Below are 144,179 nucleotides of genomic sequence, written 5' to 3' on the forward strand. Positions count from 1 at the left end.
GCCACCACTTGCCATGACCACCTTGACCATCAAGGAAGACGCAACACTCAGACTATTCTTTAAGCTGTTTATTCAGGAACCTTGAACAATCTTCTTCTCCTTCCAGCCCCAGCAAGCCCTTCAATATGTGCTCACTGCCCAATCAGTTCATGCCACCTGGCGATCCCGGATAGGCCACAGAAGGAGGATCCATCAAGCACTTCCAAATAAGGCTTGTTTACAGCTAAGCTCTGACTACCTGGCATTCAGCCAGGCACCACCTTGGGGCTGTGGCTTCCCACATTCCAGCACCATTGAAAAGATATAAGTGAAGGAAGAAAGATAGAGGATTGGTATACCAAAGGTCTACACACAACTCAAATGGACTCAAACTCAATTAATCTGATGTTCAAAGAAACAGGAACAATAGATATCACTTTATTTAAAGGTCATTAAAATACATATATATATGGGAATAGATTAAGTTTATTTATCAAAGGAGTTTAGTGGGCAAAATAAGCAAAAAGCAAAATACCTATCTCTGAAATCTTGTAAAGGAATGATTCTGAATGCTCTACAGAACTTGTTTATAAATGCATTTTACATCCAGTTTCTTCTCAAACATACACAAACGCAAATCTGGGGCAATATAATATTAAATAAAGTATTAGAGATGCTCAATAACCTATCCAATTTCAAAACAACATATTACAGCAACACTGAGCTGCCACAGTGTCTAACAAATGCCAACTTACAGTGAAGACACAGGTCACTGGAAAAGCACTAGCCTAGCAGTGGACATGAAAAATGAAATAGCTACTTTGGAAGATATCATTGACGTGAGTCAGTGTAAGTACTTAAGGAGAACTTGGAGAGAGGCCTGCTTGCTATTTCATAAAATATTCCCCATGACAAAGAAACTCACTCCACAGTCAAAGTACAGAAGAAATCATGGGTAATGCTATGTGATAGCTGACATATAAGCATGCTTATGCTCAGACAGCTTTCTTATACAGTTTGAGGCCACTGACCTATTGATGGTTAACTCTCTGTACATCCTAAATCAATTAACAATCAAGAAAACCCCAAAGATATGCCCGGAAGCTAGACTGGAGTGCCCAATCCTTTCTTAGAGACTCTAGGTTGGGTCAAACTGACAGCCAAAGCAAACTAGGGCAGTTGCCAATTGACCTCCATCAAAGTTACTGAAATCATACACTGGAGAATAAAACAGTTTCTTTCAATTTTCAGGATATGAGGCATTTCACACGTGGAATTAGTAATCTAGATTCATATCTCTGTTGTTTAAAAGTATGGTTTAAAGACTGAAAGGTAAGGGTTGAAAGTGTGAAGGTATTAGAACTTAGATAACTGATGGGTCATGTTGCTAGAGAGAGGTCTTGGTGGTTAGGGCTATATACTACTCTTGCACAGAAATGAGTTCAGATTGATGCAGACATGTTGAAGCTTCACACCCACATGTAATTCCAGCTTTAAGGGATTCAAAGCCATCTTCTGACCTCCGCAGGCATTTGCACCCATGCATATGTTCAGAAATATATAAACATAGTAAAATATAAATCTTAGTAAAAATTGAGAATAAAGATACATGGGCATTTTTCAAAGAAAGCATATGAAAAGCAAATAGGTACACTTAAAAATAATTCTATCTCACCAATAATCCATCACTAAGGAGTTAGAGGTAGGTGATTCTCTGTGAGTTTGAGGCCAGCCTGTCTATAGAACTAGTTCCAGGACAGTCTCCAAAGCAATACAGAGAAATCCTGTCTCAAAAACCAAATAGAAAAATAAAAAAAAATGAAAGAAAGAAAGAAAAGAAAGTCAGTATGAAAAAGAGAGTATCATTTTCATTGAAGAAATATGTCAATAGCTAAGAAAAGGAAATAATCCAACATTTCATTGCTGTCCATTGACTGATAACATGGTAATAAAATATTTATATATAATTCAATTCTATTCAGTCATTAAATAAAACTGTTCCTTCTGACATGAAAGAAGATATGAAATAAGAAAGTAAACAGATGATCGAATGTGCCACAAAATGTAATTCACATGCTATCTTTAAAAATGTTGAAATAAATGTTGTTAAAATAGTGGTAATTCCAAGCTAGGCCTTTAATTCCAGCAGTGGGAGGCAAGTGGATCTGTATGAGTTTGAGGCCAGCCAGGTTTATTGGGCTACTTCCAGAGCAACCAGGACTACACAAAGAAACCCCATCTCAAAAGAAAAAATAAAAAGCAAAACAAACAAACAAACAAAAAAAGGAATGGTAATTTCAAAGCTCAAGAGTAGAGAGGATATGAGATGAGAAACAGTACAAAATGCAGATAGTGCAAGTACTATTTATTTCAGAGTTAGGTGAATATGGATTTAAAATAAAAAATTGTATATGTAAAAAAAATCCATAATAGAGGATGTTGAAAGTCTTTACTAGAAATAGAAATGACTGAAGAGGTAGGTACATCTACTCTGATTTCAAAATTTAACATAGTGTATTTATGTTAAATACTGTAGGGCCCCTCATAAATACATCCATTTTCTTCATTGAATATCAGTTTAAATTTTAACTGAAAAAAATTCATTCTCAGAGTAATATTCAAATTAATGACTGCAGGGCTTTTATTTGCAATCACCTCTGAGTCAGCAAATGGTGTAATTAGCCAAAATGATTAAAAATCAATAAACCTTTACTGGAATGAAAATAGAATCTTGTCCTAAAATACTGTGTCAAATGGAGCTGGAGAGCTTAGAGTTCACAAAATAGCAAAAGGCAGGAGCCAGTGGGAGGTCACCAAAAATACTTACATGGAAACTTTCTTTTTAAAAAGTCAAATGATAAATGATGGAGACACATAGAATAAGAAGAAAGAAAATATTACTGCATTCTTCAGGAGTTAGGGGCACTAGTAACTGATATCTTGACCTGAGTTGCAATTACAAAGACAAATATTTCTAATGAAATATCATTTGGGACTCTGAAGTATATGCTTTTGCCCTTCTAGGGAAGTCTCCAGTACTAACTGTAGACAGTTTGCACAAAGTAAGTCTGCAAGACAGTAGTACTATATCACACCTTCTCACAAAACGACTCAGAAATGACCATAGAAGGACAGAAGTTGACAACTGGATGTAGAGAATGTCTGCAGAAAGCAATTATTTGCTAAACACAACAGGAATATTGCACACATCATAGGTAGTCACAACAGCTCGGATCAAACTACAAAAGTCCTACATAGATAGCGAAGGGACTCATGAAGTCTCACTCCTGGAGGGAAAACTAATGGCTATCTGTGAAACGCTGCTAAGAAAGGTAAAGGGATTTTTATTTAGGGATCAGACCCCTGAAAGGCTGCACATGCTTTACCCATGCACCTATAGGTAGCATGAAGCCAACTCAATAGAATGTTTTTAAAGAACACAAGATATAGGCAAAGAAAAGTGATGAGGAGTGGGATGGAATTGAAGTGGGGAAGAAATGGGGAGTTGAGTTTGACCAAAATACATTATTTTATTTATTTAATTCTCAATTAAAAATGTTAAAAAGGTAATATCAGGGCTTAAAAATAAAGATAAACAACAACAAAACAAAAAATAAGACTTTATAACAGTCCCAATTCCCACTCCTTATCCACACAACAAGCATCAGGCCTGTATTCATAGAATGTCTTCCAAGTAGGTACTACAAGCCAGAGAAAGAAAAAAGGATAATTTCTGCATATCACAGATCTACTCCTTCAGTAAAAATGACTGTACTAAAAGTCACAAATTTGAAAAAAGTCAACTTTGATGTTTCAAGTCCATCTTTGACAGACTAAAATGGCTTTTTTTATTCTTAAAATTTTAGGATTCAGAAAATAAGACTAGGATACTAAAAACCATTGGTTTCATGGTAAAATTTATAAAGTAGCCAAGAATGTCTAGACACAAAAAGTCCTGAGAAGATGTGAAGATTATATGACAAGTAGGTGCTCAAAGAAACAGCCTATGGCAAAAATAAAAGAAAAAATATTAACCAAAAATGGAAAAAAAATTAAAGAATTGGGAGTTTTGATTTTGTAAGTACTGGTACTATAGTATCCAATCAATATAATAACCATTGACTTCTGTGGAGAAGCCTACCTTCCAGTGACCCACTCTGAGCCTCCTAAAGACTGGGGATTGTGTGTGATAGGAGAGTATCCCAGCAGACAAGCACATCCAGAGTCTGCCAGCATCCTAGTCCCACTTCCAACCACAGGGAAAGGTACGCTTGGGCCTGCTTCCAGCTCAAATTCCAGGACACTGTTTGGAGTCTCCTGAGGCCTGGGGACTGCACACACAAGGGGGAACTTGTCCCAGCAACTGGACTATGAAGAACCTGCCCACATACTGGTCCTGCCTCAACCCACAGGAGGAACCCACCTTCTGGATCCCTGCTCAGAGCCTCCTCAGGCCACCATTCAATGGAAAAGGAGAGCAACTAGAGTATTTCACCTGCTTGCATACACTGGAAGAGAACCTTGGCCCTGTACCCACTAGGAGAGAGAGAGACCCCACCTATATGCACTGAAGAGATGTGTAATTGACAGTGTAAGATAACAGTCAACACCAGAAAGATCAATCTGATACTACCAGAGTCTAGAGGATTCATACCAGCAAGACCTGAACATACCAACATAATAAGCAGAAAAGAATGACCCTAAAAACAACTTCATGAAGATGATAGAGACCCTAAAAGAGGAAATGAAAAATCTTTTAAAGAAATAGAAGTAAAGACAAGACAAAAATTGCAAGAAGCAATTCAAACAGTTCATGAAAACTGAAGTAGAGACAATTAAAAAAAAATCTGAGTGAATGCGGGAAATAGAAAAACTGGGTAAGTGGTTAGGAATTAAAGATGCAAGCAAACCCAACAGAACATAAGAGATGGAAGAGAAAATCTCAGGCATTAAAGATACACTAGGATAAATAGATTCATCAACCAAAGAAAATTTAAAGTCCAACAAATCCCCAACACAAAATATTAATGAAATATGGGACACCATGAAAAGGCAAACCTAAAAATAATAAGTATAGAAAAAGGTGAAGAACCCAATCAAAGGTGCAGAAAATATGTACAACAAAATCATAGAAGAATTCTTTCCCAAACCAAAGAAAGACATACCAATGACAGTACAAGAAGCTTACAGAACACCAAATAGAGTGGACAACAACAACAAAATCCCCTCACCACATAATAATCCCAACACCAGACTTACAGAATAAAGGACGAATATTAAGAGCACAAAAAGGAAAAAGGCCAAATAACATACAAAGGCAAACCTATCAGAATTAATTACACCTGACTGCTCCATGGAAACACTGAATGACAAAACGTCTTAGATAGAAATTCTACCAACATTAAGGGACCAAGGATGCCAGCCCAGACAAGCAAGGCTTTAAATCAAGATATTCCATCACGAAAAGAGATTTAAACAATTCATATCCATTAAATGAGCCCTACAAAAATTCTGGAAGGAAAACTCCAACCCAAGCAAGTTAAGTACTCCCACAAAAACATTGGAAATAAATAATCCCACTTTACCAACAGCCAAAACAAGACAAGAGAGAGAGAAAGAGAGAGAGAGTGAGAAAGAGAGAGAGAGAACAAAAAAGAGGGAGCCATTATTGGTTTGAAGAGAAAACTGAACCTAAAGAAAGGTCTAGAGGTCTAGAGACCTACAAGACTGCCGCCAACTAACAATTTGAGCAACCATGGAAAGGCTACCATACATGCCCTTCCTGGACAGTGAGATCAACAACTAACTTATCCATGGAGCTCTCATCTAATACCTGTTGGAAACAGAAGCAAACACCCATACCTAAACACTGAGTCAAACTAGAATCCAGATGCAGACAGAGAGGGCAAGACCGGGTTGCTGAAACACATAGAGAGAGCTCCTGAACAAGGAGGACCTACCAGCCTCCCAGACTGATAGCTGGGAATCCAGCATGGGACTGACTCAGACCCCCTTGAATATGGATCTCAGCCAGGACCGAGCAGTCTAAGGGACCTCAGACAGTGGAGGTAGGATGTATTCCTGGTACACAAAATGACCTTGTGAACACATCCCCCATGGAGGGCTACTGCCTTAACCTAGGCACTGGAGAGAAGTCCTAGTCCCTACTTGAAATGAATTGACAGATTTACATGACCCTACCTGGATGGCATTACCCTACATATGGAATTGGTGTGTGTGTGTGGGGGGGTGTGGTCAGGGTGCATATGAGGGGGGAGAGGGAGTAAGAGGGAGGGAGAGGGAACTGGGATCAACATGTAAAATAATAAATTAAATTAAAAGAATCAAATAAATAAATAAAATCAAAACAAAAAAAAAAAAAAAAAAGAAAAAAGAAAAATTGGGGGAAATCCACATACAATGCCAGCACCACCAACAAATCCAAAACAAACAATATTTAACAATCAATGGTCATAAATGTCCCTCAGTATTAATGGTCTTAACTCACCTATAAAAAGACACAGGCTAACATAATTTATATGAAGACAGAATCCACCTTCCTGCTGCATACAAGTAACATACCTCAACCTCAAAGACAGATAATACCTCAGAATAAAGGGATGGGAAAAGATTTTCAAATCAAATGCACTGAAGAAACAAGCAGGAGTAGCAATCCTATCTAACAATTTAGACTTTAAGCTAAAATCAAACAAAAGATGAAGAAGGTCGTTTCTTACTCGTCACAGGAGAAACCGATCAAGAGGAAGTCTTATTTTGAGCATTTTATGCCCCAAATACAAAGGCACCCATATTGGTAAGAGAAAAACTACTAAAATAAAAAAACACCAATGACAGTTTATGCTGGAGAGGATGTGGAGAAAGGGAAACACTCCTCCATTGCTGGTGGGAGTTCTAACTTGTACAGCCACTTTGGATATTAGGATAGTGGTACCACAAGAAAATGCGAATCAGACTACCACAAGATGCAGCATTCCATTCTTAGGCATATATACCCAAAAGATGCGCATTCATACAACAAAAACATCTGTTCAACTATGTTCATAGCAGCTTTATTTACAATAGCCAGAAACCTGGAAGCAATCTAAGTCCCCTCAACTGAAGAATTGGTGTAGAAAATGTGGTACATTTACAAAAATTAAGTATTACACAGCCCGGGGGGGTGTGTCAATGGAATCTTGAAATTCACAAGCAAATGGATGGAAATAGGAGAAACCATCCTGAGTGAGGTAACCCAGTCACAAAAAGACAAACATGGTATGTACTCACTCATATATGGATTTTAGACACAAAGCAAAGGATTACCAGCTTACAATCCATAGCACCAGAGAATCTAGGAAACAAGGAGAACCCTAAGAGAGACATGCATAGTCCCCTGGAGTAGGGGAAGGTACAAGAACACCCAAGAAAATTGGGAGCACAAGGGGAGGGGAGAGGGAGTTAGGAGAAATAGAAGGGGAGAAGAGAAGTAGAGAGGAGAACACGAGGGAGCATGAAAATTGAGTTGAAGCAAGAATAGAGGAGAGGAAGAAAAGAGATACCATAATAGAGGGGGCCATTATAGGTTTAAAGAGAAATCTGGCACTAGGGAAATGTCTAGACATCTATAAGAATGACTCCAAATAACAATCTAAGCAATAGTGTAGAGACTACCTTAAATGCCCTTACCTGATAATGAGATCAATAACTACCTTGTATGTCATCCTAGAGCCTTCATCCAGTGGATGATGGAAGCAAAAGCAGAAAGCCACAGCTGCACACTGAGCTGAACTCCTGGAATCCAGTTTCAAACAGGGAAGAGTGATGAGCAAAGGGGTTAAGAGCAGGCTGGAGAAACTCATAGAAACTGCTTACCTGAACAAGGTGGGGGGGGGCTCGTTCACCCCAGTCTGATAGCTGGAAAACCAGCATAGACCAAATCGGATACCGTGCATGTGGGTGTTAGTTAGAAGGACTTGGAAGTCTTTGGGGCCCCTGGTAGTGGATCAGTATTATCCCTAGTATATGAATGGACTCTGGGAGACCATTCCACATAGAAGGATACTCTCTCAGCCTAGACAAATGGGGTATGGCCTAGGCCCTATTCCAAATGATATGACAGACTTTGAAGATCCCCCATGGAAGGCCTCACCCTCCCTGGGGAGCAGAAAAGGGATGGGATTGGGGTTTAGAGGGGAGGAAGGGAGGGTGAAGAAATTGGAATTCACATGTAAAAACAAGCTTGTATCAAATTTAAATGGAAAATATTATCATAAAAATGTAATAACCATACCAGGAAATTGAAAAGTATGACTCATGCTAGAAAATATACAAAATTCATATAAATAGCCCTTTAAAATTACCTGGTGAGTAGAAGTTGTAATTTGGTGGCAAAATACTAGCGTAGCATTTGTGTGATCCCGGGACCAATGTCCAGGAACACACACATACATACACACACACACACACACACACACACACACACACACACACACACACATACACACACACACACAATCGTGCACAAACACTTTGTCATGGTAGCTTTATTTAAACTAATTTTGTTGAAAGTGCCAGATTAGTGAAGCACTTCCCCCAAAACCCTCCCAAAGACTCCTTCCTTCAAATCTACTGCTTCTTTTTTCTCCTCTCTCTCTCAATGACAATAGAATAAAATGCATAAGAACTAACAGGCAGGGAGAATAATGACTCATAATATAACATTGAAGAATAAAATTAAAGTAAATATAAATAAGTGGAAACTAACCTCTTTTTACACAGAGAATCATTAGTGATATAAATATCAACTCAGATGGTATATAGGTTGATTTTAATATCTACCTAAATATCAATGACTTCAAAAATAAAGACTAATTTTACAATTTGTACAGAATTTCAAGGGACCTAGAGTAGCCTAAGTAATCCTGAGAAAGAGATAATAAAACCTGAAGAACTCACCAAACTCAAGCATAAAACTTTTTTGAAAACCACAGTATATAAAGCAAGGTGGTGCTAGAATAAATAGAGACAGGTAGACCAATGACACAGAAGATAGAACCAAGAAAGAAATCTTTAAATATATAGCAAATCAGTATTTGAGGCAGTGTCCGAGATCACTGGTTATTAAAAGACCAAACTTTTCAGCTAATGGTGGTGGAGATCCAATAACCACAAGCAAAATAAATAAATTGGGCATTTATTTCTATGTATGCAAAATACCTCAATATTTAGCAGTGAATTTATTGAAAAATTATAATTACAAAACTTTGATAATCAATTTGACCAGGACCCCTTTGACAATGTCACAGAGCATGTAGACAACATAAAACAGAAAGAAGTTTTAAAATGTGAATCAAAAAATAATCTCAACACAGTTAAATAGCTTTTTTTTAGCTTATAGAGTTTTGAGCCAAATAAGCCTTTTTTTTTTTTTTTTTTTTTTTTTTATAAAACACCAAATCTCGGGCATTTCCTTGAAGCAAAGCATTAATAAGAAATATTGATATTCGTATGTTGATTTATTGACAGTTAGCCCCAGATTTCAGAACCAGCTAGGAAACAGGTTGATGGGCAAAGAGATAAAGCCTGGAGGAGGAGTCAGGGAAACCCATAAAGCAGAATTTATAGGTGGTTTAAGTGTGCCTATAAGATGACAACACTAGGAAAAGAGTCTCAGGTAGAATGGACAATTCTATTGGAAATAGGACTAAAAAGTATTCTTATGATGCTATTGTAAAACCTTGAGTGAATTCAGTCCATGCCCCATTGTATGAAGTCCAATTGTAAGAAAACTGGAGTGGTTTTAGAAGAGAACTTCAAACTCACAAAGCACTGTAGAGGCATGATGCCTCTACTTTCTGCTTTTGGTCATATTTACATTAAGACTTCAAAGCAAAATGGAAAAAAAATGAAGGAATTGTAATATTTTCATTAGGGTAATAAAGGAACAGAGTTTGTTTGTTTGTTAAATAGCTATGTGAAAATGAACCAACACCTGCTGACTAAAGAATAGAGTGCATTGTAGACTGGTTATTTTTTGCTCTATATCTGAAATCCACTTATGAGTGAGTATATATCGTGTTTATCTTTTTTTGTCTGGGTTCCCTCACTCAGGATAGTTTCTTCCATTCCATTCATTTGCCTAGGACTTTCAAGATGTCATTTTTTCTTACCACTGAGAAGTTCTCCATTATGTAAATGTACCACATTTTGGCCATCCATTCTTCAGTTGAGGTGCATCTAGGTTGCTTCCAGGTTCTGGCTATGTCAAATAATGCTGCTATGAGCATAGTTGAACAGATATCCTTGTGGTATGATATCCTTGGAGTATATGCCTCAGAGTGGAACTGCTGGTTCTTGAGGTAGATTGATTCCCGTTTTCCTGAGAAACTGCTGCATACAATCCATAACCCCAGAGAAGCTAGGAAACAAGGAGAACCCTAAGAGAGGCATATATGGATTCCCAAGAAGGAGAATGGGACAAGATTTCTTGTAATTTGAGACCATGGGGGAGGGGAGAGAAAAAGGAGAAAGAGCAGGGGAGAAGGGGACCTGAGAGAACATGAAGGATTAGGAAGGTCGAGTTGGGAGAACAGGGAAAGAGAGCAAGGAAAGAGGTACCTTGATAGAGGAAGCCATTACGGTCTTAATGAGTAACCTAGTACCAGGGAAATTTCCAGGAATCCACAAGGATGACCCCAGTTAAAAAATCTAAGCAATAGTGAAGAGGCTATGTTATATGCCAGTAATGACATTGATACCTACCTTAAATGCCCTCATAGAGCCTTCATCCAGTAGCTGATGGAAGCAGAAGCAGAGATTTTCAGTTAAGCACTGAGCTGAATTCCTATATTCTATTTTCAGGGAGGGAGGATTGATGAGCAAAGCGGTCAAGACCATGCTGGGGAAACACACAGAAACAGCAGACCTGAACAAGTGGGAGCTCACTAACTCCAGACTGAACCTGCATAACACTGAACTAAGCCTCCTAAATGTAGGTGTCAGTTTGGGGGCTTAGGCATTCTATGGGGCTGCTGGCAGTGGAACCAATATTTATACCTATTGCACAAATGGACTTTTGGAGCCCATTTTCTACGGAGGGACACTATCTCAGCCTAGATACATGGGGGAGGATCAAGGTCCTGCCCCAAATAATGTGACTGACTTTGATGATCCACTTACCCTCCCTAGTGAGTAGATGGGGCATAAGATTGGGCAATGACAGGGGGAATAAGAGGATGGGAGTTAGAGGGAACTATAAAATAAGATATTTTTTTAATTTAAATAAAAGTTAGTTTAGAAAGAATATAGTGCAGATAACAGTGAGTCTGCTCATTTAGATACAACAATTTGGGAAGAGCCTTAATGATTTCTCATACACTATTGAGGCTGTATCTTTACAGGCTCAGGAGTCTTCCAGGACAGCAAGCATCCTTTCAGGAACAAGGTTGGATACTCCTTCATGTAGGAACACTGCTCAATGGCCTTGACTGTCAGAATATTTTATATGCAGGACTAGTCGCTGTCTTTCAAATCTGTAAGAGGAAGCTAAGACAGTGTTTTAAAAAGCAATAATTTAATTAATTTGATTTAAAAGGTTAAAAGATGCAGGGAACAGTATAGTAACCCGAGTACAGACAACTGAACAAGTCATAGTAAATGATTTCGAATTTGCAAACAACAGTAGAGAGCTTGTGAACACTTACATCCACATACTCAGGAATTTCAGTGAGTGTGTAGTCAACTTGCATTGTACTGGTTCTCAACCTTTCTCTTGCTGCTTCCATTTAGTACAGTTGTGGTGATGCCCAACCACAAAATTATTTTTGTTGCTACTTCATAACTGTAATTTTGCTACTGTTATGAATTGTAGCATAAATATCTGTGGTTTTTGTGGTCTTAGTTGACCTCTCAGGGTTATTTGATCACCAAAGAAACCACGATCCATAGGTTGAGGACTGCTGTATTAGTGGATAAAATTGAGGCTGCCTAGCTTGGTACAATGAAAACTATAAAAGAGCAAGCATTAGAGAGAACATTCAAAGGGAATTCAAGAGTTGTATCTTTATTTCTTGAGTTATTGATACTTGGCATTTGTCTGAAAAAAAACTTCAAATAAGCACACTGCAAGAAGCTATTGTTAGCCAAGAACATGACATTTGAGTCTCAAAAACATGTTTTTCTTGCACTTCTTTTTGGTTAGCTGAACAAAAATAACTAAAATGGACAAAATGGACATTTAGAGTAGAGTTCTTGGGCAGAAATGGAGAAAAGCTGGAAGCCAATTATGTAAGACTGTGTATATTATTTCTATAACAAGAGAGATTTTGTTGGGATTTTAATAGTGAGTGAAGATAAGGTAAGTTCGATATAGTGAACAAGTGCATGGCTCAAAATGAAGATACGTGTTTTCTTGTAAACAAACCACACTCATCAAAAGTAGCAAAATCATGTTTCTGGCATTTTCTATTGGTGTTCTAGTGTGCAGATATTACATAGAGCAGACAGGTAAAATTGAGAATTTTCTTTCTATTTTTAACATTTGAATGAGACTCTTTTTATTATTATTTCTTTTCTTATTTAAAAGATTTGCTCTTATTCCAGTTCCCTCTCTCTCCCTTCCTTCCTTGCTCTTTCCCTACCTCCCTCCTTCTCCCCATCCCTTCCATACTCCCAACCACCCCCTCATCCCATTCAACCCCCACTCCACAGGAGGATGATGATCTACAGAAGAGGTCAACAAATTCCACCAAATCACTCAGAGTAGGGACTAGACCCTCCCTCCTTCCTCCAGGCCAAGGGAGCATCCCTCCATGGGGAATGCGCTCCTAAAGTCCCCCTGTGCACCAGGGGTACATCCTGGTTCCACTGTTATAGGTCCCTTAGAATGCCCAGGACTTCTATCTGAGACTCAGGTTCAGGGATTCTGAATCGGTCCAATGCTGGTTTCCCAGCTATCAGTCTGGGGGCCCATTAGCTCCTCCTTGTTCAGGTCAGCTGACTCTTTGGGTCTCTGCAGCCCAGTCTTGTCCACCCACAGCTTATTGTTTGGCTGTGGGTGTCTGCCTTTGCTTCCATCAGCTAGTAGACGAGGGTTCTATGATGGTGGATAAGCCAGTCATCAATCCCACTATCAGAGAAGGGCATCCACGGTAGCTCTTCCACCGCTGCTCAAACTGTCACCTGGCATCAGTCCTGCAGGTCTCTGGATACCTCTCTAGAGTCAGCCACCTCTTTAAAACTGCAATGGCTCCCTTCTAAAAGGTATCTCTTTCTCACTCTCATTTTTTCTCTCATCTATTCTTCCCTTGACTCAATCTTCCTAGTCCCTCTTGCTTACCTCTCCTCCCTTAGGTTTCTCCAAGTTCCCTCTCCACTCACTGATCCCACCCCACTCAGGAGATCTTGTTCATTTCCCCTTCTGTGAGGGACCTTGTATGAAACTCTTAGATTCTTCCTTGTATCCTAGTATCTCTGGCAGTGTGAATTATAACCTGGTGATCCTTTGCTCTATGCTCTATGTCTAAAATTTATGTATAAGCATGTACATACCAGGTTCCTTTTTATGTGACTGTGTCATCCCATTCAGAATGATTTCTTCCAGTTCCACACATTTGCCTGCGAATTTCAAGATTCCATTGTTTTTTGTTGTTGTTGTTTGTTTGTTTGTTTTTGTTTTGTTTTATTTTTATGCTGAGAAGTATTCCATTGTGTAATATGCCACATCTTCTTTATCCATTCTTCAGTTGAGGGGCATCTAGGTTGGTTCTAGGTTCTTGTTATTACAAATAATGCTGCTACGAACATAGTTAAACAGATGTCTTTGTTGCATGGATGTGGATCATTTGGGTATATGCCTAAGAGGGGGATTACCAGGTCCTGTAGTAAATGGATTCCCATTTTCCTGAGGAACCATCATATTGATCTCCAAAATAGCTGTACAAGTTTGCAGTGGAGGAGTGTTCCTCTTTCTTTACATCCTCTCCAGCTTAAGTTGGCATTCGTGTTTCTAATTTTAGTCATTCTGGCAGGGATAAAACAGTATCTCAGGGTAGTTTAGATTTGCATTTTCCTGATAGCTAAGGATGTTGAGCACTTTCTTAAGTGTCTTTCAGACTTCTTGATCTCTTCTATTGAAAATTCTCTCTACAGTTCTATAACCCATATTTTTAATAGTTATTTGGTGTTTTGGTGACTGGTTTCTTGAGTTCTTTATACATTTTGGCGATCAATCCTCTGTCAGATGAAGGGTTGGTGAAGATCTTTTCCCAGTCTGTGGGCTGCCACCTGGTCCTTTCAACTGTGACTTTTGCCTTATAGAAGCTTATCAGTTTGTGAGGTCCCATTTATTAAGTGTAATTCTCAGTGTTGGTGCTACTGGATATATATTCAGGAAGTGGTCTCCTGTACCAGTTTGTTCAAGGGTATCTCCCTCTTTCTCTTCTAAGAGGTTCAGTGTGGCTGTATTTACATTGAGGTCTTTGATCCATTTGGACTTCAGTTTAGTGCATGGTGATAGATGTGGGTCTATCTACAATCTTTTACACACCATCATCAGTCATGCCAGCACCATTTGTTGAAGATGCTTCCCTCCTCCCATTGTATGCTTTTAGCTGTTTTGTCAAAAAATCAGGTGTTCCTATGTGTAGAGGTTATTATCAGGATTTTTGATTTGATTCCATTGGTCTCCCTATTTTTGTGTGAATAACAAGCAAGCTGTTTTCAGGATTATATTTCTATAGTAGAACTTGAAGTCAGGGACGGTGATGCCTCCTGAAGTTCTTTTTTTTTTTTTTTTTTTTTTTTTTTTCTTTTTTGTTTTGTACAGGGTTGTTTTAGCTACCCTGGGTCTTTTGATTGTTCCATATAAAGTTGAGTATTATCCATTCAAAGTCAGTAGGAATTTGTGCTGAGATTTTTATTGGAATTGCATTGAATCTGTAGATTGTTTTTGGCAATATTGACATTTTTACTTTTGATCCTTCCTACCTATCCTAGAGTATGGGAGATCTTTCCATTTTCTGGTATCTTCTTTAAATTCTTTCTTTAAAGACACAACGTTCTTAATATATAGGTCTTTCACTTGTTTGGTAAGCATTACACCAAGATACTTTATGTTGTTTGTGGCTATTGTAAAGGGTGATGTTTCTCTGATTTCTCTCTCAGACCCTTTGTCATCTGTATATAGTAGGGCTACTGATTTTTTTTTTTTTTTTGAGTTACTCTTGTATCCTGCTTGTTTGCTGAAGGTGTTTATCAGCTGCAGGAGTACCCTGGTAGAGTTTTTGTGATGCCTTATGTAAACTATCACACCATCTGCTAATAGTGACAGCTTGACTTCTTCCTTTCCAATTTGTATCCCCTTGATCTCCTTTTGTTGTCTTATAGCTTTAGCTAGAACTTCAAGTACGATATTGAAGAGATATGGAGAGAGAAGGTAGCCTGTGTTATTCCTCATTTTAAAGGTATTGCCTTAAGCTTCACTCCATTCAGTATGATGCTAGCTTTGGTTTACTGTATATTGTTTTTATTATGTTTAGGTATGTTCTTGATATCCCTGATCTCTCCAAGACCTTTATCATGAAATGGTGTTGAAGTTTGTCAAAGGATATTTAAGCATCTAGGAGAGGAGTTTAGTTTTTCTTTTTTAGTTTGTTTATATGGAGGATCTATTGATAGATTTTCATATGTTGAACCAACCTTGCAAACCAGGGATGCAGCCTACTTGGTCATATGGGATGATTTCTCTGATGTGTTCTTGGATTTGATTTGCCAGTATTTTATTGAGTATTTTTTGTATCAATGTTCATGAGGGATATTGGTCTGTATTTCTCTTTCTTAACTGTGTCCTTTTGTGGCTTGGGTACCAAGGTAATTGTGACCTCATAAAAAGAGTTTGACAATGAACCTTCTGCTTCTGTTGTGTGGAACAATTTGAGGAGGATTGGTATTAATTCTTCTTTGAATTGAAGGTAGAATGCTGCACTGAAGCCATGTGGCCTGGGCTTTTTTAGTTGGAAGGCTTTTGCAACTGCTTCTATTTATTAGGTGTTATAGGTCTCTTTACCTTGCTTCTCTGTTCTTGATTTAACTTTGGTAATGATAGTTATCCAGAAATTTGTCCATTTCCTTTGAATTTTCAAATTTTGTGGAGTACAGCTTTTCAAAGTATGACCTGAAAATTGTCTGGATTTCCTCAATGTCAGTTGTTATGTCCCCCTTTTCATTTCTAATTTTGTTAATTTCCATGTTCCTTTTCTGCTTTTTGGTTAATTTGGATAAGGTTTTTCTATCTTGTTGATTTTCTCATAAAACTAACTCTTTTTTGCATTGTTTATTGTATTGTTTTCATGGTTTCTTCTTTATTGATTTCAGTCCACTAATTGATTATTTTCTGGCAACTACTTCTCCATGGTGAGTTTGCTTCTTTTTGTTCTAATGCATTCAGTTGTGCTGTTAATTTTCTAATGTGACTATCATCCATTTTTCTGCATATGGGCATGCAGTGCAAAGAACTTCCTTCATAGCACCACTTTCAAAGTGTCCCATGAGTTCACATAATGTTTTGTCTTCATTCTCATTGAGTTCTAGGAAGTCTTTAATTTACTTCTTCATTTCTTAAATGACCCAGGTATTGGTCAATTGCAGATCATTCAGTTTCCATGAATTGGTAGGTTTTCTACAATTTGTGTTGTTGTTGAATTCCAACGTTAATGCATGGTGGTCTGATAAGATACAGGGGAATATTCCAATTGTTTTGTATATGTTGAGATTTGTTATGTTGCCTAGTATGTGGTTGATTTTAGAGAAGGTTCCATGTGGAGCTAAGAAAAAGGCACATTCTTTTATGTTTTGATGGAATGTTGTATAAAAGTCTGTTAAACCCAGTTGGGGCATAGCTTCTGTTAGTTCTTTTCTTTCTGTCTGGTAGTTCTGTCTAGTGGTGTGAGTGGTGTATTGAAGTCTCCCACTATGAGTGTGTGAGGTTTTATGTGAGCTTTGAGTTTTAGTAGCAATTCTTTTACCAATGGGGGTACCTTTGTATTTGGGACATTGATGTTCAGAATTGAGACTTTGTGCTCATGAATTTCACCTTTGATGAATACAAAATTACTTTCTTCATGTCTTTTGATTGATTTTGGTTTGAAGACTAACTTGTAAGATATTAGGGTACCTATACCTGCTTGCTTCTTGGGCCCATTTGATTGAGGGATCTTTTCCCAGTGCTTTACCCTGAGATAATGTTGGTCTTTGAAGCTTAGATATGTTTCTTGAATGCAGCAAAAGGATGATTTCTGTCTTTGTATACATTTTGTTAGCCTGTGTCTTTTTATAGGTGAGTTAAGACCATTAATGTTGAAGGAAAGTAAGGAACATTGGTTAATTCTTGTTTGATTTAGGTTTGTTGTTGGCAGTGGTATTGTGAATATATTAGCTCTGCTTTTCCTGTGGGTTCTGGTGAAGTGGGATTATCCATTGCTTATGTCTTTGTTTGAGTAGTTAACTTCCTTGGGTAGGAGTTTTCCTTCCAGAACTTTCCATAGTGCTAGATTTGTAGATTTGTATTGAAAATTCTGGCTTTGTCAATAAAATTCTTCTTATCTCTGTCTATAATTATTGAGAGTTTTGCTGGGTATAGTAGCTTGGGGTGGCATTTGTGGACTCTTAGTACTTGTAGCACATCCATACAGGACATTCTGGCCTTAAGAGTTTCCATGGAGAAGTCAGGTGTATTTTTGATAGGTCTGCATTTATATGTTACCTTGTATTTTCCTTCTCTGCTCTCAATATTCTTTCTTTCTTCTGTATGTTATGTATTTTAATTTTTATGTATCAAGGGATCTTTTTTCTTTGGTCCAGTCTATTTGGTGTTCGGTATGATTCTTGTACTTTCATAGGCATGTCCTTCTTCAGATTGGGAAACGATTTAGTTTAATATGATATCTGCACCTTTGATCTGGGCTTCTTGATCTTCTTCTATGATTATTATTCTTAGGTTTGGCATTTTCACAGTGTCCCACATTTCCTGGATGTTTTGTGTTGAGGAATTGTTAGATTTACAATTTTCTTTGGTCAAGAATCTATTTTCTCTAGTTTATCTTCGATCATTTGTATTCTGTTCGTTATGCTTGCATCTGTAGTCCCTGATAATTTGCCCAGTTGTTCTATATTACAAGTAGACTTTCACTGCCATCCTGGAGCCACTGCCACACCAGCCCCAAATAACCCAAAGAGACGGTGTATTTGATATAATACTGTTGGCCAGGTACTAGTTTCTTATTGGCTAGCTCTATCTTAAATATTTACTCATTTCTATTAATCTAAGTCCTTCCAGTACTTCCACATGGTCTTATCTTACTGGAGATCCGGGGCCAGCAGTTCTTCTCTCTCCTGGCTCTCCATGCTCCTCCTTCCTACTACTTCTGCTTACCTCCTTGTCTCCTAGTCCCACCTATGGTCCTTTCCTATTGGCCAACAGTGCTTTATTCACTAACCAATAAGGGAAACATATTAATAGAATGACATCTACCATCATCTCCTCTTTTCTTTCTAAAATAAAAAGAAAAGTTTTAACCTTAGCATAGCAAAATGTATCACACAACAGTTATCAAATAAGAATCACAGTTAGTAAAATTAAGTCCATTAACATTTAGCAAGATTTAAAGAAAATATTCCATCATCTATCCTATCTTTGTGAGTCTAAAATCCTATGTGTAACTTATCTATAATCCTGACTAAGGAAAACTAAAACCATAACTATCTGTCTTCAACTCCTTCAAAGACCACTGAAGGATAATATATAAACTCTAAAAATGACAGAGACAACTCACTGCCTGGAGAGTCACCCGAAGTACTTCTGGAATCTACAATCTTCTCCCATAGGCCATAGTGTGTCTGGAAGACTCTTCAGAAAAGCAGGAAAGTTTAAACTGTCCACCTCTATTGGCAGTTTGTCAGTCACTTTTCTCTGTGCCCTGCAGACTGTCTGGCAGACTCTTCCATGAAGCAGGAACTCTGTAGCACTGGTCATCTTGTATCAGCAGTCACTTTTCTGTAGGTCCTTCATGTCCAGTTTATACAACATAAAGTCAAACAGTCCAGACAGGAGAAGTATCTTGTCCAAATGGCTAGTCTTTCTGTAATGGAAGTAAACTTCATAACATGTTTCTTAGATGTCCATCTTCCTTTCTGATGCAGGTGGTGTTGACAGTAGCAGTTGTGCCTCATTGTCAAGACAAACCCTAAACCATTTTAAATGCCATATTCTGTAGGTCTTTGAAAGGGTTGAAGAATTCCTGTCCATCTCAAATACATCTCTGTATATCTAGAAAACCTAACTAACCTAACTAAAGTTTTGACTATTATACATAAAGCCTATCTTAAGTTTTTACTCTTATAGGTAACTATCTATAATCTGTACTAAATTATACATTACATTTCTAAATGAGCTATATAAACACAATACCTAAATTAGAAGAAAAAATATAAATATCACAAAATTGACATTAAATTTGTATCAATAATTGAAAATCCATTCCAAACTAAAGTATTCATGTCTATACCATAATTCCATTTTTACACTTAAAAAGATTGGTTGTGGTTATTAACCATTTATATCCAACCTCATTTACATGAAATTAAACATATAGACAGTATTTGGGAATTTGGGCATCGTTCATTCCAAACTGCTTGCTGCTGGTACGGGGCACTCTCATGGGGATCCTAAGAAGACACAGATATCTTGGCTGTAGTCTGCAAGACTGCTATGTCCCAACTGTTTTGAATGTTGGATCACCTGTGGCTCTGTTTCAGGGGGTCTGGCTTGATCAAACCACATTAGTCTGGAAGGAATCCATAGCTTTTCATTTTCTGTGGAAACAAAATTAGAAATCCTTTCCCCAGTAACTTGTCCTTAGACTTAAATTTTGAAATCAAAGCATTTTCAAAATATATAAATTGAATTGATCCAGCAGCATTTGTTTTAACAGTTGTTATTTCCTCAGCAGTCAAACAATACAAAGACAATATAATATCCTACAGTATCCAGATTCTCTCCATCTTTACATGGCTTTTATATTCCTCTGTTTCTTTTACTTTTTATTTTTTCATTTTTTTGATACAGGATTTCTCTGTGTAACTTTTATCTGTCCTGGAATTCACTCTGCACACCAGGTTTACTTTGCAATCACAGAGTTCTGCTTGCCTCTGTCTCCAGAGTGCTGGGATTAAAAGCGTGTGCCACCACACCCAGCTCCTCCCTGTATTTCTAAAACTATTTTATTCCTTTTCACTCCAAAGCCTACATATATTTTAGAACACACTGTAAACCTTTAGTACTTTTTCTTAATGTGAACCTGTCTTTACTGTAAATCTTTTTCTTTTTTTTTTTGGCCATGAGTCTTTTATCTGGTAAACAACAACATTGCTAAAATGAAAGCCATAGCTGAGTTAGCCATGGTATATCCAAGATGGCTGCTGGTACCTTTACTAGCAGAATTGAGAACTGTGTTGACCACCTTGGTCTATGCTGCACCCAGCAGCAAGCTGCAGGCTAGGAGGCGTGGTCACTGTCATTGCCAGCTCTTGTACACACCATTCAGTTGTTAGTAGAGTTCTTTAAAACCTGGTAGTTTTTTGCTGCTTATGCTGAGTCAGGAAACCTCCCTTAAAGGAGCCACACAAATATTTGCTTGTCTCTTGCAAAACAGAATCCAACCCAGAAAAATGCTGTTAGCAAGAAGCCTTGCTTGTCTCTGTTCTTTTGTTTCTAAAATCCTTTTCTTTAGCTTTTCTTAGTTTTAAGTGGAAATTCTTACTAGTCACATTGCAGCGCCAAATGTTATGATTAAATTTTTTTCTGCTGGTCTGACCTCACTACCAGCCTGGTCACACTGTCTCGCCAGCCCCAAATAACACAGAGAGACTCTGTATTTGATACAATGCTGTTGGCCAGTTGCTTGTTTCTTATCGGCTAGTTCTGTCTTAAGTATTAACCCATTTTTATTAATCTAAGTATTTCCACGTGGTCTCATCTTACAGGAGAGAGGGGGCCGGCGGTTCTGCTCTCTCCAATCTCTCCATGCTGACTCCTCCTTACTACGTCCTCAAATCCTCCTTGTCTCCTAGTCCCACTTATCTTGCTATCCCTTTGGTCAACAGTGCTTTATTCATTAACCAGTATGAGAAACATATTTACAGAATTTCAGCTTTCTCTCAGTTTGTGTTTTCTTAATAAAGTCTCTTAATAATAGTCTCTATTTCAGTTTCAAGTTTTGAACTGTTTCCTTTACCCACTTAATTGTTTTTTCTTAGCTTTTCTTACTTCTCTAAAAGATTTGTTCATTTTTTTCATTATTTTTGTTTGTTTTTTCTTCCATTTCTTTAAGGGATTTTCTCATATCATCTTTGATGGCCTCTATCATTTTAGGAAGTTATTTTTTTAAGTCGTACTCTTCTGTTTCATCTGCTTTGTTTTGTTCAGGTCTAGTTGTTGTAGAGTACCTAGATTCTGGTGGTGTCATGCTTGTCTTTGTATTGTTGGGTGTTTTCTTGTATTGCTTTCTTCCCTTCGCTTCTTCCAGTGGGTTCAGGTAAAATCTCTCTCTCTCTCTCTCTCTCTCTCTCTCTCTCTCTCTCTCTCTCTGTCTCTCTACGCTACTCTCCTGGTGGGCATTGGTGGGTCAGGAGTTCAATGTCTATAGCTCTGTGTGGTCTAAACTTTCTAGGTGGTCTCTCCTCTGGCAGGGGCCCATTTAATTTATGGTGGTCAAAAATCATGCAGGCAGGGACTCAGGGTGATCCTCTGGCAGAGGCCTGGCAATTGTGTCAAAGATCAGGCAGAGAGGGACTCATGATGGTCTCTCATGGATAGGCAGGTCTAGTTTGATCAGAGAAGATCCAAGAAGTTCTCCGAATGTAGATGGGTTGTTGGACTCACACTCTAGCTCAGTTCTCAAAGAGCGCAGTGGAGCAGTGGACACAGTAGTACATAGGTTATGGGGTGGGCAGGTTCTAGGTGGGGTGGGTTGTGGATCAGAGTAGTAGGAGTGTTCTCTTTGGGGACAGGATGCAGGAGGGAGTGAGATCTGGGGCTAACCCAAAGAGTTGAACATGACTCATAAAGTCTTCTAATAGTAGATTCTAAATGTAATTGCAAACCCCCCCCACCCTGTGCCCTACCCCACCTACGGTCCTGCCGCTCTGGTTGAGCACTGGGACAGAGGGTGGAGCCAACAGTCCACCCTACTTCGGAGACCTCTCAGAGCAACTCCGAACAAAGGAGACCTGACTATCCACGTGGGACCACCTGTAATTTCCACCGGCTTGGTCCCTGACCCCGCCTCCAGTCCTCTGCTGGAGTCCCAGGCCCCCTCCCAGAGATCCGCCTATCTCTGCGGGTCCACTTGGAGTTCCTGCAGGCAAGATCCTTGACCCACAAATCCGGGCCCCTGCCAAAGAACGAGGTCTCAGCTGGAGAGCGCCAGTTTCCAGTGAGATCCCACTACCCTGCAAAACCTTCTCAAGTTCCAGTCCAGCCCTCGTCCTCTTCTGCCGGCTATTGGCCAGAGAGAAGCCTCCTAGAGAGCTTGGCCCACACAGAGATACAGACATTGAATCTTTGATCCACATAAGCCCATCTGGGAAGGACCATAGAGAGAGGGAAGAGACACCACCAACACCTACAGGAAGAAACTATGGGAAGAAGGCAATACAAGAGAACACCTAACAACAGAAAGACAAACATGACACCACCAGAATCTAGGGAATCTACACCAACTAGAATGGAACACAACAACAAAGCAGAGGAAGCAGAACGGTATGACTTAAAAATCACCATCATAAAAATGATAGAGGCCCTCAAAGAAGATATGAGAAAATCCCTTAAAGAAATAGAGGAAAAAACAAACAAAAAAGTGGAAGAAATGAACAAATTCCTTAAGGAAAGTACAGAAAGCCAAGAAAAAACAATTAACCAGGTGAAGGAAACGGTTCAAGATTTGAAAACCGAAATTGAGAAAATAAAGGCAACACAAATGGAAGGAAAGCTGGAAATTGAAAAGCTGGGCAAAAAATCGGAAACCACGGACACAAGCATAACCAATAGAATTCAAGAGATGGAAGAGAGAATCTCAGGCGCAGAAGATAAACTAGAAGAAATAGATTCATCGACCAAAGAAAACCATAAATCCAACAAATCCTTAACACACAATATCCAGGAAATGTGGGACACCATGAAAAGGCCAAACCTAAGAATAATAGGCATAGAGGAAGGTGAGGAAGCCCAGCTCAAAGGTGCTGAAAACATATTCAACAAAATCATCGAGGAAAACTTTCCAAATCTGAAGAAGGACATGCCCATGAAAGTACAAGAAGCATACCAAACCCCAAATAGGCTGGACCAAAGAAAAAAGACCCCTCGACATATAATAATCAAAACACCTAGCATACAAAATAAAGAAAGAATATTAAGAGCAGCGAAGGAAAAAGGACAGGTAACATATAAAGGCAGACCTATCAAAATTACACCTGACTTCTCCATGGAAACCCTCAAGGCCAGAAGGTCCTGGATAGATGTTCTAAAAGTATTAAGAGAACACGGATGCCAGCCTAGGCTACTATATCCAGCAAAACTCTCAGTCAATATAGATGGAGAGAACAAGATATTCAATGACAAAACCAGATTTTCCCAATATGTATCTACAAATCCAGCCCTACAGAAAGTATTGGAAGGAAAATTCCAACCCAAGGAAGGTAACTACGCCCACAAAAAATGTAGGCAACAGATAATCCAACTACACCAGAAACCTAGGGTGAAGCAGAACAAATATATTCACAATACCACTGCCAACAACAAACCTAAATCAAACAACCATCAACAATCAATGGTCCTTACTCACCCTCAACATTAATGGTCTTAACTCTCCTATAAAAAGACACAGATTAACAGAATGGATACGAAGACAGAATCCATCCTTCTGCTGCATACAAGAAACACATCTTAGCTCCAAAGATAGACATTACCTCAGGGTAAAGGGTTGGGAAAAGATTTTCCAATCAAATGGAAATAAGAAGCAAGCAGGCGTAGCTATCCTAATATCTAACAAGCTAGACTTCAAACCAAAACTAGTCAAAAGAGATGAAGACGGTCATTTCATATTCATCTCAGGAGAAATCCATCAACACAAAGTCTCAATTCTGAACATCTATGCCCCTAATACAAAGCCACCCACATTCGTAAAAGAAACACTACTAAAACTCAAAGCTCATATAAAACCTCACACACTTATAGTGGGAGACTTCAATACACCACTCTCAACACTAAACAGGACCACAAATCAGAAACTCAACAAAGAAACAAAAGAATTAACAGAAGTTATGTCTCAACTGGGGCTAACAGACATCTATAGAACATTCCATCCAAAGACAAAAGAATATACCTTCTTCTCTGCTCCACATGGAACCTTCTCTAAAATCGACCACATACTAGGAGACATAACAAACCTCAACAGATACAAGAGAATAGAAATGGTCCCCTGTATCTTATCGGACCACCATGCTTTAAAATTGGAATTCAACAACAATACAAATAGCAGAAAACCTGCAAACTCATGGAAACTTAACAATGTGCAATTGCACCACTCCTGGGTCAAAGAAGAAATAAAGAAAGAAATTAAAGACTTTCTAATATTCAACGAGAATGAGGATACAGCATACCCGAACTTATGGGACACCTTGAAAGCAGTGCTACGAGGGAAGTTCATTGCACTAAGTGCCCATATGAAGAAAACAGAGGATAGTCACATAAATGAATTAACAGCACAACTGAAAACCTTAGAACAGAGAGAAGCGAATTCACCCCGCAGGAGCAGACGCCAGGAAATAATCAACTTGAGGGCTGAAATCAACAAAATAGAAACCAGGAAAATAATACAAAAAATCAATGCAACAAAGAGATGGTTTTTTGAGAAAATCAACAAGATTGATAAACCTTTATGCAAATTAACGAAAAAGCAGTGACAGAACATGCAAATTAACAAAATCAGAAACGAAAGGGGGAACATAACAACAGACACAGAGGAAATCCAGACAATTTTCAGGTCATACTTCGAAAATCTGTATTCCACAAAAATTGAAAACTCAAAGGAAATGGACAAGTTTCTGGATAACTATCACTTACCAAAATTATATCAAGAACAGACAAACAACTTAAATAGACCTATAACCCGAAATGAAATAGAAGCAGTCATCGAAAGCCTTCCAACGAAAAAAAGTCCAGGGCCAGATGGATTCAGTGCAGAATTCTACCAGACATTCAAGGAAGAACTAATGCCACTACTCCTCAAACTGTTCCACAAGATAGAAACAGAAGGTTTATTGCCAATCTCTTTTTATGAGGCCACAATAACTTTGGTACCCAAACCTCACAAAGACACAACTAAGAAAGAAAACTACAGACCAATATCCCTGATGAACATCGATGCAAAAATACTCAATAAAATAATGGCAAACCGAATTCAAAAATACATCAGAGAAATCATCCACCATGATCAAGTAGGCTTCATACCTGGATTGCAGGGATGGTTTAACATACGAAAATCTATCAACGTGATCCACCATATAAACAAACGGAAAAAGAAAAACCATATGATTATCTCCCTAGATGCAGAAAAAGCCTTCGATAAAATTCAACACCCTTTCATGATAAAGGTATTAGAGAGGTCAGGGATAACAGGAACATACCTAAACATAATAAGAGCAATATACAGCAAACCAACTGCCAACATCAAACTGAATGGAGAGAAACTTAAGCCAATTCCTCTAAAATCAGGAACAAGACAAGGCTGTACTCTCTCTCCATATCTCTTCAATATCGTACTAGAAGTTCTAGCTAATGCTATAAGACAACAAAAGGAGATTAAGGGCATCCAAATTGGAAAGGAAGAAGTCAAACTGTCTCTATTTGCAGATGATATGATAGTTTACATAAGCGACCCAATAAACTCTACCAGGGAACTCCTACAGCTGGTAAACACCTTCAGCAAACTAGCAGGATACAATATAAACTCAAAAAAATCAGTAGCCCTATTTTTTTCAGACGACAAAGAGGCAGAGAAAGAAATAAGAGAAACATCACCCTTTACAATAGCCACAAGCAACATAAAGTATCTTGGTGTAACGCTTACCAAACAAGTAAAAGATCTATATAATAAGAACTTTGTGACTCTAAAGAAAGAAATTAAAGAAGATACCAGAAAATGGAAAGACCTCCCATGCTCTTGGATAGGTAGGATAAACATAGTAAAAATGGCAATCTTACCAAAAGCAATCTACAGATTCAATGCAATCCCCATTAAAATCCCACCACAATTCTTCACCGACCTTGAAAGGATAATAATCAACTTTATATGGAAAAACAAAAGACCCAGGATAGCCAAAACAACCCTATACAATAAAAGAATATCAGGAGGCATCACCATTCCTGACTTTAAGCTCAACTACAGAGCTATAATTCTGAAAACCGCCTGGTTTTGGCATAAAAATAGACAGGTAGACCAATGGAATCGAATTGAAAATCCTGGTATTAATCCACGCACCTATGAACACCTGATTTTCGACAAAACAGCTAAAATTATACAATGGGGCAAAGACAGCATCTTCAACAAATGGTGCTGGCACAATTGGATGAGGGTGTGTAGAAGACTGCAGATAGACCCATGTCTGTCGCCATGCACAAAACTCAAGTCCAAATGGATCAAAGACCTCAACATCAATCCAGCCACATTGAACCTCTTAGAAGAGAAAGTAGGAGGTACCCTTGAACAAATTGGTATAGGAGACCGCTTCTTGAACATAACTCCAGGGGCACAGACACTGAAAGAAACAATTAATAAATGGGACCTCTTCAAACTTAGAAGCTTCTGTAAGGCAAAGGACACAGTTGACAAGACCAAACGGCAGCCCACTGACTGGGAAAAGATTTTCACTAATCCTATATCCGACAAAGGGCTGATCTCCAAAATATACAAAGAACTCAAGAAACTAGTCAACAAAACACCAAATAACCCTATTAAAAAATGGGGTACAGAACTGAAGAAAGAATTCTCAATGGAGGAAATCAAAAAGGCTGAAAGACACTTAAGAAAATGCTCCACATCCTTAGCTATCAGGGAAATGCAAATCAAAACAACTTTGAGATACCATCTTACCCCTGCCAGAATGGCTAAAATTAGAAACACCAGTGATGACTTATGTTGGAGAGGATGTGGAGAAAGTGGAACACTCCTCCACTGCTGGTGGGAGTACAAACTCATACAGTCACTTTGGAGATCAGTATGGCGGTTCCTCAGGAAAATGGGAATTAGTTTACCACAGGACCCGGCAATCCCCCTCTTAGGCATATACCCAAAGGATTCACATCAATGCAACAAAGACATCTGTTCAACTATGTTCATAGCAGCACTATTTGTAATAGCAAGAACCTGGAAGCAACCTAGATGCCCTTCAATTGAAGAATGGTTAATGAAGATGTGGCACATCTACAGAATGGAATACTACTCTGCAGAAAAAATAATGGTATCTTGAAATTCGCAGGCAAGTGGATGGCACTTGAAGAAACCATCCTGAATGAGGTAACCCAGTCACAAAAAGAGGAACACAGTATGTACTCACTCATATATGGATTTTAGACCTAGATCAAATGATCACCAGCCTATAATTCACATCACCAGAGGAACTAGGATACAAGTTGTATTCTAAGAGATTCATATAAAGTCCCTCACAGAACTGGGAAGGGACAAGTCCCCCAGACCTCAGGTATAGTGGGGGAGGACAGCTAATGGAGAGAGAAGTAGGAGAAAATGAGAGGGAGGAGAGGAAGGCATGTGCGACCAGGAGGATTGAGCCTGGTTAGGAATGGAAAATAGGAAAGAGAGAGAGAGACAGAGACAGAGAGAGAGAACATAAAAGAGGGAGCCAATATTGGTTTGAAGATAAAGTTGAACACAAAGAAAGGTCGAGGGAACTACAAGACTGCTCCCAACTAACAATCTCAGCTTCCGTGGAAAGGCTATCATAAATGCCCTTCCCGGAGAGTGAGATCAACAACTAACTTCTCCATGGAGTCCTCAACTAATGCCTGTTGAAAATAGGAGCAAACACCCATACATAAACACTGAGTCAAACTAGAACCCAGAAGCAGATGGAGAGGACAAGACCATGCGGTAGAAGTACATAGAGAAACCTTACCTGAACAAGGAGGGGCCAGGGGCCCCTAGACTGATGGGGGGGAGGCCGCGGGGGGGGGGGGCGGCCCCCCCCTGAGGGGGGGCCCCCGCGAGAGGGGGGGCGCCCCGAGAGGGCCCCCGGAGGGGGGGGGGGGGGGTCTCCCCCCTCTAAAAAGGGATTTTTATAAATACCCCCCCGGGGGAGGTATCATTTTTTTTTTTTAGTGAGAGAGGGGGGCCCTTCCTTTTTCTTTCGGGTCTTCTTTTCTTTTTCCCTATCCCCGGTCGGTTTCTTTCTTTTTTTGTTTGGGTGGGGGGGGGGGGGGGGGGGGGGGGGGGGGGGGGGGGGGAGTGCATGTGAGAGGGTAGAGAGGGCAAAAGGGAGGGAAGGAGGAAGGGAGGGCTCGGGGGGAGGGAGGGAGGGAGGGAGAGGGAACTGGGATCGACATGTAAAATAATAATAATAAAAAAAAAACGCTTTGACTCCAAAATTTAAGTTGAAGAACAAGTTACTGGGGAAAAGTATTTCTGTTTTTGTTTCCACAGAAAATGAAAAGATGTGGATTCCTTCCAGACTAATGTGGTTTGATCACACCAGACCGCCTGAAACAGAGTACAAGCTGATCCTACATTCCAAACAGCTGGACAAAACAGCCCTACAGACTACAGCTAGGATATCTGAATCTTCTTCGAATCCCCCAAGACAGCGCCCCTTACCAGCAGGAAGTAGTTTGGAAAGAACGACGCCCAAATTCCCAAATATTGTGTATAAATGTTTGTTTTCATTTAATTGGACTTTGTTATATAAAATTAAATAAAAAATACTCTATATGCATAAAAAAAATAAAATAAATGTAATTGTAAGACCAATAACACATATCTTCACAATACAGAATGAAAATAGAATAGTATAATAATGAGTCAAATTAAATTCTAAATAATGTGTTATTGTTGTCATTAACAGTTTGAAGATGTTTGATTTTAGAAAAAGACTACACATTTTTAAGAAGTTGATCTCAACTATCATGAAATACAAAAGCTGACATTTCTAATAAATGAAATCATATCATTCTGTTTCACACCTGTTTCAACTTAGACCAAACATATTTCAAATTCCTGAACATGGAAATCAACTACAAGAATTAATGTTTACTTTTCATTTTTTTTTCTAAAAGAAAAAAAAAAGATCGTTTGGTTAAAATAAATGGATATATTTCTGTGTAAATTACGCCAATGCACTATGTAGAAAGTTTTCCTTCCTGCAAATCTACCTGAGCTTGACAGCAGCAAGTAATAGATCACAACGGTCCTGGCATAAACATAGAGAACTTAATTTCATTTTATGGGCTGCTATATGGCTAGATAGTATTCATTTGGCAAAAAGACTATGGCTATGAATTTCCTTAAGGCTACACTGAAAATTTTTGCTTTCAATTGTAACAATTTTTTAAAACATGTTGATTTCCAAAAGGCTTACCATTTGCAAATAGTTCAACAGTGGTCTATTTTATGTACTATGGCTTAAACCCCATATAAGCTATCCCAGACTTTTAGGTATATATTAAATTTCCATACATGAAAGGTAGTTTGCCTTTAGCTGTTTTTATTCTAGAATTCAGGTGTCATTTTTCAGGAATTCTATGTCTTTGGGAATAATTTTTAACAGACACAAAATACATGGGAAGATAATATACTTATATTTTTAAAACACATCACCATGGTTTAATAAAGTCATAGCATACAATAATCTAATAACAAGTGTGTTTCATTTCTAAAACTGTTCAATTTCACATAAATATGACACTAAACGTGAGCTTTAGAATGGGATATGCCCTCCAGGCAATTAGTGGGCTAACATGTGTTTATCAGTTGTAAAAACATACAGCTTTAGAAAAATAAGAATGGACTATGCAGTATCAGAATAAAATAGGCAGTTCTATAATATCACCTCATGAACCTGGAACAGTTCTAAAAATCTGTTATTTATCTAGCTATCTCCCTGCCAAAATATTCACTTGATTTGGCAACTCATGCAACCTTTCCAGGTGTTCTTCACTCTTCAGCTGTCAATTCTTATTCTCTCTCTCTCTCTCTCTCTCTCTCTCTCTCTCTCTCTCTCTCTCTTGACTTTTTCTCTTTCTCTCTTTCTTCATCCCTCCCTCCCCACTATCTTTCATACACATACATTTTTCCTATTGCTAAGTTGTGTTTATGACTAATAAACACCATGATAACTAGAATAGCCTCAAGTTACCTTAATGTGAATACTCAAAAACTTATGATGTCATACATATATGTAATGGGAGACGTCATTCTGTAAATATGTTTCTCTTATTGGTTAATGAATAAAACACTGTTGACTAATAGGAAAGCAAGATAGGTGGGACTAGGAGATAAGGAGGATTCAGGAAGTAGTAGTGAGGAGATTCAACATGGAGGCCAGAGAGGGTAGAATGCTGGGCCCTCTCCCTGGTAAGATGAGACCACGTGGAAATACTTAGATTTGTAGAAATGGGTTAATATTTAAGACAGAAGAAGCCAATAAGAAACACTGTTAATTGGCCAACAGCTCTATATATAGTACAGTATCCCTGTGTGTTATTTGGGGCTGGCATGGCTGTGGAACAAGCCCAGCAGGAATAACTGCTCTTAACATATATGGGTCCAAAGAAGCAAACAGAGAAGTTACTCAGCTCATAGAAATGTGTCATGTGTACAATAACATTGTTAGTGATGTCACCATACACTCTAATATAGATACACACATTTCAAAAATTCTTCTTCACTACATCTACTACACTATAAGTTGTGGAAAATGAAATATGCATTCTAGCATTTTTTCTTCTCGTCACATTGAATCCTAAGAAAGATCAAATCAAGAATGTATGTTTTTGGTTTTGATTTTTATTATTTTTGTTTGTTTCCTTTTTGTTTTGCTTTTGTTTTTGTTTTTTGAAAAATAGCCAAGACCATTTTTGGAGAAAAGTCTTCCTTACAAAAGTTAACAAAGTTTTTATTCAAAAATAAGGACGTCTGTGTTGTAGCATAATATTTGATACCTAGAATAATGCTTAAAATAAATACTGGATTCCACAACCCTGCATTTTGAATGGTTGAGATTTTCTGTGATGGCCTCTGTCTGTTGCAAAGAGAAGTTTCCTTGATGAGTGGTAAGGACTGCAATTCTCTGTGGCTGTAGGGAAAAATGTTTAAAGACTCTTATTAAGGATGATGCTGGTTCAGTAAATTAATGGTTGTAGATTCTCCTCCAATAACCATGACTTTACCATCACTAAGTAGTTAGCTAGTTTTCCAGTACCAGTGATGGTATTACACTTGTTAGATCAGTCTTAAGTACAAGTAGAGAGCTGTCGGTTACTGCCAAGGTATTCGTGTCACTATTGCACACTAAGTTATCATATCATGCTGTACTTGATGTGATTCATAGGCATTATAACTGGATTAAACTTCTTGTTATTCACTCCAGATGGAGGTTTTCAAATGAGTTCCAATTCAGGTTCTGTGTGCCCTTTTTCTGAAGTTAATGTATCTTCAGCAATAGGGACTTACCTTCCACCAGTCCCAATGGATACATCTGCAAAATACTCCCATGTCTAAAGCTCAATAAACTTGTGAAATTGTGTACATAAAGATTGTAAGAACCAGGGAAACAGGAAGTTTGCTATGAGATTATGTCTCCTAGTTATATCAGAAGGTTTCACCAACATGATGACTCAAATATGAGCTGACAAAGATAACACTAATGAAGATGCCAAACTGTTCCCCCCAAAAAATCATGAGGTTCCAATGCTACCCAAGAAACTATAGGTAACTGGAAACTTAAATAAATAAAAAATCCCACTGTGAATTGCAGAAATGTACTTCCCCAGGGGAAATACCACTAATTGGTTGTCCATTGACAAATTATCAGCCCTGAAAACAGCATTATATAGTCTACACAGGTTATTTTTGGAATATTTATATATACACATACATATATACATGTAATAACAATTAATAAAATATAAACAAAGAGGCCATGAATTTGAAGGCAAGTAGGGAGGGGTATATAAGAGGAGGCTGTGAATGAAGAAAAGATGATACAGAAATGTAATTAATTTATAATCTCAAAAATTTGATCATTTCAGTACTTTATCTGATAACTAAATAAAAGAAAGTATGTTACATCTCTCAGTAGATTAAACATAAACTCCAATTGCCTTGCTGGATACATGGTAGCTGCATAAACTTCAATGTTAATGATGTCCTCTGGACCATCAAAATAGTGTGTAAGCTATCTACCTGAAGTCAGAAAATGGTGGACAATAAAAGGTGGCTTTGTTTCTGATATTACAGCTAAATTTGTATCCTAATAGTCTTCATATTTTAAACACTATGCTACACCTACTTGCACAGAGCTTTAATCTTTTGATGGAGGACATACTCTGAAAAAATTAAACTTGAAATATAACATGGAACCTTCTGGTTATTTTTCCCTGTCTCTCACTATGCTACTTTCATTAAAAGAAGTCTCAATTCTATAGCATATACTATACAATATATCCTTAACCTTGGGCTTCTTGTAATTGATGAAGGCCTGGGATCAAGCGGCACATTGTTCGACAATGCTTATGTTATCTATTCAAGATAATAAACCTATAAAAATAAACTGGGTTCATCTGTCTCAAATCCTCTTTGGCCTGTGCTGCACTATTAAGCAGGCAGGTTTCTGCCCCTTTTTTTCTTATTACTTGCCATAATAAAGAAAATGAAATATATTGAGTGGATGACTGTGTCTGTATGACTCTCCTTTTTCAATTTCTTCCATAAAAGGGGAAAGAATGAAAGCTCAATAAATATAGCTGAGAGAAGGAAGCCTCTGTTGTTAGTATACCACACATATTCTCACAGCCTTCTAAATCGTAAAATTTTAACAGCAAAGCTAAATCTATACATGGTGATAGCTAAAACCTCACTACAATATGGTACATCAAATGCCTGTTATGGTTTTGAAATCAAAAAATTATTTTTCTCTATGCCATTAACATAAATCATCCTGGTTAAACCACTTTAATCTCCAGGTAGTTATTTTTCTCTTTTTGTTTTGTTTGGGGTCTTAAGGCAACACAAATTTTGATGTCACTTTTGTTTGGAAAAGGGATGTCAGCTGTAGATTTTCTGTGGAGTTATACCTATAAATGAAATTCAACAAACATGGCAGATGAGCATCAAACATTAACCATCATTCCAGTCTATGACAGGACTTTAAGCTATGTCTATTTGCCCCAGCTTTCAGGAGAGCTTAGTTCAGTGCTATAGGTCTACACAGGCATGTTTTTGAAACAATTTATTTTTTATGACATCCATTATCCCATAGTTTTCTAAAAACAAACATTAGCACTGCAATGAACAAGGAAAAGTACCAGAATCAATGGAACTCCAGAACACTGTAGAATGTTTTTTTTACAGCAGGTTTTTGGTTTTTTTTTTTTTTTGGCCATCATATAACTGGAAAAATACTGGAAGTAATATTTATTCCCGAGAGAGAGATATCAATTAATTTCTTAAACATACAGGTAATTATCAATTTTCCTATGTTTGAGTTTTGGAAAACTGAAGCTGGTACCTGAAGCAAACAAGGTAAAGACCTCAATATCCTCTTTGCTAACCGCAAGCATCTGATTTCATTCAAAACCTTTCTATCCTCTCACCAGGATGAATATTTTAATCCCTAAAAGTGGCAGCAGCCCATGTTTGCAAGGCTTTCATTTTGAAACTAAGCAGACCTTAAAAAAAATCCCACATGAGTTCAAACAGGGTGATCAGACTTTTAGTTTGTTTCTCATGAGATTGCTTGTACATTCTGCTCCAGTTGATGAATACTGCCTGTTGATTCCTGTGGTGCCCATCTGCCTTGCCAGCTCCTGCCTGGTTCTCTGATGTTTCCCCCATCAGGATTTATCCCCTTTTCCATTGAAACATGCTTTCTGCCTGAGTATGGGCACAGCATTAGGTATTTATGCATGATTTTATTAAAGAGGTATATGTCATGTCTTCCCCACAGATTTATTCACTTCTCAATTAGAAACTTCAGCTCCTTTCATGATATAAGTTTAGGAGCTTAGCATGTGCGGGAAGGATGGAAGTGTATCCAGTAGTACGGGACAAGTTGAATGATGATGCAGAGGAGTCATGCAAAAAGGAAAGCTAGTTGACATGGAGTGGGAGTGTACTCAGCATGTAATATATTCCTTGATATATTATATAACCAAGTCCATTTAAATGAAAACAAACATTTATACAAAATATTTGGGAATTTGGGCATCGTTCTTTCCAAACTACTTCCCGCTGGTAAGGGGTGCTGTCATGGGGGATTCTAAGAAGATGCAGAAATCCTGGCTGTAGTCTGTAAGGCTGCTTTGTTTGGAATGTAGAATCCCCTGGTACTCTGTTTCAGGCGGTCTGGCTTGATCAAACCACATTAGTCTGGAAGGAATCCACAGCTCTTCATTTTCTGTGGAAACAAAAATAGAAAACCTTTTCCCAAGTAACTTGTCCTTGAACTTAAATTTTGGAGTCAAAGAATTTTTTTTTTATTTAATTTATTATTTTACATGTTGATCCCAATTCCCTCTCTATTCCTCCCTCCCTCCCTCTTTCCCTCCTTCCCTCCTTCACTCCCATTTACCCTCTCTGCCCTCTCACCTGCATTCTAACCATCCTCCCCTCCCATCCCCCCCACCCCAATTCCATATGTAGGGCAATGCCATCCAGTTGGGGTCACATAGATCTGACAGTTCATGTGAAGTAGGGACTAGGACTTCTCTCCTATCTCTAGATTAAGGCAGTTATTCCTCCATGGGGGTATGTGTTCACAAGGTCATTTTGTGCATCAGGGATACATCCTGGCTATATTGTCTGAAGTCCCTTAGACTGCTCAGTCCTTTTGGCTGAGACCCATATTCAGGGGGGCCTGAGTCAGTCCCATGCTGGCTTCCCAGCTATCAGTCTGGTGGCCCGTTAGCTCCTCCTTGTTCAGGTAAACTGTCTCTATGTGTTTCTGCCGCCTGGTCTTGTCCTCTCCCTCTGCATCTGGGTTCTACTTCGGCTCAGAGGTTATATATGGGTGTTTGCTCCTGAATCAAAAAGGCTGAAAGATACTTAAGAAAGTGCTCCACATCCTTAGCTATCAGGGAAATGCAAATCAAAACAACTTTTTACTCCTGCCTGAATGGCTAAAATTAGAAACACCAATGATCACTCATGTTGGAGAAGATGTAGAGAAAGGGGAACACTCCTCCACTGCTGGTGGGAGTGCAAACTCATACAGCCATTTTGGTGATCAGTATGGGGTTCCTCAGGAAAATGGGAATTAATTTACCACAGGACACGGCAATCCCCCTCTTAAGCATATACCCAAAGGATTCACATCCATGCAACAAAGACATCTGTTCAACTATGTTCATAGCAGCACTATTTGTAATAGCAAGAACCTGGAAGCAACCTAGATGCCCCTCAATTGAAGAATGGTTAATGAAGATGTGGCACATCTTCACAATGGAATACTACTCTGAAGAAAAAAAATAATGTTATCTTGAAATTCACAGGCAAGTGGATGGCACTTGAAGAAACTATCCTGAATGAGGTAACCCAGTCACAAAATGAGGAAAACAGTATGTACTCACTCATATATGGATATTAGACATAGAGCAAAAGATCACAAGCCTACATTTCACACCACCAGAGGAACTAGGATACAAGATGTGTTCTAAAAGATTCATATAAAGTCCCTCACAGAACCGGAAAGGGACAAGTCCCCCAGAGCACAGAGGAAGTGGGGGGGGGCAGTGAATGGGGAGAGAAGTAGGAGAAAACAAGGAGGAGGAAAAGAAAACATATGCTACCAGGAAGATATAGCTCAGTTAGGAATAGAAGACAGGAGAGAGAGAGAGAGAGAGAGAGAGAGAGAGAGAGAGAGAGAGAGAGAGATTGAGAGCATAAAAGAGGGAGCCAATATTGGTTTGAAGATAAAATTGAACGCAAAAAAAGTCTAGAGAACTACAAGACTGCTGCCTACTAACAATTTGAGCTTCCGTGGAAAGGCTACCATAAATGCCCTTCCTGGAGAGTGAGATCAGCAACTAACTTATCCATGAAGCCCTCAACTAATATCTGTTTTTTTTTTTGTTTGTTTTGTTTTGTTTTGTTTTGTTTTGTTTTTTTGTTTTGGTTTTTTAAGAAGACTGAAACCTTAAATTTTAGAAGTAGTTGGAAAAAAAGAAAGAAATGAAAAGAAAGAAAACTTACCTGGTTGAAACTCAGTGGCCTGCACCCTAGACATTCACTCCTTTGTTTGTAGACTCCTACTCTGAACATTCCATGTAACTGGAATCCTGCATTACATTCAATGGGAAGGTCTTCTTAGAATGGCATTCTAAGACAGCTGTGCTAGGACATCATTCCCCTTTTTGCAGCTAATGTCCCTGTGCATAACTAAATTACATTTTTGAAATCCTCTTCCCCCAACCCAATATATTCATATGCATGTGCGAGTTTGGACAAGATCAAGCTTGCACGTGAGTTTGAGAGGAGAACAGCATAGAGTGTTGTCACTCATTGCCTTGCACCTTCCTTAAAATAAGGTCTTTGTTCTGTGCCACTGTGTGTACCAGACTGGATTCTTTTGATTTGTCTTCTTCTCCAAGGTTCTTGAACTTTGTTTTTTTTTTTTTTTGTTTTGTTTTGTTTTGTTTTTTCGTTTGTTTGTTTTTTGTTTTGCTTTGTTTAGTTTTTTAAAAAATGGTGAGATGTTTTTTCTCACTATATATATATATATATATATATATATATATATATATATTTATACTCCTGCCTCCACGATAAAAGAGCTCACAAAGTAGTTTATGCCTACAGAGTAAGTCACTGAAATCACAGGATCAAAGGTTTTTCTCTTTTAAATTTATAGTTTTAATTTTGATGCATCAAAATTATTATTTACATTTTTGTATTTTAATTAATTTATGAAGTACTCACTTTTTTTCTGTCTCCCAAAGAAGGCTTTTTACTAATCTTAGGTAATAACAACTTCATCCAACAATTATCAGTAGTATTCTTTTTTTTAGTTACTTTTGTCTATTTTGAGTTTTTCTGTAAGGTATAATGAAAGGGGTCCAATGTCACCTTTTTACATATAGCTATCTAATTGTGTGATCTCAATTTCTCCATATGAACTTTCTTGGAAAATCTTGTTATAAATTAATTGGATGTAATGTAAATGATTTATTTGTGGACACCCAGCTCTATTATAACAAGCATCACATGTCTGTGTTTATCATACTGTCTTGATCACAGTAGTTTTGCAAACTTTGAGATTATAAAATAAGTCATTAGAAAGTCTGTAGTACCAGAATCCCTTGAATTATCTGTGATGTTTAAGGTCAATTTACAAAGAAAAAGTACCCAGAGTTTTAAGTCAGGAGTTATATTGTATCTGAAGATAATTCACACAGCACTCCAGGTCTGCATTGTTAAATCTTCCAATACATAAAACAAGATGTGTTAAAGAAGTTTTACTTTGGGTTGATTGCTTGAAATTTTTAATAGTATTTTACAATTTGAGAGTGTATAAACCCCCTTTTTTGCAAATGAATTATTTTAGTATTATTTTATGCTAGTCTTGATGGGTCTACTCTCAACTTTTTATTCATTGTCAATACATATGTAATCATTACTTCCTTATTTTATATATCAACCTTATAGAACTCATTTATTATTTCTGAGGGTTGTTTTTTCAAGAATTTCTTATCATATTCTTATGAATATACTTTTCATGTATTAGATACTAACTAAACTTTTTCTTGTTTTGCTCCTCTATATTATTTTATATTCTATATTAATTTATCACTATTTTAAACCTTTATTCTGTTGCTTGTTTATATGTATTGTTTGCTTTTTCTTTTTCTTTTCTTTAACAAGAAAGTTGTATTATAAACTGAAGTTTCGATATAAGTGTTTCACATTTCCATCTAAATATCTCTTTAACTCTATTTCATAATTCATGCTGTTTCTTTGCAATTTTATTCACAGAAAAATATTTATTTTTTATTCTTTCCTGACATATATTATGTGTGCTGTTTAATTTTTTATTTTTAATTTTCTCAAATTTCTGTCAATTATTTCAAATTTAGTTTCATTGTGGGCAAAAGTTGTCTATACAATTCTCATGTATTTAAAGAAGCTTATCTAGTGACGCAGAATGTGGTCTGTATGTGCACTTCAAGAGAATACATATTCACAGGTTGTTTGGCTCTTTAGTTCTTTCAAGTTTTTGTTTTATATTTGTTTTTGTTGCTTAGTTGTTGTTTTGTTATGAATGCTAGTATATATGTGCTGTACCATGCCATAGCATGCATATGGAGGTCCATATTGGTGTTGATTTTATCCTTACCTTCTGCCTGATTTTGTGATAGTGTCACTTATAGGCTACCTGGGCCATGAACTACCAAGGATTCCCCTATCTCTATACTCTTATCCTGTGCCATATGCATGCTGGGGTTACATGCATTTCCTACTGTGCTTTGTATGATACTGGGAATCCAAACTTGGGTCCTTATGCTTGCTTTAGCAAGAGCCATTTCTTCAGTGGACCTTTATTGTTTTGTTCAAAAATTATGTATCTCTTCATCTTCTACATACTTTTCTATTTATTATTCTAAGTGACATGGTGGACTTTACAGCCATTATTAGTCTGTGATCTCCTTTCAAATTAAATGCATTCAATTTTTATTCTCTGTATTTTAATACAAGTTTACTAGCTGAACTTGTATTTAGATCTATGTCTTACATCTTTTCTATGTTAATCAATCTGCTACAGCTTTTTATGTCTCACATCCTTGTTAAGTTCTACTTAACACCAGCTTAATTCCCTCTGATATTCCATAATACTTGAAGCAAATCTTCCATAACATCCAAATCTAAACTTGCAGCTTGCAAAGTAATTTTTGATGGCATTCTCGTTTGTCGTGACTCCACAGTGACTCTCCTTGACTATTTTTCCTCCCTCTGCTCTTTGTTAAACTAGTGCCCTAGAATCTAAAGTGTTATCCATGAGGCCGCAGGCATTTCAATTGTTTACCACAAATGCATTTCTCATTTCAATATCAGCTTCAGACTTGAACTTTCCTACATTTTGTTTTATTAAGTGTGCCTTCTGTGGTGTACTCTTCTTCCTGAGCAAAGTCTAAGCCATGGATTGAGAATGCAAGGAGATAGTTGAGGGGGATAATATAAATAGTTCACTACACAGTAACTTAAACCAGTATGATTAGGTTCATTATGGCAAAACTATTCACACCATGTGTGATGCTGCCAGTCTTTGTGAGCTCACATGAATGTCAATCTTGTCAACTCATAGTTTTAATTTCCTCCAAAATGTAATGTCTATATGTGAGAGCACAACACACACAGCAGAAACCAACTCTAATTCTTCAATACTAATAATTCTAATTTTCTCTTTACTATTGCTTCCCTGTGACACCCAGTTTCTCCTTAGGATATCGTCATCCTATTTTCCCACATTTTCTCCTTCATGATGAGTTATTAAATCTTGGTTTACTTCTTAGATACTGATGTTCTTTCCTTTCCTATCAAAAATGTCATAAGGTAAGTTTGTTGCTATCACTCTCAGTTGAATTATTACAGCAACCCTTAAAAGAGGCATTCATTTTCTAAGTTTCTGTACAGTGCAATGTCTCTAAACACTTTACATGTCCTTCAGTCTTTCTTAATACTGATTCAGATAACTCAAAGAGGAAACTGATATTCACAAAAAGGAATAGGCTATCTGAGAAAGCCAAAGTAACTTGAATAAAGATGTTGAGGTAAACTTCTTGGTGTCCACAGAAAAGAACAAAGTTGTTCATTCAAGGAAAAGGAGGTCAAAAGGATCAAAGTCAGAGGCCAAGATGGTAGTGGAAATGTAGACTAGAAAGCAGCAAAGGGAAAATATAAAGGACTACAGTTTTATTGAGTGGGAAGGTTGGGAAAGGCTATTAATTATATAATTGTGTGAAGCTGTCAAACAGTAATCACTTAAAACAAATAAATTTTGATTTGGGTATTAAATTGTTTAAGGTAGAGTATTGTAATATTAAATTAGCTTTCTATATTAGAGACATCACACTACTGTGTTGCAAAGTACATATTAGAATCAGTGACACTAAGTAAACAAAAGAAACATAGAGCAAGAAATGTTGCAGAAGCACTGGACTCTGTGTCAATTAACTCTGGAAGCTGAAATTACTCAAAGAGAACTACAGAAGGGATTAGCACAGCAGGTAAGAGGGCTATGTTGTAAATGGCTCCCACTGATGCCATCCATCCCACTGATGGGATTGATGCTAGAGTATCTTTCCTAATCATTGCAGGTGGATTGGTTTTAGATCTTAGTGGATCATTCACTCACTCCAACCTTCTGTTCTTAAAAGCAATAACAATACAGAGATATTAAGTGATTTCCCTAAGATCTTGCAGTTGTTTGTCTAGTACTTAAATGAACTGACATGACTCTTTCAATTTCTGCTTCAGTGTGCTTTCCAATATTTGGCAATATATCTAGTGCCTTGTCTATTTCCTAGGCATTTGAGATGACATAATGAGAGAATGCAGAGTTCTGGCTTCCTAATTGCCCTATAAGAGGATTAGAGTGCTGCCTTTGAGGATTTAATCCAAAATTTATAAAACAGTTACTATTATGTAATCATTACATTTTTGAAAGACAAGTGCCAACTTCATCCAATTTCCTAATGTATAAACATCTATGACACTTGACTTCAGGGACATATACATATCACTCACCATCAGAAGTAAAAAGAACTGATAGCTTTTTGTTTAAAAGGAAGTAATTACCTTATATAAATTCATATATGAAAACTGAGTAATTATTCTGACCTCTCTTAATTGCCTCAGAGACTTTCCATAATAAAATGAGCACAGCACAATTTTAAAATTGAAAAAAAAATTATTTTATTTTTTGCATTGAGATTTTTCCCCTTTATTTTAAATTTTATTTTGTTTGGTTTTAAGACTGAAGAGGCAAATGGCAGATGCAAACAGATGGGGAAATAAATGGGATTGGGATGTATTATGTGAAATCTACAATGTATTAATAAAAACATCTATACATGGGTAATCTCCATATGCTACAGCTTATATACATATATATATATATATATATATATATATATATATATATATATATATGTGATTCAACTACCTCTGTGTATGTAATTTGGATTCAACTATCATTTAAAAAATAGAGATATTCTAGGATAACATATTTTTAAATAGCAACTATGTACCTCTCCTCCATTTTGGCTAATGATCTCATCAAGATGGAAACAACCATATGACTGGTCATCACCTTTACTAAGGTTAAAGAGTACAGGGCATGTGACTTAACCATCATATTAAGATGATATCATGAGATGAACAATTTATAAAATTTTCTAGACATACTGGGTTCTCTGCTTGTCATTGTCTCTCCTTTTTAGACTACAGTTCTCTAAAGTATTTTACATTGGTATAAATTTTTTTTAAGATGACGAAAATTTAAGGTTATATTTGCTACAGTATGCTATATCTGTGATTCAACTCTGCTTTATAGTACAGAATCTGTTCTATATAATGAAAAAAAATTGTAACAGACTTAGAGATTTAAATCTAACTACTTATGTCTTTGCTAATTGTTCAACACTGGTCTTCTAGGAAATTTAGATGAATAACGATGTATATTTGACAAATATTATATATTTGATGAATAAGATTTATAATTTCCTAAGGTATACGCAGGTTCACAGTAATTATAGTAATAGCTTTTTACTTTGCTCACTTTGTTAAGCTGTAGATATTTAGATAAACTAAGTCATACAAAAACTGTAATATTTTATAAGGTATACTATAAAATGATCAGTAAAGTTGCCAGTTTCCCTATGAACTGTATTTATAATTAAAAGTTTTATTTTGTAATTAATAAAGCTTCAATTCAATACTTTTCCTTTTTAATGTTCAGTCTTAGTGAGAATAACGCTGTTAAATCCTAATCTTATTTAAAAAAAAAAAATCACTTGTATACATGAAGATCCGTTATGTGTGCCATGCACGTGTGTGTATTCCTCATTTTCTCTATTTGAAATAGTATAGAAAAATAAAAGGGGAAATGTATGGCACAGATAAACCAGACTCATAACTAAATATTCTATTACTTAGCAAAATAGTTCAATCTACATGAAGTCTCAATTATGCCCCTTAGTTATCCCATTTCTTGGAATTTAAGGGAAGCACAGTTTTCTTGATTATTAAAACTCTTCAACTCTGATGATGAGCCAGAATGGAACTTATAAAAATATTTTCTTCTTTTAAGCTTAAAATTTAAATCCATCTTTGTTGTTAAAACTTGATGAAAAATGCTTACTCTAGTTCACAAGCCTTCTACAAATTATTCCTTTCCTCAATTGTTGAACAAAACCTCCTGGTCTGTTTCTGTGACTGCAGTGGTGATGTGGTCACTCCTCTGAAGCTAGCCACAGGCCTTGCACTGTGACAATATTTGTTTTTATAGCTGCTTTTCCTTGCTCCAAACAAGTGGCCCTTTAAAGTCAGTCTCTTTCCACAGCTTTTCTTAGCAAATATCTTCAAGTGTTGAATTTAGTTCATTTTGTAATCAACCACCCTACAGACACTGGCTAACTAAAATCATTCAGAGTTACCAAGTGCATCTTTTGCTCTCTGTCCTGAGACATGTTAACTCACCAAACACTGAATACCACAGTCATTAATACCAAATGAGACAGAATTTACTTTTAAAAGCAAATGAATTGCCCTCCTTTTGGTTCTGAATTCCATTTAATTCCTTCTGCCTCCCTATCTCAACTTTCTGTTTTTGTAATACCTCAAATGGCAAAGTTCAATGGAAAGAGTTAGTTTTAGGGTCTTCTAGCCCTAAGGAGTCATACTACCTTGGAGGGTAGTTTTATTTCCTTTAAATGAATTTATTTTCTGAAACTTTGTTTCTTTACTTAGACATGCAGACTATAGAGAAATAATTCTCAGTACAATTAAAGGAGAAATATAATGAAATTATGACACCTTTTAAATGCCTGATCACCCTAGACATACATAAACAACTTGGCCTTTGTAGAACAGGATGTCTCTACATGTCACTGGTGAAATGAACTGCCCTGGAAGAACGTCTAAGCTATAGCCTTATCCCTGCATGGGTGATCAACACATATTACTTTTCACTTTATTCTTTTTATAATCATCACAACACAGACAGCAAATAAATGCCACAGAATGTTCCCTCATACATAAAAGCTACTAATAAATATATCATTCTACTAATTCTCTCAGAGATAAGTATCATATGGTTAGTAAGTGGAAAGCTCATGAGGAATAATTTCCAGAAGACTTTACACATTAAACAAGAACCAAAGCTCAAAAAGTTACTGACCCAATGTTGCAAAGCCAGTAGTCAAATACATAGTCTAGCCACACCACAGCCCATGTGGTTTTCATTTCAGTGACCTCAGGGAGCCTCCAATTTAGAGTAGGAAGTGTACAATCAAATAAAGAATTTCAAAATAGTTGAGGTTTTGTTTTAAAGTCCTTCAGAACATACTCTTTTGATTTCCTCACAAATTCATGAAAACATAATTAATTAATTATTTTTACGTTATTCTTATTCATAGGAATGATTCCTTCATAGACAAATGCCTGAGAAGCACATGAGACTCTCCAAGGCTACGGTTTAGATACATTTTGCTTCATCGATGCTGAAAATGAAATATGCTTGACTTCAATTGTGGCTACTATGGAAATTTTATGTTTTTCCCCCTTGAACAAACTTGACATATTCTGATTGAATGTTACCCAGCTTGATATAAGTGTCCAGTCCTGCTTCTGCCTGTTTACATAAAAATCAGACAAGATGAGATACAGAAAATCCAGTAAAGGGCCCTTTGCAAGTTATTATAAAAACCACATGGAGGACACAAATAAGTATCTTCATGAATGCTGAGGCCTTCTGTATGAGCCATTCATTCTTGGCTGGATTAATGAGAAAATCCAGTGCCAGACTAATCTTTAGGGATAGCACATCCCAGGGAATGCTGTTCCTATACAGTGATTAGAATATTCAGAAATTGAAATCCTAACTCTCCCTGTTGGCTCAAACTTTTTTTTTTATTTTTATACCACTGTTTCATAGAGGTGACAGGAGAGGAGGGGCCTGCATTAAATTTTATATTTTCTTTCCATGTGTGTTTTTGTGTGTTTGGGGTGGGGTGTATGCGGATTATCTTTGGTTTTATATAAAGTTATTTTGCAAAAAAGAAAAAAAGGAAGCAAACTCACGCAGGAGGAGTAGACACCAGAATAATCACCTTGAGAGCTGAAATCAATAAAGTAGAAACCAGAAAAACAATACAAAAAAAAAAAAAATCAATGCAAAAAAAGAATTGGCTTTTCAAGAAAATCAACAAGATAGAAAAACCTTTATACAAACTAACAAAAAAGCAGACAGAGAATGCAAAATAACAGAATTAGAAACAAAAAGGGGGACATAACAACGGACACTGAGGAAATCCAGACAATTTTGAGGTCATAATTTGAAAAACCTATACTCCACAAAACATGAAAATTCAAAGGAAATGGACAAATGTCTGGACAACTACCACTTGCTAAAATTAAATCAAAAACAAAGAAGCAACTTAAATAGAATTATAACCACAAATGAAATAAAAGCAGTCATCATAAGCCTCCCAACCAAAAAAAGAAAAAAAAAAAAAAAAAGCCCAGGGCCAGATGGCTTCAGTGCAGCATTCTACCTGCAATTCAAAGAAGAATTATACCAATATTCCTCAAATTGTTCCACACAATAGAAGCAGAAGGTTCAATATCAAACTCTTTTTGTGAGGACACAATTACCTTGGTACCCAAGTCACACAAAGACACAAGAAAGAGAAATACAGACCAATATCCCTCATGAACATTGATGCAAAAATACTCAATAAAAATACTGGCCAAAGAGAATCCAAGAACACATCAGAGAAATCATCCACCATGACCAAGTAGGCTTCATCCCTGGGTGGCAGGGATGGTTCAACATATGAAAATCTATCAATGTTTTCCACCATATAAACAAACTGAATAAGAAAAACCACATGATCATCTCCCTAGATGCTGAAAAAGCCTTTGACACAATTCAATACACTTTCACTATAAAGGTCTTGGAGAAATCAGGGGTATCAGAAACATACCTAAACATAATAAAAACAATATACAGTAAACCAATAGCCCACATCAAACTGAACGGAGAGAAGTTTAAGGTAATACCTCTAAAATCAGGAACAAGACATGCTGCCCTCTCTCTCTCCATACCTCTTCAATAATGTTCTTAAAGTTCTAGCTAAAACAGTAACAATGAAAGAAAATACAAATCAGAAAGAAAAAAGTCGTAAGTGTCACTATTTGCAGATGATATGATAGTTTACATTAGTGACACAAAAATACTCAACCACTGAACTCCTACAGCTGATTAACACCTTCAGCAAACTAGCAGGATACAAGATAAACTCAGAAGAAAAATTAGTAATCCTATTATATATAGACAAAAAAGAGGCTGAGAAAAAATCAGCAAAACATCACCCTTTACAATAGCCAAAATAACAGAAAGTATCTTGGGGTAATGCTTACCAAACAAGTGAAAGACCTCTACAACAAGAACTTTGTGTCTACAATGAAAGAAATTAAAGAAGATATCATAAAATGGAAACACCACCCATGCTCCTGGATAGGTAGTATAAATAGAGTAAATATGGCAATCTTGCCAAAAGCAATGTACAGACTCAATGCAATCCCCATTAAAATCCCAGCACAATTCATCACTGACATTGAAAGGATAATAGTCAACTTTACATGGAAAAACAAAAGACCCAGGATACCCAAAACTCACTGCACAATAAAGGAACTTCAGGAGGCATCACCATCCCTGACTTCGAGCTCAAGTTATAGCCTAGTATTGGCACAAAAATAGACAGGTAGACAAATGGAATCAAATCAAAAATGAACGCTTGATTTTTTACAAAACAAGTATACAATGGGTGGAGGAAATCTACTTCAACAAATGGGGCTGGCACAAATGGATGATATTGTGTAGAAGGCTGCAGATAGACACATGTCTATCACCAAGCACAAAATTCAAGACTGCAACATAAATCTAGCCACACTAAACCTATTTGAAGAGAAAGTGAGAGGCACCCTTGAATAAATTGGTACAGGAGACTGATTCCTGAATATAACTCCAGTAGCACAGACATTGAGATTGACAATTAATAAATGAGACCATCTCAAAATAAAAAGATTCTATAAGGCACAGGACACAGTTGACAAGACCAAATGGCAACCAACAGACTGGGAAAAATCCTTCACCAATCCTATATCTGACAGCGGGCTAATTTCCAAAATACACAATGAACTCAAGAAACTAGTCACCAAAACACCAAATAATCCTATTTTAAAAATGGAGTATAGAACTGAAGAAAGAATTCTCAATAGAGGAAATTGAAAAGGCTGAAAGTTACTGAAGAAAGTGCTCAAAATTTTTAGCTATCAGGAAATGCAAATCAAAACAACTCTGATATACCATCTTACTTCTCCCAGAATGCTGGAGAGGATGTGGAGAAAGGGGAACACACCACTGCTGGTGGGAATGCAAACTTGTACAGCCATTTTGGAGATTAGTATGGAAGTACCTCAGGAAAATGGGAATCTGTCTATCACAGCACCTGGCAATCCCACTGTAGGCATATACCCAAATGATCCACTTCCATGCAACAAAGAAATCTGTTCTTGTTATTACAAATAATGCTGCTATGAACATAGCTGAAATACTCCACATCCCTAGCTATCAGGGAAATGCAAATCAAAACAACTTTGAGATACCATCTTACTCCTGCCTGAATGGCTAAAATTAGAAACACCAATGATGACTCATGTTGTAGAGGATGTGAAGAAATGGGATTACTCCTCCACTGCTAGTGGGAGTGCAAACTCATACAGTCATTTTGGAGATCAGTATGGCGGTTCCTCAGGAAAATGGGAATTAGTTTACCACAGGACACGGCAATCCCCCTCTTAGGCATATACCCAAAGGATTCACATCCATGCAACAAAGACATCTGTTCAACTATGTTCATAGCAGCACTATTTGTAATAGCAAGAACCTGGAAGCAACCTAGATGCCCCTCAACTGAAGAATGGATAAAGAAGATGGGACACAATGAAATACTCAGCCATATATGGATTTTATTCAGATTATATAGAGCAAATGATCACCAGCCTATAATTCACACCGCCAGAGAAGCTAGGATACAAGGAAGATTCTAATAGACTAATAAAGATCTCTCACAAAAGGGGAAGGAACAAGACCTCTTAGGTATATTGTGAATGGGGGGGGGCAGTGAGTAGAGAGGAAGCTAAGAGAAAGAGAAGGGTAAGACAGGAAATCATGTGGGACTAGGAAGATTGAGTCAGTGGAGTTGCTTAGGAGAGAGAGAGAGGATGCCATAAAAGAGGGATCAGTTATAGGTTTCAAGAGAAATCTGACTCTAGAGAAATGTTCAGAGACCTATAAGACTGACCCAACTATTAATTTGAACAATAGTGAAATGGCTACCATAAGTGTCCTTCCCTGATAATGAGATTGATGACTAACTTACCCACCATCATAGAGCTCTCATCTAGTAGCTGATGGAAACAGAAGCAGACACCTACTGCTAAACACTGAGCCAAACTAGAATCCAGATGCAGAGAGTGAGGACAAGACCAGGCTATGAAATCCACAGAGACAGCTAACATGAACAAGGAAGATGTAATGGGCCCCCAGACTGATAGCTGGGAAGCCAACACTGAACCAACTCAGAGCCCCTGAACATGGGTCTCACTTAGAAAGCCTGGGCAATCTAAGGGACCTCTGACAGTGTAACTAGTATATATCCCTGTGCACAAAAGGACATTGGGATTGCATTCCCCATGGAGGGATAGTAGGTTTCATCGCTGGGTTTCAGGGATGGTTCAACATATGAAAATCTATCAATGTAATCCACTATATAAACAAACTGATGAAGAAAAAAACCACATGATCATCTCACTAGATGCTGAGTGAGATGTGGATTAGGGGGGATGGGATGGGAGGGTGGTTGGGGGGGCATGGAAGGGTGTAGGAGATTGAGGGAGAGAGAGGGAACTGTGATTTGTGATTGATATGTAATACAAGAAAAAGTAAAAAAGGAATAGCCTGCATGAATTTTAGTTCTTAAAATAAGAAATCTTTTTTTTTTTTTTTTTTTTTTTTTGCCAGATTTACCTATGGATTTGAAATTCACTGAATAGAGAAGACATAAATAAAGCAGGGAGAAATGAGTCATGGATTACCATAGTAGACTCTGATAGCGTGGTGGGAGAATCAGCAGAAAGATAAAATGGTAGCAATAATAATAATATTCTTTTTCTAACTAAAATTTGCTTGCTTATGTTTAAAATTTGCTCATCAAGAAAGTATTTTACCAGTTTGAAAACTAGATAGCTAATTCCCAATATGTTTTGGACTTACTGTCACTTTTACCTCCTACTCAGGCAACTGTCTTATTAAAGTTGTAGAAACAGCAACATATCCCAAACAGAAGATAGGTGATTCTGTTTAAACCAAGGTATCATTATCTTATGAAATTCACCGGAGTCGCCTAGAAAAAATTAAATGAGATCATAAAATCATATAAAACTAAACTAAAATTGGTAGTTATAAATTGTGTGATGGTTTAAATATGAATGTCACCCCCCCCCATGGGCTTGTATTTTTGAATGCTTGTTAATTGGGAATGGTACTACTTGATAGATTTAAGGAGATGTGGCCTTGTTAGAGAAGGTGTGACCTTGTTATGGTAGATATGCCCTTGTTGGATAAAGTGTGTCATGGTGGGTGGACTTTGGGGTTTCAAATGCTAATGCCGGGCCCAGCACTCTCTTCCTGATGTGTGTTAGTCCAGATGCAGAATACTCTATTTCTCTAGCACTATGCTGCCTACATGCTGCCATACTTATAGCCATACTGATAATGAACTAAACCTCTACGAGTTGCCATGATCATGATATCATCTTTTCACAGCAAGAAAACACCAAGACAACAGCAAAATAAGCAAACAAACAAGCAAAAAATTGAGACCAACAATAACTATATCTAGAGATGGAAATATCAGGAGATGAAATATCTCTTGATCCAATTTCAGACTACATCTACATTTATCAATTAGCACAATTTAGATATTTACACAAAGGCATATCCAGATTATCTCTAAGGAAATTGTAGCTTCTGTGAAGATGACAATTAATACTATCACAGTGTTACTTATTGTCAACTTTACACCAAAGCACAGGGCATCTTTCTTCTTCTTCTTTTTGATTTTTATTTAAATTTGCAACAAGCTTCTTTTACATGTGAATCTCAGTTCCCTCACTCTCCCCTTTTAATCTGTCCCACTTCCAACCCCCATCTCATCCCCTTTCTGCTCCCCTGGTAGAGTGTGGCCTTCCATGGAGGATCTTCAAAGTCTGTTATGTCATTTGCAGCAGGGCATAGGCCCTCACACATGTGTCTAGGCTGAGAGGATATGCCTCTATGTGGAATTGGCTCCAAAATTCCATTCATATATTAGTGATAAATACTGATCCACGACCAGAGGCCCCATAGACTGCCCAGTCCTCCAAACTAATACCCATACTAAGATGGTCTGTGTTGGTCCTATGCTGGTTTTCTAGCTATCAGACTCGGGTAAATTAGCCCCCATCCCTTGTTCAGGTAAGCAGTTCTATGGGTTTCTCCAGCCTGGTCTTCACCCCTTTGCTCATCACTCCTCCCTTTCTGCAAACTGGATTCCAGGAGTTCAGCTCAGTGTTTAGGTGTGAGTGTCTGCTTTGCTTCCATCATCTACTGGATGAAAGCTCTAGGATGGGATATAAGGTAGTCATCAAACTTATTATTGGGAAAGGGCATTCAAGGTAGCCTCTCCACTATTGCTTAGATTGTAAGTTGGGCTCATTCATCATTGTAGATCTCTGGATATTTCTCTAGTGCCAGATTTATCTTTATATATATAATGGCTCTCTCTATTATGATATCTCTTTTATTGTTCTCCTCTTTTCTTTCCAAGACTCAATCTTCTTGTTCTCTCATGCCCTCCTCTCCCCTCCTCTTCTTCCTTTCTCTTTCTCCTACTTCCAGCTTCCTTCCCTCATGCTCCCAATTTGCTCAGGAGAGCTTGCCTCTTTGGGTCCTCCTTGTCCCTAGTTTTTCTTGCAGTGTGGATTGTAGGCTGGTAATTTTTTGCTCTATGCCTAAAATCCATGCATGAGTGAGTACATATCATGTTTGTCTGTTTGTGACTGGGTTACCTGCTCAGCATGGTTTATTCTAGTTCAATTTAGACGTTCTTCAAGTGAATTTGGGCTTGAACAAGATGTGGCCTGTAATAGGTGATGTTTTGACCTCGGGACACCTTCCTTACACACCCAGTGCAATACAAGAGGTTTTGCTTCAGTAATAATTCCCAGTACCAACCTGAATTATCTTGAAATGCACTGTCCCAAACAATTTAATCTACTGCCTTTCAGTTCAGCTTCTCTCAGGTTCTCAGAACATGGGCAAAATAAAGGTAGATTCTTGTCCAAACATCATGAGAATGGCCTTTAGCTCAGATCTATATAGAGTCTATATTCCCTTCTGAAAATCATAAGCTGAGCCTCCAGTGTCTGCATTTCTGTCAACATTATTGACATCCTAGCTTCCACCAGAACAGCCCATTAAGTTCTGCTTTCAGCGTACTAAGAGGTTTCTCTTATCAAACTTAATGTCCCAAATTCATGCACATTCTTGCCACATGATTCCATTTCCTTGTACCAATTTTTAATTTAGTTTCTTTTTCTGTGATAAGATTCCTACAAAATATTCTTAAGAAAGGATGGGTTTCCTTTTGCTCAAGGTCAAGGCCTAGTCATGGCACAGTGGCATATCAATGAGAATAGAGCATGGAGCAACTGAACACATTGTGCCCATAGTAAAGGAGAAAAATGCAATAAACTTATGCTCACTAAAGTGCTTAGGGGTGTTGGAGGAGAAAAGACCTTGACCTTGACAGTGACCTTGCCTAGTTGTGAAGTCTACAAACACTAACAAAACCTACCAGGCCCAATACTGTAAAGTGGCACAAGTTTTATGGGAATAATCTGCTGCCCTCTGCTTGGATTTACGGCTCACTCTAAAAGAATGAATCCATACTTGGTATTTTAAGCCTAGTCAAATACTATACATACATATTATTACAGATCAAAATTAATTGATAAAAAATATGTTAGATGTTTTGAGATGTTATCCTGTTCTTTCATTTCCTATAGTTTTTAACACATATAATCTATAAGTGAAATATAAGAAAATTCAGAAGAAATGGGCAGTACATTTATCTCTATATTTCACAAGGAGATTATCATAGCTTTCTCAACTGATTTTATAACACAATTACAAGGTTCATTTATATTAGTTTGGAAAAATTACATTACATATCCAAATGTCAAATTATTTATTTTAACAGTAGTAAGAAGACCATTTTTTTTCACTTTTCAACAATAAAAGACTAGACTTATGGATATGACCTATGTAATTTCACATTGGAAAAATTAGGAATACATTTTATATAGTATTTAAAACCTTAAATAGGTTATATAGTTCACTTTTATTGCTCAATGACATTATGAAAAAAGTTTAAATATGTTGAGAAATGTTTAATTGAGTATCATGCAGTCTCTTCCAGCACCCTGTCAATAAAATTATATGAGAGGAAAACTGATATTCTATAGATTTAATTATAGCATTTTTCCAAAGTTTTGCAAAAGTCCCAAAAGACCTAATGAAGAATATTGCAGTATACCTACATAAACCTAACAAGCAATAATTCACAAGTAAATACTACCATATATATGATAACAACATATAATATTATATATAACATACAAATAGTAAGGCTTGTTGAATCAAGCTTCAATTTTCTTTCCTTACACTATTCTTAGTTAGTCATCACATTTGCAATAATTTTTACTCACAAAATTTTTAATCACAAAAGAAGGCTCTTTACAGATTAAACCACCATATTATGACTTAAATTCATATTAAACACTTTGATGTATTATTTTGGAGATAGAAAGCTTTCTGATCTGAAAAAAAAAAAGATGTGTGTATTGGAAAATTAAGTGTCGTAGTGATATAAATAAAATTCTCATGAGAAATCAGATTTTAAGTTCTGTTTCCTAATGCGCCAAAAATTAGACTCTCCCTGTCTCTGTCTCTGTCTCTTTCTCTCACACACACACACTCACACACACATTTTTTGATAAATGTATGAAGTCTAGTACAGACCAACTTTTCTTAAAGTAACCAAGTAGAGGCTCCATGCTGTAGAATTTTGAAACCTTTAGATATATGTTCAAATTGAATAATGTTCAATTAATTTGTTTTCTGTACTGAAGTATTTGCATGAATCTTAATATAAAAACAACAAAAGTGACCAAAAGGTTCATTATAATATTTGAGTTTATGATTAATGTCTATAATGAGGAAAATAATTTATGCTACAGTAATTGCTTTCCATTTTTATTTCTTTCTTTTAAAAATATGCAAATATATTCTGTCTTGTTTCATGCTATATAATGAATTTTTGAAATCCATGCAGAATAGCAAAAGATATCATCTGAATTCTTTCAGAATAGCAATGTCTAATAAACTTTTAAGACCTATTAATCTTAAATCCCTGATCTGAAAACAAATGGTTTTCTTACCTACAAGTGCTTCTCTTGTAAAATGCTAAGACGCTATCTACATAAAAGCACATTCCCAGGAAAGAATATATATGTGTCACATATGGTGATTTGCTATTTGTTTCCTTTCAGGTGTGCTGAATAGACCGAAGAGTGAAAATCTAAAAAAGTAACTACAGGGCATCATGGGTATACCTATTGGAGAGGTTGACTGGTTCTCACTTCACATAGACTTGGTGCTTTTCTTGGTTCTTTGGTCTCTAGTGTCATTTAATTCTCTTACTGCAGATAGCAACACTTTGGGGAATAACTGAAAAAAGACAGTCATGAAGGTATTTTAGGATGTTGATTTTTTTCCCCACTTATTCATTCCTCCAATTTCAACTGGATGAAACCTGAAGAAAGCTGCCAGTTTCTTTATCATGACATAGAAAAATTGCATAATATTCAGAGAATCATCTCAGAATTCATAAGGCTGAATTCCCCAGAGACAGAATTTGATGCAAATAGTTTCATTTTTCTTGGCTGTAAACATGTTCCTCTAAAAAGAAATCATGTGGCATAAGTAATATTTTAGTCTATTATGAAAATCAAATTCACTTCAACTTTAAGAAGTATAACAAAATAGATCTGATTCATTTGATAAAATATCTGTTCCTACACTTAACTTTAACCTACTCCATTTATTACTGTAAAATTGTTTACAATACACTATATCATGTTAGGGTATGAATAGTATAATACAAAAATAATTTTATACAGCACTTCAAAAGGAAACCTCACACTATCATATTGGAGATGGTTGTGAGGAAAAACAAACTCACCACCATGACAGTTTATGTAGTTTAGAATATTTTACTGTTGAAACAAAAAATACCTCTCACAAAGTGCTGTAGAATAGGCTATTCCCTAAAACTAGAAATGTTTACAATTAGATTATCAGAGAGGCAGTAAATTGCAACATTCTTAGGATTCATATATATCTTACAACCCAGGTAAAAGAAGAGTTTAAAAATGAGAATTTGGTTGAAGAGAGACAATTCCCAGAGCTTTTATTTAGGAGTACAGTTGAAAGGGTGAAGAGATAGCCTCCTACCACACAGTCGTAGAGGGTGTGTATATACAAATGAAAAGGCCTGTGTATTAATATTTTGTACATTTCCCCTTTAGAGTGCACAGATCATTAAAGAAGAGTGACTAATCCATTTCAAAGATGTTTCCTTTTGTAAATATTGAAAACTTATATTGAAGAGCAATGACCATCTTCTATACTCAGTCAGTCAACTGACAGAAATACTTTGCAAATGAATGAACAGTCCTTTGCTTCTTTAACAAGGCACCTAAAAATACATAAGGATTTTAAGCATGGAATTTCACTCTACCATTTAATGTATCTCAATATTAAATTATTTGTCAATTTAGTGTGACCTTATCTTAAGTTATACTGGTGTATATATTTTGTATTAAATGTAAAAATAGGAGTAATTCATTCTAAAAGCAATGATATATACTCCAGGGTAGACTTGGATCATTAAATATTGCATGTCCATTAAAATTTGAAATAAAATTCACTAAATAATGTGAATAGATATTTCATAATTTATAGATAAATTAATTAAATTAAAAGCAATCACTTGAGCATTTTCACCATTCACTTTCTCATTTGTGTTTATTTTCATAATTAACTTGGTTCACTCAAGTGTATATGCAGTGTGACTTATTGGGTATTAGAAGCACACAGTTTTGTTTATGATAAAGTGTAAGTGTTGAGAAAGGACATTATCATAATGATGTCAAATACCAGTCTAAAAAGAATATTTTGGGAAGATATTTCTCATTAGAAGCAATAGAGTGATAGGAATGCTACATTTTTTCCTGTGAATTTAGGAGAAAAAAAAAACCCTACATCAGCACAATGTTTTCTACAGTCTTTTGAAAATAAATAATAAATACAAGGATTTGTAGACTAAGAATTATGGGGAACAAATTGGAAAATCCCTCTCCCTTTATCAGCCTTGGATTGTGTATAGTAATAGTCTTTTTTCTTTTCAAAACAGCCTCCTCAAGAATATCTTAACTGTGAAATATCGGGGCTGGCCATATAGCTCAAAGTTTAAGAACACTGGCTGCTCTTCAAGAGGTCCTTAATTCAATTCCCAGCAACCACATGGGTGGCTCACAATCATCTATCGTGAGATCCGGTGCCCTCTTTTGGCAAGAAGGCAAACATGCAGACAGAACACTGAATACATTATAAATAAATGTTTTTTTAAAAACTGTAAAATATCAAGATAGGTAGGAGATTGAATTTCTAATGAAGAATAATTAAGGAAGGCTGAATTTTCGTTTAACAATATTACAAAATATCTCAATCTTCTTGATCACAACATACCACTTTCAAAAAATGTATTTACAGAGTCAACATAAAGCATTTTATGGGTGTGCTTCTTAAAGCTAAAAAAAAAAATAAAACAACAATATAAGTAAGTAGTAAGTGACTTCAAAACACAGAGAGCAAAGCCCTTAAACAACCCATAGAAAGCACATTAAAATCATTAATTCAATGGGGCTGATATGAAGTTATTAACTAGTTATCCCCAGTACCTGATTCCATAGGATTTCAATGCAAGAGACTGAGTAAAATAGTTCATAATGTAAATATGGAAAAGGTCAAGAAAATAATTGCCTGGCTAAAGGACAATAATAGCCATATGAACTTCTAGTTCATGGTTAATTGAAACTTTCTAATTTATAATATAGCTAGTTAGGATTTAGTGGGTAGTTTCTAATTGATAGGGGTTGGGTTCCATTCCTTGTGCTTGTTGCAATATATAATGATTTTAATTGTTACTACGAATTAATAAAGTAGTGGAGTAATCTTTAAAAAAATAGTAGTGAAGCTTGACCCAAGAGTAATTTCTCAAATAAATTTTTACTAATCTCTTACTAAAAGGTTTTCCTTCTTTACATATTCCTTCTTACATATTAGAAACTATTTTGAGCACTCCAGGTTTCATATATTAGCCTTTTCAATGAAGTTACTGTTATGAGATTGATTTTATGCTACATAGGATTTTATGCTTTTGTGTATTCTTCCCTTTCGGGTGAATTATGAATTTTTCCTCATTGTTTTGTACTGTTTTTTTACTGAAATAGTAAAAATCTTATATAAAGACTTTTGGAGGTTTTCAATATGGCTATTTTCCTTTTCACTGCTTTGTACTGCTTTAAACCTAAGTATAACAATAAATTTTACTGAAAATAAGTTAGAAACTGATTTCATTAACTCACTCATAATTTTAATGTATGAACAGAATAAGCTCCTTGTAATACTTATAATGGTGTATATAAAAACAAACATAACAAAGCAAATATAAACTTCCATTTGTCTCTAATATCTGCAAAGGACATTTAAGACTTTAAAATGACCATCGTAGAGATAGTTGTGCCATGGTTATCCATAATCCTTGAATCACACAAATTTATGGATATGAGGAAATGTGACAGGCCTCTAGATGACTTTAGGATTTTACTAGTTGATAGAAATGCAACCACATGTTCATAACTTTGCAATTTTCAAGCTAAAACAAACCCATGGAAAGGAGATAAATGAGGAGATTGGGGTAAATTACAAAACATATCATTTAATCATCATATCAATGAAATAAAATTCCAATTAAAAGTATGTAAAAAATACCTTAAAAGAACTTGTTATATTTTACTTATACTTTCACTTTGCTGTTCTGGATGTGTATCCTTTGCAATTAAAATTTGATCAAGAATGCTTCACTTGGTATTGGGTAACCAATTAGACAGCTCTTACATGGGAAAGACTAATTCTCTTCATGGCCACTCTTAGCCTGTAGTTCTTTGTCTTGGTTCTAACCCACTGAGATTTCACCTTCTACATTAGTATGTCTATTGGTGTTATGTTTATTCAGATCTTTTTAAGGCAACCATATTGTGAGGTATTATAGGCATAATGTTCCTTTTATTTCTACAATATACAATGTCTCATAGCCTTTCCACTCATTCTTCTGAAATATTTCCAGAGCCTTACATGCAAGAGTTGTGTCAGAGTGCGTTAGAATGTATCCATTAAGACTGGACACACCACAATTAGTTGATCTTTTCATTTGACTGGTTGTAATTTTCTGTAATGATCTCCATCTGCTGCAAAAAAAAAAAAAATGTTTATTTGATGAGTGCTGACAACTACACTTATCTGTGTTATGTAATGATTAATTTTAGGATGCAGTTAAGGACTATGCTTGTTTAATAAAGTGGCAGAAGTAGGGGCCATAACTTCAACTAAATATACACCAATAATACTAAAAGACTCAGCTTTGTGTATGTGTGTGTGTGTGTGTGTGTGTATGTGTGTGTGTGTGTGTGTGTGTGAGAGAGAGAGAGAGAGAGAGAGAGAGACAATAATAAACCAAGAAAAAGAGGCCATAAATTTCAGAGGAAATAAGAGAGTACAAAGATGGAAGGGCTTAAAGGGGCCAAAAGAATGAGGAAAGTAAAGAGGGAGAAGGGTGTAATTATATTTTATATTTCAATTATTTTTCAAAACAATTAAAGAAAAACAAAGTTAATAATAGAAGAAATACTGAAGTGAAAAATATTAACAACCATAACACACATACACACACATTCTAGAAACAGTCATAGAAATTAAGGAATTTCAAATTTTATGTAGAAAATCAAACAAGTTAGGGTAACCAAGTTAGATAATAAGAGAATAAAGAAAAGCAGAGTTGGTGGACATAATCTCTGAGTTTTAAATTTGCTATTAAATACAAGACAGCAAGGTATATCAAAGCATTGACAATAGAACCAGACCCAGGTGCTAGCAGTGTGATGGTTAATCTTTCATTTTAATTTGACAGATTTTAGAATCTTTACAGAGCTAGAACACTGTGTATGTCTATGATGGTGTTTGCAGAAGGATTTAACTGTAGGGGTAGGATCCACTCTGAACTTGGCACTATCATCCTGTTTGAGGCCCAGAGTAAATACAAATGAAATTAAGATGTTCACTGGCTTTCAGCTGTCTCCACTTCCTAACTGCAGACACAGTGTGACCAGCTGCATCACTGCCAACTGCTGTCACTCCTCCATGCAGGATTATTCGTATAGCAGGAACAAAAAGTTATCTTGGTAATGTGAATGAAAACATACAGAGTCACACACAAAATCCACCAAATGTAGCTATGCTGCTGCCCTAAGCATGCAGCAAAACATGAAAAACAATGCAGTGACTGCACAGGAAGAAGAAAAAAAAACTATATGTAAGCTAACCTCTGACTGCCCTATTCCTGCAAGCCATATGCATCAAAATATATTTCTACAATATCAGCTTTGTCAATAACATATGGATTATTAGAATTTATATCTATAGCAATGTATGTGTTTGAGAGACAATACAGAAGGTAATAATATAAAGAAATAAATAAGATAAATATAATAGATACTAAAAAGTCTTTTTAAAGTCCCTCTCAGCTTCTCATTGCTTTTAAAATTTATCTTTTCCTTTAATTATTTTTAAATTGGTCTGTACATTCATAATATAACCACCAAAATGTATGAAGTAATCTATACATATATTTAGCAGTTTTTCAGTGAGATTTCATGAATGGATTACCAACAAAATCTTGGAAGATACATGCATATGTATATGCATAATGATGAATCAAACTGACACATTAGTACATTTACACTGAATATGTTTTACATCTATTTTCCCATAAGTATCTGTGGGATTTCCATGATGATGTTGTTTTAAAGATAACAAGAAACAAACACTCTCTGGAAATGCAATTAAGTCACTAGGCATGAAGATATCTAAGCACATCAACTGACAGCCCAGCATTGCTATGAGGTAGCTTCCAACATCCAAGGCTCTGGAGTTAATCACAACTTCAGCAAGAGCATCCTCCTCCTGTGCTGCAAGAGAGAAGCAGTAATTAATCATTAAGTGGTCTTACATCACACAGGCCTGCTGTTTCTGTTTCAAACTGACTGCAGTGTTGCCAAGCAGCAGGAGCGGCAGCTTCCAGTATTAAATATAACCAACAAAGTATACATTCCTCAGACTCTGAGGGCAATGAGTTTTGAAACTGAGATTTGACTTGCTTAATGAAAACTGCCAGGCATTAATTTACTGGCTGGTGGGATATATTGGATACTTGCCAAGAGTAATTCCTAAGATTTTACTAAAAATTTCCTAAATTTTCTTTGTGGATATGTGAGCTTTTAAAACTATGAGGTACCATGGTATAATATGGAATCATGAAAGTAATGCTTTTTAGAAGCATGACATTAGTTAATTAGGGTTCAATACATTATGTTCAAATGTATATCTTGTGGCTCTATAAAATACCTGCTACCACAACTAATTGACTAAGTTTGTCAGACTCATGACTCTTCTAAACATATACTCATGCATTTAAAGTACCAACTTTATTGGTTTAAAAAACATTAAATAACTCATAGATCAAATAAGTTATTTTTCAGGAGTCACTAACAAATAAACATATAATTAAAATCCTGAAACAATATTAGGTTTATTTTTCTAAAGGAACTATCTGATGTTTACCAATGGTTTCTCATGTGGCAGCCATCCCTCTAAATACTTTGTAAGTACAAGTATTTTCTGTGTTCGTGAAATTCCATTTTGTTGCTATTGACCAACTACCTGGCCAGAAATTCCATTAGGAAAATAATTTTATCTGACTCACATCTTAAGAAGCTAGAAGTTCAAGATTAGTCATCTCCAGGGGTTCCTTTTCTGAAGACAGTGTCCTTAGCTGACTAACAATACAATATGTGATATCACAGCAGGAACACACATAGAAGGGAAATATCATATTGAAGACAAGAAGTCATAAAGTGATTCATGACTTGAGCCTACTCTTTTTAAAAACCACTTATCCTCAAAGGTCCCAGAAACTTCATTTATCTCATCTACCTATGATCACTTAATTTCATCACAGTATACACTACCCTTAAAGTTTCACCTGGCAATACTGTCATTTTGGGAATGGAAATATATGACCTCTTAGGGGTACACTCAAACTACAGCATGTACTGTGATTATTTTTATTTTCCTTGTAGGTAAAATAGAGCACAAAAATATTTAAGAATCTTTTCCTGTACATAGGATAATTAAATAGAAGAACTTAGATTTTAAATTTTACAGCTATGTCTTGTTAATGGAATCACTGTCACAATGTGTATGTACATGAAATTGACTGAATTATTCCAACACAAATAAAGACTAATATGATGCAGAATTTTGTATTTCTTACCACTTCCCTATCTACATGTGAAAATATTCTATGATGCTTTATAGTAGCCATTGTATCAGTTCTCTTTGCTGATTCTATTATTCAGATTTAGAACAAGGCCTCTATACTCTGTCACGTGTATCACTTAGACAATACTGCCTATATCACCCAATCTCATTGAACAGTATTCTTGGTTATCTTCTAACTGCCCCCATTAGTTTTGTCATAAGGAAAGCCACTAACATCATGCCACTAACAAGAAATAAATTAGTAATAAGGTCGCAATGCTATATTTAAAAAGATGCAAGTATCATGTATCCTCTATGACTCAATTTACATAGAATTCCAGAAGACACAAGTAACCTTTGTAAAATCATGAATATCATTGTCCTGTAGAGAAAATGATATAAATGGGAAGAGATTGAGAGTGAAATATTGAAATCTGCCATGAAAAGTCTTTTGTGTATAATGGATTTCTTCTCCATTTTGATTGTAGCAATAGCGTAAAAACTCCATTTTGCCACTACAAAATATTGATAGTTGGTGGTATATTACTTATACCCAAACAAACCTTTTTAAATTTAAAAGTCAGGGTCCACTGGCTTTCTGTTTTTGTGTTACCTTGACTCCATGCCCATGTCCCCATGAACTATTTAATTTCTTTGGTTTTGGTCATTCTTTCTCTGCTAATGCCTTTTTAACATGCCACAGGGATGTTTATTGTAAAGATGGTGAAAGTTTATTTGCAAAAAACTATGCACAATTTGAATTTATATTTTTATAAAGTTCAGTCATATGCATGATGACCCATAAGCTTTGTAGTTCACAAATCCTAGGTAGCCTCCAGTTCACCAGCACCCACATAAAAGCAAGTTTTACCAAAATGTACCCCAAAATCAAAGCCACAGACTTTATCTGTTCTGGCTAGTCTTATGTAAACCTGACAAAAATTAAGTCATATGAGTAGAGGGAAACTCGACTGAGAAGTAATAATGAGCATTTTCTTTTATAGTGTCTCATGGGGCTCATCAACTCATTCAATCACTCCTGGACTGGTGGTCCTGGGTTCTATAAAGAAGCATGTTGAAAAATCCATGAGTAGTAAGCCAGCAAACAGTAGTCCTCAATGGTGACGGCATCAGCTTTTGCCTCCAGGTTTCTTCCCAGTTTGAGTTCCTGTTTTGGATCCTTTAATGGACTGTGACTCCAGATATATAACCAAATAAACTGCTTTCTCCCCAAGCTACTTATGGTCATGATGTTTCATCACAGCAGTAGAAACCCTAAGGAAGACAATGTCTTTCTTTCCTTAATTATCACCTGTACTATTTATCTTTAACCATTAGGGCTTCCTTATTCAGTTATGCTCAGTTTCTCATTTTATTTTGTATCATTAGAAAACAGTGAACATCTCTACTGGAAAGTCTACCCAGATGTAGTCTTAATTTTTAATTGTTTGTTTTTCAGTTTTATTCTTCATATTTTTTCACTGACTTTCAATCTAATTCATGTTTTCAAGTGGACATATGTGTATTTGCATGTTTTGTTTTATCTTCTAGTTGCTCTAAGTTTTAGTACAAACCCAAATTAGCTAGCCTATCAAAAGGGAAGATGCTAGTTAACAATTTAATGTAGTATTTTATTTTTTGTGTACCATACAAAGCCTAGTTTACAAAAGAGAGTATACTTGTGTAAATAGTTCAGGAAATAAAATGTTCCCTTTGCCTGAGAACTGTCTGATTATTCCTTATCCATTAAGGAAGGATGTTTAAAACCCTCGAGTGGTTTTGCCTGTGTTTGAATTGTTTGCTCTGGGCAAAATATGATTAAGAGAAGATCTGACACTCTCAGGGCAACTCTATATCAAGAGAAACGGAAGCAAAGTCAGAAAACAAAATAGAACAGATCTGAGAATTATGGGTAGGGAAATATTAAAGGCTTGCAACTAGTTTGTAGAAAGGACTGAAATAAAAATTATTATTTATTATTTATTATATGGTTGATAAAATGGAGCCTCCAAACAAAACACAAGATGGAAATGACAGACACCTGTAACTGCACAAATCTTAAGCCAAATGGAATAGAAGTGAGTTGAGGAGGCCCTGCTGCTTTCAAACAACTCATTTCCCCTTAGTGCTGTAGATGCAGTAATCCAGTGGGCATTAAAAGCAGTGCACATGAAAGCAAAAAGAAGTATGTTGAAGTATGTTTATGAGATTCTCATCCCTAAACAAAATCTCCTCTAAGTCAACTCACTTAGATTTGAGGGAGACAATACTTGGATTTGGGAAATAATATCCTTGTATTTAGGAAATACTACCAGCATCAACCCTTGGTTTATTGTGCTTGTTCTTTCTCATTCCACAGAGCAAAGGCTATCTCATGGTTTTTTTTTTTTTTTCAGAGTTTCATTTTTTTCCTTTTTATTTTTTCTATTTATTTTGCATACCAACCACTATTCCACCCTCCCTCCCATTCTTCTGCTTCCCACTACCTCTTCTCCAGCCCATGCCCCATCCACTCCTCAGAAAGTACTGTAGCCATCATGGAGTGTGTAACACTACAGAGTACCACTTGCTTCTATTCACAAGTGCCTCATGCTATCACTGGCTGCTGTAAAGCATCAAGGGAAACAGAACTGAGATGAGCACTATCTCAGTCTAGCCAAGGATACCCCAGGCAAAGGACTGTTGACAAGATAGAGTGCTTCATCATCTTACACTATAATATGCCATAAAGTTTCAAATCATTTTACAAAAGATCATCAAACTCTCCTAATTCTAATTTCTTACAATGTTAGGAATATTGTAAGGAGTCAGAAACAACGTATTTCTCCTTAATTTCTTAAACATCTTTTTTATCTTCTCTAATTCCCCTTCCTTTTTTTTCCAAGGTAGGCTTCCTGAAACTCTGTAGCTCATGCTGGCCTGGAAATCAGAGATCCTCAAGTTTCTGTCTCCCAAGTGTTGGGATTAAAAGTGTGTGCCACCACTGTGTGGCTCCTTTCCATCATGTTTTATATACTCAAATGGAGATTTCATTGTAGACATACTGAGAGCCAAAATGGTACAGTAAACCCACTGGTGGTCTATATGCATCCTGTCAAGATGACACATCAGGGTGCATCAATTCTGGACATGAGAAGACAATGTATACTGATTTCCTGTTTAGAAATATCATCCATAAAAGAAGGGGAATACAAATACACCCTCACAGAGACACAATATGGAGATGACATGAGATTGATATCCTCTAACTGAAGAAATTCCATTTGATCTTGGATTTTATTTATATTGTTCTGTAAGTCATCAGCAGTTACTTGTGCATGGTATTAGGAAATAGCCCAAAATAAAAATGACCTACTGTACTTATCACAAAAACAGTAAGTATGTTTATCTAAAACAATGTTACAATGTGTGAAGAGTCCTGAAAAATACATAAATTTATTCATATATTCTTTATAGGACCTGATATGGCAGTCTTCTTTAACTGTGTACTATAAATCAGTTATTTCAAGGCAATTTTCCTGGCTCATCTTTGCAAAAACTATCCCAGTTCTATAACTGAAAAATCAATTTAATATATCTCCTATTGCCTTATGATGTAAACAAAATGGTACAAATACTTGTTTGGAAGGCTGTGGTTAAGGCTTAAAATAACTCATCATCCTGACTAATAATTACTGATAGTAGCCCTATTACCTACTGTGTGATGAAAATACTAATGTGCTTTTTAGATACAGCACTTGGGCCTAAGCACAGAGTATTCACCAGCCTGCTTTTGTGCTGTTCTTTTCACTGGCCAGACAAAATAATGAAAGCAAGTCTCACTCATGGACTTTAGTGTACCTGTACCAGTATTATTTATCTTACAAGTGCAAACTGTTTCAGGCTGACATAAATTAAATAGATAACTTCTATTACTTAGTATTGGGGAATGTATTATCTGTAATTTCATACTCTATTAAACATATTCTTTACTACCCCACTTTTTAAAATAACCTCAACTCAAAAAAAAAATTGAAAGGAAAAAAAAATGGAGAATGCCAGACTATCTGAATTCTACTGAGTATTTTAAATTGTTGAGACTAGCCAGAGGAGTAAGAGAAAGATGAGAAATTTGGAGTTAAATCCAGATGCAAAGAAAAATGTCGAGCTTTTTTTTGCTTCAGTTTATCTGGGTTACAAAAAGCACCATTAGGACAGACAATTAATGGTTTCTAAATAGAGCATTCCGTTTATTTGGTGCAGCATTTTAAGACTTCCTTGTCTTTAAATGCTTAGATCTAAATGTGTTGCTCATAAAGGAGAGAGAATGAAGTTATTCTGTGGTAATAGTTTTGGACTTAGCTGGAAGACAAATTCCAAATGAAAGAATCTATTTCTCAATTATGCTAATGTCTGCAAGGAAAGGTGTAATTACAAGAATGAGGCTGGGTACAAATAATATATAAAGCTTCTTGGCTAGAAACAAGAACATCCTGCGGAAACCATTGCATTATTGGAGAGAGATGTCCAATAATACCAGTGTGTTATTATTACAGATTATGAGGTATTTTCTCCAGTAACAGCCACTGGCTTTTCTAGAACTCTACAAAGTGAAAAAACAGAAAAAAATAAAGAAAACAAAGAAACAAAACAGAAGAAAAATCTAATGCCTGCTCTTCTTATATAACTAGATACTGTAAGAATTACATTAAAATTAGTGTTGCACAATACCTAGTCACTAAAATATTTTTGTCTCATAGTTTCCATATTATTGCTGTTAAATAAGGGTCAGGATAAACAAATAGGCCGAATAGATGTTTATTCAGGGAGAAATAACTTACAACATAGACAGATGAACACCAGCAAGTTCCACCGGATGCTCTCCTGTCTGAGTCTTGCCAGCAAGAGAGCTTTTTCTGGCTCTTCCCCAAACCTCCTTCCATAGGTCACTTCTGCCCATGGCTGCACCCACCAATGGGAGTGGTCAGGGCCACAGAAGGCCTATCTCAATACAATTCCCCTTTTAGTCTAAAGAAAAGATTTAGGCTTAATACAAAACTATATACAAAACAGTGAATAACAAGTGTGCTCTAAGAAAAGGAAAATTGAGAACAAAATGACCTACATATCTAGTCCTAGGGTGAAGGCATAACAGAGTTTAAATAGAGTTGTCCTAAGCTGGAAAACATAAGTCTAGTACCTAATATATCTAACTAGGAAGAGAGAATAATAGTTGTGATAGTTTAATCTTCAACCTCATCAAGACCTGAGAAGGAAAATAATGATACTAGGTGCAGATGGGCAACTAACAAAAGGTGCAGCAAGGACAGAAACAGCAACCTACCTGGACAGTCAACCTAGTTCTCACAGCAACATTGGCACACCCAGTTTTGGCTAAGGCAAAGAGAACTTAAAGGACCACAACAAAGCAGGGAGGTAAAATGGCTGTCTTACCCTGACTTGGCAAGGTCTAGCAGTCTTCTATATTTGACTCTTGCAAGCACATAGGACTACATGTCCAAATCAGTGGTCAAGGTGGGGGCAGTTCTTTGCCCAACAGGCCATTAGCTGAGGCGAGAATGAACTCCAGCAGGAGCAACAACAATGTCCAACATATTTTCGGGAAGGTGCACAGTGCTGTCAGGAGCAACAGTGTCTCATGTCAAAAGAATACTAATATTAAAACATTTAAATGCCATGGTCTGCATGTCTATAAAGAGATTGAAGATTAAGCATCTATATCTGACTAATCTCATAGGTACAGGGAACATGAGTGAAGATAATTTGTAAAACTCAGGAACTTAGCTAAAAAACTGATTGAAACTTCCCTGAGTAAAGCAGGAACAAATACTTAAACAATATAACTATATACATATACATACATATAAATCCCTAAAATAGAGGTAGAGTAGAAATATCAAGACAAGAGGTAGAACTATAAAGGGCAGCATGATAAATATCAATATATAAAATGTCTTGAATACAAGAAAAGTATACATACATAGAATATGGTAAAAATAATGTGCATAAAACATCACAAGTGGAAAGATTTCACACAATATAACAACATATAAACTTAATTTTACACAGCTTACCACAAATAAGAATATATAACAATGTAAGCTGTAAAATACTATCTCATTCTAACTCAAATTCACAAGAAAATAGGCTATTCTACCTATATCCCATCTAAACCATACCTTTCCCAAACATTCCCTATTCCTGTCTAAAAGATAAACCCGAGTGTAAGCATCACCTTCCATGCTCAACCCTAAATAACTAAAACCAACCCAAAGAAGATGACTATTATCCCAAAATTCCAATGGTAGGGAAAGGGGGCGTCATTATCTTAAGGTTACTTCCTGCTGAAATGGGACTATGATTGCTCCAATGGATCCTGTAGGAAGAAAATTTTTAGCAACCAAATTTCTCAACAGAACTGGCTGTGACATATGTAGCTAGTCTCTGTGTGGTAGAAAATTGTTGACTGTAATTCTATTTGAAACTCTGGCCAGGGTGTAATGAAAAGGTGCACCATTACAGCCAGCTAGTCATGAATTGTCTCGAGCAAAACGATCTCAAACCAGTTTTAGGGTGATGTTTGTAGTTCAGATGCATCAAGTTGACTCAAGTGGAAATGATGACATGGGGCCCCATCTTCTGTCTGGAGAGTTAAAAGGTTGCCGTTAGGAACTGTTACTATTCCTTGTGGAAAACTTAATCATCAATATTAAAGTAAAATTTTCAAGTTTTAAGGTATGCATTAGGGAAAGACAACAATAAGCATTAAAACATATTTGAGAAAATTTAGATTTCAGAGAGAAAATTGCATATAAGAAATGAGTTCCCAGATTTTGTTTTCTTCTGCATTACAGCAATTGGCTTTTTGATTTAAGGCAGAAACCATGAATTTAATCTTAACAACATGCTTGAATTTAGAAAAGGAAAGCCAAGTCCAACTCCAAAGCCAGCATTGGTTTACATGAATTGGGACTTTAGGAATAATAGATAGTAGAGAGAAATAGATTTCTGTATAGAAATAGTTTACTACTATTAAATATGTTTACATATATCAGATTCTACTTCATTAAGTTATTGTTCCTGAAGAGATGTATTCTCTTCTGTAGGTACCTGCATGTTCAGTGTCTCTTGGCTGTTTGTTGATAGGTTTTCTCTGTTTTCCTGTAAGAACAAGAACAGAACTTTCGCACACCTCATGGGACCTAATTTGTTGGATGACTTGTCATTTCTCTTCATTAAGATGTTTCTCTTTTTGAACTCGGATCTTGATTAACATAGATGGTATCCATAGTTTTTCTTCTCCTGTAGATACAAATGCAAAACCCCTACCCCAACATAACATATATCCTCCTTTACATTCTGAGGTCAATACATCCTTGAAGTACACTGGCTGATTAAGTTCAGAAGCTTTTTCTATTGTCCAGTGTCTTTCTGCAGCTGTTTTTCCTTTTTCATCAGCATTAAGAAAGATTAATGTTAATAAAGCATTATGTAATCTGTGTTTGGGTGTCTTGGTTCCTCCTGCCTGTTTATGGAGCATTTCTTTTATAGTACGATTGGATCTCTCAACCACTGCTTGTCCTGTAGGATTGTGTGGTATACCAGTTATGTGCTTTATGTTATAATACTCAAAAAACTGTTTCAATTTGCTGGAGACATATGCTGGAGCATTGTCAGTTTTTATTTGTGCAGCTATGCCCATAATGGCCATTACCTCTAATTGGTGTGTGATAACAGAATCAGCCTTTTCAGAGATCACAGCAGTGGCCCATTGAAACCCTGAAAATGTATCTATAGTGTGATGTACATATTTTACTTTTCCAAATTCTGCAAAATTAAACGCATCCATTTGCCATATTTCATTCCTATGTATGCCTGGTGGTAAAGGAGTTTGGTTATAGAATGAGCAAGTAAGACATTTTCTTACTATTTCCTTGGCTTGTTGCCAAGTGATAGAAAAATCATTTTTTAAACATTTTCTGTTCACGTGGTGTTTCTTATGAAACTCTGAGGCTTCTAGCACACTTCTGATCAATAAATGATAAATTTCATCATTGCTTTGTGCTAGAGGACCTGGCAGAACCGTATGGGATCTGATGTGGGTTATATATATATAGGATGAGTCCTCTTTCTGATAGTGTCTTGTAACTGTATAAACAATGAAATTAATTCTGTATTTTCAGGAATAAATTCTGCAGCCTCAATGTGTAAAACGACTCTTAGTATTGAGAGTCAGTAACTATATTGAGGGGTTCTGTAAAATCCATAAGTACCATGAGAATGGCATACAATTCTGCCTTTTGTACAGAATTGTAAGGGCTTTGAAGCACTTTGCTAATTTTTCCTGATTTATATCCTGCCTTACCTGATTTGTTTGCATCAGTGTAGAATGTATGAACTCCAGAAATAGGTGTTTTTCTTACAATGCCTGGAAGAATCCAAATCGTTTTCTTTATGAATTTGATTCTCTCAGTTTTGGGATAGTTGTTGCTAATCATTCCCAAAAAGTTACTGCAAACTCTCTGCCAATATTCATTATCTTTCCATAAGGAGTAAATTTCCTCATTAGTTAAAGGTACTATAATTTCTGCTGGGTCCCTTCCTGTTAGCTGACAAAGTCTTAATTTACCTTTTATAATCAAGTCAGATATATATATATATATATATATATATATATATATATATATATATGTGTGTGTTTTATATTCTGATTATGTGGTAGGAATATCCATTCTAATATGATATCTTCTCTCTGCATCAAAATCCCTGAAGGATATTCTCTAGATGGTAATATAACCAGAATACAGTCTAGGTTTGGATCCACATGGTCCACATGTGCTTCTAGTATCCTCTTTTCTACCCATTCTAATTCCATCTCAGCTTCAGCTGATAGTATTTGTGTACTATTCAAGTCCTTATGTCCTTTTAGGGTCATTTTCAAGTTTTTCAAATAATGCTCTTCTACTCCAATAATGGTTTGCACTTGAGAAATCTCTCCTAGTAATTTTTGAAGACCATTAAGAGTCTGGTAGTGATCTCTCCTGATCTGTACTTTTTTGTGGTCTAATTTTCTGTGGACCTTTTTGATATCCTAAGTAGTTGACAGACTCTCCTTTTAGTATTTTTCCAGATGCAATTTGTAATCCCCAGCGTGGTAAAACTTCCTTTACTTTCTCAAACATTTTTTTCTAATATTTCTCCTTTAGAGTCAGCTAACAATATATCATCCATGTAATGATAGATTATGGTTTGTGCAAACTGTTTACAAATTCTTTCTAGCAGTTTTTGTACAAAATATTGGCACAGGGTGGGGCTATTTAGCATTCCCTTCGGCAAAACCTTCCATTGATATCTCTTCACTGGTTGAGAATTATTATAATTAGGTACCATGAAGGCAAATTTCTCTTTATCTTGTCCTTGTAAAGACATAGTGAAGATACAATCCTTTAAATCTATAATTACAATAGGCCATTCTTTGGGTATCAAAGAAGGCAAGGGCATTCCAGGCTGTAGAGAGCCCATTGGCTGGATAACTTTATTGATGGCTCTCAGGTCTGTAAGCATTCTCCATTTACCAGATTTCTTTTTGATCACAAATAGAGGAGAATTCCAAGGGCTGGTTGTTTCCTTGATATGTCCAGCATTTAGCTGTTCCTGAACCAGGCTTTCTAAAGCTTCTAACTTCTCAGAGGTCATAGGCCATTGTCCTACACAGACAGGTTCCTCTGTTAGCCATTTTAATGATAGGGCTTTTGGTTCCTCTGTTAGTTCAGCACTTGTATTGTGTTTTTGTACAGCCTGGATATTTGGTATCTGTCTTGTATAGTACTTTATAATATTTTTCCACAATCATGAGGTCATATATGGTTCCTATCTAATACTGAAGGAACGTTAATCTGTGTATTCCATTGCTGTATTAGATCACGACCCCATAAATTTATCACTACATCAGTAACATATGGTCTCATCCTCTCTGTCCTTCTGGTCCTATACATTCAATCCATCTCGTGCTTTTTTTTTTTTAACCAGAGACAGGGTTCCAAACCCTGTGATTTGAACATTTACCTCAGGCAGGGGCCATCTTCGAGGCCAAGATTTATTAGATATGATAGTTACATCTGCCCCTGTGCCCAGGAGACCGTCAAACAGTCTATTATTCATCTTAACTATCAATCTAGGCCCATGACTATTTATAGCGGTTTGCCAAAATATACCTTTTTTTATTTCCTTCTGTCATGTTTGATTCAACTTCTGTCACTAGTTTGTCATCCAGAGCGGTATGAGTTTTTATAATAGGCACAGAATTTTCTAATTGTCCTGTGGGAGATTGTTTTCTACTGTGACTAGGAATGTTCAGACCACCTATCATGTGGGGGCCTTCGAGATGCCCCACCCAAGGAATTTCCCTATGGTAAAGGGTTTCCTTGCTTGTCTCTGGTCAATCTACAGACATTTGTCCAGTGTCTGCCTTTGGCATACCTTCTGCATAACCCAGGAGGCTGAGGCATTCTATTTGATTCATTCCTGGGAGTGTTATTTCTAGGGAAGCTTTGCCTACAATTTCTTTTTAGATGTCCTATCTTACCACAGTTATAACATCTGACATGTTGATATCTCCTCAAACCTTATGAGATGTCTTCTCCTACCCAATCTTCTAAGTCACCATAGTAAGGAACTCTGTTATCTTGATGTCTTCTCTGACATTTAGATATGGCTTCTCCTACCCATGATTCAGTCTTATTGCCATTATACTCAATGTTGCCTGTATATAAGACCCATTCATCCAAGGGTGATGATCGCATTTTTGAAGACCAAAGCACCTGTTTGTATTGAGGATTCACATTCTCATAAGCTAAAGATTCTATGAGTATTCTCCTAGAATCTATGTCTGCTACCTCTAATTGTACTGCCCTAGATAATCTTTCTAAAAAGACACTATAGCATTCTCTAAGTCCTTGACTTATCTTGGTAGAAACTAGAAACTTCATTGCATCAGTCAGTTTCTTACTTTCTCCAACTACAAAATATTCCATGTTTTTAATCTTCTCATCCTTAGATATTATCTGAATGGCATGTAAACTGCCTTCCAGAAACAATGTTCTATCTGCTAGCTTGCCATTATCTTCAGACATGGAAGAGATTCTATCATCTAGTCTTTCTATCTGATGTTCCAGTTTTTTAAACTTATTAGTAGCTTCCTCTGACCAGGAATTAGCTGTTTCTGCTAGCGTGTTAATGCATTGCATTGTTTCTGTTCTGGTTATTGAGGTATCAGACATGAAACAAATTCTGTTTTTTACTTGGTCTTTTTCATGTTCCTCGGTTTGGATTCTACCTATCAGCTCTCCAATGCCATCTTCAATATTCTGAACCTTTCTTTCTATACTTTCTATGCTTTGAATTCTATCATTTTCAATGTTTCAAATCCTTGTTATTTAGTCTCCTATGGTTTGTACAAGTTCCTTATTGTTTTCTGTAATCTCAAACCATTTCTTTAAGGATATCAAGTAATGATGAAACCCATCGCTATTACAAAATAAAAGTACATATTGGTCCAGTCATAAGTTTCTTCTGCTAAAATCCCTTCTATATATGAAGTAAAATAATTCCTAAAGTCCTGCATTGTAAAATTATCTGCCATATTTATGGAACAATTGATCTCAGATATTATATCAGCTTAAATTGCAAAGGATGTTACAATTACCTTAGGTGTAATTCTGCTGTCCTGGAACTTTGATGCTTTTAGTTGTAGATCTCAGCTTGTGGTAGTTATGCCTGGAGGTGTACTACCAAATAGTGTCCAGCTACAGAGGACCCGTCTGATCCAGGTTCTGCCCGGAAGTGTACTGCCAAATATCGTCCAGCAGCACATGATCCTTCTTATCCCGGTCCCTGTAGAATAGCTCTTAACAAACTATGGCAAGCAAAATTTTGTTAGACAAATGAGGAAAAGAAGTCTTGTGGAATTGCTGGGACCGCAGAGCAAACCGCGGGAAAATGCACAAGCAGGGCTGGTGCCAAGCGGCTCTGCGGGAATGCAAAATTCAGTGTGGAAATGGGCAAAAAATGAGAAGCAGTGAGTGCCTTCTCAGGCCCGCTTTGGGGGCAAAGATCTCATTTGCCATAAGGAAGAGGCAAATGTCCCAAAGCTTTGGTGAGTCCACCTGGTTAGGCAAGGGACCCTGACTTTTGGGGATGGTGGGGGAGGGGAATGGGTCTGCTGCCTGGGTGAAACCCAGGTCCCCTAAAAATCTTAATCCTGCTTCTGACACCAGATATTGCTGTTAAATAAGGATCAGGATAAGCAAATAGCCTGAATAGATGTTTATTCAGGGAGAAATACCTTACAACCTAGACAGATGAACACCAGTAAGTCCCACCGGATGCTCTCCTGGCCGAGTCCCCCCCCCCCCCGAGCAAGAGAGCTTTTTCTGCTCTTCCCCAGATCTCCTTCCACAGGTCATTTCCACCCATGGCTCCATCCCCCCAATGGGCATGGTCAGTGCCACAAAAGGACTATCTCATTACACCATATGGTTCTTCAAAATACAGTGGTTTGAAAAAAACATTGAAATGGGCTTTGGTGCACAATAAAATAGTATTGTGTTAGCCAAAAACACACAAAAAAAAAAAATAGAGGAAAGACAAGGCCAGCCAGCCAGTGTCAGTAATGCTCAAAACTTGTCCTTGTAGATTCCTATTCCTAACAGTATCTTTCCTATTTTAACCTTAAAACCAACATCAAATTAAGAAAATTCAACTGTATATAGTTTCCAAAATACAAGTAACACTAATCCAAAAGCAGTTTATGTAAGCCTCAATCATATACAATGCTTAATCTACACTGAAAATCTAAAAATTAGTACTCAATGAATGAGTACCACCCTTCCTCCAAGAAAGACATTATCATACCAGTAAATAAATGTGTGGTCAGTTTCTATCCTAGGATGCTTAACAAGTTCAGAGTGCTTTCTGACCTACATTTCCCACTGAGTATCAGTATTTTCCTGTATTCCAAGCTGGGACCAAAATAGAAAACAAAAAATAAACAAACAAACAAACAAAAAAAAAAACAAAAAAACACATCTCTGGTATTAACAACCATAAGTATATGTTTTTACACTAATGCAAATCAGAACACTCAGAAACTCATTTTAATCAACGTTGTCCATATAGCGACATTGGCCTAAGCCTAAACCACCTTAGTATATATCATATATATCAGTATAGAGAATGAAGTAACATATGTACCCACCAAATAGATAAGCAGATTTTATAAGTCTTATAAACCCTCCAGTTATGTAGAAGTTAAATTGAATACATTATATGTTTTCCATAAATATGCTTAAGATGTGGCTGTGGTAGTAATCCTTAATTTTATTTTTTAATTAACTGAATTTTATTCATTTTTAATTCTAGATCTTCAGATTTGATTGTAATAAACTTATTTTTACTCATTAAATAAAATATGATAGTGACCTAACTGGCTTAAGTATCCTAGAATGATGTAGTACCATCCTCATTTTTTTAATTATTATTGCAATAAAAGATTTCATAGTTCCAAATTAGCATACAAATGGAAGAAACCATCCTGAATGAGGTTAGCCAGTCACAAAAAGAGGAACATGGTATGTACTCACTCATATATGGATTTTAGACATAGAGCAAAGGAACACCAGCCTATAATTCTCACCACCAGAGAAACTAGGATACAGGGAGGATTCTAAGAGATTCATACAAGTTCCCTCACAGAAGGTGAAAGGAACAAGATCTCCTGAGCATATTGAGGGGCAGTGTGTGGAGAGGGGGCTAGGGGAAAGAGAAGAGGATGAGAGGAAAGTACGTGAGACTAGTAAGTCAGGGAAGTAATAGATGAGACACAGAGAGAAAGAGAGAGAGAGAGAGTCAGAGAGAGAAAGGGATACCATAAAAGAAGGAGCCATTATAGGTTTGAAGAGAAAACTGAACCTAAAGAAATGTCCAGAGGCCTACAAGACTGACCCAACTAACAATTTGAGCAACAGGGGAAAGGCTACCATAAATGGCCTTCCCGGATAATGAGATTAATGATTAACGTATCCACCATCACAGAGCATTCATGTAGCTGACTTTAGCAGAGGTAGACACCCACTGCTAAACACTGAGCTGAACTGGAATCCAAATGCAGAAAGGAAAGGCAAGATCAGGCTACAGAAACCCACAGAGGCAGATAACCTGAACAAGGAGGAGCTTATGAGCCCCCAGACTGATAGCTGGGAAGCGAACATTGGACCGACTCAGACTCCCTAAACATGGGTTTCAGTTAGAAGTCCTGGGCAGTCTAATGGACCTCTTACAGTATAACTAGGATGTATCCATGGTGCACAAAAGGACTTTGGGGGCACGTTCCCCATTGAGGGATACTCCCTTAACCTAGAGGCAGGAGCGAGGATCTAGTCCCTACTCCAAATAATGTGACATATTTAGATGATTCCCTCCAGGAAGGCATCACCCTACATGTGTTGTTGGGAGTAGGGGGTAAAATGACATGGGAGCGTGGCCCGAGGTCATGGAAGCGTGTAAGAGAGGGAGGGAGAAGGAACTAGGATAGATATATAAAATAAGAAAAATAAATAAATGTAAAAGAAGATTTCATAGTTCCACAAAGCAGAGTAGGCATGGTATTAAAACATCATAATGACTTTCAAAATAGTCAATATTTTGTCATATTTCCTGTCTGGTGTTTATGGAAGAATTCTAAAGACAATTATGCAAATGTGAATGTAGCTCAGTAGTATAATGTAAGGAGTACGGTTTTTCCTCCTGCGGCTGGTCTGGTCCCACTGCCACACCAGCCCCAATTAACACACTGTATTTGATATAATTCTGTTGGCCAGTTACTTGTTTCTTATTGGCTAGCTCTGTCTTAATTATTAACCCATTTCTATGTATTTCCACATGGCCTAACCAGCAAGAGGCAGCTGGCGGTTCTCCCTTCTCCAGACTCTCCATCTTAACCCCTCCTTACTACTTCCTCTTCCTTCTTGTCTCCTAGTCCCTCCTATCTTCCTTTCATATTGGCCAACAGTGTTTTATTCATTAACCAGTATGAGAAACATATATACATAATGGCATCTCCCATCAGTATACCATTTGCCTAATATTCACAAGGCCCTAGCTCTTTGCAAAATTCCTATAGAAAATTACTGACACAATGTGTTTGCAACACCCTCTTGTCATATATGGTTTCAAAAAAGACAAATAAAAAGTATCTAAACACAATAACATAGCAAATTTAGTACCATATCCTTAGTATTATTGAAAGTAAAAATCCATAGTTAATTTCCTCCAGTAATAATCAAAATGCTCCTGAAACATCTTTTCTAAACAGACCTACATGAAATAACATGAATAACAACCATTTGTGGGGTTCGATAGATGCATCAGCTGTAAAGAGCATGTAATGCTATTGTAAAGGAAACACAAGTTTTCTTCTCAGCAGCCAGGTCAGACAGCTCAAAATGGCCTGTAACTCCAGCTCCTAGGTCATACTAACCAGCTATGCCTCTGGCCTTAATGGCTACCTATACTCAAGTGCACATACCTATACACAAACACACAAACATTAAAAATAGTTAAAAATAAAACCTTTAAAAATTAACAACTATTGTAATGCCTATTAAAGAGTGCAGTAATGGCACATAATCTTTGGTAGCAACCAAAGCTAATAGAAAGTAAGACTTGCCAAACAAGAGGGATACTGCCATGTGTGGTATCAGAAAATTAGCTAACTACTCAATGTTAGTGAAGTCACATTTATTGGAAGGGAATATACACATATTAATTAACTAGGCCAACATAAATTCTAACACCAATCTAAAAACATTTGCTATAAGTAATAACATACTTATCACAACAATTTACAAGACTACAGAAGCCTCTGAAGAAAATTATGACCAATCAAATTGCAAAGTTTTGTAGCCTAGTTCCAATGGGTAAATGTATAAAACCCTCCCACACAGGAACATTGTGGAAGAGGAGGGAGAAAGATTGTAAGAGCTTGGGGATCAAGAAGTTTGCTGTAAAATTATATCTCCTAGTAAAATCAGAAGCTATACAGTCTCATCAATAAAACTGCTCAAATATGAGCTGAAAAAGAATGACACCAATGAACATGCCAAAGCACACAGGAAACACACATGAGGCCTCAGTCCTAAACAAATAACTACAGACAACTGAGTAAAGTTGTGAGCACAAGGGAGGTCCTCCTAAGGGAAGGAGATACCAATTTATTGTTCAATGTCAAATTTTCTAATTGAAAGCATTGTATATAAGTAACATTATAGGGACTTAGCAGATTTTATTTGGGATATATATATATATATATATATATATATATATATATATATATATATACGCATGCAATATTAATTAGTGAAAAAAGACAATGAATTTGAAGAAGAGCTAGAAGTAGTATATGGGGAAAGGTCAGAGGAATGACAGTGAATGGAGAAATGTTCTAAATAAATTACAATATCAAAAATAAACAAAAATTGCAGAAAAAGAATTCTAAAATATTTAAATGCAACATATATAGAATAACATACATATTTTTAATTTAAACCATATTTGTTATATATGTGGAACACAAGTATTTATTTTGTTTTATTGCATTGGTACATACAAATTATACAAAGTATTGAGTTTCATTGTAGCATTTGTATTAATTCATGCAGTATATGCCAATCACTATACTCTTTACCCTTTCTTATCTCTCCTCCTGCTGCATCCCTTTCCCTTCAGAATCCCCGTCTATTTTTATGACTATCTCACCCAAAATCTACATGTGATAGAAATTGTGATTCTTATCAATTTCTCTTATTTAAGTTAAATTTATGCTTCTCAATCCCATCCTTTACCTGCAGTTGATACATTTGTTCTTATGATGGAACAAATCTGCATTGAGTATATATACATTTTCTTTATCTTGGTATGTTTTGATATGTTGATTCTACACCTTAACCATGACAAATGGTGCTGTGATAAACACACACACACATCATATATATGTGTGCATATATATATATATGTGTGTGTGTGTGTGTGTGTGTGTGTGTGTATACACTTATATGTAATGTGTGTATATTACATATAAATGTGTATATAGTAAGACTTTCAACTTTTGAAAAATGTGTGTGTGTGTGTGTGTGTGTGTATGTGCAGAAGTTATAAGTTGGATCACTGGATAAATGTGGAATTTCTGTTTCTAATTGTTTCATGGACTTCCTTACTGTCTTCCATAGTGGCTTCACTGATTTCCTATCTACTATCAGTGTATAAGCATTCCTTCCCCTCCACAGATATTTCTCATATGTATTAATTTATTTTATATTTATTTATGTTGTAATTTTGATTCCAAAGAAAATTGTTGAACAACTTTAAACAATGTTTCATGTTTCCATTGTCTATTTGTATCTCTTCATTCCATCATTGTCTATTCACTTTACCAGCCCAACTATTGATAGTGATGCAGGACTTAGGTATATAGATAAGGGAAAGGGCCATGTTAAAATTTGTTCACATATGTAAATACAGGAGCTAGGATTTAAGTGAAGACTAAGAATTAAAACATGGTGTAATCTGGAGCAAGAGAAAAGATCAATAGAAGAACTTATAGTTGGTTTGGGGATAATCAATGTAGACTAATAAAAGAAGGGACAGAGCTCTGAACCAATGACAGCAGGCTGCCTACTCCTTCTTCCAGAAGCTAAGAAGGACAAGGGTGAGGCATTATCACCTTTTCTTGTATTCTTGCTTCTAGTGCATGTAATTGTAACAGACTAAATTTTAAGTAGGGATGACTTCTAATATGAAGCTTCTGCCTAGGAGACTACCTCATAGACAAGCTCAATATGTGGAAACCTAAGAAGACTGTAGCAACATTTGGTAGATCGGGTAGAATTAACTTTTCCATAGCAAAGCACAAGCTGATTTATGTGAATAGGAGAACAGAACTTAGTATAATTAACAAGACTTTAGAAATCTTCAAGGGCAGAGGTAAACTCATCTGCTTCAATATCCGGGTAATCTTGAAGTGGTACGGTAATGGAAAACACCCTACTTAATTCTTATTTCTAATGAACTCTTTCAAAAGGAATCATTAATTACAAATGCTCTATTTTTCTCATAATTATTTATTATACTGAAATGGAATTGTTGGTTTATTGATGATTTTATAAATGCTGGAATATTTGTTCATGCTTAGTGATATCAGTATAATTATGTTTTATTTCATAAATAATCATTTCAGATTTTTTTTAGTGTTAAAATAACAGTCTTCTGGGACATATTCAATAATTATATCATCATTTTTCTACATTTCTTGTCTGAATTTGATAATGTTTTGCATATAGATTTTCTTCCTGAACTGATGGAGTGTTTAACCTTTATTGTATATTTCTTTCTTTTTTCCTGCCATGTTATTACCTAGGGTGCATGAGTTCATATAATAAAGTATAAACTGTACCCTTGTCTTTCTGCTTTTCTGAAAAGCTTCTGGGAAGTTTGAAAACACTCCTACTGAGGTACTATGGAAACAATAAAACACTAAGATATTTTGGCACCACTGTATCTATTATGAAGTCAGATTTCAGTTTTATTGTTCAGTTTTATTGGATTTTTATTAGATCATAATAGTTTTTTTATTTTCTAGATACCTCCTGTTTGACTTTTATCTTTAGTACATCTTTCTAATTAACTCTCAATCACTTTTGAATCACCCAGAAAGTGAATAATTTCATATGAAATTATTCCCAATATTTCACGCTATCCTTTGAGCCCAAAATTGTCAAGCTTAGGTCAGGAGAAACAAGAAAAAGATGAGTTTGGGGAACCTGATGCCATAGGTTCAGAAAGAAGATTTCAGAAAAAAAGAATTCGAAGAAAATGACAACCACAAAAAAAAAGAGTGGGCCTTACGGAACTCCAGGTAAAAGACGCTTCATAACACAGTCCTAAGCCTCAGCCTTCAGGGTTATTTATGTAGAAGGTGTCAAGGCCAACACTGAACCAATGAATGTTGATTGGCCAGTAACAAGCAAGGAAACCCTTTAGGATCAGGACACTTCTGGGGGGGGGGGGCTCTCGAAGGCCCCCATGTCCAAAGTGGTCTGGACATTCCCAGTCACAGTGGAAGACAATGTCCCACAGGACGATCAGAAAAGCCAGTGCCTATTGTAAAAACTCATACAGCTCTGGATGACAAACTAGTGATGGAAGTTGAATCAAACAAAAAATAAGGAAACAAAAAATATATATTTTGGCAAAACTCTATAAACAGTCATAGGCCTAGATTGATAATTAAGATGAATAACAGACTGCAGGTATTGTTGACACGGGGGCTGACATAACTATCATAATAATAATCTTGGCCTCAATGATGGCCCCTGCAAGAGGTAAATGTTCAATTCTTAGGGATTGGAACTCTGTCTCAAGTAAAACAGAGCACAAGATGGATTGAATGTATAGGACCAGAAGGATAGAGAGGAAGGTTGAGACCATATTTGGCTGACATAGCAATAAACCTATGGGGTCATAAGCTATTACAGCAATGGAATGAACAGATTAACATTACTTCAGTATCAGATATGAACCACAAACGACCTTATGATTGTGGAAAAAATATTATAAAATACTATATAAGACAGACACCAAATATCCAGGTGGTACAAAAACAGAATATGAGTGCCAAACAGAGGAACCAAATATCCTACCCTTAAAATGGCTAACAGATGAGCCTATCTAGATAGGACAATGACCTATGACCTCTGAGAAGTTAGAGGCTTTAGAAAACCTGGTTCAGGAACAGCTAAATGCTGGACATATCAAGAAACCTACCAGCCCTTGGAACTCCCCTGTATTAGTTATCAAAAAGAAATCTGGTAAATGCTTATGGATTTGAGAGCCATCAATAAAGTAATTCAGCCAATAAGTTCTCTACTGCCTGGAATGCCCTTGCCTTCTTTGATACCTAAAGAATAGCCTATTATAGTTATTGATTTAAAGAATTGTTTCTTCACTATACCTCTACAAGTACAAGATAAACAGAAATTTGCCTTCATGGTACCTAATTACAATGATTCTCAACTGGTGAAGTGATATGAATGGAAAGTTTTGCCAAAGGGAATGCTAAATAGCCCCACCCTGTGCCAATATTTTGTGCAAAAACCGTTGGAAATAATTTGTAAACAGTTTCCGCAATAATCTACCATTACATGGATGATATATTGTTAGCTGATTCTAAAGTAGAAATGTTAAAAAGAAATGATTGAGAAAGTAAAGGAAGTTTTACCTTGTTGGGGATTACAAATTGCACCTAAAAACATACACAAATGAGATTCTATCAACTACTTAGGGTATAAAATAGGTCTACAAAAAATTAGACCACAAAAAGTACAAATAAGGAGAGATCACTACCAGACTCTTAATGATCTTCAAAAATTACTAGGAGAGATTTCTCAACTACAAATCATTATTGGAGTAAAAGATCATGATTTGAAAATCTTGAAAATGGCCCTTAAGGTGGACAGGGACTTGAATAGTCCACAAACACTACCAGCTGAAGCCAAAAAGGAATTAGAATGGATAGAAAAGGGGATACTAGAAGCACATGTGGACCATGTGGATCCAAAACTAGACTGTTTTCTGATAATATTACCATCTAGAGTATATCCTTCAGGGATTTTGATACAGAGGGATAATATCATATCAAAATGGATATTTCTACCACATAAACAAAATAAAAAACAAAAACATATAGAAATGATCTCTGATTTGATTATAAAAGGTAAATTAAGACTGCATCAACTGACAGGACAGGATACAGAAGAAATTATAGTACCTTTAATTAATGAAGAAATTTCCTCCTTATGGAAAGATAATGAATATTGGCAGTGAGCATGCAGTAATTTTTTGGTAATGATTAGCAAAAATAATTCCAAAAGTGAAAGAATCAAATTCATAAAGAAAACGATTTGGATTCTTCCATGCATTGTAAGAAAAACACCTATCTCTGGATTTCCTACATTCTATATAGATGCGAACAAATCTGGCAAGGCAGGATATAAATCAGGAAAATATGTAAAGTAGTTCAAACCCCTTATAATTCTATACAAAAGGCAGAATTGTGTGCCATTCTCATGGTACTTGTGGATTTTACATAAAAACTCAATATAGTTACTGACTCTCAATATACGGAGTCATCTTACACATTGAGACTGCAGAATTTATTCCTGATGATACAGAATTAATTTCATTGTCTATATAGTTAAAAAATACTACCAGAAAGAGGACCCATCCTATATATATAGCACACTTCGGATCCCATATGGGTCTGCTAGGTCCCCTAGCACAAGGCAATGAAGAAATTGATCAGTTATTAATAGAAAGCATGCTAGAAGCCTTAGAGTTTCATATGAAACACAAAGTGAACAGCAAAATTTAAACAAGGATTTTTCTTTTTTTTTAATTTTTTAAAATTTATTTTATATAACAAAGTCCATTTAAGTGAAAACAAACATTTATGGACAATATTTGGGAATTTGGGCGTTGTTATTTCCAAACTACTTCCTGCTGGTAAGGGGCACGGTCATGGGGGATTCGAAGAAGATGCAGAAATCCTGGCTATAGTCTTTAAGGCTGCTTTGTCCAGCTGTTTGGAATGTAGAATCATCTAGTACTCTGTTTCAGGTGGTCTGGCTTGATAAAACCAGTCTGGAAGGAATCCAAAACTTTTCATTTTCTGTGGAAACAAAAATAGAAATCCTTTTCCCCAGTAACTTACCTTAAGCTTAAATTTTGGAATCAAAGCATTTTTTTTAATTTAATTTATTATTTTATATGTTGATCCCAGTTCCCTCTCCCTCCTTCCTTACCTTATTCCCTCCCTCAGTCCCTCACTTCTTCCCTCCCTTTTACCCTCTCTGCCCTCTCACATGCACTCTAATCACCCTCCCCTCCCATCCCCCCACCACATTTCCATATGTAGGGGAATGCCATCCAGTTAGTGTCATGTAGATCTTACAGGTCATGTGAAGTAGGGACTAGGGCTTCCCTTCTGTCTCTAGATTAAGACAGCTATCCCTCCATGGGGGATATGTTCACAAACTCCTTTCGTGCACCAGGGTACATCCTGGCTCCAAGGTCTGAGGTCCCTTAGACTGCTCAGTCCTTCTGGCTGAGACCCATATTCAGTGGGGCCGGAGTCAGTCCCATGATGGCTTCCCAGCTATCAGTATAGTGGCCTTTAGCTCCTCCTTGTTCAAGTAAGCTGTCTGTTTGTGTTTCTGCCGCCTAGCCTTGTCCTCTCCATCTGCATCTGGGTTCTAGTTCGACTCAGGGTTTATGTATGGGTGTTTGCTCCTGTTTCCAAAAGGCTTTAGTTGAGGGCTCCATGGATAAGTTAGTTGTTGATGTCACTCTCCAGGAAGGGCATTGATGATAGCCTTTCCACGGAAACTCAAATTGTTAGTTGGGAGCAGTCTTGTAGTACTCTAGACCTTTCTTTATGTTCAATTTTATCTTCAAACTAATATTGGCACCCTCATTTATGCTCTCTCTCTGTCTCTCTCTCTCTCTCCCTCCCTCCCTCCCTCCCTCTCCCTCTCTCTCTCTCTCTCTCTCTCTCTCTCTCTCTCCTGTCTTCTATTCCTAACCAGGCTCAATCTTCCTGGATGCACAAGTTTTCGTTTCCTCCCCCTCGTTTTCTCCTGCTTCTCTCTCCATTCGCTGCACCCCCACTTACCCTGAGCTCTGGGGGACTTGTCCCTCCCCAGTTCTGTGAGAGATTTTATATGAATCTCTTAGAATACACCTAGTATCCTAGTTCGTCTGGTGGTGTGAATTGTAGGCTGGTGATACTTTGATTTGGTTCATATATGAGTAAGTACATACTGTGTTCCTCATTTTGTCACTGGGTTACCTCATTCAGGATGGTTTCGTCAAGTGCCATCCACTTGCCTGCGAATTTCAAGATACCATTACTTTTTTCTGCAGAGTAGTATTCCATTTTGTAGATGTGCCACATCTTCATTAACCATTTTCATTGAGGGGCATCTAGGTTGCTTCCAGGTTCTTGCTATTACAAATAGTGCTGCTATGAACATAGTGGAATAGATGTCTTTGTTGCATGGATGTGAATCCTTTGGGTGTATGCCTAAGAGGGGGATTGCCGGGTCCTGTGGTAAACTAATTCCCATTTTCCTGAGGAAATGTCATACTGATCTCCAAAATGGCTGTATGAGTTTGCAGTCCCACCAGCAGTGGAGGAGTGTTCCCCTTTCTCCACATCCACTCCAACATGAGTCATCATTGGTATTTCTAATTTTAGCCTTTCAGGAAGGAGTAAAATGGTATCTCAAAGTTGTTTTGATTTGCATTCCCTGATAGCTAAGGATGTGGAGCATTTTCTTAAGTGTCTTTCAGCCTTTTTGATTTCCTCTATTGAGAATTTTTTCTTCGGTTCTGTATCCCATTTTTTTAATAGGGTTATTTGGTGTTTTGTTGACTAGTTTCTTGAGTTCTTTTTATATTTTGGAGATCAGCCCTTTGTCAGATATAGGATTGGTGAAAATCTTTTCCCAGTCTGTGGGCTGCCATTTGGTCTTTTCCACTGTGTCCTTTGCCTTACAGAAGCTTCTAAGTTTGAAGAGGTCACATTTATTAATTGTTTCTTTCAGTGTTTGTGCTCCTGGAGTTATGTTCAGGAAGCAGTCTCCTATACCAATTTGTTCAAGGGTACCTCCTAGTTTCTCTTCTAAGAGGTTCAATGTAGCTGGATTGATGTTGAGGTCTTTGATCCATTTGGACTTGAGTTTTGTGCATGGTGACAGGCATGGTTCTATCTGCAGTCTTCTACACACCCTCATCCAATTGTGCCAGCACCATTTGTTGAAGATATTGTTCTCGCCCCCATTGTATAATTTTAGCTGTTTTGTCAAAAGTCAGGTGTTCATAGGTGTTTGGGTTAATATCAGGATTTTCAATTCAATTCCATTGGTCTACCTGTCTAAGTTTATGCCAATACCAGTCTGTTTTCAGAACTATAGCTCTGTAGTAGAAATTAAAGTCAGGAATGATGATTTCTCCTGAAGTTCTTACATTGTATAGGGTTGTTTTGGCTATCCTGGGTCTTTTGTTTTTCCATATGAAGTTGATTATTATCCTTTCAAGGTCAGTGAAGAATTGTGGTGGGATTTTAATGGGGATTGCATTGAATCATTAGATTGCTTTTGGCAATATTTACATTTTTACTATGTTTACCCTACCTATCCAAGAGCATGGGAGATCTTTTCATTTTCTGGTATCTTCTTTAATTACTTTCTTTAGAGCCACAAAGTTCTTATTATATAGGTCTTTTACTTGTTTGGTAAGGTTACACCAAGATACTTTATGTTGCTTGTGGCTATTGTAAAGGGTGGTGTTTCTCTGATTTCTTTCTCTGTCTCTTTGTCGTCTGAAAAAAGTAGGGCTACTGATTTTTTTGAGTTTGTCTTGTATCCTGCTAGTTTGCTGAAGGTGTTTGTCAGCTGTAGGAGTTCCTTGGTAGAGTTTATTGGATCGCTTATGTAAACTATCCTATCATCTGCAAATAGAGACAGTTTGACTTCTTCCTTTCCAATTTGTATCCCCTTGATCTCCTTTTGTTGTCTTCCAGCATTAGCTAGAACTCCCATTACGATATTGAAGAGATATGGAGAGATGGTGCAGCCTTGACTTGTTCCTGATTTTGGAGGAATTATCTTAACTTTCTCTCCATTCAGTTTGATGTTGGCAGTTGGTTTGCTGCAAATTGCTCATATTATGTTTAGATATGTTCCTGTTATCCCTGACCTCTCCAAGACCTTTATCATGAAAGGGTGTTGAATTTTGTTGAAGGCTTTTTCTGCATCTAGGGAGTTAATCTTATGGTTTTTCTTTTCTGTTTGTTTATATGGTGAATCGTGTTGATAGATTTTTGTATGTTAAACCATCCCTGCATTCCAGGGATGAAGCCTACTTGGTCATGGTGGATGATTTCTCTGATGTATTCTTGAATTCGGTTTGCCAGTATTTTATTGAGTATTTTTGCATCGATGTTCATCAGGGATATTGGTCTGTAGTTTTCTTTCTTAGTTGTATCTTTGTGAGGCTTGGGTACCAAAGTTATTGTGGCCTCATAAAAACAGTTTGGCAATGAACCTACTGTTTCTATCTTGTGGAACAGTTTGAGGAATAGTGGTATTAGTTCTTCCTTGAATGTCTGGTAGAATTCTGCATTGAATCTATATGGCCCTGGACCCTTTTTGTTGGAAGGCTTTCGATGACTGCTTCTATTTCATTGCGGGTTATAGGTCTATTTAAGATGTTTGTCTGTTCTTGATTTCATTTTGGTAAGTGATAGTTATCCCGAAATTTGTCCATTTCCTTTGAATTTTCAATTTTTGTGGAACACAGATTTTCAAATTGTGACCTGAAAATTGTCTGGATTTCCTCTGTGTCTGTTGTTATGTTCCCCTTTTCATTTTTGATTTTGTTAATTTGCATGTACTCTCTGTCCTTTTTCGTTAATTTGGATAAATGTTTGTCTATCTTGTTGATTTTCTCAAAAAACCAACTCTTTGTTGCATTGATTTTTTGTATTGTTTTCCTGGTTTCTATTTTGTAGATTTCAGCCCTCAAGGTGATTATTTCCTGGCATCTACTCCTACGGGGTGAGTTTGCTTCTCTCTGTTCTAAAGCTTTCAGTTGAGTTGTTAATTCTCTTACGTTGAGTATCCTCTATTTTCTTCATATGGGCACTTACTGCAATGAAATTCCCTCATAGCACTGCTTTCAAGGTGTCCCATAATTTCTGGTATGTTGTATCCTCATTCTCGTTGAATATTAGAAAGTCCTTAATTTCTTTCTTTATTTCTTCGTTGACCCAGGAGTGGTGCAATTGCACATTGTTTAGTTTCCATGAGTTTGTAGGTTTTCTGCTATTTGTGTTGTTGTTGAATTCCAATTTTAAATCATGGTGGTCCGATAAGATACAGGGGACTATTCCTATTCTCTTGTATCTGTTGAGGTTTGTTATGTCACCTAGTATGTGGTCGATTTTAGAGAAGGTTCCATGGGGAGCAGAGAGGAATGTATATTCTTTTGTCTTTGGATGGAGTGTTCTATAGATGTCTGTTAACCCCAGTTGAGACATAACTTCTGTTAATTCTTTTTGTTTCTTTGTTGAGGTTCTGATTGGTGCTCCTGTCTAGTGTTGAGAGTGGTGTACTGAAGTCTCCCACTATAAGTGTGCAAGGTTTTATATAAGCTTTGAGTTTTAGTAGTGTTTCTTTTACGAATGTGGGTATCTTTGTATTAGGGGCATAGATGTTCAGAACTGAGACTTTGTGTTGATGGATTTCTCCTGCGATGAATATGAAATGACCATCTTCATCTCTTTTGACTTATTTTGGTTTGAAGTCTAACTTGTTAGATATTAGGATAGCTACGTCTGCTTGCTTCTTATTTCCATTTGATTGGAAAATCTTTTCCCAACCCTTTACCCTGATGTAATGTCTATCTTTGTAGCTTAGATGTGTTTCTTGTATTCAGTAGAAGGATGGATTTTTCTATCATTTGACAACATGCTAAGGAAATTGTAAAAAAATGTCCTACTTGCTCATTCTATCACCAAACTCCTTTACCACCAGGCAATAATCTTAAAAGTATAAAAATGAATGAAATATGGCAAATGGATGTGTTTCACTTTGCAGAATCTGGAAAATTAAAATATGTACACCACACTATAGAAACATTTTCTGTGTTTCAAGGGGCCACTGCTCTGAACTCTGAAAAGACTGATTCTGTTATCATACACCTATTAGAGGTAATGGCCATTATGGGCATACCTGTACAAATACAAACTGACAATACTCTGGCAAATGTTTTCAGCAAATTTAAACTGTTTTTTAATATTATAACATAAATCACATAACTGGTATACCACACAATCTTATAGGACAAGCAGTAGTTGAGAGATCCAAACACACTTTAAAAGAAATGCTCCATATATAGGAGCAGGAGGTACCAAGACATCCAAACACAGATTACATTATGCTTTACTAACATTAAACTTTCATAATGCTAATGAAAAAGGTAAAACAGCTGCAGAAAGACACTAGACAATAGAAAAAAACTTCTGAAATAAATCAGTCAGTATACTTCAATGATGTATTGACCTCAGTATGGAAACCTGGATATATGCTATGTTGGGGTAGGGATTTCACATTTGTATCTACAGGGGAAGAAAATCTTTGGATACTATCTAACTTGATCAAGATCTGAGTTGAACAAGAGAAACACCTTAATGAAGAGAAATTAGAAGTCATCCAACAAATTGGGTCCCATGAGATGTGCAGAGACCTCTCAAAGGTAAGGAAAGTGTTCTGTTTTTGTCTTTACAGGAAAACAGAGAACACCCATCTTCAAACAGCCAAAAGACACTGATCATGTAGGTACCTACAGAAGAGAAGATAGCTCTCCAAAAAGAATCACTTAATGATGAGGTATCTGATTTATGGTAAAAATATTTAATTCTAGTAAACTACTTCTATACGGAAATCTATTTTTCTTTACAATCTTGGTGTCAGAAAGCCTTGGTGACCAGACTGTTCAAAAAATTGTAAAATGGCAGGTGATAAGTGAATGAAAATAGGAAAATTGAGAGATTGTTTGAAGGACCAGAAAGACAAGGGTCATGATATGATCACATAGACTCCTTGTACATTGATGTCCATTTAAGACAGCATTTTCCCCTTTGTTTAATAACAATTTGAATTGGGTTTCCATAAGTATTTTTAAAAGTTTCATCATGTTATTATGGTAAAAAATAAAATGAAGATATGTTTGGCTATCCCTTCTGGTGTCAGTGCCATTCCTCTAACATTCCACTTAGACTCGGTTCTTAGGTATATCACTCTCTTCCCTCCAAGAATCTTGCAGCAATTCTTTTTCCTGTATATTTTTTTCTCTCATAGTATTACATTCTTATGGAGTCCTCTGTGAGTTATTGAGCTCTGTGACATACAGCACCTCACAATAGGTTCTCACATATTTTTGTTGTATTATTTCATCATATACTTTAATTTCTTTTACTTATTTTTCTTTATCTATTTTTCTCTCATATATTACATCTAAACCACAGTTTCCACCTCCATTCCATTCCATTACTCTCAGTCCCTATCCCCCCACCTCTCTTCTCTCCCCAGATCCATTCCTCTTCATCTTCCCTTCAGAAAAGGGCTGGATTCCCAGGGATATCAACCAACCTGGTATAGCATGTTATAATAAAATTGCACATATCTCCTCATGTTAAGGATGGATGAGTAAACCAAGTAGAAAGAAAAGGGGTCCCAAAGCAAGTCAAATTCAGAGACTGTCTCTGCTCCCACTGTTAGTAACCCTACAAGAATACCAAGCTACACAACAGATGGGAGATGTCATTCTGTAAATATGTTTCTCTTACTGGTTGGCCAATAGGAAAACAAGACAGGCAGGACTAGGAGACAAGAAGGATTCAAGAAGTAGTAAGGAGGAGTCAGCATGGAGAGATTGGAGAGAGAAGAATTTCCGCCCCACTCTCCAGTAAGATGAGACCACGTGGAAATACTTAGATTAATAGAAATGGGTTAATACTTGAAACAAATCTAGCCAATAAGAAACAAGTAACAGGTAAACAGCATAATATTAAATACAGAGTCTGTATGTGTTATTTGGGGCTGTCAGCAGGGGGCCCAGACTGGCAGGTAAAAAAGATACTCATAACATTATGGCGCTGCAATGTGGCTAATAAGAAATTCCACTTAAAATTTTAAAAAAAACTTTAAAAAGTGTTTTAGAAACAAAAGAACAAAGACAGCGTCTTGCTAACAGCATTTTTCTGGGTTGGACTCTGTTTTGCGAGAGACAAGCAGAGTCTTGTGTGGCTCCTTTAAGGGCGGTTTCCTGACTCAGCATAAGCAGCAAAAAAAAAAAAAAAAAAAAAAAAAAAACGAAAAATACACATGGCTTTTAAGAAGCACTGCTAACAACTTATTGGTGTGTATGAGAGCTGGCAATGGCAGTGACCACATCTCCAAGCCAGTAGCATGCTGCTGGATGGCAGCATAGACCGAGGCAGTGAGCACAGCTCTCAGTTCTGGCAGTAAAAGTACCCATCACCATCTTGGATAGACCCTGGCTGAAACAACTGTGTCTCTCATTTTAGCAATGTTTATCAGATAAAATACTAATGGCTACAAAAAGATAAAGATTTACAGTAAAGACAGATTCACATTAAGAAAAAGTGCTAAAAGTTTACAGTGTGTTCTAAAATATACATAAGCTTCAGAGAGAAGAGGAATAAAATGGTTTTAAAAAGACAGAAATGAGCTGGGTGTGGTGTTACACGCCGTTAATCCCAGCACTCGGGCAACAGAGGCAAGCAGTTCTCTGTGATTGCAAAGTAAACTTGGTTAGTGGAGGAGTGAATTCCAGGACAGATAAAAGTTACACAGAGAAACCCTGTCTCAAAAAAATGAAAAAAATAAAAAGTAAAAGAAACAGAATAATGAAAAAGCCATATAAAGATGGACAGAATCTGGATACTGTATGGTATTATATTGTCTTTGTATCATTTGACTGCTGAGGAAATAACAACAACTGTTAAAACAAATGCTGCTGGATCAATCCAATTTATATATTTTAAAAATGCTTTGACTTCAAAATTTAAGTCTAAGGACAAGTTACTGGGGAAAGTATTTCTAATTTTGTTTCCACAGAAAATGAAAAGCTATGGATTCCTTCCAGACTAATGTGGTTTGATCAAGCCTGACCTCCTGAAACAGAGCCACAGGTGATCCAACATTCAAACGGTTGGGACATAGCAGTCTTGCAGACTACAGCCACAAAATCTGTGTCTTCTTAGGATCCCATGACAGTGCCTCCTACCAGCAGCAAGCAGTTTGTAAAGAACGACGCCCAAATTCCCAAATATTGTTTATAAATATTTGTTTTCATTTAAATGAGGTTGGTTATAAGTGGTTATAAGTTGGTTATAAGTTGGTTATAAGTGATCACAACCAATTCTTTTTAAAGGTAAAAAGGGGATTATGGTATAGATACGAATACTTAGTTTTGGAATGGATTTTCATTTTTTGATACAAATTTAATGCCAATTTTGTGATATGTATATTTCTCCTCTTGTGTAGGTATTGTATTTATATAGATCATTTAAAAATGTATAACTTAGTACAGATTATAGATTGTTACCTGTAATAGTCAAAACTTATAGTTAAGTTACTTAGATTTTCTAGATCTACAGAGTGGTAATTGAGATAAATAGTCATTCTTTAAACCTTTCAAAGACCTACAGAATATGGCATTTAAAATGGTTTAGGGTTTTTCTTAACAGTGAGGCACAACTGCTCCTGGCAATGCCACCTGCATCAGAAAGGAAGATGAAACTTGAAGAAATGTGTTATGGAGTTTGCTTGCAATATTGCAAGACTAGCCATTTGGACAAGATACTTATCTTGTCTGGACTGTTTGAGTTTATGCTGTATAAACTATACATGCAGAACCCACAAGAAAGTGACTGTTGATACAAGATGAACAGTGTTGTAGGGTTCCTGCTTCAAGGAAGAGTCTGCCAGACAGTCTGGTGGACACAGAGAAAAGTGACTGACAAACTGCCAATACAGGTGGACAGTTTAGTTTCCTCCTTTGCTGAGGAGTGTGCTAGACACACTATTGCCTATAGGCTGAAGATGGAAGATTACAGAAGAACTTCAGGTGACTGACCAGGCAGTGAGTTGTCTCTGTCATTTCTAGAGTTTATTTATTATCCTTCTGTGGTCTTCGATGGAGTTGAAGACAGATAGGTATAGTTATAGTTTTCCTTATTTAAGATTAAAGATAAGTTACATATAAGACTTTAGACTCACAAAGATAGGATAGATGATAGAATATTTTCTTTAAATCTTACTAAATGGACTGAATACTGTTAACTGTAGAATATTGTTAACTGTGGTTCTTATTTGATAACTGTTTTGTTATATGTTTTACAATGTTTAGGTTAAAAACCTTTTTTATTTTAGACAGAAAAGAGGAGATGATGGGAGATGTCATTCTCTAAATATGCTTCTCTTACTGGTTAATGAATAAAGCACTGTTGGACAATAGGAAAACAATACAAACAGGACTAGGAGACAAGAAGGAGAGAGGAAGTAGTAAGGAGGAGTCAGCATGTAGAGACTGGAGAAGGCAGAACGCCAGCCTCACTCTCCAGTATGATGGGACTATGTGGAAATACTTAGATTGATAGAAATGGGTTAATACTTAAGACAGAGCTACCCGATAAGAAACAAGTAACTGGCTAACAGAATTATATCTAATACAGTGTCTCTGTGTGTTAATTGGGGCTGGTGCTGTTGTGGGTCCGGGCAGGCAGGAAAAAAACCTTACTGGTAACATAATGTATATGCACAGGACCTATGTCAGACCCATACAGACTCCCTGATTGTCAGTTCAGTCTCTGTGAGCCCCTGTGAGCCCTGGTCAATTGGTTCTGTGGGCCCTTTTCTTGTGGTGTCTTTGACCTGTCTGGTTCCCAAAATTCTTCCAGGTCCTCTTCAGCAGGATTATCCTTCTCAGCCTTATGTTTTGCTGTGGATCTTTGCAACTGTTTCCATCAGTAGTTGAATAAAACCTCTCTGCTGATGATCATGCTGGGATTTTGTCTGACCACACAGTATCATTAGGAATCATTTCATTGACTTTTTCTTTTGGGGGCACTAGCCTGGAGAGATGGCTCAGCTGTCAATGCTAGGTTCTCAACCAAAGTATACTTTAATTTCTAACATAAATGAAACTAATTTAGTGAATGAATGGAGGAATTTTTTTTCACAAATAAGAATGACAAGGGGCAGAAAGAGTCCTTACCCAGAGACTTCTGACTGGAATTTGTCAAGATATATAGCAATTCTCATGTATTTAATAGGATTAGAAAGCTGGTCTTGGTGTCAATAAACAATTTACTTTGAACTTGTTGAGTAAAAAATAAAAAAAGAAAAAGACTAACACACTAACATGTGCATAGTAAAGAGATACACACTAAATTATTTTTGTTTGCTGTTTGTTTTGAATTAGTACTGTTGTTTTGTTTCTTGTTTTTCAAGCCTCTTGTTCTATTTTGTTCTGATTCCAAGCTCTTGGTGAACACAGTCCCATTAAGTAAGAGAAAGTAGAATTATAAACCTAGAGATGAACCTTCATCACCTCTTAGAATCCTAAACAAATAATGTGATATTCCCCTTTGGCTGATTCAGAAGTTATAATATAAAGAACACAAGTTGTTTTCACACTTGAATAGAAAGCAACAATGATTATCCTGTTGTTAATGCCCTGCTCTGCTAATATTTCTTATCAACTCACAGAATGTAAAGGAATTGAAAATGATTTTATTGAGTGACTTGACCAGAAAGGATCTAAGGACAAAAAGAAAGGGTTCATGTTAAGTATCACTGCCTGAATCAGGCTCATTCCGTGGTCTTTTCGCAGTCAACTATCAGTGTAATATTTTGATCAACTTCTGAGCATTTTTTCCTACTTCTACCATTTTCCTATTTTTTCCTTTTGGTTTCTCTTCTTATAATAATTCAATCCAAGTGCAAAAATAACATGACTGTTACTTCCTCATCTAGAGTACAATGGGCTATACATCCTTGGAGGATTCAGTCAGGAACTTTCCTTTTCTTTCTTTCTTTTCTTTTTTCTTTCTTTCTTTCTTTTCTTTTCTTTTTTTTTTTTTTTTTTTTGGCATCGAAAGGCCATAAGATTGAAACCTTTACTTTTTCTGTCTTTTCACCTGTGAGGCATTTTACATTTTAGTCAACAGAAAAGGATGTAGGGGCACCTTTTCTTCCCACTGAGTACTGTGATAAAACACAGTGGAAAGAATAGAAAAAGACACTATGATGAAGATTCAGCTCTATTTTAGATTTGAAAAAGTAAAATTAACTGAAGTATTTTTATATGAAATTGCATATGACTTGCAGCTTATACCCAAGCTATTCATTTCTTAATAAACATCAATTGCAATTAATATAGTCAATAGAAATACACCATTTGAAAATATATGTATGATTTATTTTTAATGTCTAAAATTAAAAGTAGAGCATAGCTCTGTGCCCATGATATAACTGCATAAATATGCACAATAATAATTATAGTTTTAGAAACACATGAGGTAATATTTCCATTCTTTTATAATACTGAAATATAACTGATAAACTAATACATTATATAATACACAGTAAGGATAGGGAGTGCAGACATTGAGTTCAGTCATTCATTAAGGACACACTTATCAAGAGTCCAATCTAAACAATGATTAGTAAAGGTGAAGTGTATTTATATAATGATTGTGAATTATCCTTTATGTGAACTTGAATGCATAACAAGTGACCAGGACAAGAATAATGAATCTATGATACCATAAAATAAATAACTTTTCTCTCCGGCAATGGCTGAGCCAAATTCTCACAGATGACCTTTAAATGTGGGAGCCCTTACTGCCATCCATGAATCATAACCTACCATCAATGTGATCTTAGAAAGAATTCCTAATAGCTTACACCTGTTTTCCCAGCACCAGAGTCAAAAAGGATACTCTTCCCTATCAATGCCTATGATAGATAGTTCTAGAATTATATACTGGTATGTACCATATTGAGCACTTCTATACAAATGCTTTACTGTCTTGATAATTTTTAGTGATTTATCTTTTAAAGATTTCTTCATGTTTATTTCTGTGAACAGCAATGATCTAACAATTTTAGTTTGAGCTCACAGGAATGAAATGGTTATATATTCCAATGTGGCATATAAAAACATTTTGGAAAAATGCAATGATGCTTCCAAGGTCTATAAACCCCTTCAGAATACCGAGCCATGAAATTCTTCTTGATCATGTATTAACACAGACCCATTATGGCCAAGTCTTAAAATAAAACTATAAATAATAATCAGAATGCAACCCAAGTTATTAGAAATAAATTATAACTTGTCATTATTCAGTATGTTATAAAGGTCTGCTCGATATTATTTACTTTTAATAGAAGTTCAGAACTACAACCTACATAAAAAATAGCACACCTAGGTTCTGCAGAAGAATCACAAATTGTACATAGATGCTGGCTTCTAGTTGTCGCTTTCTGTTTGTTCATGCTATTGTGTTGTGTTTTGCCTATCTCTCAACCTAAGAAAAACAGCATATGCTCTGCCAGCAACTTCACAGTTCACATGTACAGCTTCCACATGACAACAACCTTCCATTAGTTATATCATTTTTTAAATTTTTATTAGTTTTTTATTTAAACTAATAGACTCTGTTTGTGTCATACTTACTCCCTTCATTTCACTTATCCCATATGCAACCCTCTTTCCAACACATCCATCTTTGTGTCTTTATTTATTTATTTATTTATTTATTTATTTATTTATTAAATACAGTTGGTGTTGCCATTATACTCTTGGACATACTGCCTTCCACCCCCAGAGTGGGACTACTTTACCAGGTACCACACCTTTAGGAAAACCAATGCTCCTTCTCTCAGCAACTACCAACTATCAACAGATGCAAGGCAAAAGATAACACTTAGAGCCCATTTCCCCAGTGCATGCTGGAATATTCTGCTTTGAGCATTAACAGGTCTTATACTTGCTGTCTCAACTGTTGTGAATTTATCTGTAAAACAATCCTGTTGTGTCTAGAAAACACTTTGTCTTGTAGTTATCCACCACTGTTGATTCTCATAATCTTCCAGCAACCCTTCTCCTATAATCACCTCTGAGCCTTGGAAGGAGGTGATGTGCTATAGACACCCTGTTTCCCTACAGTCTCCTTTTCTCTGTGACAGAGGAAAGTTTAAGAAATTAACTACTCTATAACATCTACCAGAAGTATTAGGAGTCAGTTTATTACTGTGCCAAATTAGCAGAGTAATCATAGTAGGTTTACCCCCATCCCCAAGACCTGTCTAGCCATAGGGAGAAGAAATTTTGATTGTTTTAATTTAGTCACTATTAAGCTTTTGTCTTCTCTTCCTATTTTTTGGGTATCATCTATTTAATACAAGTAACTGTAGATTACTAGTAGAATGACTGGCTTTGTTTATTCTCACTTGAGCAAGGGGGTCTTTATTTATTGCCATGAGATAAAATCCTTGCAGGTCATAGAAACAAATGCAGTGAAGGTCTTGTAAATTTACAGTAGAACTTAGAAGGATAGTTCAACTGAGTGACTCTTGCCTGAATTCCATACTCTGATATAATCAAGATTTCTAAGGTAAAGTTCCTGAGCTGTGATTTGAGGCAGGAAACTCACTAACTTTTCTGGTCCTGTCCTCTCTACGAATGTACCTCAAAAGAAATTTGCCTTATCAGACTGAGGTCAGAACAATAAAGAAGATGGAGAAAAGCTCTCAAGAATCAAATAGGTTTTTTTTTTTTTTTTTTTTTTTTTTTTGTATTTCTTTTATTTATTTTATATAACAAAGTCCATTTAAATGAAAACAAACATTTATAGCCAAGATTTGGGAATTTGGGCATTGTTCTTTCCAAACTACTTCCTGCTGGTAAGGGGTACTAGGCTTTGTTAAAGTACCCAAATTATAGTGAAGGCAACTGGAATTGAAATGGACCAAGAACACCTATAAACATGAACAAAGGCCAATAGGAAAAAGACTTTATCTATTGAAGGGATAAAGCTATCTACCCTTCATAAAGCAGAAGTTGGTGAAATATTCAACTTATGAAGCAATACAGACCAAAGAAGGAATCATTTTTAGATAAGAGGCAGAAACTAATGGATATTCTCAGCTAGTCTAAAAGCTATGTTACCGCAATAGAGCAAAGATAATGGCTTCTACTTCTACAATTCCTTTCAATGATTGTTTTGCCAATATACAGTGTAAAGGAAACAAAGACCAATAATTGCTTGTCAGTATTGACAAAGCATGATGGGCATCAGGAAGGAGAAGAGCTGGGGGAGGAAGGTGAGTGCCACTTTCAACTATACAAAGTACTGACAATCTGTGCTTCCTCTACGCTGAAGGAGTGAGAAAAGACAAGGCATTTGAAGGTCAAGTGAAATGAGCTGTTTGCATCTTCTCTGTTAACAAAACACATTTCAAAGGCCAAACTTGAGTCATTGAGGAAAATTCTAAAGGTGCAAAGTGATGCAAGAAAATAACATTGATTTAGAATGCTATATACCAATCCACTTTACATGGGGGTTGATAGAGAGAGCAAAATTATAGAATCATTAGCAAAATAGCCAGTCAGGAAGTGTTCCAGAATGTGGATACCTACATTACAGTAAGATTCTCAGTGACATATAATACAAGGCCCTCAAAATCTCATACAACAGATTTTTTTTTCCAGTGCTGCAAAATGAATATAAAATTGACATCTTTACCATCAAGTGGCCTCAAAGAAGAGATCCTGTGGAATCCACTATCCTTAATGGCACATGGAATTCGTGCTATATGTTTAGAGTTAGCAGCAAACCATGGATTTATGGAACTGCAAATGAGGGAAGAGTACAATGAGGGGGCTAAATAGAAGTCATTAGCGTTGCATGCAGCTTAACTCTGGAACATGAGCAGGCTTTACCCAGCAACATCTCACAATACAAATTGCAAGATGGAAACAAATGGATAGCTAAGAGTTAAATACACACAAAAGTAATAGCTTCATACCCATGTTCAAATCATTTCCCCTAGGGATTTAAAAACAAACTTATTTTTATAGCTTTTCTGAACAACAACAAAATAATTGAATAAGTACCCTAAATATTTTAATGTGGGAGGGTTTATCCAAGTAGATACTTAGGTTAACATTAGTTTAGTATCTTAATGATGTAAAATATTAGCATTCAATTATATGAAGACCAAGTTTGTTAGATACTAACTTTGAATTTTCTACCTACTTTTCCACAGTAAAACTCATTCCACAGGTATTCTTCTCCTGGCTTACCTACTTTCAACTCACTTTTCCAGAAAAGTGAAAATGCTAACAACTGCACTCAGATTTGATGCTATATAGTCATCAGTGTTTTGTTTGGGGACTGGAATACCACTCCTGTCCAACAACTAACTGGATTTCAGTAAAAATCAGAGTCAGTGCCTATAGGATTTTCTGGTTGCATGAAAACTTGGTGGTAAAGCATGAATAAGATTTTATATTCATAAAATGTTCTCTGTGTTTATTTGTATGTATGTATGTTTTGTGTACACAGAAAGTAGATGTCTTTTATTGATTTTCACCTTTCTTTTTGAGACAAATTATCTTAGCTCACTATTATAGCTAGTTTGGATGGCCAGTGAGGTCCTGGGGTTATAGGCATGAGCACTTGAAATTTGAACTCAGATTCTCCCAAAATCACAACAAACACTCTCACTCGTGACCTAAATCCCTAGCCCCCAAAATGATATTCTCATTAGATAATGTTTCCTGCTAAATTTTGAAATAGAGAATCAATTTATTTAGTGGCTTATAACAGTTTCAGAAGTGCAATCTGAAAGTGTCATGATTGATCTAGATTTTGTGTCAGGCAGTCTACTAGACAGAATTAAAACTAAGATATACTCTTTTATATAGATAGTGCCTTAACTTTATTTATCAACATGACACAGTTTTCAGTCATCTGAATTACAGCCTCAACTGAGAAACTGCCTGTGTCAGATTGGCTTATGGGTATGCATATGGGAATTATCTAGTCAACTGACAAATAAAGGCACAGCCCACTTTTGGCAGTGCCATCCTTATGCAGGGGGTCCTGGGTAATATAAGGGAAATATGACACTGGGTAAATCAGAAATTGAGCCAGAAGAGCTCATGGCCCCTCTCTGTTTCCTTGGTTATGCATAACCTCCTGGTTGAAAGTAATGATGAAAAAAATATCAAGCAGTTCTTCCTGTAGTTCACTTACTCAAGTCTCTGGCTTCCTTCAATGAGGAACTGTGACCTTGGAGTATAAGGTAAAATAAGCCCCTTTCTTCCAAAGTTGCTTTGGTCACATTTTTTTTTATCATAGCAACAGAATGAAATTAGAGTAGACATGCAAATATTGTCATTATATAACAAACAAATACATGTCTCCTGTTTTAATTTTCCCCATTTTTATTATCTATATCATCAACTTTCTTTATGATCTATGTAATGTTTCAGGAACAAAATCAAATTCCTGCAAGATACCTTCAGCATTCACATTTGCCTACATGGAAAGAGAGAGGGGTGGGTAATAAATTATTTTTAGGAAAAAAATTATCTTTATTTGATATATTGCCTAAAATCATATTCACTCTAAAGAACTAATATCTATACTACTTATTCTTCTACTGGGGGTGGTGTTTTTTAATAGTTTATTTTTATTTTATGTACACTGGTGTTTTGCTTGCATGAATGTCTGTATGAGGGCATCAGTGCCCTTGGAACAGGAGTTAGAGACAGTTGTGAGCAGTCATATGGTTGCTGGGATTGAACTTGGTCCTCTGGAGGAGCAGTCAGTGCTCTTAAATGGTCAGCCATATCTCCAGGCCCCTCTTCCTTCCTTCCTTTCTTTCTTTGTTTCTTTCTGTATCTTAAATGTCAATTATCACAAACACTTCTGGCTTCTCTTTATTGTAGACTTGCATTACCGGGCATATTATTGCTTTGACTTCTGTTCCCTGAGGATGCTTGGACAATGAAAATTCTTCTCCCCACCCAGTTGACCATAACTTGAAATCTTTTTAATCAATGTTAAGTACTTTCACTTCCCAGGGTATGAAGTATTCATCACCACTGAACTTGTAAATTACTCATCCAAAAAGTAGAACATTAGAAACTGCAAGTCATTTCCTTGGGTTTCTACTTCTACTGTTTGGAGGGGTTCCACAGTTCCATTATCTGTCATGTAACCAAACATGGCCATGGCACACTGTTCAAATGCTTCCTCCAGAGTATCACCCCATGCATGTAACTGGACATCAGCCATATAATCCAAATATTCATACTTTTGATTGACTGGAGGATACTTTCCTTAATTGCCTTCTGTTCTTCTGTCAAATTGTAATCTCTAACATCTTCTTGAGCCATGATTGCAGACTTCACTCTCAATATAAAATGTAACAAAATACATGACTGAGGAATAATGAGCTATAAACACACCCTCAGGATTAAACTCCACCAGTTGAGAAAGATGAACTAACAAAATATTGGACACCTTTACCTACCAGGACAGTGAAATTTTACCTACTCTCCAAGTCTTACAAATTAATGTGATGGAAGACACTGGAAAACAGAAAGAACCTCTGAGCACTCACAGACACATTCTTGGGGCTGGGAAGATGCTTCTAATCTTAGGACCTTATATTACTCTTAAAGAGATCACATGTTTGGATTCCAAAATTCATGTTGGGTAACTCACAAATGTCTACATGTATGTATGTATGTATATATGTATATATGTGTATATATATTACACATTATATATTATATATCTCCGTAGAATATCAATTTATGGTATGATATACACTTACATACTTCTTAAGGTCACCAATATCATCTAAGAATTCTGAAATCAATAAAATGTTTTCTTATTGCATGAAGCTGTGTTTTCAGCATATATACCCCTGAACCTTTTTATTATCATATCTGGATTCTGGGACTTTCCCTATTCCATTTATTTCCAAATTTACTGTTTGAACTATAGTCCCACACATTGGATTACTTGCTCTTTATGTATATCCAAAATGTGTCACACATTCCATATGTCCAAATTAACCTTTTCCATCTATTTTCATCAGTATGTGTGCTTAATAGTTTTATGTCAACTTGACACAATCTAAAATCATCTGAGAATGATGGGCTTCAATTGTAGACAAACATGTAGGGCATTTTCTTAATTAGTGATTAAAGGGAAAGGGTCCAGCCTTTTATGGGTGAAATCAGCCCTAGTCTTGTGGGCAGAGGAAGGCAGGGAGAACTAGCAGCATCCCTCTATGACATCTGCATCAGTTCCTGCCCTGTTTGAGTTCCTTTCCTGGGTTTCTTTAATAATGAACAGTGATGTAAAAGTGTGTAAACCCTTTTGTCCCCAAGTTGCTTTTGGTTATGGCGTTTCATCATAATAAAAGTAACCCTAACTAAGATAACAAGTTTACTTTAAAAATATTAATAAAAAAGTTCTAGTCTAGTTATGCATGCATGCACATACACATATAGGATAGCAATTGTCTAAGGACATAGATTATAGTCAAATACTGGATTTCTAGAAGAAGTATTATTAAAGCATCAGAGATTCTTATGACTGACTATATAAGACTATATAAGACTATATAAGACTACATAAGACTATAAGACTCCAGGATGTTGGGCGCAACCGCCCTCGTCACCCACATTGGTGGCATCCTTCCCGTATTTCTCCTTGATGACATTCTTCAGGTTGTGGTAGACCTCTGCCCCAATGTGCATGGCTGTATGCCCCCATGGGAAGGATCATGAACTCTTGCATGGCCAGCTTGTTGCTGGCGTGAGAACCACCAATAATCACATTGAAAGCTGGGACGGGCAGGATGACTTCAGGATTGCCAGCCAAGTCAGCGATGTGACGGTAAAGGGGTACCCCCTTTTCTGTGGCACAAGCTTTGCAGACAGCCAGGGACACTCCCAGGATGGCATTTGCACCAAACTTGGATTTATTTTCGGTGCCGTCCATCTCAATCATCAGCTTGTGGATCTTCTCCTGCTCCACAACGTTCAGCTTCTTGCTAACCAGAGCAGGTGAGATAGTTTTATTGATGTGCTCAACAGCCTTTGAGATACCTTTCCCCATGTAGCGAGTCTTGTCATTGTCATGGAGTTCCAGGGCCTAGTAGATGCCAGTGGAGGCACCGCTGGGCACAGCAGCTCGGAAGAGACCTTTTGAGGTGTAGAGATCAACTTCAACAGTGGGGTTCCCACGGGAGTCGAAAATCTCTCGTGCACGGATCTTGAGAATAGACATTGTGAGTTTCTGGCAGTCGGGTGGCCGCGTAGGAAAAGAACAGAGGTTTCTGCAAACACCCTGGAGAGCGTTTAAGAGCGAGGAGCGCGCGACCCTGTTCCCGAGCTGCCTTTGGGAGTCTTATAAGAACTTTATTACATAAACATAATTGCTTAAATAATTAACTATAGAGAGATCAACTCAATCTCAGACTCTTTCCCCTTCTGGATAGCTAGAAGTCTGGGATGAAAGTCTCATTCCTATGATCATGCCTTGGTCTTTTAAGTTACCTGCTCCCATCTGATCATTAGCTTTTTGAAAACTATAAGTACCACTCATTCAGTTAATTCATAACATACACTAATAATTCTATAAATGAGTACAGTAGTTAATTTCAGAAGATTGGCACAAGGACCATAAATCCATGTAACATCCTCCTGGCAGGAACTGGAGTCTGAACCTGGACACTGAAACTCCTATGTAATCTGATGCTATCTATAGATGTCTAGTGAAAAATGAAATGAACTGAACTGAGTGGATGTGAGCTGAGCTGAACTGAACTGAAATGGACTGGAGGACTTGGAGTACCAACTATAGACACAGTTCTGTCACCCTCTTCTACATACCCACAGAGCTTGACAAAAGCTCTTCTACATTATATGGTTCACAGTGTGATACTTTTCCTCTTCCCCTAAAATCATTTGCTCCTTAAAGACTCTTCACATAAAAAGAGTCATATAACTTTAGTAACTAATATCTATAAACTCTCTTTGTAGACATTTACCTAGAAATGACCAGTATTTCTAAACATGTTTGATCATTACTCATCACTGTGTAGTAAAATTGCTAGTATATTTGTGAAATATTAAATTGAATTTTTGTGCAGGAAAGAGAAATGAAGAAAGGCCTGTCATTAGCATGAAGTTACTATCTTGCTCTGAATACTTCACATAATTGAGTCATAGAAATGGGGTATGAAATGCCACAGGACTGGAAGCTTCATCCCTTCTGGCTGGCTTCCAAGTGGCTAGAAGTTACTACACATATTACCAAAGGAGAACAGTAGTGCCCTGACAGGCACAATTATAATTGGATCAGAAAGATACCCATTGATTCAATATTGGTGTGACTATCTGGGAGTAACCAATCACTTTCTGACTTGAATTAAGACTTGTTCCACAACAGGAGATCCATATTCTGCACCTTTATAGGTCCACAGCCTACAACTGGACAGATATACCCTAGGAGAGAAGATGCTACTATTCGAATAAGTGGGCAAAATACTAATCCAACTCCTAGTATCTTAACTTTATATACCCATAGATGGGTGAATTTCTCAAACCCCATCAAAGAGAATCCAATTTGCAATAGATGGAAATAAACAGAGACCAGCAACTGACCAAGGTACAAGAGAATAAGACATAGATAATTCCTAGCCCTTAAGAGAAAATATATACCACATCCTCACTGCCAAAGCATCAGGGGAAAGAAGGTAGAAAGAATGAAAGTCAGAATTAGCTGATGATTATGAAAAAACATTGTCTTCTAGATATAGCAGAGGAGTTGAATGAATGAATCAATAGTCATGTGACAGGAGACACAAGATTTGTGCCAGGCCAAGCCAGAGAAAATCACAACATAAAGAGGGGAGCTGAGAAAGAAGTCCCACCCCTAACTAATGAACTATTTGAAGTGGAGGGTCAATGTTCTTTAAGATTGTAGCCCCTAATAAATGCATAGTATTCCATTGGAAAATCACTAATCTAAGACTATTTGGGCATCAAAAATTGGCCATTAATGGGGTAAAAAAATCTTAAGAATATATGGTTGAGTGGGAAGGGTGCATGGGTGAAATAATCAAACACAATCTATGAAATTCTCAAAGAAGAAAAACTGTTAAATAGTGGGTTGGATATCATGTGGAAAATGTGCATAATTAAAGGCAAAGATTTACACTTTCAAATATAACCCCCAAATTTTTCCTAGTCACTCAAACTCAAAGAGAGCTACTTTATTTTCAAGTTTCACCTTAATTCCCATGGTAATATTCAATCTGCCTGCTGTCATATGTTTGAAGTCTTCATTAATTTTATTGAACATGTAATTTACTTGTTAATGTCACAAATTCATTTCTAAAATTTTGACTAAAAAGGGAAGCCTAAATGGGAAAAAGCAATATCAAATCTTAATAAAAAATAAATTATAGGGAAAATGAATGAAACAAACCAAATTCAACAAAACCAAAGAAAATGTCTGAAAACATTGTAAACATAGGCATCCTTTGGCAAATTCCATTGAATATCTATCCTGAATTAATTCTGTCATTCATCAAATTTCCTGCCATCCTACTGATACTGTGTCAATCCTCTGACTGTTATAGGATAGGGGTGACATGAACAACTTTGAACAATTTCTAAGGCTCACACAAAAATGATAGTCATCATCTACTATCTAAGTTGCAAGTCTATAAGTACAAGAAAACCTATGACACCATAGCTAGTCTTTTCAATTACTACATTCTACAGTAGCAGTCTATCTTGACATGCAAATTCAATTATCTTGTCACCTAACTTCTGAATTTTTACAGGCATGTTACCTTGAATTATTTGAAGGTTTGCTTGGAATGGGTGTGGAGAAATGAGATATTTTTATTTGGAGAAGGAAACACAATGAGCCCTGCTTAAAGAATCCTACAGTTTTCTGCAGAGCACCATAAGGAAAGGTCAGCATAGCATCACCAGGTTAGAGAAATGTATTGGCGTTACTTTTCCTATTCTTTAACCGTACCATAGAACTACAGGAAGTACATTGATGATAGCTGTACTAGTCTTTCAGGTAATCAACTGTGAACATTTATTACAGTCATCCCACTTTTCTAAAAGAACTTAATACTCAGAAAAAAAAATGCCTAAAAAGAAGAATTTTCACAGAGGATATATCAGAAAAAATATAAATAGACATAGAAGAATAAGAAAGCAGAATACTTGCTAAGCTTATAAGCTTGAATAATACTCTGTGAGGCTTAGGAATTTGTAAATTCTGCATATCATTGTTACCAAGGACAGAGTTTTGATTGTTTTCCTATGCTGATTTTGGTGATGTGTTTTCTCATATTAAAGAGAGTTTTCCCTTCTTAATTGAATCTATTTTCTTAAAGATTCTCTTTTTTTCTGTATCATTGGGTTGGAAGGGAAGGGCAGAGTGGATTTCTAAGCTTTATATGCTGGATTGTCATGCCATCCCAACTCTTGCAATCCTTCTCTGGTAGAAGGGGGTTAAATGACCTGTAGATATGGAATGATCTAGGGCTCATAAAAGAGGAATTAGCATTGTCTTTTTAGAGACAAACCAACTCCCAATTTCTTTGATGCTAAGACAGTATACTCAATTGTTTGAGCTCCTAAGAAGATGAGGTGGGTATATTCAGCTTGACAGAGAAAAACCATGCCTCCTTCAATGGCTTCTCATTTAGGGATACTGAAAATTAAGGAAAACACATTTGTAGGTCTTTGAAAGACCTACAGAATATGGCATTTAAAATCCTTTAGGGTTTTTCTTGACAGTGAGACATAACTGCTCCTGGCAATACCACCTGTGTCAGAAAGGAAAATGGACATTAAAGAAACACGTTATGGAGTTTGCCTCCAATATGGCAAGACTAGCCATGTGGACAAGATACTGCTCTTCTCTGGACTGTTTGACTTTATGCTGTATAAACTGGACATGAAGAATCTACAGAAAAGTGACTGCTGATTGAAGATGGACATTGCTATAAAATTCCTCCTTCATGGAAGAGTCTGCCAGACAGTCTGGTGGACACAAAGGAAAGTGACTGACAAACTGCCAATACAAGAAGACAGTTTAAAGTTTCCTGCTTTGCTGAAGAGTCTGCCAGACACACTATGGCCTATGGGCTGAAGATGGAAGTTTACATAAGAACTTCTGGTGACTGACAAGGTGAGATGTCTCTGTCATTTCTAGAGTTTATATATTATCCTTCTGTGGTCTTTGAAGGAGTTGAAGACAGATAGTTATGGTTATAGTTTTCCTTCGTTAGGATTAAAGATAAGATACTTTAGACACACAAAGATAGGATAGATGATGGAATATTTTCTTCAAATCTTGCTAAATGTTAATGGACTAAATAGCGTTAACTGTGGTTCTTATTTGATAACTGTTATGTGATATATTTTGCTATGTTAAGGTTAAAACCCTTGTATTTATTTAGACAGAAAAGAGGATATGATGGGAGATGTCATTCTGTATATGTTTCTCATACTGGTTAATGAATAAAGCACTGTTGGCCAATAGGAAAGGAAGATAGGAGGGACTAGGAGACAAGGAGAAAAGAGGACGGAGTAAGAAGGAGAGCCAAGATGGATAGTAGGGAGAAAGCAGTATGTAGGCCGGCCCCCTGGTAAGAGAAATACATAGATCAGCAGAAATAGGTTAATACTTAAGACAGAGCTTGCCGAAAAGAAACAAGTACCTGGCCAACAGAATTATATCTAATTTAGAGTCTCAGTGTGTTAATTGGGGCTGGCGTGGTGGTGGGACAAGACCAGGTGGTGGCGGGCGTAAAAAACCTTACTCCTTACACACATTGATAACAATACCATAGAGACAGCAAAACTTTTTTTTTTCCTTTTTAAAACATGTTTACTTTTTACCTGCAGGACCATCCCCTGTGTTTTCTTCCATATCTGGGCCTGACTACTTTGCAAGAATCTCCAGCATCCTTTTCCTTACTCATCCAGGCAAACTCTAAGGACTTATTACAAAAGATGAATCGTACTCACATATGAATAGTGAAAGAAAATTGGATCATTGTCTAAATTTCATTTTTCCTTTAATAGACTTAGGTTAAAAATGAAAATTTAAAGTGCATCCTTTGTTTGACCTTTGCTTTCTTATTTCATGTGGTCATTGTGAAGGGTTTTAATAAAATATGATCACATTAACTGAGGCTTTTTCAAAGGTCAGTTTGTCTATTTGCCTGATTGTGTTTGTTATCTTTTAAGACAGTGCTGTTTTCAATTGAGGGCCATCCATAAGCATGGTAAACATTATCTGTTGTTTCAACTTTCAAATTCCGTGGCTTTTTTAAAACATATAAAGCATCAGTTAGAAAATTGTAATATACTGTTTCTTGCATTCCTTGCTATTTGTTATAGGAATGAGCCTGGGCAGTAAAGAAATGGGGCCTTCTTGGGGAAGCAGCGACAAGTGCTCCAAGAAGTGCAGGGACAAAACAGAAACAAAGTCTGTATCTCTTTGTTATTATTCGAGGGATATTTCTCCACATATTTGTGACCTTTCCTTATGTATGTTCACATGTAAGTAGGTCAAGATACATATCAAAAAGAACTGTTAAAATCCAAATGAAATATTAATTCCACATTAAAGGATCATGGATGGTGAGAAAGTGGTGTTGGAAGAGAAACATGGCTTGGCTGAAATAATTTTGTTGTGACTGTTGACCAGAAATATTTATTCAGTGTCCCCAAGAGCACAATGCTGTGGTAAGTTAAATATTGTCTGGGAAAGCGGTAGGGAAGTGCATGTTTTTTGGTGGTTTTGTGAGGAATTTCCTTGAGAAAAGGAAATTCCCATAATTCTGCTATTTAACTAAAAGGAAATAAACAAAATTATATAGCTACAATAATACTGTATTGATTTGAGGATAACATTAACACGTTATGTATTTATAGTGTATCTGCAAATATTTATCAGTTCTATACTTTAATACAGACAACCAAATAACAAAGATGCATAAGGATGGCCTTTGCCCCCAAAGAACTTAAGTATCAAAAGCAGCCATCACATTGGCAATAAATACCTGTTATTTTGGGTTTGTGAGGCTCCCATCCACCTGGATGGCTTTTATTACTGGTATGGAAATCTTGGCATACAGTTTACTTTACAAACTGTAACAACCCCATCATTTTAAACTGATCTTTCTTGGTTTGAAAGAGCTTGGTGCAGAAATGAAAGAAACTAATTTTGTACTCTACCAAATGTTCCCTAAAGCAGCAAAAATAGTCCAAGGATTTAGAATCTATTTCCAACTGATTTACATCTTTTCTGTGCACACAATTTTCTGAGTCACAGGAAAGAAAGACAATACTAAGAAAGTTGTTATCAAGTGCAAATTTCATGTATCTGTATTCATCATTATCCATCACTAATGGAAAAAAGCTTTCTTTTAAATTAATCAATTTCTACATCATTTAAAGAAAGGTATAATTATACTGCAAAGGAATATTTAGGATTATATATTATTAATATTTTATCAAATAATCTCAATATGAAAATTTTGACATGCATTTAGTTTTCATATACAGACTTCTTTTATTCTTTTTATTTATTTTTTTTAAAGAAAGCAGTCAGGGCTCTAATGAAGTGATTGATTGGGCATTTTTCTCAAAATAATAATACATAATGACTTGATTAAGATTTTATTTTGAACCTTTTATATTATACTTCATGCCACATATTCTTGTCATAGGCTGTATACGCTCCTAACAGCATTTGATGTGAGTAAGTCTGTAGTCACTTGCCTTCTCGGGACCAGTGCTGATAATCAGTTTGGGAAAAATCATGACTTGTTTACTTGTTCTATGAATCACTCACACATTTCTTCTAAGTGGCTTCAAGATGTGCAAGGTCTCATTTCCAACCCATAAAGCAACAGTGTGATTTTGAATGAAAATTTTCAAGCGCTCTAATGGGAGAAGTGACATTGGCAGATATTCTACCGAAATTCAGTTAATAGTACCTTCAAGGACATAAAAATCAGCCTGTGAAAAATGAAATCAAAATGACTAGAAACAGAAGGCAGATACTCAGTCATTGATTGATTTAGTCGGGAGAGCCCAGGAACAAGCTGACAGTGATTTATCTTTTAATCTAACAGAATAACAACAAATCTTAAAGCAATCAGTTTTAATGGTCTTAATAACTCTAATCAAATTATTCACCTTCCACGTTAATATAGGAGGTTGGCTTCATATTTATTCATCAGATTTGTCAAAAAAATATATCTGTTTGCCAAACGGAGCACTAGCACTTCAGTACTAATAGATTTGGTTAACATTTCATTTTTAATTGCCCTCTCCACATAATTAGGTTCAACAGAAGTCCCTGTTTTCCAGACCACAGTCCAGAGTCTGCCTTTTAAAGATATTTGACAATGCCACTCTGCTTTCTGAAGAGTCTTTATAAAGATAAAGTCTATGGTGGCCATGCATACTGATCTTCTTTTATTATTTTCTGATCAAAAAAAATCTATTAAAACCTCAGTCTTTAAGATCATTTGGAGTAAATATGTGAAAAGAAACAACCTAGGAAACCTACTTGCAATTTCTTCACCTTGCTGACCTAAAGTAAGATGTTTTTCATCAACATCTGCTGTCTGTGTTTCCAAAGGCAGGAGCCTAGTAAGATAAAACTTGGCTTGCCAGCCAATCTATATGCTTTCATGGACTACACCTGGATTTTTTTCCCTTTTAATAATAGAAAAAACTAAGGTGGACTTTGTGACTGGTTTGTTAAAAGGATCTACTTTTCTTTTGTTTATTTGATCTGAAATTTGCTCACTCAAACTTTAAATGTATAAAATAATGAATCAATAACATGCAAGTAATAATCACATAATCACTCAGATCCCCATTTTCCATTAATTTTAGGTTCTATAAAAAATAGTGATTTTATTAATGATGAAAATGTTTAGCACAAAAGAAGTTTCAGCACTCTGTTGGTGTCACACTGAAGTTTCCTCCATGAAAGAGGTATTTCCACAAAGAGATTTGCTTCTAGAGCCCCCTGGGGCTCTCTATGAGGGGCTGATAGGTGAGGAATGGATGCACTTGCAGGAGCATAAGCTCAATGGATACCAGGCAAAGCTGATACCAGGAAAGAGAAATCAATGGTCACAGCAATGCTGCTTCTGCAGAGCTTCCCACCTAATGGATTTCTAATTTAGCTAGACTGTGAATTTGATCCTAAGCAGCATTTACTTTCCTTATTTAGGTCAGTATTAAAATTGACTGTCTAGAAAGGCCACATAGGATGAAGAGATAGAAATGCTGTCAAATGAGTGAGCAGTTCTCAGAGAATATAAATAGATTGTTTTGTTCCATTTAAAAGGTCACCAGTCCACAGTTCTGTTTCTTTTTCTCTCCTTTCTCTTCTCTCCCATCTTCTTTTAAAGCACAGGGGTTCATATTAGAAAAATAGAAAGTAAATTAAGCAGCTATTCCACCTAACTTTATTACTAAAACACTAACTCAGTTCAATTAAGTACTTTTAAGATACAAGTTCATGTGCTCAGATAATTGTAGGACTCTGTTATTTACTTGAATGCACTTAAATAACTCAAAACTTAATGAAATGATGAATTCAAGAGGATCCTTTAAAACTGTGAATTTGAGAAATATAAAGACAAATTTACCCTCTTTCTAAAATTATAACCACATCAATCCATAAACTTGAAGTGTTCAGGCTCCTCTGTTGAAATTTTTATAAAGGATATAACAAATCACTAATTGCTGATAGTCATCAGCTTTTACCAGGTTTGTAAAGCCAATTTTGAGGTGCTAATAGGCCCTAATGGGGAAATCAGTCCTCAGTTAAATAAACAAATCATTAGGTTGGTTATGGAAAAGTTAATGTGGGGACAGATAGCAAAATTGCTAATGACTTAGTAGCCTAAATATTGCTCAAATGAATGCTAGCTTTACAGCCTGAACCCTTTGGCAGGAAGTATGGCCAACCAAAACAAAGGAAAAAATGATTCATGAACATGAAGTTGTTTGTACTTAATAAGAGACACACTGGTATGTTGTAAAGCAAAAGAGATGTTCACAAGCTGCTTCACTTGATTATAAGCCCCGGTTGCTATGACCAATATCTTAAACAACTTTTAATATGCAACTAAATAGCAATTGTTGGTCACCATATTGAATGTTGGTTTGTACCCATGATAAAAACTGAGTCTTAACTGAGGAGCATACCTCAATTTAGGAGAAAAAGTAATGGACCAGAATATTTAATGTGAGAGGGATATAAATACTGAGGGGTGAGGCTTGAGGTAAAAAAAGAAAGGCCAGAGAATGAAAGAATTATGCAGGTATATTCAGTAGGAATAATGAAGTATACAGGACTCCAGATTAAAAGTATATATGGTACATTAGTAAAGCCATAGAAAACTTGCAGAATATTTGTTCATCTATGTCAAGATGTGTTACATTTGTTTAACTATGTAAAGATGGGTTGCTAATTTACCTTGCCTGCCCCATTCACCTGGTTACTCTAACAAAAAGCTGAACATCCAGTATTGAGGGAGGAGGTACAGGCATAACTTGCAGCTACAGAGAGTATGTAGGAGGAGGAATTTAGTCTCTAGGAAGAAAGGAAGAGATACACCAGGAGACTCGCAAAGGCCAGCAAGCCAGACACAGAGGAAGAAGGAAAGTAGGACATACAGATTTAAAGAACATTTAAAAAGACTTAAGCAAAAACTTAGATGAATAGAATCAGGTTAAATAAAGTTAAAAGAGCTAGTGGAACAAGTCTAAACTAATGCCGAGCATGCTTGATTAATAATAAGTGTCCAAGTCTTCATTTGGAAGCTGGTTGGATGCCCTAAGAAAATGCAAAATACAACATACTGAAGGCAAACTTATGCAGGTAATCAGACTGACTTTTTCCTTCCTAAGCTCAGTGTGGAATAAATTTACTGTGATGTTTCTATTTTTAAAAATATGATATATCTGAGCCACTTCAAATAATCAACATAGTCTATTTTCTTCAAGAAGAACATCTCTAGTGTCCCCTCACATATTCATGCCCCACTCTGCAGATGCATTCTTTACATGGGTTTCTGTAGAAACCACATTGACATAACTGAAAAGTCCACACATATCCTGGGCTTAAGAAATCTGGAAAAGTATGTTCATCACCTATTATTCAAAGCTAAATCCTCCTACTGTATCCCATATTAAGGAAGACAACATCTATTCACCTGCACCCAGAGTCATCATCACTGTCTTGCGTGGACTGAATCACCAAGCCATCACTACTCCACTTCCCACAAAGTACTCCACTTCTCTATTTCTATCTTTCATTTTTTAATATATTGGTCCAGCATTTATTTCTGCAGGTAAACCCTTATGATTCATATTGCACATGAATTTATTTCAAACTTCCCTGCCAGATAGTCCAAACAGATTCAGTTGGGGGGTGGCTGTGAAGAGCCAGAGGATGATATTCAGCTTCCATGGCCCAAAATTCCCCCCAAATTAAATTGCCACTTTATTATGAACATAGACTCTTTGTCAATAATCTATCCATACATAAGAGAATTTTAGAATAAACAAAAATGAAATGGGCGTTGGTGGTACATGCCTTTAATCCTAGCACTCAGAAGGCAGAGGCAGATGGACCTCTGTGAATTTGAGATGAGCCTGATCTACAGAGCTAGATCTAGAACAGGCTCTCCAAAGCAATACAAAAGGAAAGGAAAGGAAAGAAAAAATGAAGAGGTGACGCAATGAATGAATTTAGCTGTTTTGCTATATACGGTTAACTCCATTTTTTCTTAAATTATTTGTTGGTTTTTATGACACTCCTGTTCATATTTATTTGTGTGGTATGTGTGCATGTGTATGTATGTTTACATGTGTATAGATATGTGTGTGGAGGGCAAAGTTAATCAGATATCTTCGTCTCTGTTTTATTTATTGAGGTAGGTTCTTAATAATAATCTTGAGCTCTGTATTTCCTACTAGTCTAGCTAAGCAGCTTGCCTTTGTGACTCCCTGTCTCCCAAGTGTGGGAATTATATGTGATCATCACACTGTGCAGGCTAACATAAGTTCTGGATACCATCTCAACTCTGGTGCCCATGCTTACATGGCATATATGTAATCGAATGAACCAAATGAGTATAGTGCCCATACTAATTTATAATTGCCTCATTTCCACAATGGATGAAATAAAATGGTTATTGTGAAATCCCTATCAATTCCTTTTTAAATATGCCTTCAAAAGTTATCAGGCAGTTACATATCTCCAAATAGTTTTTCTAAATGAAATCATGCTAGCCATATATTCCAGAATTTGTTATTTACAAAATATTCATGATTAAACATAAAGGAGGGTGATTAATTGAAATGTATCACAATATTTTATTGATTTACAGCATTATTCTATGAATAAATGGTACCTATTACATACTAGGCACATACTTTCTCTATAGAAGAAGCAAGCATCATCAATATACTTCCTCTATCAGTTGACAGATTCCTACCATCAAACTCTTTGCTATAATATACAGTTTTTTCAGATCTCCTTCTGTACAGTTTCTATGATGAGAACACTGATGTTGGACTATGTCTTAATGCATTTTTAATTTCTTCTATATGATCTAACTAACTGCTCTGGGGAGAGTCCAGTTGTTCAAATTTTCACCAGATGCCTAGGAGTTCTACATTTACTGATATGTGGTGTAACATTTTACTATGAGATGCTTTTTTTTTTACTATATATACACAATGTGAAAAATATCATTATTCCAAACCATGCCCTATTGTATTTTGTATTCATGACAAGACATGTCTGTACTTAATAGAATAAAGAAAAACATTTTTATTTTATGCTCAAATTTTCTATAGATATAAAACACAGACAGAAGCATACATATATTTATATGGCCTTTTGAAGGTAGGAGCAGGGAAGTCAAGAATTGGTCATTCTTAGCTTCATAGAGAAGTACAAACAAGTTCAGCCTACCTGAGACTGTCTCTAAAGGTAAGCCAACACTATACCATTACCAACAACAACAATAACAAAGAATTAAAATGTAGTGAAGAATAAATGGATTATACTTCAACAGTAATACGAGTTCTAATAGGTCTTAAATAATAAAAAACAGGAGTCAGATATAGAGGAAAATGCTGATACATCAGAGAGACCACAGTCACCTTTCCTATTCAACTTCACAGGCAAAAAGAGATTGAGCTCCTGTCTCCTCCTGCCTTATCATTTCCTTTCTCCACTCAGCAGTATCACTTTCTGTCTGTCTGTACAGACCTCCAGACCTGTATGGTTAACTAGTGGCTAGCTCTGCCCTCTGATCTTCAGAGAAGCTTTGTTTGTTATAGTACAAACAAGATATCAATACATTTCTCTTTTTGTCTAAAATTAAAAGGGTTATAATTGATATAAGAAAAACAGGAAACAATAAATACAATGACTTTATACAACATATACAGGCAACAAATACATAAAAATGTCTAGTCCACAGATAATTTGAGAAAATATTCCATATCTATCCTATCTTCAAACGTTGTACCTAATTCACTTTCTATTCAAACTTCCATTACAAAAACTATCTTTTTTTTTTTATGTCTTTCAACCTTATACAATTTACCTTTCTTTGGGGAATTTCTTTTCTGAATCTGGTAACACTGAAAACAATAACTATACAGTATTCAACCCCTCAGAAACCCAAGAAGGAAGTAATATCACCTGAATATGGTGGAAGTGCAAGCAAGTGACTTCCAAAGATTATGAAAAATAACAGAAACAGCTGGCTGCCTGGACAGTCACCCAAGATTCCTCTGTAATATTGGTGTATCCATCTCATTTGTAAAATTTGGTTTGCTTTTTTTGATATCTAGGCTTTTTAGTTCTTTATATGTTTTGGATATTAGCCCTCTGGTGGATGTTGAGTTATTAAAAAAATAAAAATTCTTTTTCCATTCTGTTGCCTGCTGCTTTGTCCAAGTGATGGTGTTCTTTGACATACAGAAGCTTTTTAGTTTCATTATGTCCCATTTATGAATTGCTGTTCTTTGTAACTTTGCTAGCAGTGTTCTGTACAGAAAGTCTTTTCCTGTGTCAAGAAATTCAAGGCTGTCTTCTTTCATGTTATGTATTTGGATTTGAGTTTTGTACAAGTTATTAAGTATGGATCTATTTTGATTCCTCTATATACAGCTGTCCAGTTTGTTTAACACCATATGTTGAAGGTGTTGTCTTTTATCTACTGTGTATTTCTGACTTCTTTATTGAAATCAGGTGTCTGTGGGTGTATAGACTAAGAATGGGTCTTTAATTTTTCACTAAAATATATGTGAATCCCAGCATTTAATTTAGCCAAAACGACTTGGAGTTAATTGTAGTGAAAATCCATGTGCATCTGTGTAAGGGGCATGAAGGATTTATTAAGATATGAAAAGGGAAAAATACACTCATGAATTCAGGATATGGCAAATCTAGTTGCAGGGTCTTTGGAAAGCTGTGAACTATTCATATGCTGCCTCACACCACCTGACCTGGTCTTCACCACCCAACAGAGCACAACCCCCTTCCTTCCTTCCTTTTTAAGAGGCTAGTCACCAGGTGATAAGCACTACCTCTTCAGTCCAGATAGCCCAAGGCCATGCGTGCAGCAAATACCCACTCCAGTTAATACTAAACAGTTTTAGATTTTATTTAATAAATGGTTATTTTGTTGAATAATAATTAGGCCTCATAGTAAAGTTATTTGACTTCTCTCTTAGTTAGGAGTCTATTCTTGCCATGAAACTCAATGACTAAAAATCAAGTTGGATAATAAATGATTTATTTGGTTTATACTTTTACATTGCTTTACCTTACTGAGGAAAGTCAGGGCAGGGATTCAAACAGGGTAGGATCCTGGAGGCAAGAGATAATGCAGAGGCCATGGAGGGGTGGTGCTTACTGTCCTACTTTCCCTGGCTTGTTCAGCCTGCTTCCTTATATAGCCTGGGACCACCAATCAAGGGATAGCACCACTCATCATGGTCTGGGCCCTCCCCTTGATCACTAATTGATAAAATGCCTTGCAGCTGGATTTCAATGAGGTATTTCCTCAACTAAATCTCCTTCCTCTCTAATGACTCTAACCTGTATCAAGTTTACACAAAATCAACCAGTATAACAGATTCGTTTACCTCTTCTTCAGTCTCTGTCTCTATATCACACACAAATTTTTATACATATGCAAATAAATGAGAGTATATGAGAATTCATCTATTTATATATAGATATATACATATCACAAATATATACATGTACTTGTATATTCATGTATATATTGGTACATAATTCCCATGCATGTGTGTATCATAGATTCATGAATATATGTATTGTATGTATATATTTCTGTATGTTTATGTGAGCATCTTTATATGTACTTTATCTTCAGCATAAGTATTTTTTCTTGTAGTATAATAAATTATTCTTCTTTGAAATAATATTTAATTATCTGAGATATTTGCTTTTCATATAAACTTTAAGGTCAATCACCTATTGGGAATAATATCTGCTATGAAAATGTTTAAAGAATTGCATTAAATATAAACACTGATTTAAGGAGAATAGAGAACTCTAAATATGCCTGATTTTTCACGCAATAAGCATGTTTTATTTTCATTTCTTCTTGCAGATGGTTTTGCATTTTTGTAAACTGTTCTCAAGAACCATGGTATTTTGAGTAATGGCATGTTTTATTATTGTTATTTTACTTTATTCCTATTATTGTTGCTGGTACTGATGCTAAACATCTTGTGTATTGATTTGACCAAGATCTCCTTTTAGTTATAAATAATTTTGTGCATAGCTGGGATTGTTATGTAGAAAAGTCTTCTCTCTGTGAATAGTGGCAATTTAAGGGAGTGTTCCCCTGTACTAAGGTCAGATTGTGTTGTGGCTCATACAAGTGTTATCTGTCACACTGCACTGCATGTACTGTTTTTCTCATATCATTGCAGTAGTAAGTAATGCGACTTTGTTTTCCAATTCCTTTGTGTGCTGTTTGTTCTTTCTGTTCTGTAGTGACTGGCTGATTGGTTTCATATAAGATGACATATTGGTTCTCAAAAGTGAAATAGATTCAGATATCCTTTTTTTCAGTTACCAGCATCTGCATGTTGAAGAATCCCACTCAGTCTATGGTCCATGCATGTTAGAAAGATGTGTGCAGATATGCTAATACAGCAACCCCAAAACAAAGAGCCAATTAACAATAACATAAGAACAGAAGTCCTTGTGACATGTTTATTGCAAGTCAATACTCTTTCTCCGGTGACATTTATAAAGTAACAAAACCATGCTTGTCTGGTTATTAATCCAAGTAAAATTACAAAAAGAAATCAACTAAGATATTAGCAAAGCAACACTTGCTGAATATCATAGAGGTTTAAAATTCTATTAAGTCAAGGTGTCTATCATATTGTTAACATTTGTCTGTGAGAGAGGGAGAGATATAGAGGAGAAACAGAGAGAGAGACAGAGAGACACACACACACACACACACACACAGAGAGAGAGAGAGAGAGAGAGAGAGAGAGAGAGAGAGAGAGAGAGAGAGAGCAGGCTACAGTATGTATTTGGACTCAGAGGACAATTTTTGATTCAGTTCTCTCCTCCAACCATGTCGTGTGGGTTCTGGAAATTGAACTAAGCTCTTGATACATAGAAACAAGAAATTTTACTTTCTGGGCCATCTAACTGTTCCATGACCATTCTAAACTAGGTTTAATATATTATTTACTAAATTAATTTTTAAAATTAAGAATTAAGTGCTAATTATTTAGAGTTTATAATTTATAGAAAGCCTTTTTTGACCTATGTTAAGATATCTTGTCAAATTACCTAAATAAAAAACTGAAATGTGTTTTTCTGGAGGGATTCTATTTACTTCTTCTAAATATTAAAAGTATTCATGGCTATTAGATCTCCTCAGACATTACTTATATTTGTTATGACAACACAATATTGGTGGCAGCGTTTGATGAGTGAATGCCACTGTGAACTTAGTATGCACAGAGCTATTTGCAAGGTGCCATGAGGCAATCCAAATAACAGTCTCTGTCCCTCAGGAACTCACAGCTCAAAAGAAACAAGGGAAACAATTTCACAGAACCTAGATTGCAACATGCACTGTAGATGATGGCAAAAAATGAGCAACTGAGTAATAGATCTTTGTTTGGAATTTTAAAAAGGATTTATAATGAGTTAGGCATATCTTTCTCTTGGGTTCCAAATTTCTGCAGTAACTATGTCAACCTGAGATAGTACTGACCAAAGAATGAGCAGAAAGAAAGTAACCAATGAAAGAAGAGACATGAGCTCCTGTGGGAATCTAGACATGGTCAAAACCCTCCCCTATACACACTCATAATAGGTACATTAAATAAAAATAATAGAATAAAAACAAAACAATATGATTTTTTCAGAAAGCCTGATCTAATACCAGGGATAACGTTGGTGGATAATATAGACATTTTATAAATGTATCTGTATTTTTTATCATTTTGTGAATATTTATTTACACAAAGATGAGATGAACTGTTATTCAAAATGGTGCAATGCCAAATTATTTAATATCTAACACATTTAAGGTCACTTTAGGTCTTATTATATAGATCAAAATATTAATACTATTTTTTCATATGAGAAATGGCATATTGAAGTAGGAGTAATGTAACTGTATGAATAATCCCAACCAATATATAAACTTGAAATCAATTTACTTATCTTCAATACTGTTACAACTAATGAATTAGTTACCAGTTGTTTCTTCGGTGTTGACACACCATCTCAGAATCACTGCTGCCTTGGAGGAGGGGATCCAGGAGATAGAGATTACTACTGTCAGAGAAATCCCAGTAACTGAGAGTCTGGCACAAAAGTCTGCATCTAGATTTCCTGTTAATATCCAGAAGTACTGGACTGTCAGAAAGGTGATGCTGTTTTGTTCTACAAGAGATTGATGGTTGAAGCCAAATCCAACTGGTCCTATAGACCTCAGTCATCCTATTACTTGATGAGGATATTCGGAACCGGTCTTCAAAGAACAAAGCTTCTTTATAAGACAACTGAAGAAGAGAAATATTATCTAAATGCTCCTTGGTCAGCATGGACTCAGAAGACAGGTAGACATACAGCAAATCAAGAAAATGTGAGATTAAATGACCAGTATACTCTCTATAAACTTCCCAATCACATGGAATTCTTTGTATTGTAGTTTTTTTTTTTCAAATCTGTGCCAATATTAAATATCACAAAGTTATTTCTGAGTAATATACCCTTCTATCAAATACTTTAGAGCTGGAAAATGTTGAATTACATGTGAAATGTGACCCATAAAAGCTTACTGGGGTTATAGTTCTTTTTTTTTTTTTAATAAATAAGTCTCTTAATTTCTTTGCATCTGTAATTGAATTATAACTATAATAACTTTTGTAATGGGATAAAATCCTCCTAACTTTATCTAGACTTTGTGTTTAACAAGTCTTTAGGAATATTGAGGACAGAAGTCCTGTATTACTATAGCAAAAGTAAGTTTCCTAGATTGAAATAAATTTGATCATTAGCGATTTTTTTATTTAATTTTATATAACAAAGTCCAATTAAATGAAAACAAACATTTATACTAAATATTTGAGAATTTGGGCGTCATTCTTTCCAAACTACTTCCTGCTGGTAAGGCGCGCTGTCTTGGGGGATTCGAAGAAGATTCAGATATCCTAGCTGTAGTCTGTAGGGTTGTTTTGTCCAGCTGTTTGGAAGGTAGGATCAGCTTGTACTCTGTTTCAGGCGGTCTGGCGTGATCAAACCACATTAGTCTGGAAGGAATCCACATCTTTTCATTTTCTGTGGAAACAAAAATAGAAATCCTTTTCCCCAGTAACTTGTTCTTCAAGTTAAATTTTGGAGTCAAAACATTTTTTTTTTAATTTACTATTTTACATGTCGATCCCTGTTCCCTCTCCTTCACTCCCTCCCTCCCTTCCCTGCAGCCCTCCCTCCCTCCTTCCCTCACTTATGCCCTCTCTGCCCTCCCACATGCACTCTAAACACCCTCCCCTCCCAAGCCCCCACCACAATACCATATGTAGGGGAATGCCATCCAGTTGGGGTCATGTAGATCTGACAAGTCCTGTGAAGTAGGGACTAGGGCTTCTCTCCTATCTCTAGATTAAGGCAGTTATCCCTCCATGCAAAGTCCTTTTGTGCACCAGGGATACATCCTGGCTCCACTGTCTGAGGTCTCTTAGACTGCTCAGACCTTCTGGCTGAGACCCATATTCAGGCAGGTCCGAGTCAGTCCCCTGTTGGCTTCCCAGCTATCAGTCTAGTGGCCCTTAGCTCCTCCTTGTTCAGGTAAGGTTTCTCTATGTACTTCTACCACATGGTCTTGTCCTCTCCATCTGCTTCTGGGTTCTAGTTTGACTCAGTGTTTATGTATGGGTGTTTGCTCCTATTTTCAACAGGCATTAGTTGAGGACTCCATGGAGAAGTTAGTTGTTGATCTCACTCTCCGGGAAGGGCATTTATGATAGCCTTTCCACGGGAGCTGAGATTGTTAGTTGGGAGCAGTCTTGTAGTTCTCTCGACCTTTCTTTGTGTTCAACGTTATCTTCAAACCAATATTGGCTCCCTCTTTTATGTTCTCTCTCTCTCTCTGTCTCTGTCTCTCTCTCTCTTTCTCTCTCTCTCTCTTTCCTATTTTCCATTCCTAACCAGGCTCAATCCTCCTGGTCGCACATGCCTTCCTCTCCTCCCCTTCATTTTCTCCTACTTCTCTCCATTAGCTGTCCTCCCCCACTTTACCTGAGGTCTGGGGGACTTTTCCCTTCCCAGTTCTGTGAGGGACTTTATATGAATCTCTTAGAATGCAACTTGTATCCTAGTTCCTCTGGTGATATGAATTATAGGCTGCTGATCATTTGATCTAGTTCTAAAATCCATATATGAGTGAGTACATACTGTGTTTCTCTTTTTGTGACTGGGTTACCTCATTCAGGATGGTTTCTTCAAGTGCCATCCACTTGCCTGCGAATTTCAAGATACCATTATTTTTTTCTGCAGAGTAGTATTCCATTGTGTAGATGTGCCACATCGTCATTAACCATTCTTCAATTGAGGGGCATCTAGGTTGCTTCCAGGTTCTTGCTATTACAAATAGTGCTGCTTTGAACATAGTTGAACAGATGTCTTTGTTGCATTGATGTGAATCCTTATGGTATATGCCTAAGAGGGGGATTGCCGGGTCCTGTGGTAAACTAATTCCCATTATCCTGAGGAACCGCCATACTGATCTCCAAAGTGGCTGTATGAGTTTGCACTCCCACCAGCAGTGGAGGAGTGTTCCACTTTCTCCACATCCTCTCCAACATAAGTCATCACTGGTGTTTCTAATTTTAGCCATTCTGGCAGGGGTAAGATGGTATCTCAAAGTTGTTTTGATTTGCATTTCCCTGATAGCTAAAGATGTGGAGCATTTTCTTAAGTGTCTTTCAGCCTTTTTGATTTCCTCCATTGAGAATTCTTTCTTCAGTTCTGTACCCCATTTTTAATAGGGTTATTTGGTGTTTTGTTGACTAGTTTCTTGAGTTCTTTGTATATTTTGGAGATCAGCCCTTTTTCGGATATAGGATTAGTGAAAATCTTTTCCCAGTCAGTGGGCTGCCGTTTGGTCTTGTCAACTGTGTCCATTGCCTTACAGAAGCTTCTAAGTTTGAAGAGGTCCCATTTATTAATTGTTTCTTTCAGTGTCTATGCCCCTGGAGTTATGTTCAAGAAGCGGTCTCCTATACCAATTTGTTCAAGGGTACCTCCTACTTTCTCTTCTAAGAGGTTCAATGTGGCTGGATTGATGTTGAGGTCTTTGATCCATTTGGACTTGAGTTTTTTGCATGGCGACAGACATGGGTCTATCTGCAGTCTTCTACACACCCTCATCCAATTGTGCCAGCACCATTTGTTGAAGATGCTGTCTTTGCCCCATTATATAATTTTAGCTGTTTTGTCGAAAATCAGGTGTTCATAGGTGCATGGATTAATATCAGGATTTTCAATTCGATTCCATTGCCAATACCAGGCTGTTTTCAGAACTATAGTTCTGTAGTAGAGCTTAAAGTCAGGAATGGTGATGCCTCCTGAAGTTCTTTTATTGTATTGGGTTGTTTTGGCTATCCTGGGTCTTTTGTTTTTCCATATAAAGTTGATTATTATCCTTTCAAGTTCGGTGAAGAATTGTGGTGGGATTTTAATGGGGATTGCATTGAATCTGTAGATTGCTTTTGGGAAGATTGCCATTTTTACTATGTTTATCCTACCTAACCAAGAGCATGGGAGGTCTTTCCATTTTCTGGTATCTTCTTTCATTTCTTTCTTTAGAGTCACAAAGTTCTTATTATACAGGTCTTTTACTTGTTTGGTAAGCGTTACACCAAGATACTTTATGTTGCTTGTGGCTATTGTAAAGGGTGATATTTCTCTGATTTCTTTCTCTGTCTCTTTGTCGTCTGAAAAAAAATAGGGCTACTAATTTTTTTGAGTTTATCTTGTATCCTGCTAGTTTGCTGAAGGTGTTTATCAGCTGTAGGAGTTCCCTGGTAGAGTTTATTGGGTCGCTTATGTAAACTATCATATCATCTGCAAATAGAGACAGTTTGACTTCTTCCTTTCCAATTTGGATGCCCTTGATCTCCTTTTGTTGTCTTATAGCATTAGCTTGAACTTCTAGTACGATATTGAAGAGATATGGAGAGAGAGGACAGCCTTGTCTTGTTCCTGATTTTAGAGGAATTGGCTTAAGTTTCTCTCCATTCAGTTTGATGTTGGCAGTTGGTTTGCTGTATATTGCTCTTATTATGTTTAGGTGTGTTCCTGTTATCCCTGACCTCTCTAATACCTTTATCATGAAAGGGTGTTGAATTTTACCGAAGCTTTTTCCGCATCTAGGGAGATAATCATGGATCATTTTCGATTTTTATGTCTTGAATGACATAAGAAAGTTAGCAAATAAATATTATTAACTTACAATCCTCCCCATCCACTAAATGGAGATGATGATGATACCTTCATTACTTGTATTGCTGACATTAAAATAATAATATATGTGTTGATACAATATGTGTTCCACAATGCCAGCTATGATCATTAAAAGCCATTTACATGAAATACAATATTTCAAATTCATGCCAATATCACATTTTCATCCACTTCAGAAATAAATATATTTCAAAGGATTACTAGTTACTGAACTATTTGTTGTTTATGGAACAAGGAGATTCTTCTCTCATAGCACAAATAGTTTTATCTATAACGAAGAAGACAGAATCTAGAAACTGATGTCCTTGTATGTCTACTCTGTATCTACCCTAGAGCCTGTATCTATCCTAGAGCAGAAGCAGATTAATGAAAAGAAAATATGAGTGAGCAACAAATCCTAACATTTCCTAAATCATTTAGACAAATGGAAAAAGGGATTCATTTTTAAATTTAATACCATGTCTGCTTAGAATCCTTAGACACAAAGATTACAAATGCATACCCCATCTTCAACATAAATGTCAGATATACTGTTTGAAAACCACACTTTTCAAATCAAAACATTCTAAACAAAGCTAAATGCCTCTTGATCGGGAAGAAACTCTGCTGTGCTTTCTAACAGAAATTAAAAGAGCCCCACCTAGTACTGATTAATTTTACATACTTCTTATTTACATGGTGATCTCCAACTCAGCAATAATGTAAGCTCATACAAAACCACAAAATGCTGAACTATGAAAACAAAGGAAGGAAAAATACCTCACTACAGAATGAATGAAAGGATTTCACTGATGCTTTTCTTCTTAAGTCTTCCAAGTAAATATTCCTGGAATTTTCTCAATAACAGTTTGGTTAATTTGTAATCTATAATACAATGTTGTTGTTTATGGAAAATTCAATAGATTCTATGTCCATTCCTTTAGTTAATTAGGAAAAACATAACTAAACTCATACTGAAAGTAAACCAATACTAAAGCTGTCATATCTGTCAAAACATAGCTTGTCTCAGTTGAGACACAGCTTCCAGTGACTTCTCCACCTGCATATTGTCAAACACAAAAGGCTGTGCATTTTCTTGGAGCTTAATCTTGAAACTTTACTTTTTGAAAATGGCTCTAACTTTACCTTCAAGGACCAATCAAACAAATCTCCCCCACTGCCTTCTCACTTACTAGTGAACTCTACTTTCTACATGATAAGGGTTAGATTCAGATGAACCAGGCAATTTTTCCACTGAACTATATCCCCATCCAGGGAAGATGTCTTCAAAATTGTGATCTTGTGTACATTCTTGTTGTTTCCAGAATTTAAAATGTGCTTTTATTTTCTGTGTTAGGAATCAAAAACATGGCCTTTGTATACTCAGAAGGTGAAGTTTCTCTGTATTTCATTTTATTCCACATACTATCCATGTGAGAAAAAGCTTATACCACATGTCAAGACCATTATATATTTTCTTCAAATAAAAATAGTCAGAGAGGGGCCAGGCATTGGTGGCACACATCTTTAATCTCAGAACTCTGGAGGCAGAGGCAGGTGGAGCTCTGTGAGTTTGAGGCCAGCCTGGTCTACAGTGATAGTTCCAGGACAGGTTCCAAAACACTACAGAGAAACCCTGTCTTAAAAAATCAGAGAGAGAGAGAGAGAGAGAGAGAGAGAGAACTCACTACAAGAAACTAACACTATGCTAGTGATGGCACTGTAAAGAACAGACTGAGTGACATCACAAGCAATGTCAGATCCACATTGCTTTACATCTCTTTATCTGGCTAGTCCCTTCCTGTCTCACATCAAGAGCCTTTATCACCTCACATTCAATGGGCATGTACATCTTCTCATCTCCTCTCCTCCATTCTTATACCTCCTCAGACCTTTGTCCCAATTCTTTTCTTCACAAATAATGATATTACTCCTCTGGTATTTAGATGTAGTAGAAAAAAAGGCAATTTTTTTTTATAGGAAAAGACTACAGAAGTATTATTTTTGGAAAAGTGTTAAATACATATAGTATCTTGCTACTTTTATTTGTTTAATCAAGTTTTACTACAAAAACAACTTTAATGAATAAACAAAAAGAAGCAATTCAATAAATGTCATGAACTTTTCACTTTTAACCAAGCAAAAACAGCCCCCACTCCCCTTTTGGCTGCCAAAACTAAATCTTGCTAAATCTAAATCATCTCTTTGAAAAACAGTTGCTGCTCATTTCCATGCAGTTTATTTCTGGTTTCTTCTGCATGTGCCAAAAGTTCTAGTCTTGAAGCTGTGGAAAGATTCACAAACACTAATACAGTGACCACCTTGAAAACACCAGAGTCCTTGGAAAATATGTTTTCTACCTACATACTCCTAAAAACAACAACAGTATCAAAACAGAGATATTCTAGCCACTATGGAAACAACTGTGCAATTTAGAAGGACCAATGAAACCTTCAGTTGTCATTTAGGAAAAATAATGCATTGCCTCATTTGGTTTTACCATACCCTTTTGATGATACAGACAGATTAAAGAAAGTCAGAAATGAAGTGTATTTCCCAGGTTCACACAATCAGTAAAACACAGGATCTTGTCAAAGCCAATTTGCCACTTCAAACACCTGTGTTGTGTTTTATCTCTAAGAAAATGAAAGTTAATATTCAGATGAACCTTTTACATATTGTGAATATTTTTGTATTTTAGCCATGCTGTTTAAGGAAAACACAGCACTTAATAAATTTTTATAATAGACCTAATCAACATATATATTATTTTTATTTTAAAAATACTGTGCATGAACTTTTTTTTTTTTTTTTTGAGGGAGCATTTTCTCTGATTTGTAAAAGCTTAAAAACTTTGGAAAATAATTTTCTAAAATTACTATACATTTCTCCTGTAGTTCAAGCAAACTATTTTAAATGAGTTGTGTGACTTTTGACTAAAATTTACCATTATAAGATGTATAAAAACCCATAAGTCAAAGAACGTTACCCAAAACTCTGGTAGTTCTCCATACCAGATATAAATCATGACCTGACCTTTCATGATATATTGCTACACATAACAAAAAAGTGACAGAAGAACTTTTAAAAACAAGTAATATCAATGAAGTATGAAAACTTAGGAAAAACTCATTTTTGTTATATTGTAATTTACAGAAGGGTTAACAAAATGAGACTTACAAGCATACTGTGAGCAGCCTACACAATTATTACTGCCATTTATGACAAATTAATGTCAGTAATCTAAAAGTGATAGTAAAATATCCAGGGACAATGTGTCCTTAGACTAGAAAAATTAGAGGAAAAGGAGAAAACAGAAAAGGAAGTGAGCTTCATTTATTGCAAGCAGATAGGTAACAGCTGGACATCGCTGAAAACATCATCCATCCCCACCAAGTTCCCTGCAGCCCCGTCATGGAGCCTAAAATAGCACTGTCAAGAATGTTCCTTAAACAGATTTCTCAACTCAAATACAATCTTCAAATAAACACTTTAGCATGCATTAATCTGTTTTACCTAGGGAGGAATCAACCACTACAAGGGAAAGATGATATCAATTAGAGGAAAGATATGGTGCTAAAGAAACAAGAACCACACATGGATGACATCAATTAAGCATAGACTACTGTCAGCTCAAATCTAGGTTCATCAATGTATTGATGCTCACAGAAAATAACAACAGAGTTGTTGAGACCTTGGCAAATGTCCATTACCCCTCCCCAAAATAGTATGCTTTTCTAGAGAATTCACTTTCTTGATAGAAAAATAAAAATTGTAAACATGAGCAACACATTTGGTAATAGCAGACACTCAGTGTATTTCATGCCACTGTGCAAGGTAGAAAAGTGCAAGGCTTGGTAAAAGAGAACTCAGCCTGGGCTTCAAAGTCTAGCACTAAAAAACAAATTTGAAGACAAACATTATATGCACCCATCTAGTATACATCATTGGAAAACACTGTAAGCAGCATACACTTACCCAATTTAAATTCAATGTACTTATATTATAAAATGTAATGTTAAATTTTATGATCGTTAAATATAAATTTATTTATATATTATGTATATATATATGCATATATATACATATATATGTGTATATATATATATATATATATATATATATATATATATATATATATATTCAAGAAAAATCAGGGTCTTGCTAGGGCCATTGTTCTGAAAATGGCAACAATGGAGATAAGCAAAAATGTTCAAGTAATCAAAAAACATGTTTTATTTACACCTCTAGAACACTCTATCTACCAAAGTTCAGAAAGAAAAGGTGGTATAGTGGCACAATTAAGATGCTTTCAGAGTCAAAAATATTTTGCCATGCCTGATGACCTGACATCAATGCCTTGGACATACATGGTAGAAGGAGAGGACTAACTCATGCAATTTGTCGTCTGACTTCCACATATGTACCATGCTATGTACGTGTAAATGAGCATACATGCATTGAGGAGAGAGGAGAGAGTAAATAATCAAATAATAACTAAATAAAATGTAATAAATATTATAAACTCCAAGTTTATCATAGAATGAATTAAATCAAACTGCTTAATGTGGTTTGACAGGCCACTTAACTCCATAATTGTACAGAAACAAATGTCAAAATATATGTGAAAGTTTAGGATATTTGTGTGTGTGTGTGTGTGTATGTGTGTGATATAGAAAACTTGACAGGAATGAGGGCTATTCTATTTTCCAGTTGAATATATGGATTGAATATATGGATTGAATATATGGATTTCTCTTTTGCAGAGCAATGTAATTTTTTATAGATAGGTGAGTCTTCTGTTTCACAAGCTTTCACAACATAATCTTATTATGCTTACTAATTTAATGCTAGTTCCAAACTGAGATATCTTGACAGGTACCCATTGATGACTGTTACTGATGATGCAATCTTTGACTATTTTGGTCTGGGGAGCTTCTGAAACAGAAAACAGGCGAAAAAAGAAAGGGAGATAGAGAACAAGACTGATTATACTTCAAAGCAGTAAAAACTGATTGACAGCAAAGATAACAAAACATTGTGAAACTAGCTTCCTCTTTGTTCTGTCACAGTGTTATAGGGAGAAGTTACCATTATCTATTTTAATCAAACTTCCATTCATAACAGAGTGTAGTTTCAAAGATGTGCTATATCTTTCAAAATTGAAACAGGATCTAATTTGATCATTTCAAGCATTTAACAAATAATTGAAAGAAGTAAGAAAGAATTAATTATTATCAATGGGGCCTGTTATAAATAAAGCAAAGATGATAAATGGAGATTAAAGCAAATAACTGTGGACGGAAACAACTGTAAGCTGGCATACATTTGTAACAGCTATCTTTTTCTTATATACCCTTTAACTCTTTCTCATTCACAGATCCTTGCAATCAAACCTTTCCCACTATTTTAATACCATCCTTTGTAATACTAGATGATTGACCTTTTTGTTGTCATTAGGGGCTCCAAGGCAAGAGAGGGCACATACTGAGTTTTGGTAAAAATGAGTCATGTCAGGAGGGATCCAGCACTATGTTCTATGAATTAAATCCCAAACACACTTGATACTTTAACAATTGCTACCCAATAGACCTATTGGCATGACTCATGTAGCCTAGAAAAAGATTATTGGCAACTAAAGTTATAACTGTGAAAATACTATGTGTGTTCACCAAAATCTTATTGTGGAGGCCAGAGAGATGGCTTGGTAGGAAAAGGTATGTGTTTCTAAGCCAAAGACTCAAATTAAATTCCCAAGATTCTCATGGTGGAAGGAGAGAACCAACTCCTGAAAGTTGTTCTTTTGCTTCCACACTGTACATACCATCTAGTTTCTTTCTCCAGGGTGATCCATGTGTCCCTCTTAGGGTACTTCTTGTTATCTAGCTTCTCTGGAGCTGTGAAATTTAGCCCAGTTATCCGTTGCTTAATATTTAATATACTCTTATGAAAGAATACATACCATGTTTGTCTTTCTGCATCTGGGTTAACTCACTCAGGATGACTCGTTCTAGTTCCATTCATTTACTTGAAAATTTCCTGATGTGTTCTCAACTTGAGGAAGTGTGGAATTAACTAAAACCCAAGCAACTGGGTATACCTGTGAGGAATTTATTTCCCTTGACTGAATTATTTGAGATGAGTTGATCCCCAGTAAATCTGGTCCATGCCTCTGGCAGCCTATATAAAGGGCACAAAATTCATAAGCCTTTGTTCTTTACGTGCTTACCCTCACTGGCAAGTCCATTCCCTTACTGGCATTAGAGCCTACTTTGTCAGGATCCCACTGTATCCCTAGGTGTTGCAAGTTACCCTGCTCTGACACCCCTTGAGGGTTGGAGGGAAAAGGTGCAGCACCAACAACTCAGGCACTAGGAGTCAGTGAGTACCAAAGCATTTATTAAGGAATTTAGGGCTGCCTTTATATCCCCTTCCAAGGTCCTATTGGCCTAAGCAGTTGATTCAGCTGTATGTCCTTTACTAATTATTGTCTCTGGGTCAGGTGTCTATCTTTCACTGTCTCTGGGTGTTGTTAAGGCTTGACTGCTTGGCTCAGGGAAGAAGTGCCTGCCACACATATGCATGCAAATGTAGGCTGGCCTGGGCAATGGGGACAGGGCAACTGCAGCTTGGGTAGGCTGACCACAGTTTCTCCTACACAGAGAACCAGCTAAGACCTCCAAACTCACAAACAGAACATCTATTGAATTCTTGAACTTTCCTTCTGGATGAAGCCATTTTAGAATAGTCATACCATAAACTGTAAGCCACTCTAATAAATCCCATTATATAATAGATATACAACATAAAAATTATGATATATGTAAGTTATATATATCCCATAGTATATATTCTTTATATTACTTGTTTTAGAGATCTCTGACAAATACAGTACTGATGTATTTTCATTTATGCATTTGTATTTGTGTGTGAAAAAGAGAGAAAGAGAGAGACTATGTGTATATGTCTTTGTGTATATGGGTAGGTACTTGGTAGTACCCATGGAAGCCAGAAGAGGGCATCAAATCCCCTGGAGCCTAGGAATTGTCAGCCATCCAAAGTTTGTGCTGGGAACACTCTTGGGTCCTCTGCAAGAACAACAAAAGCTTATTAAGTAGAACCAAGAAGAATCTCTACAGGACTAATTTTTTTAAAAAGAAAGTTTATTTATTAAGTACATGTCCATGTCCACATGTATCAACACACATATGTGACTGTTAGAGGAGAGCATGTAGGGAATCAGTTCTTTCTTTCCACTTGGATGGTCCTTTCAACCAAACTCAAGTTGTCAGGCTTACCAGGAAGAACCATTATCTGCTGAACATCAAATATAATTGTAATCAATTTTTGATGAAAGCATTTTAATGACCTTAAATGGCTATTAATCATAGGTTTCTCCATGACAATGAGATCAAAAGACAAATGTTGGGGGAAAAAATCAAGATTCATTTAATATTTCTGATAATTTTTCTATCAGCTGTAGAAGATTGAAGGCACCAACCTGGAAGAATTAATCAGAGAGATGTACATGCCACAACTATAAGGACTTAAAATAAGGCTGGTGATATTAATATTGGATGCAGTGCACAGAAAATAGAAGTTAGATTATTTCTGTAATTGTATAACAGTGGAACTGCATTTAAAATAAGAATTTATCACATAAGGCACTGAGTGTATGTCTCAGTGTGTATCTACATAATAAACTCAGGTAATGAACAGGAAATTTGTGTTCACATATGAATTATTGTGTCCATAAGCCAGAACCACGTGGCCCTGATTTCATCTTAATGATACATCCTTGAAGACACACCAAACATGTAGATGTTTTCAAGATATGGAGTGTGGAATAGAGGGGTACCGAGTGTTAACTGGTAGAAAGGATTATTTTTTAAGCAATTCAACTGAATCTGTGATACAACTGAATTTGTAAAGACTTGAAAAGAAGAAAATATCAGGGAACATTTTACTGCATGTAAATTACAAATTAATAGAAAATATTTGTCCCAATTTTATGACTAAAGTGAGAAGACTTGTTCTCCACACAGTGTTCTGAAATGGGGGAGGGGTATACACAAGCAGAGCGTACACACACTTCTTCCTTAGCGTCTCCAAATGCAAGACAAGAAGCAGGTGTGTTGTGAATTGTTCTCAAGGAGACATAGCTTGGTTGAAGTTCAAACCCTTCTTCCTCGGTGGTTAATGTGACTCTACATCATGGGACTCAAGTAGCAGCATCTGAAGCTAAGGTGTAGTTTCTGATTATAGCTCCTGAGAGAATCAGTGGTTTGTCTAAAGTGAGTGGAAAAACTTCTTGAATGCATAGAAATAAGTTCCAAATGTCAGTAAGTTTTTTTGAGGTATTATTACTACTATTATTACTTGGTTACTCTTAAAACTCATGTTTGACTGGAACCAGATTTAGATCTAGAACCTCTTAGTTTCAACAGCACACATCTCTGGGAAATATATCCCTGGCATTTTATTTGGCTTTCTTCATTCACTTAGGCAAAACTTTAAGATGTTCTGGAGTGTCTTCCTCATTTTTCTTAGGGTGTTCTTTTCTCCAGAGCAGTATGTTTGTATTTGTATTGCAGGACCTGTAGAGTAACAAGACACTGAATTTTGGATGCTTTGGTCCTGGGATTCTTACTTTCTTTATTTAAAGTCTTTTTGACAACATGTTGGCAGCAGCATCTTCTTTAGGGATATTGAGAAACTTGCAAATTGTTCTGGCTCTTTTAGGCCACAACTGACAAGGCACAGTATTATCTGTCAATCCAGGAATACTTTTCTGTCCCTTTTTGAAAAGTAACCTAGTTGGCAACACTCAGACTGTCATCCATAATGCATCTGTGAAAAAAAAAATTGTGCTTCCTCTCTTTAGTTCTCCTTGGTTTTATAATAAGAATGGCCCTTATTCAAAAGTGGGCATACTCTGCCATGGGTCAAGATGCCTTATTTTATGGGAAAACCTTGTTCATTCCCGTCATTGATCCAAACTACATAATCTTTCCACTTTTCTCCAAGAGCATCAACAATTATTTCTGTGGCCATGTGCTTCTCATAGAACTTGAAAATCCTGTCTTTGTCATCTACTTCAGTGGATTTCTGACAGCTGTTGCCTCAGAAGGAGATTTTCAGTTTTATCTTGACACAGCTGACCATCTAGGAGGAACCACAACAAAGAGTAGTAAGTTCTACAAAATAATTTCTGATTATTTATAAAATTCCACAGGCACAAAGCATTGCTGAACATAAACACTTTAATTATGTCTCTTCTCTCCCCTTTGCCTAGGGAGATAATCATACCAAAAGTTTTTTTTGAAAATTATCTTAATAGTAAACACGTATTTTTTGTTTGCTTTATGTCTCAACATGAGATACACACCTGCATATCTTTAAAAGATGTCTCATGTATGAGTTCTTGCTGTAGCAAGTAGCTTTGTATTGAAGATCAATGCTGGATATGCAAGTTCCAACAATTAGATGGAGACAAATGTGGGGGAAAAAAGAGGACAACAACGATGCAAGAGTTATTACTGTTTTATTGTCACATTTAATGAAACTATTCCTTGGGCAAGATAGATGTTACTGGATTTCTAAGTTGCCAAAGCCTCATGAATTATATCCAGCCTAAATGTTTGATTCTTTTATATCCTTCCTCTGTTTATCATTTTTTGTTTGTTTGTTTGTTTTGTTTCTTTCTTTCATAATGTTATAGGTAAGTATGAACTTTAAAGGTGGAAACATGACAATGTTACCTTCTTGTTTATGATTTTGATAAGTTTGCCATGTCAAGCATGTGACCAAGATACTACAACACAGGAAAGTGGTTTCAGCTTAAAGTACATATCTTTCCTTCCCTGGATGTTCTACCTTAGTGCATTTCCTTAAAGTTATGATGATGGCTTGGGTCTGCCCACTCAGATACAATTCCCTTTCTTTTCCACAGTTTTTTCTTTTGGATGCTGATCATAGCCGAGGTGTAATTTTAAACCCTCTGGTACATTAAGCATCCTTACTATTTTTGTAAAGCTTTCCTCTCCATTCTGGCTTACCACCTTCATTTCTCACCCTTCTCACAACTTTTGCTACTTCTGAGGTTTCTTTTTTATCTTTTTGTTTTCTTTTTTAATTATTTTTCTTATTTTACATATAATTTTCAGTTCCCTCTCCCTCGAGCCCTCCCTCCTATACCCCTGGACCATCCTCCCATCCCACTCCCCTCCACTCCACAGGGAGGGTGATGCCTTCCAGGAAGGTTCAACAAAATCTGTGAAGTCATTTGGAGTAGAGAAGGCCCTCTCTCCTGCCTCTAGGTTAAGGGACTATCCCTCCATGGGGAATGTACTCCCAAAGTCCTTTTGTGCACCAGGGATATATCCTGGTTCCACTGTCAGAGGTCCCTTAAACTGCCCAGGCCTTATAACTGAGACACATATTCAGGGGGTCTGAGTTGTTCCAATGCTGGCTTCCCAACTATCAGTCTACGGGTTCATTAGAGAAATGTCCAGAGACCTACAAGGATGACCCCAAATAACAATCTGAGCAACAGACGAAAGGCTACCTTCAATGCCCTTCCCTGATAATGAGATTGATGGCGAACTTATCTACCCTCATAGAGCCCTCATCTAGTAGCTGATGGAAACAGAAGCAGACATCCAAAGCTACTGAGCCAGACTGGAACCCAGATGCAGAGAGGGAGGTGTGATAAGAAAATGAGGACAAAACCAGGCTACAGAAACCTACAGAGACAGCTGACCTGAACAAGGGGAACTAATGTAGCCTGGTCTTGACCCCTTTTCTTATCACTCCTCCCTGTCCACTCACTGCCCGCCCACTCCCAATATGTTCAGAAGATCTTATTCCTTTCCCCTTCCATGACGGACCTTGTATGAATCTCTTAGGTTCTTCCTTGCATCCTAGTTACTCTGTGTGAATTATAGGCTGGTGATCCTTTGCTCTATGTCTATAACCCATATATGAGTAAGTACATACCATGTTTCCCTTTTTGTGATTGGGATACCTCATTCAGGATGGTTTCTTAAAGTCCCATCCTTTTGACTACGAATTTCAAGATTCCATTGTTTATTCTGCTGGGTAGTATTTCATTGTGTAAATGTGCCAAATCTTCTTTATCCATTCTTCAGTTGAGGTGCATCTAGGTTGCCTCCAGGTTCTTGCTATTACAAATAATGCTGTTATGAACATAGTTGAACAGATATCTTTGTTGCATAGATTTGGATCATTTGGGTGTATGACTAAGAGTGGGATTGCTAGATCCTGTGGTACACTGATTCCCATTTTCCTGAGGAACAGCCAAACTGATCTCCAAAATGGCTGTACAAGTTTGCACTCCAACCAGCAGTGGAGGAGTGTTCCCCTTTCTCCACATCCTCTCCATCATAAATTGGTGTTTCTAATTTAAGCCATTCTGGCAGGAGTAAAATGGTATTTCAGAGTTGTTTGACTTGCATTTCCCTGATAGCTAAGGCTGTTAAGAGTCTTTCGGCCATTTTAGGTTCCTGCATTGAGACATCTCTATTCAGTTGTGTACTCTACTTTGTAATAGGGTTATTTGGTGTTTTGGTGACTAGTTTCTTGAGTTCTTTGTATATTTCAAAGATCAGCCCTTGTATCTGAGGAGGTCCCATTTATTAATTGTTGATCTCAGTGTCTGTGCTACTGGTGTTAAGTTCAGGAAGTGGTCTCCTGTACCAATTTGTTCAAGGGTATCTCCCACGTTATCTTCTAAGGGGCTGGAAAAATAGCTCAGAGGTTAAGACACTGGCTCCTTTTCCAGAGGACCTGAGTTCAATTTCCAGCAACCACATGGTGTCCCATAACCATTTCTACTTCTGGGATTTCTAATAAATCTTTTATTACAGTTATTAAAAGATCCTCAATTAGAGAATCTGATTTTATCAGTATAGTATGTTGGATCCTCCATGACTCACACAAATTTCTAGTAACACTCCTTTCCTGCCTCTTAATTCTTTAATTGGCAGAAGGTAAAAATTAAGCTTTCTTTCACTATATTCATTCTTCCCTCCCCTCTCTTTTCTTCCTTGAGATAGGTGACACCTGTATAGCCCACATTAATAGGTGCCCTCATTATTGGCCTTGAACTCCTGACTGGTCCTTCTGCCTCAGTTTCCTAAGTGATGTGTATCTGCCTGATTCTGGGCTCATGTCTTACGATCATGAATTTTTAAACTTCCATGTATTTCCTGAAAATAAATTTGATTTTTTTTCAGTGTATATGCTTGTAGAAGTTTGTTTGATTTTTTTTTCTGGAAGGAATTATCTTCATTGTTCTCAAATAAGTTCATCATTCCTACTTAGAAAGAATCAGACATTTACATCAGCAACATCTTAATAGACATCCAAATGATGTAACAAACCTGACTGTGGTAGAGAGGGCTAGCACTTTTGTCTTGGAATCAATCAGAGCATGATTGAGAATCTAAGTCACAGACTATATAATTACCCCCACAACACACACACACACACACACACACACACACACAGAGAGAGAGAGAGAGAGAGAGAGAGAGAGAGAGAGAGAGAGAATTTCTCAGAAGTGTCCTTTCTCGTATCATTTACTCCTGTTACATTCCTTTAAGTATGTTATGACATGTACTAAGGTGCACAGTGATCACTTAAAATAGTCATGGGCCTTGATAGTCTCAGAAATTACATTAGGAAAGAATTAGATGCAGTTATCATTAAAATGGGCTTTAAACCACATTAGTTTATCATTAATTGGATGATAGTATTTTGTGCTTTGTAGAGGCTTAGAAACACTGTGTTCAAGTTCCCAAGAATTTTTCTTATATGCTATGAAATATAGCTCAATAAATAGCATCCTCTGCACTCACAATCTGAGTTCTAAACTGTTTGCAAATTGATAAAAAGAACATAGATAAAAAGCAAAACATCATATTGATTACCCATGAAAGTGATTTTGTGGGGCACAGAAATGACATTCCTGATTATAAAATAACACAATTCGCTAACATTTTCCTAGCTGTACTTTCATAACAGATAATTTTGCAAATCCCCTCAATTATCTACTCCGTTTATGAAACAACATTTAAAGCCATAAGAGAACAAACAGAAGCTGTGGTATCTGAAATGAAGGGTAGGGGATAGAGACTGAGTTGGATGTGGGCCACTTTTCCCACAAGCTTAATAATAGAGTAACTCTTTTCCTTCCCAAGGAGAAGCCAGGAGTATTAAAGAAAATCGGACGCCTCTACATGGTTGAAAATACCATGTGAGGATCAGAAGCATTGGCTCACTATTAAGACTGGTCTTAAGCACTCTGGGAGTATAAGTTAGACCATAGTGGGATGAAGTTACCAGCACAGCTGTGGGTCCTTTCTATGTCTTCCTTCGTCATATTATTTAACAAATATTTGTGGACACAGAAACAGCAGGAAGCAACTCTAACCCCAGAGCAGCTGAGCTAACTACAATCACCGAGTACAACCACCCCTCCTGGGATTTGCCAGATTCAAGAGAGCAGCTGCTGTGCTATTCTAATACTGGGGGAAGGAGCATGAGTTCCAGGGAAAATCAAAGTTTTCCTCTTCTCTTTTCTTTTTTTAAATTCCCCAGGGAGCACTCAAAGCTTGCATCTTCCAAAACTTGAAAAGGAAGGAGAATTGAATCTCTGTCCAACAGAATTAAAAATAGTGAATTTGTGATCTTCTTATAAACACCTTACTAATATTTGCAATATTTGTCATTTTTCATGCAAACATTTTACCTGAGCACCATGTCTTCTTTGGAACAAACTATTTTTACTGTATTGAGTAAATTTTTATTTTTCTTATAACTTCAAAATCTGTAAATTCCAGGCTTGTAGATTGTGATCATATGTCCCTGGGGAGAGGTATTTATGTTTATATTATCATTATGCTGTACTTTCAGGTTTTATAAAAGTCTGTACAAACATCATTGAGTGTGTTTAGTGAAATACTATCTTTAAAAATGAAGAATTTATTTGACTAGGTGCCAGTGCCTGTTTGACCATCTTTGTGTGTGTATTTATAACCTTAGTGCCATGCACAAGTGACATTTGTTCTGCAGAGGAGTTGACATATAGTGTAAAGTTTAAACAGAGTTATTGAGACACCTGCATTCAGGAATGGATATGGTATGCTTAGTAACCTGAAGAGACCTCTTCTAATTATCACCTTTTTGTTTCTGAGTTCTAAAACCCATAAGGGTCATGTTAAATATGTACCTCTTCAGCCATGTTTTAAAGAATACGCAATCTGAAATAAATACCAAAGGTCAAACAAATGCTGTTTAAAGATCACAGTAAAAAAGTTCAGCCAAGATATCTATGAAGAAAACAATGCTAGTGTGACTATCATCTGCAAAAACCAAGGGAGACATTCACAGTGATTTTCTTAGACTAGTCCTTCAAGATACTATTTGTCAAGCAATTCCCAAGCTAGTATCTTTTAAATCTTTAGTCTAGAAAATGTTTCTTCCCCAGAATGACAGTGAACAAAGACACAGTTCAAAAAAATGAGTAAAGCTGAAATATTCACTATTGCAATTATTATAGAAGAAGAATAGCAACTTCCATAAGGTATTTTATTCTGGTAGATAATAATAATAGAATACAGTATAGATAATAATTATAAGTTTATATTTTAATCATGATGGATCTTTAGCCTATAAAGTTTAATTATCTTTTAAGTTTGTAATTTCTATACAATGTTTTGTGAGCAAAAATACAAAATAAGAATCTGCAGCAAATCATGCTTTGGGAGTGGAAAATAAATTTTAACATGATCTAATAATGTTGTAGTTATTTTTGTTAGAGTAACAATAGCATAAAAGTCAATAAGCAGCCTATGTTACCAGACTGTTAACAAGACCACACTGGAAAATGGCCCTCCAGAATAAAAGTTAAAGTGAATAATGTGTGTCGTCTTACTTTTGTCTAACATTAAAACAGCATTTGAACTTCAGGATCTCTGATGGGAGCTGTCATTCTTTAAATATGTTTCTCTTATTGATTAATGAATAAATCACTGTTGGCCAATAGGAAAGCAAGATAGGTGGGACTAGGAGACAAGAAAGATTCTGGGAGATGTAGTACATAGGAGTCAAGATGTAGGATGTGAGAGAAGTAAAAGATTTGGACCCTCTCTCCAGTAAGTGGAAACACTTAGATTGATAGAAATGAGTTAATATTTAAGACAGAGCTAGCCAATAAGAAGCTCTAGCCATTGGACAACAGCTTTATAACTAATAGAGTCTGTTTTATTTTGGGAATGAAGTGACCCTGGGACCAGTACTGGTGGGAAACTGCTCATAACAAACCTCTCTGTTCTGCTCTGACATGACCTATGAGTGTCTTGAATTATGTTAAACAAGTTTATCATATTCAGGAGGCTTCAAATAAACCAATATGAGTGTGAGTCTATCTGGAAAATATTAGGGCTACCAATTAGTGGCTTGATTTTCTTTTCAGGGAGATGGTTACTAAATATTTCTTTGAACAAAAATGGGACCGGCCTATTCTAAAACATTTCAGTGCTTTGTGCATTAAGAGATATAATCTCTATAGCTTGTAGGGGACATTGAATGTTTATCATCTATCTATCTTTTGTCATAAAAGGGGGACTACTTTGTTTTGCTTTCTACAATGGAAATAAAATCCTCTCCATTAAAACAAAGAATAGTGATACCAGGTGTATGAATGCAATTATAGAAGCATAGAAACCTGTTAGAAAAGAGTTGACTGCAAATGGACAGAATGAATGAGAGAATAAAAAACACACATGAAAATTTTGCAAGACCAAACTTATGTTCCTTCATTAGAAGTGAAGAAATGTGGGAAAAACAAATAGATCTGCAGAAGAAACTATCAGACTTAAGTATTAGAATTGAATAGACTCTAAAGTTATTAATCAGTATCTGGATTTAATCTCAAATAAAAACACAAGATGTTTTGTAAACAAAACCAAGTACAAAGCTATTAAACTGTAAAAACAGAGCCCTGAAACAAAAAGGGTAGTATTAACCCTTAGAACAAGCCCTTCTTGATGACAGCAAAAAAAAAAATAGTTAAGCAAACTATTTTAGATATTAAAAAAATAAAAAATAGAAGATGGTGTTCCCTAAGCAGATTAAACAAACCATTAAATAATGACTAAAAAGTAAAATTTTATCTGTTTATTATCAAAAGAACTACTACATGAAAGTGAAATGCAGACTAGAGAAATAACAAACATATCTACCAAAATAAGGACTGGGAGAGGAGAACCTTTTGGTGCCATTTTAAGTGATGTTATCAAGATCAAATTCATCTATTTCTTCAAATTTGTCTAATAAAACACCTATCTATGAAAGAAAAAATATTAAAAGCACAGCCTGTATGTCAAATTAAGAGATACCTCGGAACAAATTACATACTCTATGTCTTGTATATTTCATTAGTCAATTATCATTCATCCCATAGTTTATTAAAACTCCCTTATTTTTTTAAAAGCTTTAATTATACGTAACAGAGAAAGATTTTAGCAAATGAAAGATACAAGACATAAAGCAAATATTTCCAAGTGCCTTCACTTGAAGGTTCACTGTTTCTCATTTTAAATGCACTTATCTGATTTACATGAACTACACAATATCTTTTTTTCATGTAAAAACTTACGTGTACACAATTTAAATGTTAACTGAGTTGATAAATTTAAGTGTTCACTCACATGAATGCTCTTTTCACTTGTACAGTTTTCTGGGTTTTGGTGTTTGCCATATACATAACACTACAGTAGCACACAGACTGCACTTAGCATTCATTAAGTCTCCTGTGTTCTATGTATTTGTCCTTCACTGCATTCTCAAGCCCGGGGAAATAAAAGGTAGAGTTTCAGATGTCTGGAATTCTCTTTTCTTAGAATGGTGTGTGATTGGTAGATGATTCTTTTACTTAGTAGTACAAATTAAAGGTCCCTCTATGTGTTTCACTGCTTTTTAGTTCACTCCCTTTTATCATTGAATAATATTCCATTTATAATGTGATACCACAGGTTTTTTTTTTAAACCCATTCAATTATTTGAGAGGATGTCATCACTGCTTCTGGATTGGGGCAAATATAAGCAAAGCTACTGCAGATATTCACTTTCAGATTTTCATAGGGGGTGCACGTTTTCCTTGGAGGAAAACCAATGCATTTGAGTGGGTATAACTTTGAAAAAATGATCTGTTTTCCTAAGCAACTGCTCTTTTCACTTCCTGGTCATCAATGACTGACAGCCCCCTTTCCCTTCATTGCCAACACTGGATCAGTTCAAATAGGTGTCTGATGATATTTCATTGTTACTCAAATGAAAGATTCCTTAATGAACTCTGAGGTGGAAGGCATATATACACTTATTTGCCAACTGTATTTACTCTTTGAAAGGATGTCAGTTCAGACTTTTTGCTCATTTTAAAATTGAACTTATGGTTTCTTTCTACTGACTTTCAAGTGTTCTTTGCACAACTTGCAGGAAAGTCAATTTTCAGATAAGTATTTTACAACTACCCAAGCCCCAATGTGAGGATGCTTTTTTTATAATTCCCTTAAGGGTATCTGTCAAACACATTTCTGTTGGTGGTGGTGCTGTTTGTTTGTCAAGACATTTGAAGTAGGTGCTAGGCCCTCCCTCCTGCCTCTATGTTAAGGGAGTATCCCTCCATGGGGAATGTGCTCTCAACGTCCTCTTGTGTACCAGGGATACATCCTAGTTACACTGTCAGAGGTCCCTTAGACTGCCCAGAAATTCTGACACCCTTGTTTAAGGGGTCTGAGTAGGTCCTATACTGTCTTCCCAGCTATCAGTCTGGGGGCCTATAAGCTCCTCATTGTTCATGTCACCTGTCTCTGTAGGTTTCTGTAGCCTGGTCTTGTCTTCCCTCTCTGCATTTGGATTCCAGTTTGGCTCAGTGTTTAGCTGAGGGTGTCTGCTTCTGTTTCCATCAGCTACTAGATGAGGGGTCTATGTTGACATATAAGTTAGTTATCAATCTCCTTATCAGGGAAGGCCACATAAGGTAGCCTTTCTGCTGTTGCTCAGATTGTTAGATGGGGTAACCCTAGTATGTCTCTAGATATTTCTCTAGAGTCATTTTTCTCTTCAAACCTATAATGGCTCCCTCTATTATGGTATCTCTTTTTTCCACTCTCGTTTAATTGTACCTCAACACAATCATCCTGGTTCCACTTGTTTTCCTCTCCTACCAAGCTCTTTCTTCTAACTCCCTCTCTACTCATTGCTACCCCCTTCCAAATATGCTCAGGAGCCCTTGTTCCTATCCCTTTCTGTGAGGAACCTTGTAGGAATCTGTGGGCAGCCACCAGCAGAACGCCATTACAAGATGGCGAACTTCCTCCTTCTTGCACCCTCGGTGCCTTACCTTATTTGGGCATATGCCTGCCTGATGGTAGTACTCCGGTGCGCTTGCTCGTTCCCTAGCCAATCCTGTGGCTCCAATGCTGTGGCGAGGTCCTCTGAGCCTAAGAGATTGCAACCCGTTGCCTAGTAACATATATAAGCAGCTGATTTTCCTCCCTGGGGCCCCTCACCTTCAGCTCTCCCTTCAACCAAGAAGTGCTCCAATAAAGTGTGATCTGAGAAGAATCCTCGTGTGGTTGCCGTCTGTCCTGCGGGTCGGGCCTGGCGCGCCACAGGAATCTCTTAGGTTTGTCCTTGTATCCTAGTTTCTATGGCTGTTATCCTTTGTTCTATGTCTAAAATCTATATTTGAATGAATACATACAATGGTCCTCATTTTATGACCTCATTCAGAATGGTTTATTCAAGTTCCATTCATTTGCCTCTGAATTTAAAGATTTCATTTTTTTGTTTGTTTTTTGTTTTTCCCACTGATTAGTAATCCAATGTGTAAATGTGCCACATCTTCTTTATTCATTCTTTAGTTGAGGGGCATCTAGGTTGCCTCCAGGTTCTTGCTATTACAAATAATGCTGCTATGAACATAGTTGAACAGATGTCTTTGTTGCATAGATATGGATCATTTGGGTATATGCCTAAGAGTGGGATTGCTAGGTCCTGTGGTACACTGGTTCCCATTTGCCTGAGGAACAGCCATACTGATCTCCAAAATATTTGTACAAGTTTGCACTCCAACCAGCAGTGGAGGAGTGTTCCTCTTTCTCTACATCCTCTCCAGCATAAATTGTCATTGGTGTTTCTAATTTAAGCCATTCTGGCAGGAGTAAGATGGTATCTCAGAGTTGTTTGACTTGCATTTCCCTGATAGCTAAGGCTGTTAAGAGTCTTTCGGCCATTTTAGGTTCCTGTATTGAGACATGTCTATTCAGTTTTGTACTCTACTTTTTAATAGGGTTATTTGATGTTTTGGTGACTAGTTTCTTGAGTTCTTTGTATATTTTTGAAGATCAGCAATCTGTCAAATGTGGGGTTGGTGAAGATCTTTTCCCAGTCTGTTTGCTGCCTTTTGGTCTTGTTGACTATGTCCTTTGGCTTCTCAGTTTCAGGAGGACCCATTTATTGATTGTCGATCTCAGTGTCTGTGCTACTGGTGTTACATTCATGAAGCGGTCTCCTGTACCAATTTGTTCATGGTACCTCCCACTTTCTCTTCTAAGAGTTTCAGTGTGGCTGGATTTATGTAAAGGTCTTTGATCCATTTGGACTTAAGTTATGTGCAGGGCAATAGACATAGGTCTATCTGTAGTCTTCTACACACCATCATCCAGTTTTCCCAGCACAATTTATAGAAGATGCTTTCTTCTTTCCATTGTATACTTTTAGCTGTTTTGTCAAAAATCAGGTGTTTATAGAGGAGTGGGTTAATATCAGGATTTTCATGTGCCAATATCAAGCTGTTTTCAGAACTATAGCTGTATATTAGAGCTTCAAGTCAGGGATGGTAATGCCTTCTGCAATTCCTTTTTTGTACAGGGTTGTTTTGGCTATCCTGCGTATTTTGTTTTTCCATATAAAGCTGAGTATTATATCCTTTCAAGGGATTTTGATGGGGATTGCATTGAATTTGTAGATTGCTTTTTGCAAGATTGACATTTTTACTATGTTTATCTTACCTATCCAAGAGCATGATGGATCCTTCCAATTCCTGGTATCTTCTTAAATTTTTTTTTTCCTTAAAGATACAAAGTTCTTGCTATATAGGCCTTTCACTAGTTTGGTAAGCATTACGCCAAGATACTTTATGTTCATTGTAGCTATTGTAAAAGGTGTTGTTTCTCTGATTTCTTTCTAAGCCCCTTTATCATCTGGATATAGTAAGGCTACTGAATTTTTTTAGTTAATCTTGTATCCTCCTAACTTCCTGAAGGTGTTTAACAGCTGCAGGAGTTCCCTGGTAGAAGTTTTTGGGTCACTTATGTAAACTGTCATATTATCTGTTTGACTTCTTTCCAATTTGTATCCCCTTCAATTTTTTTTTTTTTTTTGTGTGTGTGTGTTTTTGTGTGTGTGTGTTTGTTTTTTTGTTTTGTTTTGGGGTTTTTGCGGTTGTTGTTTTTAATATTGCTCTAGCTAGATCAAGTATAATATTGAAGAGATGTGGAGAGAATGGACAGTCTTGTCTTTTTCCTGATTTTATAAGAATCACATTGAGTTTCTCTCCATTTATTTTTATGTTGGCTGTTGGTTTGCTGTATATAGCTTTTATTTTGTTTAGGTATGTTCCTGTTATTCTTTTTTTATTATTATTATTTTATATAACCAAGTCCATTTAAATGAAAACAAACATTTATAGACAATATTTGGGAATTTGGGCGTTGTTCTTTCCAAACTACTTCCTGCTGGTAAGGGGCACTGTCATGGGGAATTTGAAGAAGATTCAGAAATCTTGGCTGTAGTCTGTCAGGCTGCTTTGTCCAGCTGTTTTGAATGTAAGATCACCTGGTACTCTGTTTCAGGTGGTCTGGCTTGATCAAACCACATTAGTCTGGAAGGAATCACATCTTTTCATTTTCTGTGGAAACAAAAAATAGAAATCCTTTTCCCCAGTAACTTACCTTGAACTTAGATTTTGGAATCAAAGCATTTTTTTAATTTAATTTATTATTTTATATGTCAATCCCAGTATCCTCTCCCTCCCTCCTTACCTCATTCCCTCCCTCAATCCCTCACTTCTTCCCTCCCTTTTACCCTCTCTGCCCTCTCACATGCACTCTAACCACCCTCCCCTCATGTTTATGAGAAAAAAACTTCCTGGGTTGTGTTTGTGACTAATTATATAACAGGGTTTTTGGTATCTGTTCTATGGAAAGTGAAAAATATTTCAACAATATGTTTTTACTTTTTTTCCCTTCTTTAATTGAAATTGGACACAAGGTTGTTTTCCATGTCAATTCCAGTTCCCTCAACCTCAATTCCTCCCCTATCTCCCCCACCAAACCCGTGTGTGTCCATTGCCTTTCTGCTCCCCAGGGAGGGTGCGGCCTTCCATGGGGAGTCTTCAAAGTCTATCATATCATTTGTACCATGGCCTAGGCCCTCCCCCATGTGTCTAGGCTGAGAGAGTATCCCTCTTTGTGGGATTGGCTCCCAAAGTCCATTCATATACTAGGGATAAATACTGATCCATTACTAGAGGCCCCATAGACTTCCCAGTCCTCCTAACTAAAACCCACATTCAGGGGGTCTGGATTGGTCCTATGTTAGTTTCCCAGCTATCAGACTAAAGCACCTGAGCTCCCACATGTGCATGTCAGCTGATTCTGTGGCTTCTCCATTCTGATCTTGACCCCTTTGCTCAACACTCCTCCCTGCCTGTAACTGGATTCCATGACTTTGGCTATTGTGGGTGTCTGTTTCTGCT

This window comes from Phodopus roborovskii, unplaced genomic scaffold (assembly GCF_943737965.1).
Source record: "Phodopus roborovskii unplaced genomic scaffold, PHOROB, whole genome shotgun sequence".
In the NCBI taxonomy this organism is placed as follows: Eukaryota; Metazoa; Chordata; class Mammalia; order Rodentia; family Cricetidae; genus Phodopus; species Phodopus roborovskii.